Here is a 142317-nt window from a genome sequence, read left to right as displayed (position 1 = left end):
TCGAGTGGCCGAGGAGAAGGTGCCAGAAAGCGCTCGAAACACAGACAACAACAAGCCTGAAAAATGCAGCCAGAGAGCAGTGGCTCCAGAGCTGACGCCATCTTTGAGTGAAACAGGAGCTTTGCGGGTGGGGGAGGGGGGAAACAGTCGGCGCTAGGGAGCGTCTGCATCGTGCGAATCCGAATCGGAGAGGGAGAGGCATGGGATAAGAAAGGGACTGCAGCGGGAGGAGAGAGCGAGAGAGGGAGGGGGGGATACGGCTGCACACATCTGAAGGGCGAATGTCCGTTGCTTCTGCGTGAAATGGAAGAAAGGGACAGATGGTAAAGCGGAAAAAAAAGAAAAGGCGATGTGGCACGCTTAGGGAACGTCTGCATGTTGCAGTCGCGCCTTGACGGCGGCACAAGAAATCAAAGCGATGGAGTGTGGTTTTAATGTTAGAGGGTATTTAAAGATCAAAGACGGCCCCTCCACACCTCCCATCGGGCTTCTGCGTAGCCATTCCGCTGTTTTCGTCCCCTGTTTCCGAGAGAAATCATAATGCAATGAAAAATACATAAGCGCGAACGCCAGCGCTCATGACAAAGCAAATGTTTTTATTTTGGGAGCGGGGACGCGCTACATAAACAATGCCTGCGAGAGTCACTACTAGAGTGGATTATGTAAATTTCCCGCAGTGCCGTAAGAGCCAGTGATGACAGGTGACCCGCACACCTTTCCCTTCGGTGCTCCACGCGAGAGATGTTTTCAATTTAACACCCACTCGGGAAATGTGAATCTGTTGCTAGTGGCATCAGTAGTCATTAATAGAATATTTATGATATGATGTAGTTGCGTTGTAATTGCTGTAATGTTTGAGCTGCGTGAATATATTAATATTGTAAATGCATAATTAGTATTCAATGCATGCTCTAAACCATTTTTAAAATTTAAGACAGGAAAAACTTAAATACGAATTAGTTCAGACTAGCGTAATTATTACAGAACAATTGCGTAATACACGTGCTTTTTTATTTGCCACATCTGTATTATTACACAACTCCATATGGATCTTCATATCAAAGCCATTTGTTTTGAGTTTAAAGAGTTGAGGTCAAAAGTTTTAATTTATTTTACCAAAATAAGAGGGATCATAAAAAAATGCATGTTATTTTTTAATCAGTACTGACCTGAATAATATATTTCACATAAAAGATATTTACATATAGTCCATAAGAGAAAATAATAGTTGAATTTATACAAATGAACATGTTCAAAAGTTTACATACACTTGATTCTTAATACTGTGTTGTTACCTGAATGATCCACAGCTGTTTTTTTAGTGATAGTTGTTCATGAGCAGTTAAACTGCCCGCTGTTCTTCAGAAAAATTCCCACAAATTCTTTGGTTTTTCAGCATTTTTGTGTATTTGAGCCCTTTCCAACAATGACTGTTAATTTTGAGATCCATCTTTTCACACTGAGGACAACTAAGGGACTCATATGCAACTATTACAGAAAGTTCAAACGCTCACTGATGCTTCAGAAGGAAAAACGATGCATTAAGAGCCAGGGGTGTAAACTTTTAAACAGAATGAAAATGTGTACATTTTTCTCATTTTGCCTAAATATATATATTTTTTCATTTTGTACTGCCTTTCAGAAGCTACAGAAGATAATAGACCAAATAAGTTAAATTTACCCTGATCTTCAAATTCAAAAAGTTTTAAACCCCCTGGCTGTTAATGCACCGTGTTTCCTTCTGAAGCACCAGTGAGCGTTTGAACCTTCTGCAGTTGCATATGAGTTTCTTAGTTGTCCTCAGTGTGAAAAGATGGATCTCAAAATCATAGCCATTGTTGGAAAGGGTTCAAATACACCAAAATGCTGAAAAAACAAATAATTTGTGGGACCTAAAAGATTTTCCTGAAGAACAGCTGGCAGTTTAACTGTCCAGGACAAACAAGGGATTCATGAACAACTATAACTAAAATAAAATAAAAAATATAAAAAATAAAAAAACAGTACATGTTACATTCAGGTAACAACACAGTATTAAGAATCAAGCATATGTAAACTTTTAAACAGGGTAATTTTTATAAATTCAACTATTATTTTCTCTTGTGGACTATTATGTAAATGTCTTTTATGCGAAATATCTTATTTAGGTCAGTATTAAATAAGAAATAACATAAAACAATTAACATTTTGCAGATTCAGAAATTTAATTTAAAGTAAGTCTGACATTCATGCTTTCCTCAGATTTCTTTTTTATAATGTAAAACATGCAGCTAATTTTTGGCATACATTGATACATCATAGCATCACCTGTACCTATAGTGCTGACTGTAAAAGACTGGATTATGTGAATGACCAAGTGGCTACCTGGCAGAAACCAGTATTTTATATCATGATTAATCAAAATATGTACATGAAAGCCAAAAAGTAAGCCTAGAAAAAATATGCATGCAGTGCATTTGTTAATAACTCATAAAGTCAGCCAGTGGACCAGCCAGCATATTCACAAAAAGTATGCATGTATTATTTCCTGAAAAGCACCCTGCAGCCTTGTGGCTCACTGGTGTCAAGGACTCGACGTCTATCCAGCCAGCTTTAAATGTATACACTTTATACATCTTTACAAACAGCAGTCAAGAAGTTATGAATGTTGCAGTCGTTCCTGTCTTTTTAAGGACAGCTGTCAGATGCAGAGTTGGCAGGTGTGTTGCTTTAAGAACAGGAACTACCATAAGGGAACTGAATTCAGAATTTTAAAACAGTCTGGTTTTGTGTTATTAATAAATCAAGCTTTTTTATTATTGGCTTACCTAATTAAGTTGTATTAATAGAAATATCACTTTTAAACTATTTAAACCATTTATATTAAAGCCTTTTGTGGCTTTTTAGGCTCCATAGTCTTTAGAAAGAAATTATCCTTTTATATTTTTAAGCATTTGGCAGATGTTTTTAAATGACTTACATTGCATTCAAAGCACACATTTTTTATTTCAGATTTCAGCTTCTGCTTTCTCTGGGATTCAGGCCCATGACCTTAGCATTGCTAAAGCCATGCTCAACTGTTACTATTAGTATCATCTAGACATTTTATTGATACACAGTCAAGTAGACAGATTTGCCTTTTTCCCCTCCAGTTTCTCATATGTAGGGGAGTACTCTACTATAACATCCTATGTTTAAGGTGGACAAGATGAAAATGAGGAAGAAACCTGACTAGCTTTATGAGATCTGAACTTTCCAAAAGGAAGTTGAGAGTTTGATAAGTCTGTAACATACTTCTCAAATAATACCATTTTCAATGCACAGCACAACTACTTTGTGCAACATATATTTAGTTTTGAATCATATGATGTTGCTGATATTATGAAAATAAACTAATTTCACATATAAACCACTGTGAAACTTGTGCACACAATGTCTGCTTTTTCATCTGTAATGCTTGCAGTAAAAATAAATAAATAATTCTATTCATGTTTCATGATTCATTTGTGCCCACATGACTCAGAAGTACTGTAACTCAACAAAATCACCATTATACCAGATGAAAGTAAAAAAAGAAAAGAGAGAGAGAGACAGATAATTGCCTCAGTTTTTGTTAACTTTTATTACTCTTTGGTTTCTTGCTTTGGCTATAGTTAACCCAAAAATGAAAATTTGCTGAAAATTGACCTCAGGCCATCCAAGATTTAGTTGTCATGAGATTTCTTCTTCATCAGAACAGATTTGGAGAAATTTAGCATTACATCTCCTGCTCACCAGTGGATTCTTAGCAGTGAATGGGTGCCGTCAAAAAGAGAGTCCAAACTAATAATTCACTAGTAATCCACATGACACCAGTCCATCTTATGAAGTAAAAAAAGCATGATTGTACGCAATAAATTACTTTGTTTATAATTTTAAACTATTGTTTTTGGCTAAAATACAAGTCCTTTATCCATAATAAATGCTTTTGGAAAAAAAAGTAAAAAAAGGTTTTAGATGCTTACAAGAAAAAGTCATCTAATCTAAATCAGGACAAAAAAAGCACATATCAAGCACAAGTGAAAACAGTTGAGAGGACAACAGAAAATCGACCTTTTCACTGGAAGAAGCATTATAATGGATTGTGTAGTGGTATTTTTGCCAGTAGTGATGGGTTAAAGTTAAAACATCTCAACGATGCATTGTTTTCTACAAACACACAGCTTTTCATTTTACAAGACGTTAAGTGATGGACTGCGTCATATGAATTACTTGTGGATTTTTGTTTTGTTTTTATTAGCAGTTTGAACTGCCATTTTGACGGCACCCATTCACTGCTGAGGACCCAATGGTGATCAAGTGATGTAATGCTACATTTCTCCAGATCTGTTCCAATGAAGAAACAAATTTATTTACATGTATGGCCTGAGGGTGACTAAATTTTCATTGTTGGGTAAACTATTTAAAGGGGTCATCGGAAGCCCATTTTAATATAGTTAATATGATTCTTTAGGGTCATAATGAGAAGTCTATAACATACTTGGGTTAAAATTTCTCAATGGTAGTGTAAAAATACTCTTTTTATCTTGTCAAAAACAGCTCTTTTTAGAGCGAGCTATTCTGTTGTGTGTTCCTTTAAATGCTAATGAGCTCTGCTCGCCCCGCCCCTCTCTGCCATGGGATGACGAGCCGTAATGTTTACTTTAGCTGCGTATAGCTGCGAAAAGTGCTAACTAGGACATTATTAAGAAAGGCCATTTGCAAAGATGCATAAAAACCTTTATACTAATTCTACTGTGGGTGAAGCTGCATCAGAATGATTCACACGAACATAGACGCATATGTAGATCGGGATCGGCACTGTCCTTTCAAAAATGAAAGTAACGTTAATCCTCTGCGTCTTCAGCGGCTCAGATGTCGGGAGTAAATGACGACTGCTATGATCATTATTACATCCGACAACAGAACACCTCAGTCGTTCAATCAGTGAAATTCTTGTCTTCCCCTGCACCTGAGTCGACACAATGGCGATCGGAGTCGGACTGTTTCAACTCGCTGAGGGCAGGTTCAAGGTAAGGCGCTTATGTCAATCAACTATTGTGGGAGCGGCCTCTGTCGATGTGTCCTCACACTGACAACAGGCTGAAAATGACCTGATTTTAAAAAGGGGATATTACTTTTAAAGATTAAAAAATACCACTGGGTGGATTTTTATCATTGTAGGGTGGTTGTGTACACAAACTGCCAACACACATTACTGTTCAAACATCATGTAAAAGTGAGTTTTGCAGCCGAAGACCCCTTTAGGTATTTTAAAACAAACTAATATTTTTCCAGTAGTTCATATAATAGAGATACCTATGGGTTGTTCACCTCTTAAGTAATACTTAAAAATTCAGGTATTCTTTTTGAAAGATGAATATCATATAAAATACATCCTTAGTTTTGGAAGTCCTTGTAATATTTGAATTTTTGCTGGCGAAAGTGTGAAAACAGCATCATGTCAACATTTTCAAGGAATGAGGGGGTAGTCCTGTTTTTGAGTGCTACCAGCACTGTCACTATAGAAACACACACATATAAAAATAAATAAAGCTGTACTATGAGGAGGTAGCAGTGGCATCTGATAGACTTTCATAACACTATGTGGGCGAGCTGTAGTTGCCCTGCAGCACAGCCTTCATCAAATAAAGATCATCACAGTTTAATTAAAACATTTTGTTTAACTGTTGAGTCATTCCCACTGTGATAAACATGAAGTGTTAACCAGGATCAAAGCTTGTTTATTTGGTAAATGAAAAGAAGAACAAGTGCACAACTTGTAGTAGAATAAAAGAACAGTACTGACCTTGTCTGCAACACAAATGCAATTTGTACATCTTTTTAGAGAAAACGATCTTTATTTTGAGGGTCATCTGCACTGTTGGGCTCCAAGCCATACACTGAAAAACTCCAAGCACAATTAGGGTTAGGACAATTTCTCTCTGACCCATGCCAGTGTGTACTTGAGCTTTTAAAAGACCCATACTCCTCTGTCAAACACTGGTTTCTCTAATGTGGTCTTGTGGATAAAGATCAGGAGCAGTAAATGTAGGTTGTAGGTTACAAGGACAATCTTTGTACTATCATCACTGTGCCCTTGAGCAAGGCACTTAACCCCAGGTTGCTCCAGTGGGACTCTCCCTGTAACTTAAGATGCAATGCAGTGCATATGTGCCATTGCACTGTACATTGTGGAAATAAATTCCACTGGCCTTGGCTGTTTGCTTATAACCAAACATTCTATTCTATTCTATTCTGATTTTTGTAACTGTGCAAACTGCCTAAAGAGATCCAAAAAAGTTTATCCAAAAATGAGAATTCTGTCACCATTTACTCGCCCTCATGTCATTGCAAACCTGTATGACTGGCGCTATTTTATGAAGCACAAAAGAAGATATTTTGAAGAGTTTTGGGGTCAAAACAACAACTTTTCTGTGTTTCAGTGAATTCTATCAATACGTATTGTAAAAACTATACATTGTTCCCTGAAATTAATTCAACACTTCAATCAATCCAATTGCATTAAACATTAAATATCAAAATATCAAAAGAACTGGCTTCTGTAAACTGTAAACTAGAACTTCTCATTGGTCCAATGCAGTGACTTTTAACCAATTGGTCTCACAGTAATTTGCCTGAAATTCACATAGATTAACCAAAAAAGAAAAAAAGAAAAAAGAAAAAGAAAGAAACTCATGGTATAAAAAGCTAAGGTTTTACTTCAAGTACTTTACTACTTTACTTTTCAAGTACTTGTTGCTACTTTACTTTACAGTAGCAACATTTTACGTTTAACAGACTGAATAAAAAACTAAACAAAAATATATATTTCATTACCTGAAAATAAAACATGGTTATGCTGCGTTCCAAGCAGGTTTTTTAACTGGTAAATCACCACTTCAAACCACGACTCACGACTTTGTAGCGTTCCAGGCAAGTCAAGCCAAACTGCCTGGGCACATTTATGAATTATTATTATTTTTATATTATTATTAATTTGATTGCAATGTTATATTGTCCTAAGCTCTATTTTTCCACCGTGTACTAATTGCATAAACACCGCACCCAATAGGGCTGACATTGTTGTTTCGCGGGCTATGTTACGTCAGAACTGGTAACTGGGAGTCCATCGATCTAGTACGAGTTCACGAGTGGGAAGTCACGGGTTTGACTGCCGTTCCAGTGCACTTTCACTGGTAGAAGGTTGGAAAAACACGCGGCATTAATATACCAAATTACTCAACTCGTTTTTTTATACACTACCAGTCAAAAGTTTTTGAACAGTAAGATTTTTCATGTGTTTTTTACAGTCTCTTCTGCTCACCAAGCCTGCATTTATTTGAAAGTACAGCAACAACAATAAAATTCTGAAATATTTTTACTATTTAAAATAACTGTTTTCTATTTGAATATATTATAAAATGTAATTTATTCATGTGATTTCAAAGCTGAATTTTCAGCATCAATACAGTCACATGATCCTTCAGAAATATTCTTCTAATATTCTGATTTGCTGCTCAAAAACATTTAATATTATTATTATATTGAAAACAGCTGAGTAGACTTTTTATGTGTTTTTTTTTTGATGAATAGAAAGTTCAGAAGAACAAGAATTAGCTGAAACAGAAATATTTTGTAACATTATAAAAACTAGAATGATTTCTGAAGGATCATGTGACACTGAAGACTGGAGTAATGATGCTGAAAATTTAGCTTTGACCACAGAAATTTATTACATTTGAAAATATATTTAAATAGAAAGCAGTTATTTAAAATAGTAACAATTTTCACAATATTACTGCTTTTGCTGTATTTTGGATCAAATAAATGCAGGCTTGGTGAGCTAAAGATAATTCTTTAAAAAACATGAAAAAATCTTACTGTTCACAAACTTTTGACTGGTAGTGTATATTGACAACCACTGTATTTTTTATTTTTTTTGTATAAGGAAATACTGAAATACAAAAAGTGCATAACTAACAATTCGCATTTTAAGTGTTTTCTCACAACTTAAGTCTCGTCTACAATGGGTCGGATATTGGTTTTGAAAAAAAAAAAAAGAGAGAGACACTGTTGAAGGGGGTTGGGGTGGATGATGACAGTCGTGTCCACCACAGACATCCTTGGAACTAGTCATTACTGCTTTTGTCCGTGTGAACCAGCAAGCTTCCTGCTGGGTCTGGCTCATGGCCAACACTCAAACCCCAACTCCAGTCCCAAACCACTGCTCTCTATTTCTCCATAACACTTGCACACCCCTCCCATCCTGGAGCAGACGGAGACATACAAACGGAAATTTCCAAGCATATGTAACTGAGAGAACATGCCCCCCACCCACGTCAACTAACCTATCTGTTGGCTCTTACTTTACAGTCAATATGAATTTAAAACTGACCAGATTTACTTCCGTTATATGCTGATGGTCACATTGTACACAAGATTCATCTGTGTGTAATTGTAATGTTTGCTTTCATAATCTTGCATGCCTTTATATTTTGGCTGACAACAATTATAAAATTATGTTAAAGGAATAGTTCAACTAAAAATGTTCACCAGTGGATCCTCTGCAATGAATGGGTGCCGTCAGACAGCTGATAAAAACATATACAATCCACATGACTCCGGTCCATCGAGTAACATCTTGTGAAGTGTAAAATTGAAGCAAAAACAGTCAAATTTTGAAGTATTTGTCCTATTTAAAATAACTCTTTTCTATTTAAATATATTTTAATTTCAAGGCTGTCAAAACATTTATTATTATTATGTTGAAAACAGCTGAGTAGAATGTTTTCAGGTTTCTTTGATGAATAGAAAGTTCAGAAGAACAGCATTTATCTGAAATAGAAGTCTCTTTTAACTTAAAAATTAAATTTGTAAGAAACAAATCCATTATTAAGACATTTTTTAACTTCAAACCATTGCATCTCCAGTGAAAAAATCGTCTCTCGCAAATCAGAACAGAAATATGCACAGATTTATGAGTTTATGAATGAAAACGGTGCTAAAGAGTTATAAATAAATATGTTGTGGATTTTAATGTGAGACTTCTGGGGATAAAATGATGGGATTTTTATTCTTGGGTGAACTATTCCTTTGAATTATTAGTCAAATAAGACAGAAGAATTAGTTAAAACAGTAATTTTAACATGAATGAAGCCATAATAGTAACTAATGATATATTTACTGCTGAGAAATGCTGAGATGCTGAACTTGCCTCCAAGTTTCATAACCATCTTGGTTCCCAAAGGGCAGAAGCTCAAATAAAAATGGCCCGATTCCTGTAACAAAAATTTGAAGACGACGAAAAGGCCAAAATATGAAAACATCAAGTTGTACCCTAGATGTTTTTTCATTCAATATTCCATTTCGATAAAGAAAACTTTACTTTATGGAAGTTAAATGTAGACTTTACCTGTCCAGTAAAAGCTAGTGCTCTTCAAACTGAAGTTTGGCTTGCTTGACAGACCCTATCCTCCTCCACCTCACTCTCAACTCAGTTGAAACACCTCTACCTCATCCAAACCACTACAGACGTTTTCATCCCAAAGCCTCTAAGCAGAGAGCAACTACAGCAAGATCTCTCTGACACTATACTTTAGTTCTGTTTTTCCTTCTCAATCCCTCAAGTGCACAGAAGTGCACTCCTCATTCAAGGAGAAGTGTACTTCTGCTGGCCTGTAGGACCGTTTTCATCCCACGGTTCATGTCTGCTTGTGAGGAAACAGTTGAAAGTCCTGGATGTGAGGTTACAGTGATTTCAAAAGCAAATATTATGGTACAGTGCTCTATGGTCTTAAACTCAACATGAAATCTATCTACAGTGCCTTGCAAAAGTATTGTATAATTTTTTTTTTCACATTTTGTCATGTTGCTGCCTTATGTTAAATTACTTTTTTCCCACATTAATCTACATTCTATACACCATATTGGCAAGGCAAATACAGAACTGTCACAACTTTATAAATTTATTAAAATAAAAAAACTAATATAAGTACATTGCATAAGTATTCATACCCTTAACTCAGTACTTAGCTGAAGCACCTTGACAGCCTCAAGTCTTTTGGGTATGATGCGACAAGACTTGCACATCAGCATTTGGCAGTTATCTGCCATTCTTCACCTCACAAGCTCTGTCAGGTTGGATGGGGACAGACACAAATTTTCAGGTTTCCCCAGAAATATTTGATTGTGTTCAAGACATTCACAGTGTTGTCTATAAGCCACGATTGCTGTGTGCTTAGGGTCATTGTCTTTTTGGAAGGTGAACCTTCTGCCCAGCCTAAGGTTCTGAATGCACTGGACAGGGTTTTCATTAAGGCTATCTCAATTTTCAGACTTCTTCCATTAAGGGTAATGGAGACTACATGTTTCTGTGAACCTTCAATGCAGCAGATTTTTTTCTAAACTCTAACCCAGATCTGTGGCTTGATGCAGTACTGTTTCTAAACTCTACGGGCATTTTTTTGACATCAGGGCTTTGTTTTTGCTCTGATATGCATTTTCAGCTGTTAGACCTTTTATTATGACATGTGTGCCTTTCCAAATCATAGCCATTCAATTAACTTCTCTTGAAACGTAGTAACATCTAAATGCAATATGAATGCTCATGAGCTTAATTTTAACTGTCCTAGATAAGGGAGATGAATAGTTAGATGAATACTTATGCAATGGAATCATTTCAGTTTTTTTTTTTTTTTTTTTTTTTTAAATTTGCAAAGATGTTAAAACTTGTTTTTTTAGTTTTGCCATTATGGTGTATGGAGTGTAGATTGATGTGGGGAAAAAAGTAATTTAAAGCAGTTTAACATAAGGCAGCAACATAACAAAACGTGAAAACAATGAAGGGCACTTCGCACTTCTATACAGGCCGTTTCCTACTAAGAGGCAAGATCTATCATCTATCTATATATAAATCTATCAATCTGTCCATCTATCCATTTTTAAACTTTTTTTCCAGAACTTTTAAACAGGGCTTTGTCAAGTTTGTTGTGATACTTATTTGACAAAGCTCTTCTAGTCAAAACTTTGTATGAATTAATTTATGAATGTATGGATTTCTTTCTATTTCTAATTAATTTTAATTCTACTTTCATCTACTTACACCAAAACTCACAAAGTCTGAAATTCTGAGTTCAAAGGCTTTTTAAAGTCTGTTTTATATTGGTTGTCCTATTTATTTGTTTCATTTAAAAAAAATGAGTTTATCATAGAGTAAATTGTGTCTTTTTTCCCCAGCCATTGTGGAATATTCTCAAAGGGGCAATATCTCAGGTTACACAGGGCAGTCGGAACAAGGAAAAGAAGTCATGGAGCATTTGGCCCTCTGGCAGCACACCATCAGAGTCTTCAAAAAAAAAAAAAAAAATCTCATTCTGAAAAAACGAGCTCTGTACTTAGACTCTGCATTACAATTACAATAGGAGGATGGAAACAGAGACATAAACTACATGTTCTTCACAGGGTCATGTGACTCTGCCTGCAGTATATATTTACAGGGCAGAATACACTGCAGACAACAATGCAACCTAAGACCTTCATGCATTCCTGCAGGGTCTGTTGGCGGGTATTTCTTCTTTTGAGCCTAGCAGACAATGTGTGCCTCACTCATTCTCACTCTTCCTTCTCCCTCTCTCTCTCCTGTTTTGGCAGTGAGTGGAGGACGCCCCCCTCCTCCTGCTTCTTTCTGCCTACACTCACCCCAGCAGGGCACCCTTCATGTAGGCCTCCGGAGTTGGAGATCTTACTATATGTTACCCTTAAGAGCTCATCAGCGTGCATCTGTCTGCTGTTTTTCAGTGGAAATGATGTCAGTTCCGACTTCTGAGGTCACATGATGTCAGGCTTTATCCCAAAAGCACGTCAAAAGTTTATGCACTTCAACTTGAATATGAGTTTGCATCATTATTGTTTTATTGAATTAGTATGTAATTTCAAAGCCATGCATGTCAAGATGACTGATATAACCTTTTAGTGCCTTTTTTTTTTTTTTTACCAAAAAATGAACTCTGAATGAATGATATTTATTTTCTTAAAGAAATAGTTGAGTAATTGAAATGTATTATTGTTTAAAATGTAATTTATTTCTGTAATGCAAAGCTGAATTTTCATTAGCCATTACCCCAGTCCTCAGTGTCACGTGATCTTTCAGAAATCATTGTACTATGCTAATTTACTATTAATAAGCTTCTTACTATTTTTTTTTTTTTTTTTTTGGAAACTGTGATACTTTTTTCAGGATCCTTTGATGAATAAACAGTGAAAAAGAATAGCATTTATTCAAAATAAAAATAAAAAAATTCTAACAATATAAGTCTTTTATTATCAATTTTTATAAATGTAACACATCCTTGCTGAATAAAAGTATTAATTTCTTTCAAAGAAAGAAAGAAAGAAAAAATTGCTGACCCCAAACTCTGAACAGTAGTGCATGTTACAAAAACATTTCTATTTTAAATAAATGCAGTTCTTTTTAACATTTTATTCATGAAAGAATCCACTAAACAAAAAACAGGTTCCAAAAAAAAAAAAAAAGAGCAGCACAACTGTTTCCAACATTGATAATAAATCAACATATTAGAATGATTTCTGAATTATTTCATGTGGATCATGTGGCACTGAAGAAGGGAGTAATGATGCTGAAAATTCAGCTTTTCATCAGGAATAAATTCTGTTTTAAAGTATAATAAAATAGAAAACCACTATTATATCATATTCAGGGTTCATACACATTTTTACCAGTAAAATTCCATGACTTTTCCATGACTTTAAGTAAATATTCATGACTTAATGTTTCATGAAATGTATATGTATCAGGGCTCGAAATTAACTTTTTTACTTGGTAGCACTGGTGCTCCAAACTTCAAAAAATTAGGAGCATCCAAAAAAAATTAGGAGCACCCAATTTCTTTTTAGTTATGTGCCATTCTTCATGGCGGATTCTGATTAGCACACGTACATCTCGGAGATGTCTATTTGACGTCTGCATTTACATCTGCAAGACATCTACAAGACGTAGTTTGCTCATCGTTTCCTATCGGATGTCAAATAGACCTCTATTAGATGTTTGTGATTCAGAATGTGTGTAAAACTGACATCTTACTGACATCTGCCAGACGTTTGTACACAGCAGATGCTTTCCAGATGAAGAGATCTTTAACAGACATCTTGCAAACGTACGTGTGCTTTGTGCGTTGTACAGTATATTGACACGGAGGCGCCAGAATTGTGCGCTGTAGCATGAAATATACTATATTTCTACAAAAGCAGATTGTGGAGACCTTTTAATTGTCCACAATAAAAAAAATCGTCATACTTCACACCCCTAATTGCCATGCAGTTTGTGCAACGCCGGAACAGGGTTTGGTTGAGAGAAAGAGAGAAAAAACATCCAGTTCCAAGTTAAGCGGAGCGCAGTGACAGGGAGTGATTGACGGCTCAGGGCTCGCAAAACCTCTGGTAGCCCTTTGGGCAGGTACTCATCAGATTTTGGGAGCCCGAAAATTAATTTAACTAGCCCAAAAAAAAAAAAAAACTTTTTTTTTTAAATATAGAAAATCAGATAGTTTACATTTTAATCAAAAATGTTTATATAAAAAAAAGATATATGAGATTTTATATATATATATATATATATATTACTTAATTGTTTAGATTTTTAAAAGGCACATTAACTTTTTTCACATTTACACCTCTATGTGTCTTCTGCATAAAAACATGGATTGATAATTGCAATAATTTGACCATAAAAAGCTGGGGAAAAAATTATTGGAAATAAAAATTAATTCTGTCACTAGGGGGCGCTTTAGGAGCGCTGAAATATTAGTTTCCCTAGTAACGGCTGTATACAAATCAGCATTAACGCTGTTTTGTCAGACAAGAAATGAACATGCAACACGTTTCTAAGGACAGTATGTTCCCTTCAGATACATTCATATATAGACATCCGTGCAGCATTTTGACTTAGAAACATGCAGTGCACATATTTATTCAATGACATCATTGCCTTTTTGAAGATTTATCCAACCCTATCGCGATCGTCTTTCCGTCCCCAATTGTAAGACCTCTTAAAATTATAATCAAGACTTTTCTTTAACTATTTTAAATATTTATAACTTTTTATGGCCTTATGATTCAAAACTGCGAGTCGCCGTTACCCCGCGCGACCGATCACGTGACCGATCGTGCGATCCTTAACTGGAATTTAAACAAAATTATCAGCAATATTCTAATATACAGAGATGGTGAAACAAATTTCCATGACTTTTCCAAAACTTTGAGGGTTAATTTAATTTTCCAAAACTTTTCCAGGCCTGGAAATTGCCATTTTAAAATTCCATGACTTTTCCAGGTTTTTCATGACCGTACGAACCCTGCATATTTATTCAAAATAGAAATCATTTCTAACAATCTAAAGTCTTTACTATCACTTTTGATCAATTTAACACAACCTTGCTGAATAAAAGTATTCATTTCTTCCAAAGATTTTCAATTTCTTTCAATTACTGACCCCATACTTTGAATGGTGTGTCTGTGTTTCAAAAGACACACATTCTATTTTTAATAAATGCAGTTCTTTTTAATGTTTTATTCATCAAAGAATAAAAAAGTATTACAGGTTCCAAAAAAAAAAAAGCAGCGCAAATGTTTCCAACATTGATTATGATTCTAATAAATTAGCATATTAGAATGATTTCTAAAGGATCATGTGAAACTGAAGAAGGGAGTAATGATGCTAAAAATTCAGTTTTTCATCACAGGAATAAATTCCATTTTAAAGTATACAAAAATAGAAAACAACTATTTCAAATTACAATAATATTTCACAATATTACAGTTTTTTCTGTATTTTTTTTATCAAATAAACGCAGCAAAAAAACCATTTATTTTCCCCACATTTTCTTTATAATCCTTTACAATAAGGTTAAATTTGTTAGTTAATGTTAACACTCTATTTCAGGCCAGTGGGCCTTTTTTACTTGGTCCAATAAGCATTCACCTAGCAACAGCATAGCAACACCCTGCCAACCACCTACAACAAACAAGTCTGCTTCTCTTACACAGACAAGCATGATTCACATTTACTTTGGTTAAATATCTGTTTTCAAAGGTTTTGTCTATATTCTTCTAGGATGAGTGTAACCTGATTTGTTTCAAATTGATTTCTGCCATTTTTTGTAAGTTTAAGTGTAGCAGTCAGATTCATGTTACCCTGATACTGCTTTCTGCTGCTCATTATATCAGCTGTGGCACTCTGATATAAGAGCCTGTCAGTCTAATGAGACTAATCGCCATAAAATTGAAGTTAAGAGTCAGTGAGAAGTGTCTTTAATTCAATAGTACAAATCCAAATATGATTAGATCCTGACAGAAATAGCCGAAACGCATTACAACGGCTGGCTGATTGTAGTTATTTATCATTCCCGCTCTGTGAGTAAACAAAAAAGCTGTAAAATACAAGGGCAATGTCTCAAATGAAATAAAATCAGCTTCGACAGTACATGGAAAATGAATTACTCTTATTGGATTATGTCCAGTTTCCAGGACACACAGAGACAGCTTTCCTTGTCTTGATAAATTGTCATTTAATGCATTTATTTTATTTATTTTTATTCATAGACTGATACTGAATTTACACAACAATATCTCTCTCTAATAACACTGACAGTCTTGTCACAGTGGAATGTTTTCATTGTCATAATCGACATGCAGTCTGTGGGCGGGCTGCTCTGGCTTGTGTTTTGATAGTTAATCTTTGGATCACCTTACAGAACAGGCACTTTGGCCCGGGGCAGCGCGACCCCTGACCTCTGACAATCACTAATCTAATACATCAACCTGCCTCTGTCCATCGCAAGCTGCTCACCCTGTTACAAACTCATGACATCGCTGCTTAACCCTGATTAATTTACTCTGCAGTGCGGCTCAACTAATTCTACTGTAATCAGATACACAAAAACCAACAAAAAGCACAAATACTTTTAAGTGGCCTCATTACAGCCGAGCTTCTGGAATAGAATCCATTCTAAAGCAATAAACCAGATGCTTAAAGGAATAATCTGGGTTGAATACAAGTTAATTTCAATCAACCGCATTTGTGTTGATCTATACAAAAAATAATTCTGATCCTTTAAAAAAAAAACAGCAATAACCTTACAATGGCAATGAATGGGGCAGTTTTAAAGGATTTTAAATCAGGAACCTAAGGCTTATGATTATTATAAAATCTCATATAAATTCTTCTGTTATAACTTGTGTGTTCTTTAAATTGTAAAGCTGTTCAAATCAGATTTTTGTAAGGCTTTTAGCGTTGTAAAATTGGAAATAACGTTACACGGAAAAGGTTAGTAAGTCATTTTTTTTTTTTTGCATTAAAGTCATGTAAACTCACTAGTTTAGTTTAGTCTTAGGAAAGTGAGTATTTAAGTTTTAGATTTCCAAAACAAACAAAAAAAGCAGTTGATGTTAACCACTAACTTTCATATTACAGGAAAAAAATATACAAATGTCAATGGGTACCGTCAGCTGTTGTTATCAACATAACAAAATATCTTCTTCTGAAAAGAAAAAAAAGTAAATGATGACAGAATTTTAGAATTCTTAGAATTTAGAATTTTATATTTTTCTATATAGGTATAGTTCAGCCCCCCAAAATATTTACTTATGCTTGTGTTGAATAAATAAATAAATAAATAAATAAATACAAATAAAAAAATACTTGGAACTTTTTACTTAGTTGAAAAATTGTAAATAATAAATAATAATAAAAAGAAATTTAATAAATAAGTCTTTTTACTTCAGAAAAACTACTCAGACCAAGGCACTCGAAAATCTTCTTAAAATATTCTTAAGAAGATTTTCGAGTGCCTTGGTCTGAGTAGTTTTTCTGAAGATACGTAAAGATTCCCGCGACCAAAGAGCACCGATTTAAAGACTTTACACCCCAGCAGCATTTTGCATATTTTTTTGAATTCAAGTCTTTTTACTTGTTTAAATACGTGTAATTGAAAATGCCAATTAAAAAATTAACTTGTTTAATTGTTAATTTCAACTGATTTGTAAAACCCAGAGTATTCATATATATATATATATATATATATATATATATATATATACAGTTGAAAAAATTACATACACCTTGCAGAATCTGCAAAATGTTAATTATACATGCTTTTTTTTTTTTTAGTACTGGCCTGAATAAGATATTTCACATAAATTACATTTACATATAGTCCAGAAGAGAAAATAAATAGTTTAATTTTTAAAAATGACCCCATTCAAAAGTTTACATTCACTTGATTCTTAATACCACAGCTGTTTTTTTTTGTTTAGTGATAGTTGTTCATGAGTCCCTTTTTGTCCTGAACAGTTAAACCGCCTGCTGCTGTTCTTCAGAAAAATCCTTCAGTTCCCACAAATTCTGTAATTTTTCAACATTTTTGTGTATTTTAACCCTCTGGAGCATCAGTGAGTGTTTGAACCTTCTGTAATAGTTGCATATGAGACCCTTAGTTGTCCTCAGTGTGAAAAGATGGATCTCAAAATCATGCAGTTATTGTTGGAAAGGGTTCAAATACACAAAAAATGCTGAAAAAAAACAGAATTTGTGGGACCTGAAGGATTTTTTTGAAGAACAGCAGGCAGTTTAACTGTTCAAGACAAACAAGAGATTCAAAAAAGCATTCAGGTCAGTACTAAATAAAAAAGAACATGCATTTTGTATGATCCCTCATATTTTGGTAAAACAATGAACATTTTGCAGATTCTGCAAGGTGTGTGTAAACTTTTGACTTCAACTGCAGTTTGACCCAAAAAAGAAAATTCTGCCATTATTTACTTACCATTGTGTTGAATAAACTATATAAATAGAAGAGTAGCTCTTGTCACTTATTTAAAAACTTGAATTAAAATTAAAATTTCATTTGTTTACTTGTTACTTTCGAAAAAAAAAAAAGGAATCTAATTATGGAATGCCTATTATATGCAATGCAACACTGCCAACATCATCTGCAACATTTCCTTTTCAGGTCTCTCCCCAATAATTTCCTGTCTACTTTCTACTGTGTCTATAAAGTGACAAATTCCCTCCCAAAAACCATTCAGCCCAGGCAACATGCACCAGCACACAAACCGCTCATATGCAGACATGGTTTGCAGCTTGCACTTCTTACATTGTCATCTTTCGGCAGCTTGAGTGTGTGCCGAGGACTCAACAGTTCATTAATAATGGAGCAGCAGGCATGGGTTCCACATCCCTCCACTGAAGTCCGTCCCAGTGGAGATGCGGCGAGCACATCCTCCCTCTCACGTCTCAGGTACTCGCTCACAGGCCAAGGAATATGATTTGACGTAAAGAGAGCACATTTCAAAGAGATAAACAGAACACAGACTGGCAGCCCTGCTGTTTGGATCCTTTGGGCTGCTGGGAAACTAATGATCCGGGATCTGGGCTGCAAACACTACCTTTGTAGGTTCCTTTCCAAAGCAGGGGTTCTCCAGCAACTGGAGAGCTGTTCAGATGGTTTTCTCTAGTTATAGCACCACCGTGGCCTCTAGCAAGACATTTAACCTCAGACTGCTCCTGAAGGAGTGGACCTGCAAACAGGGCAAAGGGGGGGATAAGCATCAGGTAAATGTCAAATAAGGACAGGAATGCTTGATGCAAGTATGCAATATTAATATTTTTCAATGCATTACAAGTGGCACATATTTAACGTGCATTCTTGCTTTTTACTATGGTGATAGTGCACTAACCATCTGATCAATTAGGAGTGATGCATATTTCCAGGAGTAAGAGCACACAGGTGTTTTTTAATCAGTCCATCCAGAAACAAAAGGTTATTCGAGTTGATATGAAGAGCACTTTTGAGAACTGAGGGAAAAAAAAATCACATTTGGCAAAGCTTTGCCAGTTAGAGACAACAATAGTCAGTATTCAGACTGTCATGCCATTATTTGTGCTGTTTTAGACAGAGCACATTGACTTTTACTGTATGGACAAAATTAGCTGAAAAACTTATAGTACTACTATTTGCGGTGATATTAAACTGGATATTTATTTTCATGTTACGGTCAATAACAAATGCATTTCTTCTGTAAATGTTATATTATTGTGAGCAAAAATAAGTAACAAAATAAATAAAAAATAGAAATACAGTTGAAGTCAAAAGTTTAAATACACAGCTGTGCTTTTTTTGTTTTGTTTAGTGATAGTTGTTCATGAGTCCCTTGTTTGTCCTGAACAGTTAAACTGCCTGCTGTTTCTCAGAAAAATCCTTCAGCTCCCACAAATTCTTTAGTTTTTCAGCATTTTTGTGTATTTGAATCCTTCCCAACAATCCTTTACGTCTTTTCACACTGAAGACAACTGAGGGACTCATATGTAACTATTATAGAAGTTTCAAATGCTCACTGATGCACCAGAAGGAAAACGATGCATTAAGAGCCGGGGGTGAAAACTTTTGAATTTGAAGATCAGGGTAAATTTAACTTATTTTGTCTTCTGGGGAACATGTCAGTAGCTTCTGAAGGGCAATACTAAATGAAAAAAAAAAAAAAAGTATATTTAACCAAAATAAGAAAAATGTACACATCCTCATTCCGTTCAAAAGTTTACACCCCTGGCTCTTAATGCATCGTTTTTTTCCTTCTGAAGCATCAGCGAGCTTTAGAACCTTCTGTAATAGTTCTATATGAGTCCCTCAGTTGTCCTAAGTGTGAGAAGATGGATCTCAAAATCATAGCCATTGTTGGGAAGGGTTCAAATACACAAAAATGCTAAACAACCAAATAATTTGTGGGACCTGAAGGACTTTTCTGAAGAACAGCGGGCAGTTTAACTGTTCAGGACAAACAAGGGACTCATGAACAACTATCACTAACCAAAAAAACAAAAAAACAAAAACAAAAACAAAAAAACAGCTGTGGATCATTCAGGTAACACAGTACAAGAATCAAGTGTATGTAAACTTTTGAACAGGGTCATTGTTATAAATTTGACTATTATTTTCTCTTGTGGATGCATTTTGTATGATCCCTTTTATTTTGGTAAAATAATTAACATTTTGCAGATTCTGCAAGGTGTACGTAAACTTTTGGCTCCAACTGTAAATTATATAAAATCAAAAGTTTTAAATCATAAGCATCATTACATTTTAAATTAATAATGTGCAATAAACGGTAAAACTGTTCATTAAAATAATATGGTAAGAAATACCAATCTGCAATATCAAGTAGCAAAACGAGCTGCTTTGTTGATAGCTAGGCAGATGAGTCTGGAAGCCCATAAAATTTACAAATGGCTGTGCCCAATCTTTCGAGAAAAATAAAGTGGATATATTTTATGCCATCGCTGTTTACGAGTAATTAGCTGGTGAAACGTATTTATTTACTGTAGAGTTTAACACAAGTGGATAGCATCAATGTCCATAGACCAGGAAGATTTTTAAACTGGCAGTTCATTCATTAACCAATCTTACCTTACAATGATGGACTGAAAAGGGGCAGAGCTACACAAGGTCTATTGCTAATCCCTCTCTAGCGCCCCTTGTGACCTCACTAAAATAAACGCTGAGTTGAAAGTGACAGTAATGTACATTGTAACAGACTGGAAACAGACTTCACACATTGTGAATAATTGAGTGACGCAGCAGATGACACTTGGAGAACGTAAACACTCAGCCCACCGGCTCCTCTCAACGGCAAGCGTTTGACCTCAGACCACTTTAATCTAATCGGGGTATGAGACACTCATCATCAATTTTGCATGAGTCTTTCTGTTAAGGATCTAGTTAAAGCATCACTCGGGATGGAATAGATGATGGGTGATAAGGGATCTGAAATGTATGCATTATTAACAAATAAAGGAAGACAGAGACAGGCGCTCGACGCTTAGCACGGGTGTGGGCGAGAAAATAATGGGGCAGAACAAAGTGGAGAGTTCTGAAGCTGAATGGGACGGACTCCATTTTTGTTAGCCTCTCTCTCCAGCTGTCAGCTCCTACGTTGTCTCGTGGGGTGGGGGGGTGTTGCCACGGTGACAGGAGGCCACATGTCTTAAGGGCCTCAATTTGGTCAAAGGACCCCATTGTTCTGGTGCTAAGCTGCCTTCACTGGGCCTGCAGGATGGGGGAGAGGGGTTTCCCTCCTTCACACGCCACAGAAAAAACACTTGGCACAATCATTTTAACCCCAACAGCGGCACACACGCAAACAACACAACATCATACATGCTAAACAACAGGCATTCAAGGGATCATGTCAACCTACAGGGTCAAAATGAGTACATCATAATGCATTATTTGTGTGGTTGCAAAAATTCAGTCATCATTTACTTACCCTCATGTTGTTTCAAAACGGTATGACTTACTTTCTTCTGTGGAACATTAAAAAATATATTTCGAAGAATGTTGGTAACCAAATAGTTGCTGGTAGCCATTGACTTCCATAGTATATATAGTATTTCCATAACTATTTGGTTGCCCATATTCTTCAAAATCTCTTCTTGTTTGCTCAACAGAAGAAAGTCAGTCATAGAGTTTTGAAAACTTGAAGGTGAGGAAATTACAGAAATTTTTAGCCAAACTCTTAATCAAATTCAATCATTATTCCAAACACTTCCTGAGAAAAAGTTGGTCATTTTGTCAAGTTGATGAACACAAAGTGTGGCTGGCCTGGATGAGCATATGAAGGTGTAATCTACTACTTCCACTAGATGGCAGTGTTATTACTTCAATAAAACACTATCCAAAGCCAGGATGAAATACCATTTTAGGCCCTTCCAACTAAATACCAATAAAAAAGAACAAAAAAGAAATCATAAGCTGCATTGGGAGAAGAACAATTGGTCATACACCACTGATCAGGTACGGCACAGGTGTAAGTCCATGTTGAAATAATGCCTTTGGAACTCTGAAACTGAAATTGGAGACTGACTACAGGACATAAATATTTAAACACTGTTGCAGTGCTATTTCTCCCATGGATACACTACAGCAGCACAGCCGAGGATTGATTCACATAAAACATAATGTGCGTGCTAGTAAACAATCACAGCTGAATGGAGACTGGTGCAGATGGCTGAAGTAATTATTTCCTGGTTGTTTATAAGTATTGACAGTTTGGTGGGACACTGAAATCGTAGAGTACATATCATTGTAAATAAATAGTTCTTTTGAACTCCTATTGTGTTCTATTCCGTTGACATTTCCCTTCTGTATTTTCCATTAGCTTTAAACACAGTCGGCTTCTTTGCAGCACGGACTGCAATTACAGGTGCAATACGCAACTGTGAAGAGTGCCGGATTAAACTGCTGAGTGAATTTCACTTGCATTTCAGAATATTTTAGGAGTGTTGCTTCTGTTCCAAAATGTTTTAAATAATGACTGACTACAGTTATTACAGGAATATGTGATTTTCATGAAACCTGCCAAGAACATATCTGGACCATATTTGACCTTTAAAAAAGTAAAATAAAATAAAGTAAATAAAATAAAAAGTTTACATACACTTGATTCTTAATACTGTGTTGTTACCTGAATGATCCACAGCTGTGTTTTTTGGTTTTGTTTAGTGATAGTTGTTCATGAGTCCCTTGTTCGTCCTGAAAGGGTACACTGCCCACTGTTCTTCAGAAAAATCCTTCAGGTCCCACAAATTCTTTGGTCTTTCAGCATTATTGTATATTTAAACGCTTTCCAACAAAGACTATGATTTTGAAATCCATGTTTCCACATTGAGGACAACTGAGGGACTCATACAACTATTACAGAAGGTTCAAATGCTCACTGCTGCTTCCGAAGGAAAAACGATGCATTCAGACCCAGGGGTGTAAACTTTTGAACAGAATAAAGATGCATATGCATACAGCCCCCTTAGTTGTCCTCAATGTAAAAAAGATGGATCTCAAAATCATACAGTCATTGTTGGAAAGGGTTCAAATAAACAAAAATTCAGAAAAACCAAAGAATCTGAGAGATTTTTCTGAAGAACAGCATGCAGTTTAACTGCTCAGGACAAACAAGGGACCACTCAGGTAACAACACAGTATTAAGTAGGGATGCACCGATACGTATCGGCCGATCACTTGCGAGAACCGGCTTTACTGACAAAATGCGCAAGCATGATCGGCCGATTCGTATCGGTGCATCCCTAGTATTAAGAATCAAGTGTATATAAACTTTTGAACAGGGTAATTCTTTTTTGAAATTCAACTATTTTTTTCTCTTGTGGGCTATATATAAACATCTTATGTGAAATATCTTATTCAGGTCAGTACTAAATAAAAAAAACAACAACATGCATTTTGTATAACCCCTCTTATTTTGGCTAAATAAATAACATTTTGCAGATTCTGCAAAGTGTATGTAAACTTTTGACTTCAACTGTGTTTTCTCTTGAAGGGTTGAAATATGATCCAGGCATGTTTTTACAACATTCATCCATGTAGTATTTAAAGCAGACCCTATAACTTCTCACCTAAGTGCTGTGAATGACAAATAACGCCAGTGGAAAACAAGCTTGAAGGTTTGGATGCAAATATTGTATTGTACTGTTGAATTAAGTAGGCAAATTTCAAATAAGAAAACAAAAAACACTATCCAAGCAAACTGGGAAAAGAATGAGATTATCAATGGAAAATCATTTTCAAACAGCAAATCATTCACCCAAGAGAAGATTTAATGAGTCAAAGTAATCTAACAATAACGCAATCTTCTTAATAAGAGCAGGTTTCATCCATAAACACTAAAATAGTATAAAAAACGAAATTTAAAACATTACATAAGACAAAAGCAGTATTTTATCAAAAGTTCATCTGACAGTAATTAAACTCCTCACTGATAAACAAATGATTGAGGTCTGTTACTCTCCCAAGTTTGGTGTTGTTTCCTCAGAGGCCTGAGAGACAAGTGGTTCAGATACTCCGCTAAGTCTGCCACGCGTCCTCCTCCGACTCACTTTACTCAGCTCCGGGGACGTGTGATCCACCCAGGCCAGGCCCACAGCCTGAAGATCCACGCTTCTCCGGTTCCTCAGGCTGCGTCGCACAGAACCTCGACTCTTCGCCACAGGTTTCAGGATGTCTTCGATGTTGAAATCAGCCTGTTGCCAGGGAGCCAAACTAGGCTCTGTGGGTCCAGCATTGCTCTTTAACGTGTCATCAGTTATTTGTTCTGATTGACCACTCTCAACAACTTCCTCTACCACAACATTAAGATTTCCATGAGGACTTTTTAGTGCCTGTCCACGTTTTTTATTACTTGGCGTCTTCTGCTCTAAGCTCTCAGTGTTCATGGAATCTCCATTTGGTACCATATTGTTTATTAAAGCCTCAACTTCTTTGCTCTCAGAGCACTCATACACTGGTCTATCAGGATTGTCCTGGTATATCAGGCTCCAACCTGCAGATTCAGTTGGGTGTAGGATCTCAGTATCTTGTTCCCCAGTTTCACTGCTTGATTCAGAAGTGGAGCTAATAGCTGGATTGCCAAGCTCCTTTCGTTTAACTGTGCCTGAGCTACGACGTTGTCGCATAGGCCTCCCCGAGTCACGTTTGGCTTTGAAAGTCTTTGGTTCTGCAGGACCCCGAGTGCCAACTGAGGGTTCCAAACAAGTCACGCCCATATCTGATTGGTTGTCAGTGGTGTCTGTCACATTGGAGCTCAACGTCTCCTCATTTTCATCTAGACTTACCATGAGACGAATTGTCTTGCTATGGGGAACGCTGGGAGTCTGAATGCGGTCTTGCTGTCCATCTGTGTTGGAAGATAGTAAAACTTTTACTTTAGATGTTCAAAACAACATAACATAGTTCTGCCCAACCAATTACAGATTGTGAAATGCATTTAGAATCTGTTGCAAAGACCTTAAAGGGATAGTTCAACCCAAAAATGAAAATTTGATGTTTATCTGCTTAACCCCAGGGTACCCAAGATGTAGGTGACTTTCTTCAGTAGAACACAAAGATTTAACTCAAACTGTTGCAGTCTGTCAGTCCTATAAATTACAGTCAATGGGCTCCACGGCTTCGAGAGTCAAAAAAACCTACACAGACAAAACCAAATTAAACCCTGCAGCTTGTGGCGATACATTGAGGTCTTAAGACACCAAACGGTCTGTGCAAGAAACTGAAAAGTTTTTAATTTTTTACTTCAGATCTACCACAATGTCCAAATGTCCTGAGCGTGTTCACAACAGCCGGCGCAAGAAGCGATCTCTTGCACATACGTCACTCATTGTGTACATAGCAGAGAGATTGTGTATACGACAACTTCTTAAAATGGTAATTACTTGTGCTTATCCTGATTTTTGCAACCGATTAAAAACTAAAAGATTATGTTTGCTTGCGCAAACTTATCCGAGAGTTTTCCCTGACTCCCAACTTTTGATTCTGATCGATTGAAGTTATGGTTGCTTGCCCTTCATCATGCACCAGCTGTTGTGAACGCATTTAGGACAGTTGGACATTGTGGTGGATCAAAGGTAAAAATACTACTTTTCAGTTTCTTGCACAGACCGATTGTTTGGTGTCTTAAGGCCTCAATGTATCGTCACGAGTCGCAGGGTTTAATTTGGGTTATGTCTGTGTATGTTTTTTGAGTCTCAAATCCGTGGAGCCCATTGACTGCTATTATATGACTGACAGACTGCAACGGTTCGAGTTAAAAATCTTAGTTTCAGTGTTCTACTGAACAAACAGCCACCTACAACTTGGATGCCCTGGGGTTAAAGCAGATATACATCACATTTTTATTTTTGGGTGAACTAATTTTAATTGTCAATTTTATTTTACCCTCATGTCATTCCAATTCCATATGACCTGTTCTTCAATGCAACACAAATGGAGATATTTTGAAAGATACTTTGTCATTTTACATTTAATGAAAAAAGACAGAAAACAACAAAAAAATGTCGGTGCAACTTGTGCTATATTCTGAAACTAAGGCCACGTTATAGCTTTGCAGCAGGAATGGTCAGAAATTTAAAGAGATGGTTCAAACTAAAATAAAAATTGTCATTAATTACTCTCATGTTGTTTCCAAACCCTTAAGACCTTTATATATCTTCAGAACACTAATATATTTTTTGTGAAATCCAAGAGCTTTCTCACCCTCCATAAACAGCAACTACCATGCTCAAAGCCTAGAAAGGTAGTATGTTTGCACACAAAAAGAATTCTTGTAGCTACTTACCATTACGGCTGAACCACTGATGTCACATGAACTATTTTAACAATGTCCTTACTACATTTCTGGGTCTTGAACATGTCAGTTGTGTAGCAGTCTATGCAGGGTCAGAAAGCTCTCAAATTTCAAAAATCTTAATTTGTGTTGTGAAGATAAATGAAGGTCTTACGGGTTTAGAATGATAGAAGGGTGAGTAATTAATGACAGAATTTTCATTTCTGGGTGAACTATTCCTTTAAAAGCCCCAGCCCCTGCAAAGATCATCTAATTTACATTAATAAGTCTAATCAGACTAAATATGGATGAACACATTTAAACTGGCAGCTCTTCTAAAAAATAAATACTTTAAAGGGAAGGCTGTTCAACCATTACTTTTTAAACAAAATAAGCCTTAACTTAGTTAAAACATCCATGGCGTTTTGGCAGCCTTAAAGGATAACTATTGCCAAAAGGCAACCTGGGCTGTTTTTTTTTTTACTGTAAACTGTTTCTGAGATTGACCGTGATTTCGTTTTGTTTTCAATGGCCGGTGAATGGGAATACTAGGGGCATAACTTTGAGCGCATCAAAATCGATACTTTTACAACACTAAGAAGGCTCGACACACCATGAAACTTTGCTTGAAGTATCGCCTGGGTCTCTACACATGAACTCCAGCATTGAGAACATTGTGTACACAGAGTTTACTAAAAAGAAAGGTTTTGAACAACTCACTTACACTGTTTGGGATTCCGCTCACAGCCATCTTGCCAGTCAAGACGTGTCGATCTCCGAATGCGAATGAATGGACTCCATAGGACGAAATATTAGGCTTATATGAGGCTCTTTTTACAACTTTAAGGTTAATATTGTTTTTCACTCGCGACAAAACAATGAATTAGCCGTGCATTCATATGGAAATATGCTTTAGGAGCTATCCATCCTCACATTCGGAGATCGACACCTCTTGACTGGCAAGACGGCCGCGAGCGGAAACTCAAACAGTGAAAGTGAGTTGTTCAAAAACTTTTTTAGTAAACTCTGTGTACACAAACAATGTTCTCAATGCTCGAGTTCATGTGTAGAGACCCAGGCGATACTTCGAGCAAAGTTTCATGGTGTGTCGAGCCTTCTTAGTGTTCAAATTTATGCCCCTAGAATTCCCATTCACCGGCCACTGAAAACAAAACGAAATCACGGTCAATCTCAAAAACGGCTCGTTTGTCGTAATTATGCTTTCAGATATATGTTTGTCTCGTTTACAGTAAAAAAAAAACAGCCCAGGTTGCATTTTGGCAATAGTTATCCTTTAAGGATCTTTATCAAACCACTTAATAAAAATTACTCACCAAGTGAGTGAGTCATAAGTGAAAGACTTGGACAAGAGTACCTATTTGTTTTCCTGACTGAGTCTGTGTTGGCGTGCTGTTGAGACTGGTAGACATGGTCTCAATAATGGGGCTGAGAAGAGGATTTTTTGAAGCATAGTCTCTTTTCCCATACAGAGAACGATCCACCTCTTTATTGCCAAATCGCCTTTTTCCTCCTGATGTCTTCTGGAAGCAAGAAAACAAGCTGCTGTGAGAAACATGGACTGAGTTCACACACAAATGTGCTCAAAGGCTCTAGACGTATGAAATCACGCATCATGCTATTTATATACCAAATGCTAAGTCCAAGTCACATTAGTGTTCATTTCAGGCTCAGTGTCAGTTTGATGCCAGCGTTAATAATCAGAGCTTAAAAAGACCCCGTTCACCAAAACCTATCACATGTCAGCTTGACGATAAAAGTATAAAGTCTAAATCCACTTCTTAAGCTTCACACCTTCATCTTTCCTGAAGCAGAAGTCGCTGCAGTACGTGAGCTTCTTCTCTTCTCAGGCTCATTCTCCCCTGGTTGCTGAAACAGAAGAAGAGGACAGAGTTGGACGACTGAAATGAAATCTGTCAACCTTTTGATGCTATTCAATATAAAGCCTGAAAGCACAGTGAAATCTGGGATTTCAAAACCTAGAAACCAAGTTTAAGGACACTGTAACGTGTAAAAGACAAGGTAAAACAAAGACAAAATATTATTCTTACAAAAAAACACATAAAGTACATAAAGAAGAAGAGTTACATAAGTATCAACATACAAACATTTTTTGTACCAAAATATGGTACATGAAACATGTCACAGAGGGTTTACCACAAACTCCTTTGAGAGATAACAAAGGTAACAGCTGAATTTGCGCTTCTGTCTGATCCATCAAAACAGACAGTTTGAAAGAGGTGATCTGCAGATATGAGACCTCACCTTTCTTTTCCTACTGCGAGAGCGAGTCGGTTCAGTGCTGGAATTGGATGAAAATGTCTGCTCAGAGCTGGCAGAAGACTCTTGGTCAACCTCTACTGCTGACAAGAAAACATTAAGTCAGATGTTTTAAATTAATACTGACACACTCTTCCGTCCTGAAATATATATATATACAGCTCCAACAGCTTAAGTAATAAAATCAGTTCAACTAAACAGTTCTGCTCATGAGTTTGCATTCTCCTTGCAGAATCTGTAAGAGGTTTATAATGATCATAAAAGTTGTATTATGCTTTTTTAATATATTACTGCCTGAGGAAGTTATTTGACTTAATGCACATTCACTTGTATAACTGAAATGACACCTGAAATGTATCCGTTACAAACTTACTGCAAAAACTACATTTTCATAATCAACTAGAAAGCAGGTTGTCTAAATAACTAGTTGCTCTTAATGAATTATTGAAAACAGTGTTTCTGCAGCAATGGTTTTATAAATGTAAATTTAAGACATTTTAAGAGTAAAGAAAACTAAGGTCTAGGGGAGCATGCAATGAGTTGATGCAATAAATGTTGGTAGGGTTTTAGAAAATGAGACTTGTTTTCTTATCTTCAAGTAAATGCATCTTGATTTAATGATGTTTAGATATTTGTACTGGAAAACAAGCCAAAAATACTAATTAACAAATTTTTCCTTTTCATTTTTCATATTTTTTAGCAATGCATGCAATATTTAATGTCATGACTATAAATTATGAAGACTTTCTGTTCTGATTTAAGACCCTTTTGAAGGAATTTTTTGTGGAAGGGCTAATTAAGACTTAAGACCTGCAGAAACTCTGTAACTAGGTTGATATTTGGTCATGTCCACAAAACACTGATCAGACGCATTTCAGATCTTTCTTTTACATAAGACCTGTTTTTAAAAGTCCACAAGGCTAAACAGAATCCTATATATTACTTTACAGGACAAAAATCTAACTGCACAAATCTATTAAGATCCACACACAGAAGCTGACCGATTTGTTTAACAAAAGCAGTTTTTTGATGGCTGTGATTTAAAGGGTATGAATTTAGCGATGCAACTTTTCAAATACAGTTAACCATGTTAATAGTATGTTAAGAGGAATTGAGTCTGGAAAGGAATAGTTTACCCAAAAATGAAAATTCTCTTTAATTACTCACTCTCACGTCGTTTCAAAGCCGTAAGGGAATACAAATTAAGATATTTTTGATAGAGATACACCGATTGCAATTTTCTTGGCTGATTCCGATTCCCGATTTTTTTGTAAGTGTGACCTGCTGATAGGGGTGGCACGGTTCACAAAACCCACGGTTCGATTCGTATCATGGTTTTATGTCACGGTTTTCGGTTCTGTATGGTTCTTGTTTTTGTTTTTTTCTTTTAATCTTTAACACTCCAGAAATTTACTTTGGCATATGATATGTAGCTTAATTATCCACAATTTAGGATACATTATTAAAAAAAATTGTTATATCATGTAATCATGCACAAACTGAATTGGACTTGACTTTAAGCACATTATTGGGACCATCTCTGAGGAAAGCTAGGTGAGATTTTGATACAGCAAGAGAGAAGACATTGATGACATGCTTTTCATTTATTTGGCAAAAACAGGAGAATGTGTATTGCTACCTCTACAGGAATTTATGTGCCTTTTTAGCACATAAAGATTGAACAGAAGAATTAACTTGCATTTATCAAACTGCCAACTTCAGTGTAGCTCTTACAAAAATTGTATCTTTTAAAATAAAAAGAGAGGAAATCTTTAAGCTCTGTCTTTTAAACAAGTGATTGATTGGTTCATGTCACATGACCTGCGGCGCATTTGCGGAATTCTGAAAAGTTTTTATCTCAATGCGGCGCGGACGCGCCTGGAAAAAACGAGAGCGTCGCACTGCGTGCGCATCACTTCCATTATGAGTGCGCATACCGCGCATCTACATTTGAAATAACGAACTTGAGCTTGCAAAAGACGCTACATGTGGACGGCCCCTTATACGATGCTGGTGCATCCTCCAACTCCAGGCAGCCTTCCTTATCTGTCCCACTTGCCATTTCTACACGTGACGTAACCTGCAGCACACCACTTTTACTGTCTGTATGTCCACACACACCTCTTATTTCGCACAAAAAGGACACTCACTACATGCACGAGGCTACATTGCGCATGCGTTGAACCGTGTGACGTACACACGCTCCGTACCGAGACAAGCGAACCGAACGGTTCGGATGTTTTTTCATGTACCGTGCTGATGTCACATGGACTATTTTAACAATGTCCTTACTACCTTTCTGGGTCTTAACCTGGTAGCTGCATTCCTGCAGGGTCAGACAGCTCTCAGATTTCATCAAAAAAATCTTAATTTGTGTTCCAAAGATGATTGAAGGTCTTATGAGTTTTGAACAACTTGAGGGAGAGTAGTTAATGACAGAATTTTCATATTTGGGTGAACTATCCATTTAAGTTTAGTTTATGTAAAGCACTATCACTAAACATTAAAGGTCCACTGAAGTGCCTTGAAACACGCAGCGTTCTTCTATGTGGTGACGTACTTTTAACTGAAACAAAAACAAATCGCCCAGCCCCGCCCACTTATTTTGAATAGCCAATAGCGTTCCATTAATATCTGCTCGGGCCAGAGCCGTTGAGCTTGGTAAAGCCGCATTTGTAAGCTTATGACAGCCACAGACTAATAAATTACCCCACAGACTCAATATTAAACTCTTGCTAAAACGAAATAGTGATCATAATCATGCTGAGGTTGTGTAGTTTAATACATGCCGACCATACATATGAGCACATATGATCTGCTCCGTGTATTGCGTCTCTGCGTAGGGGGCGGGACACTACGGACTCTAGAGAGTAGGGTTGTCACGATACCATAAAAATGACTTACGATACTATACCAGCTGAAGTATCACGATACCAAGTAGTATCACGATACCATGCAGTATTCTGTTAATTTAAAATTCAAATCTACAAAATGAATAAAAAAATTCATAAATAAAAAGATGTAAATGAAAACAGGCAAGATTTTTCTCTGAATACTTCACTGATGTGAATAAATGACTGGCTATTGTTATCCATGAAATCATGTCAACAAAAGTCATCTGAGCACTGCACAGAAGCTTCATAGAGTGACATTTAGATGTGGTATTTATGCATTTAGACTGTACTTATAATTGCATAAATAATGTTATAAGATAAATGTTTTAAATACAAAACTCTGAATATAGAAATATGTTGGAAAAGAATGGAACATGACGGGAAACTTAAAACCGCCAGCAGATGGCAGCAGTGTTCATGATTGAATCACTGAGTTGTTCAAACGATTCTTTCAAAACGGCTGAATCATTCAGGGGTGAATCAAATGACTCGTTTTTATGAATGGCTTAGTGAATCAGTGATTCGCCCAAACTAACGCGAATTCAGATTCGAACACAGAAACGAAACTAAAACATCTTGCTCGTGTCTTATTGCTGAACTGTCACGAGCATTTTTGCTGCCATATCTTAAAATTTCCAAGTTAGCAGCTTGTGTATTAAAACGTATTAATTTATAATTTTAAAAATACATATATATATTGATTGATAAGAAGTGCAAAACCACTATGTTAATGAATGGAATTGCATTCGTGATCGCAAAGATGCTTCCAGAAACGAATTATTACAGATGTTCTAAAAGTGGGCAAATGAATAAAAATACGAAAATTCTGTCTAGTATAATATTTTGATGTTTAATAATTGATTCTTGGGCTGATATTTTTCTAAATAACATTAGACAGTCGTCTGAATCAGACCCTCTCTTCTGAAACTGCAGCGTGAACAAGGACGTGCGCGTGCAGCTTCTCATTTCAAACTGAACTGAAGCATGGTGAAACACTGAATAGCATATAAAGCCTATACACCGCTTGTACTACACAAAGCACAGCAGAAAGACATTTTGGCAGTCAACTTGTAATGTTTCTGCTGGCGTGCATGAACGTTTTAAACAGTGTTCCTGCCGTGCATACAACATATCTTATGGTGCTACCGTTTGGACGATACTACCGTTTCAAAAATGCAATGGCACCGCGGGTATTTGTAAGCTTTAGTATCGCGATACTACCGTTGTACCGGTATACCGTGCAACCCTACTAGAGAGCATTTGATTGGACAGAACGTTTGATGAGAAACTGAAGTGCACGGTGATATCATCCAAATCCTTGATTCATATTGGCGGAAGTGACGAGACTGTAAGTTTTGAATGCCCATATCTTGTAAACGCGAATTTTGTCGTTGTTTTGAAGCACACTAGCATATAGATAATCTTAAGGCTAATATATTCATACTAAAAGCCAAAAAACTTTAATTTTGATTTCAGGGGGACTTTAAAGTTTAAACTGAAGAAAATACACATGAATAAAAATAATTTACTAGCTTAGCTTGTTAACTGACTGTTTAGTCAGTGAACTAGTTGACCATCCAGACCTGCTCCTATTGAACAGGTCCTTGGTGCTTAAAATGGTTTGTTGCAAATTTAGAAGAACAGTTGACTTCTATTTATCCAATGAACTCTCATAATCTTCATTCTGTTTTGCTTAAAACTTTCAGCACAGAGAAATAAAATCTTATATGAATTTATTAAGGGCAAGAAAAAGAGAGCATGCTATAAAAAGTGGAAGAAAGTTTAACTCACCGGAGAGAGCCAGTGGCTGATCACCACTGGGACACAGCAGTTTTTCCTCTGTCTGTGAATTTGCTGGTACATCCTCTTCCTCTTGAAAAGCAGCGTTCATAACTTCAACGTCTTCAGCCTGGGGCTGCCCCGGGTCCTCAGCAGAGAGTGCATCTACAGTTTTAGATACACGATTAGAATACAGACTGAAGAGAAACTTTTTCCAAAACCCTTTTTTTGTCATAACTCACCTTTGCAGTCCTCAGAAGGTTTGCATGAAGGAGACTCATCCTCCATATTGGGAAAACTGATCTGAGGAGATGGATAGGAGAAAGCCACAAAAACTCAACTACAGTACAAAACTTTATAGAGCAAGGAGCCAGTTTTTAATAATGGAATAAAACCACAAGCAGCTGATATATGTTTAATCTACAATTAGATAAGTTAGATCTCACACCTTCTCAATCTCTTCAAATACTTCATCACTGTACACCAGTCCAGCACTGCATCTGTCAATAACCAGGACAGGTGATGCTCCATTGCTTTGAGGACTACCAAAGTCAGGTTGGGGAAGAGGATCAGATCGTTGAGGGGTCTTCAGCAGTGAGCGTTTAGGACCTGTAGATGACGGAGGACACTTTGGGGTGGCTCCTTTCTGTAGTGGGGTACTGGGAGGGAGAGTTTTATCAAAGAACTCTGGAGAGAGCGGGGCCCCAAAACGAACACGCTTCTTTCGTACAGAAGAGACCATGTTCTCATCTATAAGAAGAAAGAGAGATTTTAGGAGTTTAGGATTTGAAACAAATGAACCATAAATAAACATTATGTATTTATCATCAAATTGTTCCTTGATATACTTTAAGAGACCATATTACTATGAAACACCAACTTTCAGAACTCAATTCCCTCCCCAGGCCAAAAAGATAATTTACTGAAACTAAAAAGCAAGCACAGCTCATTACGAGTTAAATTCTGCTCATTGAGTTAAAAAAATAAAATAAAATTGTATTTTACCAGGTGTTCCATTCCCTGTGAAAGTGAAAAACTAAATTATGAGGTTTCACCACAACCAACAATTTCCACAACAATAAGCAGCAACCATTATACACTAAAGATAAAAAAATGTTTTTTTTAAGAAGCAAATCAGTATAAAATGATTTCTTAAGGATCATGTGACAATGAAGACTGAAGATTTAACTTCTGAAAATTCAGCTTTGCATCACAAGAATAAATTATATTTTAAAATATACTAAAATAGAAGAGTTATGTTAAATTGTAATTGAATTTTACTGTATTTTTTATTGAATAAACAGCCTTGGCGAGCATAAGAATTTCAAAAACATAAAATCTTTTAACTTTTGAATGGTAGGCTAGTTTTTATAAATGATGTGACCCTGGACCACAAAACCAGTCATAAGGGTCAATTTTTTTAAATTGAGATTTATACATCATCTGAAAACTGAGTTTTCTATTGGCGTATGGTTTGTCAGGATAGGACAATATGTGGCCTAAATAGAACTATTCAAAATAAAAAATAAAAAAAAATACTGAGAAAATAGCCTTTAAAGTCCAAATGAAGTTCTTAATGTATATTACAAATCAAAAATAAATTCTTGATATATTTACAGTAGGAAATTTTGAAAATCTTAATGGAACATGATCTTTACGTAATATCCTAATGATTTTTGGCATTTAAAAAAAAAAAAAAAAAAAATCAATAATTTTGACAAATATACCCATGCTACTTAAGACTGGTTTTGTGGTCCAGGGTCACATATACTATATAAAAGTATAACGTGGGATTTTGAAATTTCAAAACACTTGCAAGCACTCAGAGTTTTCTTACCTGCTGGCATAATTTCTGGTTTTGACAGCATGGGTAAAGACAGAAGCTCATTCTTTGCATCGGAATTCAAGTCTGAAAGAGGCCTCTGGCTTTGAGACTCAAAGCATTTCAGCTATAACCATAGAAAAACACAATGCTGACTACAGGAACACCACCAGATAACTTATGTGAACCACAAAGTCGGTTAGATCTAGCATATCATTCATTGGTTGCATTGCAAGCACTTTACCTGAGCCACTTTATCTGCTAATGGCAATTTAACAGATGCCAAACTTCGAAACCATATATCAAAGATCATACATTATACCACTAAATGCAGATTTGTTTACCTCTTGCTCCTGTTGTGTTATGAAGGTGGGGTAGGGGAGTGCAGTCTCAGTAATCTTGTCCTCACACTCCCCCTGAGGGGCCCAGCAGCGTTTCTTAGAGGGAGGAGGTGTCATCGAAGTGGGTGGGTTTTGCATAGTCAGCATGTTCTCTTTTTCTGCAGGACAGACAGTAGCAGAAAGAGATGATGACCCAAGATGGCATTCGGAAAATATGGGTAATGCTACATAAGAACATAACTCATCTGTGCTCATTTTAAAATTGCAGTAAATCAGCTATTGCTAATTGCTCTCAACAGTAGCTAACTACAATGCATGAAAAGCATGCAGAGAAAACTCTGGAGATCTAAGAATTTCTTTTAATGATTTGAAGCATCAGAGATCCTATTTAAAGCACAGCTTGAAAGACAGAACCCCACATCTAACATAAATCAAAAGAAAACAGTTGCTTGTAAACCTAAATGTGTTCATATTCCAGACTGACATTATGAATTTTAAAAATTAGATGCGATGTATTGAAATAACTACTGTACTGTTATCCTTTGTTATACACTTGAATAAATCTTAAATATTCATGATGTCAAAACCTGAAATCATCACTGTCTATTCAAACTGGAAGTCTGGATCTGCTTTTTCAATCTTTTTATTAACACTAAATGCTCTCTGAAATGTTTATTTTAAGACTCATAATCATCAGTTGATTTATTCTCCACATCATCCTGCTGCGCTCTAACTGGGATCAATGGAAGAAATCAAACTGCGTCAAATTTATTATGGTGCCTGCTTATTCTGAATACATTCTATTATCTGGAAATGGCAAGCAATGACAGTATGACATTATCTTAATTACTTCAATTTCTTCTGGTCCTACAAGACTGCATCAAAGAGACATTTTCTTTTTTTGTTGGCAGCAGTCAACATTTTGAGGAGAGACTGACCGTTCTTAGAATCTTTAGCCAAAATGCTTTTAGCACTCTCATTTTTCTTCTGTTCATCCTCTTCGTCCTCCTCCATCAGACACTGGAAAGCAGCCATCTTCTTCTTCAGAGAGTCACAGCGTGAAAGGAATGGACTCCCCTGCAAAAGCTTAATAAGGACAGGGCACAAAGTCACAACTGATTAAGAAAAATACAAACAGCCTTTATCATCATCATCATCACCACCACAATGCCAATAAACAACATGGCCCACTCTTTAAAACACACATATGTTGTTTTACACCAAAGGTTCTTAACTGGTGGGTTGTGGTTTAAAAATGGATTGCAAATCTGCCCTGACAAGGTTGAAGACAATGGGAGTACATCTGGAGTACTATAGACTGTCAAAAGTTATAACAAATCAAGGAGAAGTGCAAAAAATTGTCTGAGGAACAAAAGTGTTTATGGTTGGCCAAACTGAACCAGGACGGCCAGGGCAAGAATCTTGACAACATTTGGGTTTGTTCTCCTCATTTTCAGTAAAGCAGGTGAAATATTAGGCTAATATCTTAATTAATACTGCTCATACGTATCTTTACCACCTATTAACTTTAGTTTGTCAAAATATTGTGCCCTTTCCTGGTAAAAGTTAGTTTACATCCAAGTATTGCCAGCATGGCAGAGCATCCGGGTAACTGACCAAATTGTGACGTAAGTGCAAACCCTCTATATTATATATGCATCTAATCAAACGTTATAGTATTTTGTCATAGTTATTGGTCACTAGGAAATATGGCTTACTAGTGCATCATTTGCTCAGCATATATTCCATGCATTAGGCTAGCAAATCAAATTTTCATTCACAAAATTAATGTGAGGATGATAATTTTGGTAATATTAAAGAAACATGACCCAAAAATGACCACCAGGCCACCCATTATGTAGAGTTTATTTCTTCATTGGCACGGATTCTGAGAAATTTACCAATAAATCACTAGCTCACCAATGGATCCTCTGCCGTGAAGTCAGAGTCCAGAAAGCTGATAAAACCATCACAATAAGCCACAAGTAATCAACAAATCTCCAATCCCTCAGTTAACATCTTGTATGGAAAGCTGCATGTTTGTAAGAACCAAATTTATCATTAAGACGTTTTTAACTTCAAAATTTTGCTTCAGGCTAAAATATGATTCCTTTATGCATAATATTGTTTTCTCTAGGGATAAGTTGTCTTGTCTGAATCAGGGAAGAAAAATGCACAGATCAAGCACCTTTACAAGCAAAAACTGTTCTAAACAAATATCACAATAATGGTGTGAGAGGACTTTTTTCACTGGATGATGCATTGTTATTGATTATGGGACTCATATTTTGGCCAGAAGCAACAGTTTAAAGTTAAAAAGCCTGAATGATGGATTTGTTTTTTACAAACACACAGCTTTTTATACAGACATTAATCAATGGACTGGATTACTTCTGGATCATTGTGGTTTTATCATCTGTTTGGACTCTGTAAATGTCTCCAAACCTTTTCAAATGATGAACAAACTCATCTTTATTTTGGAGGGTTCAGGCCAGGGTAAGTACTTTTTCTGCAAAACATTTTTGGGTGAACTTTTCCTTTCATTTTTAAATGCATTATATTTTTTGTTTGATAAACACTTTGTTACTCTGTTGGATCATCACTTAAAGAATTAGTTCATTTCCAGAGAAAAAAAAAAAAAAAAACTTACAGATACTTTACTCACCCCCTTGTCAACCAAGATGTTAACGTCTTTCTTTCTTCAGTCGTAAAGAAATTATGTTTTTTGAGACAAGACGAGCATTTGAGGTTAAAAGTATTGAAGTTTAGAGCTCTTTGAAGCTGCATTTAAACTGCATTTTGGAAGTTCAACCTCGTGGGCACCATAGAAGTCCACTATATGGAGAAAATGTCTAAAATGTTTTCCTCAAAAAACAAATTTCTAAAGAACTAAAGACTATTTAACTAAAGACTAAAGAAAGGCATGAACATCTTGAATGACAAGGGGGTGAGTAAATGATCTGTACATTTTTGTTCTGGAAGTGAACTAATATCTGTAATATATTGGTCCTGAAGCAAATACAAATACATGTTACACCATCCATCTACCTGTGGTGTTCGTGGAGGTGTTTTTGCAGCTTGTTTGGCTCTGAAGCAGATGAGAGAGTTCGTTTCTGGAGATCCTCGAACCCCAATATTGGACCTCCTTCTGGCCTTTAGTTGAGCAACTCTGGATTTATCTGAGGAGAAAACATTGCTTCTTTAGTTTGATTTCAAATTCATTTAATAAAATACAAATTTTCAAGATAACATAATTCATAGAATTACCAAAAGTAATAAAAAACTAACAATAAGTAAACAAAAAAGTGCTCATTTACACACTGTTAGAACTATATGACTCGATTAAATCAGTGATTCATGAGGAAGAACATTATTAAATCCAGTTTATTATTGTGAACCTTTAATCTTGGAGGATGGTAAGAAGCTGTCTGTTGATATGCCAAACTGTGAAGGAGTAAGTTTGGAGAAATCCACATCTCCAGCTTCAGTGTTCTGCTGAGAGGGAGACAGGGCTGCCAGTGGTGTTCTACTGTCCATGGTTTCAGTAACCTCCATTATTGAGTCCAGTACATAAGATATGAGATCTAAGTGAAAAAATTAACTGAAAATGAGAGAGAAACATGAAAGAGTACGATCATAAGATCTTCCACTCCTTTATGCGCGTCTGTTAACATTTCAAAACATCAGGCCAACGATGTGTAACATCTACTTCAGGTTACACATCTGCATTGTTGTACCCAGCAACGTATCTAATAATATCACTATAAGTATGTTTAGATATCGAAATATTTGGTTAAATACCTAAAAACAAATACTGTTTGTATTGTAACGTTAGTGAAATGTTCAAACTTCGCTCCTTACCGCACGTTAAAACGGCGCAAATATCCTTCCGCTGTGAATGAACCCCAAAGCACTTGGATTATAACGTTACTTAAAATAAACGACTTATTTTTACAACTACTAATCTTGAAAACATTTATATATATTACTGCATTTTAAATATGTTTTTGTATGTGCATTTTCAAGACATAAGAAAGCACTACTGGCTCTAACGCATCTAGCTGTCCATCTGGCAACAACCCCCTGTTCATACGAATCACCCAATCAGGTTTAAGGAAATGCGTGACGTGCTTCAAAAGTGCCAATCATATTCAGGCTCACTCCGAAAGTGCCTGTTGCACTTTGTTACGTTAGGTGTAGTTCCGAAGTTTTAAAAATGTTTAAATCGCAAGAATAATTTTAGAAACAATAGAAACCATTTCTAAATTAAATGTAAATGTGATAGACGTTATATGCAGTGTGTGACTGTAAGAACAAAATTCGTTAAATAAATAAATAAAAATTCCCTAAAACTAGACTATGAAAACTAAATGTTTAAATCCCAAGAATAATTTTAGAAACATTTGCTAAATTAAATGTAAATGTGATAGACGTTATATGCAGTGTGTGACTGTAAGAACAAAATACGTTAAATAAATAAATAAACATTGCCTAAAACTACACCATAAAAACTGTAGACTACTAGGCAGTTGAGCTAAGTACAGTCTAAACGTATTTTAAAAGATATTCCACCCCAAAATGAAAACGCTGTTATCATTTGCTATTTTCAAGCTGAATTTTTTAAAGCCTGTCTAAAGTGTTATTTTCCCGGTAAGCAGCAATTTTCTCTGCATGCTGTCTCATTGTGCCAGTCATAGAGTGCAGTTAACTACTAAACATCTCTTCAGCAGGAAAACACGTTTCAAGCTCCTCTGACATGCAAGCAGAACAGGTTCAACTTCCTCTCTCTCTCTCTCTCTCTCTTTTTTTTTTTTTTTTTTTTGAAATGTATGTTATGGCAATGGCACATTTCAAGGCAGGATTTGGTTGGCGTGCTTCGGCCCCTGCTGGTAGATGACATAACTACATCATTATGTAGGCCAAAAACCATGTTTCTCCATTGATAGACATTTAAAAGTAGCCTGGTGTTCTGAAACAAAGTAGCTATATACTGCAAGCAACCTTATATCAAAACATCAACAAAACGAACAGTACTGTTTGGTACACCACGAGAAGGGGGTCTGCATTTTATTTTATTTTTTAGGGTAATTTATACTTTTAATGCAGCAAGATACAGCTGAGGTCAAATGTTTACGTCCACCTTTCAGAATCTGCAAAATGTTAATTATTTTACTAAAATAAGAGGGATCATATAAAATGCATGTTATTATTTATTTAGTACTGACCTGATGAGATATTTCACATTAAAGATACATATAGTCCACAAGAGAAAAATAATTTAAATTTATAAAAATGACCTCGTTCAAAAGTTTACATCCCCTTGATTCTTAATACTGTTCTTACCTGAATGAACCACAGCTGTGTTTTTTGTTTAGCGATAGTTGTTCCCTTGTGTATTTAAACCTTTTCCAACAATGACTGTATGATTTTGAGATCTATCTTTTCACACTAAGGGCACCTGAGGGACTCATATGCAACTATTACAGAAGGTTTAGACGCTCACTGATGCTTCACGGTGGGTGGGGGATTTTGAATTTGAACATCAGGATAAATTTAACTTATTTTGTCTTCTGGAAACATGTAACTATCCTCTGTAGCCTCTGAAGGGCAGCACTAAATGAAAACAAATGATATTTAGGCAAAATAAGAATCTCCATTTTGTTCAAAAGTTTTCACCCCCAGCTCTTAATGCATCGTTTTTCTTTCTGGAGCATCAGTGAGTGTTTGAACCGTCTGTAATAGTTGCATATGAGTCCCTCAGTCGTCCTCAGTGTGAAAATATGGATCTCAAAATCATACAGTCATTGTTGGACAAGGGTTCAAAGGATTCAGGACAAACAAGGGATTCATGAGCAACTATCACAAACAAAAACACAGCTGTGGATTATTCAGGTAAGACAGTATTAAGAATCAAGGAGATGTAAACTTTTGAACGAGGTCATTTTATATTAATTCAACTATTATTTCCCTTGTGGACTATATGTAAACATCTTTTATGTGAAATATCTTATTCAGGTCAGTACCAAATAAACAATAACATGCATTTTGTATGAGCCCTCTTATTTTGGTTTCCGAAAAGGGGGTGTAAACTTTAGACCTCAATTAAATTCTAATAATATTTCACAAAATTAATGGTTTTGTTGTATATTTTTGGTGAGCATATACTTCTTATAAAAACAACAAATCTTGCAGACCCCAAACTTTTGAGTAGTAGTTTAAGACCAGACATCGGTAGATGTATACATCATTGATAGTGCTGATTCCAGTTCAAGTGATGCGATCTGCATATTTTAGCAGTTGCCGGAGGGTCTTAGCAGATGTGCAGTATTTAGTGATCAGGAAAAGAAAACCCTGAGGTCTGTCAAGACTCACAGATATGAGGTCTGACAGGTAGATGTGTGTGCGCGTCATAAAGACTTTGTCCTGTTTATCGGACAGATTGATCCACTGGCAGATGGATGAAGTGACGTTTGGCATGGAGATGCTGTGGTCTGATTGTGTTGAATGGAGAGCTAAAAAACCACAAACAGGATCTAGACGTATGTGCCAGGGGAGCCCAGGTGTTTCAGGACATAGAGGAGGCTGCTTCAGGCTACTGTCAGTTAAATGCTTCCTCATAAACTGACATTTCATATTGATGAGTTTTTGTAGTGAAAAATACCATTAATAATGAAACGCCTTTTGTTTCATGTTCGTTTGACCTTTTTGACTTAAAGAGCAGGATTTGTTTGTTATGTCCTATCAACATCATTATCTGTGTGCCATAAAAACCTAAGCTAATTCTCCACTACAAATAAGTGGCATAATAAACAAATACAGGCAAAGGTCACTTGAGACATAAAAACACACAGGTTTAAGAATAGCAGACATGAATCCTTAATAAACAAAATCAAAAGGACTATATTGATCCCTGAAATTTATTCATGCACTTTTTGAATTTGGCAATGTGGTAATGGCATGTTTTTGTTCATAATACTGTACTATGACAATACTATGGTTTTTGGATATACAGTTGAGGTCAAAAGTTTACATACACCTGACAGTATCTGCAAAATGTTAATTATTTTACTAAAATAAGAGGGATCATACAAAATGCATGTTATTTTAGTACTGACCTGAATAAGATATTTTACATAAAATATGTTTACATATAGTCCACAAGAGAAAATAAGTCAAATAAAAAAAAAAATGACCCTGTTCAAAAGTTTACATACACTTAATTTTTTAATACTGTGTTGTTACCCGAATGTTGTTCATGAACAGTTAAACTGCCCACTGTTCTTCAGAAAAATCCTTCAAATCCCACAAATTCTTTATTTTTTCAGCATTTTTGTGTAATTGAACCCTTTCCAACAATGACTGTATGATTTTGAGATCCTTCTTTTCACACGTAGGACAACTGAGGGACTCATATGCAACTATTACAGAAGGTTCAAATGCTCACTGATGCTTCAGAAGGAAAAACGATGCATTAAGATCCAGGGGTGTAAACTTTTGAACCGAATGAAGATTATTTTTCCTAAATATCATATTTTTTCATTCAGTACTGCCTTTCAGAAGGTACAGAAGATACTTACATGTTTCCCAAAAGACAAAATAAGTTACATTTACCCTGATCTTTAAATTCAAAAAGTTTTCTCCCCTGGTTAATGCATCGTTTTTCCTTCTGAAGCATCAGTGAGTATTTGAACCTTCTGTAATAGTTGCATATGAGTCCCTCAGTTATCCTTAGTGTGACAAGATGGATCTCAAAATCATACAGTCATTGTTTGAAAGAGTTCAAATACACAAAAATGCTGACAAACCAAAGAATTTGTAGGACCTGAAGGACTTTTCTGAAGAACAGCGGGCAGTTTAACTGTTCAGGACAAACAAGGGACTCATTAACAACTATCACTAAAAAAAAAAAAAAAAAAAAAAAACAGCTGTGGATTATTCAGGTAGCAACACAGTATTAAGAATCAAGCGTATGTAAACTTTTGAACAAGGCCATTTTTATAAATTCAGCTATTATTTTTTCTCGTGGGCTATATTTAAACATCTTTTATGTGAAAAATCTTATTCAAGTCAGTACTAAATAAAAAATAACATGCATTTTGTATGATATTAATTATTAAATAAAAATATAAATAAGTTACTTTTCAAATGAACAAATGAAGAGATATTTAAACATTGTTGATACATTTAAGTAAAAATAGTCAGTTTATACATTTATTTTATTAATTTCAAATAAAATTAAAGCTGCAAGCAGCGATGAACGGGCCCTCGCACACGGGCTCACCGCCGACCGGTGGCTTTAGGAACACAGCAAATGGTGGGTAGTATGCTTTTAATACAGTAAAAATAGGAGAAATATGTCAAAGTCACTTAAATGTGCCAAATTTCCTGCTGCCAGCTGGTGGCGCTATGCATATAACTGATTATTGGCATGTAGATGTGTTCAGGCCACCACTTTCATCAAACATATGAAGTTTGGTGCAGATTGACCTTGGTATGTTTGAGTTAGTGAAAGATATGATATATCTTGCTGCCAACAGGTGGCGCTATGATAATATCTGAATATTGGCCTTTAGGTGTCTTCAGGCCAGGACTCTTACCAAACCTGTGAAGTTTGAGGCAGATCGGACATTTTATGGCTGAGTTATAACAACTTCTATGTCCATGGCGAAACATCAAACTTTGTCACGCCGCCACAGACACGCCCTTTAACGAAAACTCAAGATCTTCGCAATTTAACATCTCTAAGGCCTCTAGATCAGACTGACCAAATATAATGTTGATATCATTAAATCTCTAGGAGGAGTTTGATACAAGTCATTTCCTGTTGCCAACAGGTGGCGCTGTGATTATAATAGAATATTGGCCTTCAGATGTGTTCAGGCCAGGACTCTTATCAAATAGGTGAAGTTTGAGGCAAATCGGACATTTTATGGCTGAGTTATAACAAGTTTTATATCCATGGCGAGACCTCGAAATTTGTCAGGCTGCCACGGACACGCCCTTTACCGAAAACTCAAGATCTTCACAATTTAACATCGCTAAGGCCTTTATATTAGACTGACCGATTTTGGTGTTGATCTGAATAAATCTCTAGGAGGAGTTGGTTGTAGAGTACAGCATGACACTTCCTGTTGCCTGCAGGTGGCGCTATGACTATAACTGAATATGGGCATGTAGATGTCTTCAGGTCAGGAGTGTTATCACACATGTGAAGTTTGGGACAGATAGGACATTGTATGCCTGAGTTATAGCAACTTCCTTTTTCATGGCGAAACATCGAAATTTGCGAGGCCGCCACGGACACGCCCTCCGATGAAAACTCTAGATCTTCACAATTTAACGTCACAAAGGGCTTTAGACTAGACTCAGCAAATTTGGCGTTGATCCGAATAAATCTGTAGGAGGAGTTCGTTCAAGTACGACACCTGAAAAAGGCAAAAATGACACAAATTTTGTTGAGAATATTAATATTAACCGACTTCCTGTTGGGTTCCGGATTTTGCTCCAAGAGGCTTTTTTGTAGGTTTTGGTGTGTTACATGTGTGTACCGATTTCCGTGCATGTACGTGAATCACAGCTGAAAGCGCACACCGCTGAACGTCTAAAGGTGGCGCTGTCGAGCCATTTTGCCACACCCACTTCTGAAACCCAAATCAGACGTAAATTTTCGCCAGGTTTGATGTGTGTGCAAAGTTTTGTGAGTTTTCGGGAATGTTTAGGTCCTCTAAAATGCGATTCACTTTGGAGAAGAAGAAGAATAATAATAATAATAATAATAATAAACGGAGCAGATTCAATAGGGTCCTCACACCATCGGTGCTCGGGCCCTAATAACTAATAAATTAAACATATATATTATTAAAATCATATTTGGTTGCTTTATTTTATTTTTGTTGTACTCCCAGTTCTCCATTGTCTTCTGGCATTTGTTGTACTCTTGCATAGAAAATCTGACAACCGAGTTGATAAAATAATGACAGCTTATCAATTTGAAAACAAAAGTACCAAAGACAATCTTATTGACATGACGTGCCTGAGAGTTTCGGCTGTGAATGAGGGCGTTGCAGGAGGGTTTGACACATCAACCAGTTAGAGAATTGGTTTAGCACCGACTTTCACCGTAAGCACCGCTGATATCCACTAATTTGGATCCAGTGACAGTTATGGCTGAGTCACCGTGTCTTTGACGTGCTCTTGCCGCGCACCCCAATTCTGTCAAATACCGTTGAGAACTTGTGTGTGTGTTTTTTTCCACATTAATTCTTTGATGCCCGTGGTAGCATTAAACTGGGCTGCAGAACACCACTTTGATTTCTTATTAGCAGTTTGCCTCTAACTTTAGCACACACACAAACACAACTACTGTATATCTTGTCTTGTTAGCAGGGTTTTAAAGCTGAGCCGATAATCACATTAGGCCTATATCCCGCTTGTGCTATTTAGACAGTTTGTAATTATAGTTTTCCATGTTGCTCGAAAAACCTACCAAACAGTACATTTGCATTTTGTATCTGTTTACGTGAAAGAGAATGACACAGTTTATAGGTTGCCGAGTGCAAGATCAAAAGCTGCTTTAAACGAAACTGATCAGTCATAATTTATTCCTTAAGATATTCACTCAGGCACTGCAAACAGCCTCCATCTCGAAGGAAATAAATCTTTGTGATCTTGAAATATCTCGCTCTGTTTGACTGGAGGTGTCTCTTTGTGAGAGACTGAGGTAAGTGTGGATGTCTGAAGAATCTGTCTGGTTTCTTCTTTGATCAAGCATGTTTGCTGCCTACAACTGTCACCTTTTCTTTCTTTGACAGATTTTAGTAAGCTAATTGACTAGTGTACAGTGCTTTTTGCAGGTAGGAATGGCAAAGAGACAACAGTTGAGTTAAAAGCTAATTATTAACATGTAGCCTATGGCCCATTCTACAGAATTGGTTAGTCAGAGTTGGAAACCTCTTGAAAAAAGGTATTTTTCCACACATTTTGTATGTATGCGGATAGTATAATATCCAAGGTACAGATTTCTAGTAATTGTGCAGTTAATTCTCATATTGTATTTTCAGAAAGTTTTGGAATATTTGTCCTCTTCACAAATTTGGGGTTAACACATTACAACGCAAGTTACGTAATAATATTATTTTTTCCAAGTAAGTAGTAAAGTAACACATTACTTTTGAATTGACAAGAAAATATCTAAGTTACTTTTACAATAAGTACCCCCCCCCCCCCCCATTTATTAAAAGCTCTCCTGTCCCCATGTTGGGAGAAATTGTAGTAAGATGTTACTTTAATTCTAGAATAAATGTGAACATGCAAAAAAAAATCTCACTCATTAAAAAAACAGATTCAGCATTCCTCAAAATGAACAAAAACAGTGAAATTCAAAGCAAACCTGCAATAATTAAATGTGTTAAATAATACAAATATCCTTTATGTATTTAATCCCATGTTATTAACTGATGTCTTTGCTGCTGACCTTCGATGATCTAATTCATCCATACTAATAAGAAAAAAATGTGAAAGATAATCTAACATTTGTTTTCCTTTTGTTTTGCCGAAGAGTTGACATTTTTTCTTCTGCGGTCTAATGTACAGACGTGAATTTACTTTTCTCTAAGCCTGAGGTTTTTGGTGTAAAAAGGCTTTTACATTTGCCAAAAATAGAACTTTTTATATTAAAAACAAACAAGCCCTGCCCAGATTTAAAAAGTAACGTAACACATTACTTTCCATAACAACTAACTTATTAACGTAATTAGTTACTTTTTTAGGAAGTAACTCAATATTGTAATGCATTACTTTCAAAAGTATCTTTTCCCAACACTGATATCCAAGGTACAGATTTCTAGTAATTGTGCTGTTAATTCTCATATTTTCAGAAAGTTTTGAAAATATGTGTCCTCTCCGTTTGTCACTACTGAAACACAATAATATGATTTAATAAGAATGGTTATATTGACCTATTAAGATTCAGCTTACATCTACCTTGTAAATATATATTTTGCTATTTTATTTAAATGTTTTCAGAGGTTAATCAATAACAATTACAGTTTTAACAATATTTCAAGTGTGATTCATGAGATTAGTTGTATTTTAAATCCAATTCTCTGTAAAAGTTGATCATGCTGATTTCAAAGTTAAGAATTCATTAGTTTGAATATACATGGAACCAAACACTATCATAACATCTTAGTTGATAATTCAATATACTTGATTTTTGACAATACATCCCATGTTTCGGTTGTGACAGCACATTTTTGGCAGTGACAGTTACATTTTGGTAGCGACCACATCACATTACAGAATTTTAACCCACATACTAAAACACACTAAAATAATAAGAATTTGCATTACTATACTACAATTTTGTTTATTTCCCCTAAATAAAGGATTTTGTGTTCCTTTTTGTCACTACCGAAATAATGATGACATGTTTTGGTCGTGACTGTTCCGGTAACTGCAATTTTAGATACATTTGAACCTAGCTCTAAGATGCTAATCAGCGCATGGTTAGCTAGCAGTAGCACAGTTCTGAACAGTTGTACACATAAAAACTAAACGTTATGGAATAACTCCCAACAAAGTGTGTTTAATTATAGGAAAATGGTGTTCAGTAGTGACATTCTTTAAAGTTACACACAGATTTTTAAACTTTTGAATGCATTTACCTCAAAATGATGATTTAGGGGTTAGGGTTTGGGTCAGCCAATTGCAAGTATACCCACTAAATTATGGTTTTATATATATTAAGCTTACGGTTATTCTAAATATTATTGTAGGTTTCAATAGGTAATAAAATAATCTTTGTGAACACCTATGATTTGAATCAGATTTTTTTTGTTTTCTGTTTCTGGTTGTGGGACAGCAGTTTGGACCAATTCCCTAGAATGGCCTGTATACCTTGAATACACTGCTTCAGACAAAAGCATGTGCCAAATGCATAATTGTAAGTGTACTTTCGACTACAAGGAAAATTTGCTGAAATAGAGAAGAAAAGAGCAGGTGCATATCAAAAACTGCTGCTGTCATGCCCTTGGACTGTTTGTCTTGGTTTTTCCCAGTGTTTCCCCCTTTAGACTGTCTGTTTTTTTTTCTTTTTTTTTTTTTTTTTGCTACAAATGTTACACCTGTGTTCCTTCATTGTGCATGTTTTCTCCTGCGATTCCTGTTTGTTTGTCATTCTGAGGATTTATTAAAGACTTTTTATGTACTCTACATCGTGTTGCCCATTCCTGTATGCACCATGACAGATAGCCGGACCAAAACAGTATCTCCACATTTTCCCCTGTTTTTGTTTCTTGTTTTTCCACAGTCTTTTTTTTCCCATAGTGTTTCCCTTTATAGATCCCCTCCTTCGTTCTGAATTCCTTCTCTTCTTGCTGAAGCAGGATGGGAGATTGCTCGAGGGCTACACCAAAATATTCCAGATTCTAGCTAACGCCACCAGCTACCCAGACGACTCGCTCTGTGTGTTTTATGACGCAAGCCTAAACAGGGCGTACAGAGCGCTGTCGTCCGAGGATGGCCCTCGAGTGAATTTCACCGCTTTTGTGGAGTGGACACTGGCAAAAAAACAAATCTTCGTTCCCCGCCTGTTCCCTGAAGAAGCTCTCCAGTGCCACTCCGGACCCAGAGCCCAGCTAGCCACCACCCCGACACGCGGGGCATGAGCCCGAGCCCACCAATGACGGAGAGCCAAAGCCCGCCGCAACCGTCGAGCCATCGCCATTAGGAGTGACAGAGCTGCGGATCGCCGCTAAGTCAGAGCTGCACAAGCCGTCGGACCAGGTGCGAGAGCCAGCCACGTGAATGTTTCAGTGGGGTGTGAGAGTGCTGAGGGCATCACCTCCCATTGCATCACCACTGAGGGTGAGCTAAAACTGGACCTGGCACAGCCAGAGATGGAACAAGACTTGATTGATTTCTCTGAGGATACAGACATTGAACTTCCTGTGTACCCTGAACTGTCTGCCTGTGTGGATTTCCCACCCTCCCTCCCTCAGTTACCCCTGTCAAGCAGCCCCGCTGCCTCAGCCCTGCCACCGCTGCTTCCTGTCAGCCCCTCAGCTCACCCTCAGCCCACCATCTGTGTGGTGGGTTCGCAGCGGGTCTGCCAGTCTCCATCGGCGTCATGGCTGGAGGACCCCTCATCTTCACCTCCAGCCCCAGAGTCCTGGACTCCACCTCGGCCCTCCGACCCTGCATCCACCGGGCTCCATTGTCCCTCCGGCTCCGCCTTGGTCGGTCGTCGTCCCGCCTTCGCCTCAGGACTCCACTCCTCTGGCTGCGCCTCGTCGCTCCATCTAACCGACTCAGTTGGGCTCCTCCCTCTGGCTCCACCTTGGTCCTCTGTCACACCGGCTCCGCTGCAGATCGTCTCTGCCTCAGGCTCTACCGCCACCTGCTCCGCTTCCATTGGTCGGCCCCCTGGAGTCGTCAGCCCTTCCTCCACCGTGGCTGTGGTCTGGGTCTCACCTGGTCCCTCCTGCTCCAGATCCCTCCTGTCTCCTCCTTGGCTCCTCCCCCCGTCATCACCTCCCTGGACTGTTCAGATTCCTCATTGGCTCCTCCCTCTATCTGATCCACCCTGGAACCCGCTGATCGTCCTCCTCCCGGGAGTCCGTCCTCTGCTGAAGCCCCTCCAGAGACTGTGTGTTTAGTTTTTTCTTTTTGTCGGCGCGAGGACACGCCTACCAGGAGGGGGGTGTAATGGTGTCTGTTTGGTTTCTCCCATGCCCATATTTGGTCTTCCTGCTCGTTTGTGTGACCCCTTCCACCTGTTGTTGCAATTATCTCCCCTTTATAAGTTTGTTTGATTTCCCTGTTTCTTTTTCCGGCTACAAACATTACACCTGTGTACCTTCGTTGTGTGCGTATTCTCCTGTGATTCCTGTATGTTAGTCACTCTACCTGAGTATTTATTAAAGATTTTTATGTACTCTACGTCTTGTTGCCCGTTCCTGTACGCACCGTGACAGCTCCATGCATTGCCATACACAACAACTTTTTATTTTCTTTTAGCCACATGACAGACATGCAACTGACCAAAAATATAGAAAGAAAAAAGACACTTCCATGAGTCATTGCCTAACAGTGACACCTTTGGAAAACAGTCTTTAAACTTTTTGACTTTTTTTAGTGGAATGAAAAAAATGTAATGTAATTTTTGTGATTTAAAGTCAAACTGTATAACTATCTTTCTGCTGCAGCTTTAAAATCTCATTAGTGTTTGGCACTGGTTCTTATGCGATTGTCTGCTACACAGTATATGTGAATATACATGTTAGTGAGAATTAAATTTGAATCTTTTACTCATAAGCAATCATATAACTTCAGAGGACTTGAAATATAGCTTCTAAATCATGCACAATGTATTTATTTTTGGAGCTTGACAGCCTGTGGTCACTTTCTACTGTCATTACATGAAAAACGACAGCTCGATCTCATGAGAAAACATGAGTAGGATTGAATTTTGTAAATATTTCATATAAGAATTCATGTAAATTTGCTACATTTTAAAAATATTTACAAATTGCAATGATGCATTTTTGGCCAAAACAGCAGAAGCAACATTATGGTCTCATTTTTCCAAAGGGTTATGAAAATATTTGTTGAAACATTCATATGAAAAATAAATTAGCTTATTTTTTTTCATCACTTTTGCATGATTGCACGAACATATTCAGATTTCCACTCTTTGTTTTTATTTCAAGGCTTCCTGGATCTTGACTCAAGACTTGAGTGGCCTGCTGGCATAAATAATATTTATCATTCAATCATTTTCTGTTCATACTCTGTTCCTTTCTTTAACCAGAACAGTGGGGCTTAAACAGATTGTACAAATTCATGCAAAATTGCCACCAATATACCAAAATGTAAAATAGTTATGAATTGTAATGAGACTGTTTTGGCAAAAATGTTGTCATAGGGATTTGGAAACTGAGGGTGAGTAAGTGCATTTTTTTTATAATAATGCTAGTTCTCACATTTCCTGTGAAGCCTGAACACAGTATGAACAAAAAATGATTCAGTAAATAGTCTTTACACCAGCAGGACACTCAAAAATAAAGTCTTGAGATCCTGAGACCTTGAAGTGAAAACAAAGAGTGAAAATCTGAATGTTCTTGCTATCATTCCAAGTGATGAAAAAATAAGGTAACTTAGTTAAATTTTCACATGAATAAATGCAAATAAATGTTTCAAAGCTCAAATAACACACATGCTGCGATGAAGCCTTTGACTAGATGCATGAAAGAAGTCTCTAGATTGCCAAACAGCCCAAACTTTCTCCTCAGAAAATTTCTCTTCAGTACAAGTTTGGCATCTGTAAGACTTTGCAAGAAGTCTCTTATGCTGACCTCTATTTGATAAAAATACAGTAAAAACAGTAGTACTGTGAAATCTTCTTACAATTTATGAAATGACTCTCTTTTAGCATATTTAAATGTAATTTATTCCAGTCTTGAGATCCAGAAGACCTTGAAGTGAAATCAAAGAGTAAAAATCTGAATGTTCTTGTCATCTTTCCAAGTAATGAAAAAATAACGTAACTTAATAAAATTTTCACGTGAATGAGTGCAATAAACATGTTTCAAAGCTCACATAACATGCATGCTGTGATTAAGCCTTTGACTAGATGCATGAAAGCAATCTCCAGATTTCACTACCTGAAGAGGCATTGCATACATGCAAATTAATTATCCAACTAATTTCATGTGAAATGTTTATACGAAACCAGTAAGCACAGTGTTATTTTTTTCCAGTGAAAGCCTTGCTGTGACAGTCCTTGAAAGCAGTAGAAGTTTTGGAGGTGGTTGAGCGCTGTATCTGCTGTGTTAACCAGCAGCCACCAAGAATAAAACCAGCACAGCTGAGTCTGAAACTGTCATGACAGCTTGGGCTGACTGGAGAGGTTTGTAGCAGGTAAAGTAGTTGCAAACTCTAATGCTGATCATCACCACTATTGTTATCCCCATCAATAAAATGCTGTAACGTCAAACCCTAGGCCTATAAAATAACATTGTTTGTCTTGTGGCAGTTACTGCTAGCTGTGTAATGGGGAACAATGAGGACTACGGTGGGAGATGGTGCATTCTGACAACAGCCCTGAAGGAAATTTCAGACCTACACTCTCTCCGGAGCATTGAATGTCTGCAGAGAGCCTGGCAAACAGACGTGGTGTGAGATCAGTCTGCCTGAGCCAAGTGTTTGGCTGGATTTTCTGCAGGTACACCTGGGAAAGCTATCAAATTATTCAAGGTAATAGTGCCAGAATGGGCCTGTGGAGGTTGTTAGAGGACTTCACAGGGTCACCACAAATCACTTTTTGTCTTTATGAGCTTCATACATTTTTTGGATGACAATTTAGCTGAATTTGCTCACTAGTTAGAGCAGTGGATTCAAAGTGGGGTCTAGAGACCTGTGAGGTTATAGGAAGAAAAGTAAAAATAAAAATTGTGAAAACAGCTCATAATATTACAGTTTTTTTAAATTGGTTTGGGGCAGTTTTCACAAGCAATTGGTACATTTTCAAAACTCTTAGTACTTATATCCCAACAGATCATCAAAAGTGCACTTTTTTCAAACATTTAAGCATATTTTCAATTGTGTTAGTACAATACACATAATCACAAAATATCCTTTTCACTACACAAAATACGTGTTTCATCTAAATAAATGTTTCATTCACAGTAACTGCCTTTCATAATGTTATCACTATCAAAGTTTTGATTTGCATCTCTTATCATTCAGTTGAATACATTTGTCTTTCATTTAATTCAACTGATCTTAATGTTTAATCAATGAATCATTCATTATGTCCATGCATTTTCAACTTGACTGATTGTTGTCTGGTCATATGTAAGTTACAAATTGCTGAGTTTTCAATCAAGAAATACTAATTACTAATTGTTTCCCCTGATGATCACAATTAGTTACCATATAAGTAGAACTGTGTTTGAGACTTTGCACTGTTCAATAGGTGAATAAATATATTTTGCTTATGTAAATATACATTGCCTGGCCAAAAAAAAGTTTCCACCAAAAAAAGGCCATACACTCTAATATTTCGTTGCACCGCCTTTAGCTTTGATTACGGCACGCATTCGCTGTGGCATTGTTTCGATAAGCTTCTGCAGTGTCACAAGATTTATTTCCATCCAGTGTTGCATTAATTTTTCACCAAGATCTTGCATTGATGATGGTAGAGTCTGAGCCTTCTCCAGCACATCCCAAAGATTCTCAATGGGGTTAAGGTCTGGACTCTGTGGTGGCCAATCCATGTGTGGAAATGATGTCTCATGCTCCTTGAACCAATCTTTCACAATTTGAGCCAGATGAATCCTGGCATTGTCATCTTGGAATATGCCCATGCCCAGTGGCGCCGCTAAGAGGGGGAAAGTTAGGACAATTCTGAGGGCCCACGCACTTTAGGGCCCCCCAGAGATCTGCTTTGGTGTGGTAGGGGGGCCCAACCTCATATTTTGTCATAGGGCCCAAAATTGCGAGCGGCGCCCCTGCCCGTGCCATCAGGGAATAAAAATCCATTGATGGAATAACCTGGTCACTCAGTATATTCAGGTAGTCAGCTGACCTCATTCTTTGAGCACATACTGTTGCTGAACCTAGACTTGACCAATAGCAGCAACCCCAGATCCAGCACTTACAGTAAATCCAGGTAGCGACTTTTTTTTTTTTTTGGCCAGGCAGTGTATTTGGCTTATGTAAATGATGAGTGTTTTTTTTTTAATCCTTTTTCATGTGTGTGTGTGTGTGTGTGTGTGTGTGTGTGTGTGTATATATATATATATATATATATATATATATTTTTTTTTTTGTCTGAACATAAGTGTAATATTTGCTATGTAAATTTTACAGTTCAGTTACCCTCATTCAGCACCAAGGACAATTTGAAACGCTTACCTTGTATTATTTGCTCCTGAATGAAATGATTGGTAAAAGTACTAAGCTGAAAAAAGAACTTACTGTTTTGTTTGGGTGATTAAAGCAAATGTTCTCAATATATATCACAATGATCTTGTGTTCTGAAACAATGATTAAGTGGAATGAAAATATGTCCAAATACAATGAAATCATGACATCAGATTTGAAAGAATGACTAGTGGTGTTACAAATGTGATCAGTTTAAAGTTTTGTACTAAGAGATTTGAAAATGCACACTTTACTTATGAAAATAGTACCAAACCAATTAAAAAAAACTGTAAATATACACAAGCATATGAATGAGATTGTGAATTCAACTACCACCATTTTGCCAAAATGCGAAAGAGGTATGAATCGTAATGAGACAAAGGAGCAGCGGCAACATTTTGCTCTCATTATGTTATATGGATTTGGAAAAATGGGGGGGAGTTATTGCTGAGAACATTTTATTTTGTAAAATTAATGCCAGTTCTCACATTTCCTGTGAAACCTGTTCTGGTTAAATAAATGAACAGAGTATGAAGAGAAAATTATTCAGTAAAAATATTTATGTTGGCAGTGCACTCTTATTTATTTAAAAAAAAAAAAAACTTAAATATTTACAGAATTTTACATTATTATTTAGTACATTACTGTTTATCATTCTGCTGTCTAGAGACTTTAATAATAAATGAAAAGCAAACACTTTTTCCTCAGAAAGTTTGTAGCTTACACTACATTCAACAGCTTGGCATCTGTCATCTGACTTTTCTTATGCTAACCATCTATTTAGAAAACAGTAATACTGTGTAATATTATTACAATTTAATGACTCTATTTTAATATATTTTAAATATAATTTGTTCCTGTGATGGCAAAGCTGCATTTTCAGCATCATTACACCAGTCTTCGTGATCCTTCAGAAATCATACTAATATGCTGATTTGATGATTTCTTCAATGTTGAAAACAGTTGTGCTGCGTTATGTAATGCAAGTGTTTCCAGCATTCTTCAGTGAATAGAGCATTCAAAAGAACAGCATTTATTTGAAATAGAAAAACATACAATTGAAGTCAAAAGTTTACATAAACCTTTCAGAATCTGCAAAATGTTAATTATTTTGCCAAAATAAGAGGGATCATACAAAATGCATGCCAGAAGTTTGATTTACTTTTGACCTGAATAAGATATTTCACATGAAAGACATTTACATATAGTCCACAAGAAAAAAATAATAGTTGAATTTATAAAAATGACCCCTGATTTTTAATACTGTTTTGAGATCCATCTTTTCACACTCATATGCAACCATTACAGAAGGTTCAAATGCAAACTGATGCTTCAGAAGGAAACGTGATGCATTTATTTTGAAGATCAGGGTAAACTGAACGTGTTTTGTCTTCTGAGAAACATGTAAGCATCTTCTGTAACTTCTAAAGAGCCATACTAAATGAAAAAATATGATATTCAGGCAAAATAAGAAAAAATGCACACATCTTTACTCTGTTCAAAAGTTTTCACCCCCTGTTTTCACCCGGATTTTTCCATCTGGAGCATCAGTGAGCATTTGAACCTTCTATAATAGTTGCATATGAGTCCCTCAGTTGGCATCAGAGTGAAAAGATGGATCTCAAAATCATACAGTCATTGTTGGAAAGGGTTCACATACAAAAAAAATGCTGAAAAACCAAATAATTGTGGGACCTGAAGGATTTTTCTGAAGAACAGCAGGCAGTTTAACTGTTCAGGACAAGCAAGGGACTCATGAACAACTCTCACTGAACAAAAAAACTTTTAAACAGGGTCATTTAAAAAAAAAAAAAAAAAGTTTTTTATGATATTGTAAATGTATTTTATGTGAAATGTCTTATTGAGGTCAGTACTAAATAAAAAATAGGATGAATTTTGTTTGACCCTCTTATTTGAGTAAAATAAGAACATTTTGCAGATTCTGCAAGGTGTATGTAAATGCCTTTGCTGCAACGTTTGATCAATTTAAAGGGATGGTTCAATTCTAGTCAATTCTACTCCGAACCATCCCTTTAATGTGTCTTTGCTGAATATAAGTATTAATTTCCTTAAAAAAAAAAAGAAAAACATGAAAGTGTATTGCATATATCAATGGCGGTTCGATAAAAGATAAAGTGTCAACTTAGAAAGCAAATATTTTCCATATAATGGCTCTATCTCCTCTCCTCTATGGCCTCTCCTACTTTTATAGACGGCTGTGAACAAGAGGCCCAGCTGTGTAGACCGTGATGATGCACTCAAAGCAGACCGCTGATGTCTCTCACACAGCTGTGGCTTCTGCGTGTGCGGCACATGGCTGTCCTGTCACCTGTATCTGTGAGGGTGTTCAGATGCACAGTATGATAGAGCAAAATATAGACGCTAAGCAGCAGAGACTGCATTTTTGGTTACTGTCCAAGTGTTGTGTCTGGACTCCATGAGGTTAGCAAAACCCTGACTGGAAATATTTTTAGCAGAAGCATTATAAATACAGATTTTTTTGTATTAAGCAAATGTAACACCTGACATCTCAATGGCATTTCAAAGTCAAGTGAACACAACCTAGTCGCTGTGAACTGTTCTCTACTTTTATTTTCTGTTGATATATACATATATAAAAAATAAGGGAATATGTACAGTGGTAATAAATATCAACTTTTTGTACAAGCAAAATAAGTTACTTAACAAAATTAACTAAAAAAAAAAAAAAAAGAAAAAAGATCTTGAATCGCAAGAAAAGAGAAATTCGTAATACAAAAACTCACAAAGTAACAGCAGATTTAAAGCCATGTGAGACGAAATGAACCGAGATGACCGTATTTGTTTTTTTTTTTGTAATCAAGCAGGAAATACTGGTCAGTACAAAAAAAGCCATGCATGATGCAAACAAGCATATGCAACACTTCTGGTCGCTCAGTGAAATTATGTCAGACTTTAAGTCATTAGACAGGCTTATCAAAGCGATTAGTGAAATTAAGAACGGTGAAATTTCACAATTTCAAGAAGAGTCAGAAGCCCACCCTGAGAAGTCCTGGCAGAAAGGATTGGGCCCTTGTTAATCTGACGTTCTTTTTAGTACAAAGATCTTTTCTGACAGGTGTAAACTTCCCTCTTATGCAGTGTGGCGCACACTAGATCGTAGACTAGAAAAGAGCCGATGACAGAATGGAAAGCCGCTTGAGAAAATCGTAAAGCTCTCATGCCACAAAGAATAGCATTCCACCAAAACAAGAGTAGTAGTAACAAAGATTTCAGACAACACTTCTGAGTTCTGTGCAATGGACAAATTCCAAAACATAAAATAGAGAATAAAAAGAAAAGAAAAACAGGAAACAGAAGAAACATGTCTGCAGTCTGCTTTGGCTTCACCCAAGGTGAAGAGGCACAGGTACGAAAACTGCCTTTTTTTTTCCTTTTTTGAAATGCATGAGGCTATTGTTTTCTTGTCGAAACTTATACAATATATTTTTGCAGAACATCATGCAACAAAGTATGGATCCGTGATGAGCATTGGAGTGCCTCTCCACCCGCAGGGTCACAAAAAATCGAAATCTCCTTCATTTGTCTTCACAATCAAAGTCAACGGAATGAAATGTCCTCTGCTTTCAGTTTTCACCCTGTTTTTGTTTATAGTCTCTGGTTAAGAATTGCAAAGCCCACTCTGAAAGAGAAAAGAGAGAAATAGCCAGTTAGTTTACAGCTTTTATATGTCACCCTGGAGCACAAAACCAGTTGTAAGTAGCACAGGTTTATTTGTAGCATTAGCCAACAATACATTGTATGGGTCAGAATTATTGATTTTTCTTTTAAGCCAAAAATCATTAGGATATTAAGTAAAGATCATGTTCCATGAAGATACTTTGTAGATTTCCAACCATAAATATATCAAAACTCATTTTTTGCCTAGTAATATGCATTGCTAAGAACTTAACTTGGACAACAAAGGTTATTTTCTCTATATTTAGATTTTTTGCATCCTCAAATTCCAGAATTTCAAATAGTTGTATCTTGGACAAATGTTGTCTTAACACAACAAACCATACATCAGTGGAAAGCTTATTTATTCAGCTTTTGATGTATGAAATATGTAAGTATTAAGTGTGTTTTTGTGGTCTTTTTATAGATGTTTAAACTAATTAAAACATACAAATCATTATTTTTTTCATTATATTAGTACAAATATTAAAAATGAACAACAATGATAATAATCATGAGTAATCGCATTCAAAATAAAAGTTTGTTTACAAACTATACATGTTTGTACTGTGTATATTTATAAATACACAAATATACAAGTCTATATTAAGGAAAATATATTAGATTTATATATAAAATATTTATATTTATATATAATCTAAATATTCAAATATTTAAAAAAATATATGAATATATGTGTATATATATTTATGTGTGTACGTATATTTATATATACATACTAAATATAGACAGACACACGCATATAGTACACACACACACACACACACACACACACACATATAGTATGCAAATATAAACTTTTATTTTGGATGTGATTAATCACGATTAATCGTGTTTAATCGTTTGACCCCCCCTTATATCTTTTGGCCTGTCTCACATATTATCATATCAACAATTTGCTGGTTTTATACACTGCCTTCAAAATTTTTGTTTGGAATAAATATTGTTTTTTGACCTTTCAAATTAGCATATATGAATGATTTCTGAAGGATCATGTGACTTTGAAGACTGCTTTGCATCACAGTACTAAATTACATTTTAAAATATGAGAAAACTGTTATTTTAAATTGTAATATTTCACAATATTACTCTTTTTACTGCATTTTTAACAATGCCAAGGTCTCACATCTTCATTTAATTTTCAAGCCATCCCAAATGAAAGTTAAAATCTGGTGTAGTCTTACCTGCGCTTGATCAGCCGTAGCCTTTGCTATTCCTTCTGGACTCCAGCTTCTTGTAGTCTTTGAAGGATCCCTTTCTTGGAGAACAATTCGGCTTCAGAACATAGGCAGAGTCTTCTATACACTTCCAGAAGTAAAGTTTCATTCCATCATGTGGCTTCATTCACCTGGTTTATCATGTAGGCAAACACTGGGGTTGTACGTCATTTGGCAGTTCAAGCCAAATATATACAATAATGCACTTGCTGTCACATAAAACACAGTCTTAGTACAACATTCTGTTCACTCCTTCCTCATGCTACTACCACTGGTAATCCTTTCACATTTCAGATGAAACTATTAATCATAAAAAAAGAAGAAGAAATCCTCCTTCAACAGTTGCAATAAACAGACATGGAAAAACCTCACAATATATTAGTGCTGCAAGTCTCAGTACACATTCTCAGAAAAAAGACAACGTTTAAAAAAAAGTTCTTGAGCTGTAAAGAAAGAAAGGCAAAGCGTTTGTTCATTATTCAAGTCCTGTTTCGCTTTTACAGCTCTCTCAGTTGTTTTTTCCCCCACTCTTCTCCTTAATAATTTCTCCTTGTGAGAGAAGAGCGTGATTGTCATCTGGCGATTTGAGTTGAAGCATGTCTTCGTCTCCTCTCTCATGCGTTACCCATAAAAGGGAACAAAAACCGTGTCCAAACACCTGAGGCAAGCAACCTCTAGACGTCAAAAATAAGCTCTGTATCCTCCAGCTTGCCAAATGATTCAGATCCGTTGTCAGACGCCTGCCCTAAGCAGATCAGACTGACGGCTACATTTGGCTGGTTGGGTTCCTCTCAGAGATGTACCTGCGTTTGCCTGTTAGCCAAGATCAACACGAGGCCCTGTCGGTCTGGTCTTTTAAATACAGACATTTACAAAAGCTTTGCGAGTTGTGTTCAGTCTCGGTTGAGTGTTAGTAGTGTGAGAACCAGAATAATCCAAGGGAACGTCGTGAAGCACGGTGGCCTTATGGCACGGGAGATGTTCGCCACGGCAAAGAAGTGTTGATAGAGAAGAAATAGTTTGCGAGTAGGATGAAGAGAGTTCCCCAAGCAGGAGGGAGGTAGGTGAGGTTTTCTGTGGTCTTTCTGCGAGATCTACACAGAAGACTCCTCAGGATTGGCGTCGGGAAGCACGCTCCTCTGCTGGAGGGTTTTCCGGAGCTCTTCTTTGAATGGACTGGAGTAGTCGTTCTCTCGGCCTCCGAGCCCGAGTCCGCTCCCCATCCCGATTCCCATTCCCGATCCCATGCTTGTTCTTTCCTCTCCGGCTGTGCTCAGGTTCAGGCGGATGTATCCGTTGGTGCCTGAGTTTCGAATATTGGTGAGGCTCAGCCTGCTTGGCGAGTGAATGGGCTGACCGGGAATGGCGCTCGGAGAAGCTGTTGTTCCGGTGGAGCACATTGCGTGCCCTGGCACGATTTTCAACGAGCCATCCGAGTAGTAATAATTCGCCCCTGTTTCCCAAAAGCGATCCTCATCGTTCGCCATCTTGCTTGGGACAAATGACGGCCGGGTGGGAGGCTCTTTTGGTAACGTAATGGGGTACACCAAAGTACTCTCCAGCGGTTTCATTTCCGCCCCTTTGCCCAGTGCCAACTTCAGTCTTCTGCGAAGGTACAAAGACGCGATTAGGAGCAACAGACAAGCTGCACCCAAAGTGATCACCAGGACCCAGAACAATCCCATGCTGCCGTCTGGAGCGCGGGCCTCCATGAAGACGGGCGCGCTGGCTACCACTGCGACCTGGTATCGTTCCATCTGGAACTTCACGCCCTGCTCCTCTGAGTAGCAGATGTAGCGGCCTGCTTGAAGGGGACCGGCTTGGGGGATAACAAGGGCACGGAGGGCTCTGTCAAATCGTGGCCCCATGGCATCACCTTCCACCAGGGCAAGCTCACGTTCATTGAGCTCCCAAAATGGTTGGGCTAGGTTGGAAACCAGATGGCAGGGCAATACTAGATCTGACCCAACAACCACAGTCACATTTCTCAACCTAGAATGGTCTGGGGGGAAAAACAACAACATTAATATGATATTTCATTTTTAAAATATGAATATAAATAAATAAAATAAGTAGAATAATATAGCCTTTATTTTTTACATTTTGCATTTTTAGTAAGAGTTTCTGTTAAAAATGTACTGTTTTTCTTCAGCTGTTGACAATTGAGCCTATTTTTCGTCACTGAATAAAAGATTATTGCTAGTTTTTGTGTCACAATTCTGACTTTTTTTCTCAGAATTGCAAGTTATGAAGTCAGAATTGTGAGATATGAACTTGCAATTCTCAGAACAGTATTTTTTCCCCTCAAAACTGGACTTTTTAACTCTCAATTGTGAGTTTATATCTCATAATTTTGATAAACAAGTCATAATTGTGAGATATAAATGTCAGAATTGTGAGATATAAACTCACATTTGCAAAAAGTCAGAATTTCGAGGTTGCGAAGTTAAGAATATAAACTAACAATTACAACTTTTTTTCTCAGAATTGTGTGATATAAAGTCAGAACTGAGCTATAACCTCACAATTCTGACTTTTTGTATCTCGCAATTCTTCTTTTTTCTCACAATTGTGAGTTTATATCTCGCAATTCTTACTTAACTCGCAAATGTGTGTCATAAAGTCAGAATTGTGAGATACAAACTTGCAATTCTAAGAAAAAAAGTCACAATTGCAAGATATAAACTTGAAATTTGGAGAAAAAGTCAATTGTGAGTTTATATCTCGCAGTTCTGATTTGTTTTCTCAGAATTGTGAGAAACTCGCAAATGCGAGTTATAAAGTCTCGCAATTCTGACTTTTCTTGAGTTATAAAATCCAGTTTTATAGGGGAAAAAGACTATGTTCTAACAATTGTGAGTTTATATCTCATAATTCTGATTTAACAACTCGCAATTGCATGTTATGTAGGCAGAATTGCAAGATATAAACTCTAAATTCTAAGAAAAAAGTCACAATTGTGAGATTTAAATGTGCAATTCTGAGAAAAAAAGTCAGAATTGTGAGTTTGTCTTGCAATTCTGACTTTATAACTCGAAATCACGATTTATATCTTACAATTATGAAAAAAGTCTGAATTGTGAGTTTGTATCACGAAATTCTAAGAAAAAAGTCTGAATTGCAAGATGTAAACTTGCAATTACCTTTTTAAATTCACAATAACTCACAACTGCGTGTTATAAAATCAGAATTGTGAGATATAAACTTGCAGTTCTAAGAAAAAAATATATACAGACATAGTAATCTCATTGATGTCATTAACAATGTCTTCAAAGTCTATGTCCCTAATGTCCCTAAAAGTCCCTACTGGAAACTCGCTCACTAGAGGGGGGCCTGCAGGGGGCAGTGTAAGTCTGACGTACCGGGACTAGGGATGGAGAAAGGCTTCTCAAACTTGGTTTTTCCTCGGTTGAACCTTTCCAGCATGAGGTCCTGCGAGAGTGTAGATGTGGAGCTGTGGGGGAGAGCACAAATATTGACGATGTGTCAGAAGGCTGTTAGACACACTGCTACAGGGATGCAGCTTAAAAGTACAAAGAAAGACCTGTGGAGGACAACAGAGGAGATGGAAAGGGAAAGCCTTTGCAAAATGATGGTAGAAACAGAAAGGAGAGCAAAACAGACACGAGAAAAGGAGCGGATGGTTGATGCTGAAAGGATGTTAGCGGCCGAACTAACTAAAAGATGAATTACCCGCGGTGGAGGTCGATGCGGACACATGCGCGTCCCTCGCTGTCCCAGGCACAGTACGGGTCTCGGGACAGCAGGCAGTCTGGCTGTGAATGGTACCGGCTGCAGTTTGCCAAGGGCAGCTGAAGAACCTCAGAGCGTGAGCCAATGTACAAATACTTCTGTGGAGAAAGAATGGAATGATTCGGGAATTAACAAAGGAAAACAAGCAAGCAAGATAATTATTTTCAGTTATCAGTGCATTCTGTTTTCCTACACGGTTTGAACAAAACCGGTTAATGCTAGTCAGGCTGAGAGCTGAGTTCAAAGAGATTGGCTCAGCGAGAGAACAGATCAGAAATTACTTTGCTGTGCGAGATGGTGAGGCTGTCCACCGGTTGCTGCCGATCAAACAGCTGGATTTCTTCTATCACATGAGCCTCTGACCCCAAAATCACGACGCGCTGGAGCCATCCATCCGCTGAACGACAAACAATGAGCCGGGGATGAACAATGGGGGATAGGGGAGAAATAATGGAATGGGGACGGAGAGGGAAAAAGGCAGAGGAGAGACAAATAGGCCATTAATGCATCATCAACACATGGCATATTTCTCCGTCATTGGATTTTAGGAACAAGGTTACGCCGATTACCGGCAGGAAAATTGAATACACCCCAGCTGGTGCCGTGACCTATCATAACTCCGTATGTGTGTGTTTTTGTGTGTGTACTTTATCCCGTCCTCTCACACAGTGCTTGTCACAGATAATGTGCCACTGACCCCTCTCTCAGTCTGGGAGAAAAAGGGAGAGAGCGGAAAAAAGGGATAACGGAGGAGAGTGGAAGAGCTACAGGGTGTGCTTTACAAATCCACCCTGCCACTTTTGCTCATGTCAGAGTATCTATGTTCACTCTTAATCCCCAATCCAAGACTCTGATTCTCTCTGCCACACACACACAAACTCACAATCTGCCTCAGGTGCTGCCTGCACTCAAACGGCTAAAGATTGTTGATATTAGCTTTTAAATACACTTGAATGTATAGGAGGAAGGGTGTATTTAATTATTAACCATTTTACTTGTATTAGTCATTTTTGATAGTCCTGCAGTGTGGTAAATGCATATTTAAAAGTTTAACAATCTATTAAAAATACATATTTTACTGTAATTATTATGTTCATGTAGTTTCTCAATATATGATGTACAACATTTTTGTCTTCGCTAGTGGTATTAAACAGTCCTGCAGTATGACAAATACATTTGTAAACACACACACACACACACACACACACTGGTTTACATGTTTTATGGGGACATTCCATAGGCGTAATGGTTTTTATACTGTACAAACCGTACTTTCTATCGCCCTACACCTACCCTACACCTAAACCTAGCCCTCACAGGAGATTGTGCACACTTTTACTTCCTCAAAAAAACTCATTGTGCATGATTTATAAGCCTGTTTCCTCATGGGGACCTGAGAAATGTCCCCACAAGGTCAAAATTTACTGGTATTCCTATCCTTGTGGGGACATTTGGTCCCCACAACGTGATGAATACCAGGTACACACACACACACACACACACACACACACACACACACACACACACACACACACACACACACACACACGTATGTATATTATAACATATATTTTATATTAATATTTATGCAGTTTCTGAATTAATATGATGCCTTTAAACCCTTTTTGTCTTCACTAGTAATTTTAAATCATTCTGTGGTATGAAAAAACTTTTAAATAAAAATGTTATTATTATTTTATAATAATAATAATCACATAGTCTTAAATGCCACAATGTCATAAAATATTTAGTTTTTCAAAGTGCAATAGCAAATGCATTTTTAAAATATTTTTAAAGCATATATTTAGTAATAAAAGCATATTTTATAATAACATTCAGCATTCGGTATGGCAAATGCATTAAAAAAAATGTAAATAAATGTAAATTTAGCATTCTATACTTTATTATAAAAATATATTTTATAATAATATTCAAATACTATTCTAGTCTTGAGACATAAACATTACTTTTTAAGCATATATTTTATAATAAAAAATATCTTATAATAACAATCAGCATTCAGTATATTCAATATTTTTAAAAATTTATACTTTAATATAAAAATATATTTTAAAATAATATTCAAGTAGTATTCTAGCCTTGAGACAAAAAATAAATTTGTAAGTGTAGAAATATATTTTAAAGCATATATTTCATAGCAAAAATTATAATTCTTTATTATAATTATAAAATTAAATATTATAATTATATTTTATACTAACATTTAGCATTCAGCATAGCAAATGCATTTAAAAATATATTTAAAAATGTATACTTTATTATAAAAATGTATTTTATAATAATATTCAAGTTCTATTTTAGTCTTGAGACATAAAAAATAAATGTATAAAGTGTAAAAATCTTAATTTATCTTATAACAACATTCAGCATTCAGTATAGCAAATGCATTTTGTAAAAATTAAAATATAATCCATTTTTTTTACTTCATTATAAAAATACATTTTATAATAATATTCATGCAGTGTCTAAAACCCCTTTTTGCCTTTAATAGTAATTTTAAATAGTCCTGAGACATAAAAAATGAAGTGTAAAAATGTATTTTGAAGCATATATTTAATATTAAAAATATATTTTATAACAACATTCATCATTCAGTATAGGAAATACTTTTTAAAAGAAATTAAAATATATTTAAAAATCTAAAAAAAAAATTTAAAGTGTGAAATTATATTTAAAATCATATGTTGTATAATAACTTTCAGCATTCAGTATGCAAATGCATTCAAAAAAATGTAATCTATACTTTATTGTAAAAATATATTTTATAATAATAATCATGCAGTCTAAATTAATGTCATACAACCATTTTTGCCTTTACTAGTACTTCTAAATAGTCTTCAGACATGAAAAATATTTACAATAAAAAATATTTTATAATGTAGTCTCTTAATTAATTATGTGTAATATAATGTTTAATTCCAATTAAATAATAATGATTAAAAAAGACCAAACTCTTTAAAATGTCACACCGCAGGACAGCTCACCTTTCTGAAAATCGTTCTTAAAATCTAACTAGGTTAAGACTATGTGTCTTAGTCTTTTGTGCAATTGGTGCAATATTGGACTCACTGGATGCTTTAAAGAGACGCACACACATGGTTGAGCCTTGAGTGTGAATGTGTTTATGTAAGATTGCCAAGGCCAAATACATCTTTTCAATTTTTATTTGAAGGACTGACCTTCCAGCATGACAGAAATCAATTGGTGGAGGTGACTTTCCCACTTAGATACAACATTATGGCTAATAAAATGGTTTCTTTGGCTGCTCTATTCACACTTGTGCACAAAAGGACAAAGGAAAAAGAAAGATGTTGTTGGAAACTGTCAAAACCCCACTTGACAAAGAAATACTGCTTTTATCTGTTGTATAATGCTTCATACATAATTCCATTTACACATTTCACTTTTAATAACATACCTGTGCCTATGAAGAGCATGTTGTAGGGTCTCTGGTCCAGTGAGCTCACTCTGTCCACAGCTAGTCGGGTGAAGTTGATCCCCTTAGTAAGCAGCAGGGGGCGAGCTTCCGCCCGGTCTTCCATTAGCGGATGCTTCTTGGCAAAGTTTAGCGTAGCGTCAGGCAGCTGTAGAGAACTGTTATAGCCGTTTTCCCTGTCAAAATTTGTGATGCACTGTGGAAAGAATAAGAAAGGAAGGTCTTTTAACTGGACTAGGGATTTTTACTTAAAAACTTAAAGGGATAGTGAATGAAAATTCTGTCATTCATTACTCACCCTCATGTCGTTCCAAACCCGTAAGACTTTCGTTCATCTTCAGAACACATATTTTTTTCAGAACACATATTTTTCAAAAGATTTTTAATCAAATCTGTGAGATTTCTGTCCCTTTGTAGACAGCAATGCAACTACTATGTTCAAGGCCCAGACGGGTAGTTAGGACATTGTTAAAATTACTACTAGTACCTTTCTGGGCCGTTTGAATATTTTAGTTTTAGACAGAAAGCTCTGGGATTTTATCAAAAATATCTTAATGTGTGTTCCAAAGATGGACGAAGGTCATACATGTTTTTAAAATGACATGAGTTTTGAAAAAGTAAAAAAAAAAAAAGTCAATTTTGACCTTTCTTTTTAAGAATTGCAACTATATATCTTACAATTCTGCATTTTTTCTCAGAACTTTGATACAAACCGACAATTCTGAATGTTTTCTGAGAATTGTGATATATAAACTCGTAACTGCGAGTTATAAAGTCAAAATTGTGAGATATGACTTTGTTTCTCAAAATGACGACTTTATTTCTCAGAATTGCACATTTTTTCTTGTATTTCTGACATTTTTTCTTATAACTGTAAGTTATATAAACTCACAATTTTGACCTTTTCTCAGAATTCCAAGTTTATATCTCGCAATTGAGACTTTTTTGACTATATATCACACAATTCTGCATTGTTTTTCAGAACTGACAAAATCGCAGTTCTGACTGATTTTCAAAAATTGTGTTATTTAAACTCACAACTGCGAGTTATAAAGTCAAAATTGTGAGATATGACTTTGTTTCTCTGAGTTTTTCCTCGCAATTGCAAGCTTATATAAACTCACAGTTTTGATTTATTTCCTCAGAATTGCAAGTTTATATCTCACAATTCTGACGTAATAACTCACAACATATCAGCCTTCCCCCTCCCCTTAGAATCTGAGTTAAAATTAAACACAAGTCATGATGTCCGATTACCAGTCACAATTTTTTTTCTCAGAATTGCATGATATATACTCACAATTGCCAGTTATAAAGTCAGAATCGCGAGATACAAACTTGCATTTGGAGAAAAAAAAATCAGAATTGCAAGTTTATATTATGCAGTTCTGAGAAAAGTCAGGATTTGCGAGTTTATACAGTCAGAATTGCGAAATATAAACTCGCAAATGAAAACATATCAGCCATTTCCACCCTCAGAATTGGACTTTTTAACTTGCAATAGCGAGTTTATATCTCACAATTCTGAGAAAAAAATTGCAATTCTGCCTTTTTTTCCCCTCAGAATTGCATGATATTAACTTGCAATTGTTAGTTATAAAGTCAGAATTGCAAGATGTAAACTCCGAATTGCGAGTTTATATCTGGAATTTCTGACTTTATAACTCACAATTGCAAGTTTATATCTCACAATTATCAAAAAAAGTATGAATTGCAAATTTGTATTACACAATTCTGACAAATTAAGTCAAGTTGTGAGATAAAAACTTGCTATAACCTCATTTTATTTTTTATTTGTTGGCAGAAATGGGCTTCCATGGTCCAGAGCCCTTTGCTTTACCTCAAAATATTTATGTTACCTGATTTTCCAAAGTTACACAAAAAAGTATTCCAAAAAAGTATTCCAAATTGCAAAGTATTCCACTTTTTCTGATATAAGATGCTCCCACTCTTTGTTAAGATATTTATAAAATGCTATAATCTAACAAGACACTTATTAAGTTTTGATTTACGGGGTGAAAAATGACTGAATGCACAAAAATCTATTTTTAGCGAGTGCTTATTCACGGACGCCCTCTCGGCCTCCCATCACAACGGCTAAGCTCACCGCTCCAGGTCGTGGACTGGGCACGGTGCCAGTGTATCGCCCCCATCGCTGAGACGACTCCCTGTATTCCTTATACGGCCCGTCGAACACATTTTTCACCTCTCCGATCTGGTACTGACACACAGCAGATACATCCACATCTCCCCTGAGAGAGAGCAAAGCATGAAGAAAAAGAGAGGGAAAAAATAGTCAGCCAGTCTGAACTAAATGACTGCGCTACATTGGCTGCTTTATTACAGCAATAGCCTTACTGTCAACATAATGACAGTGCAGCATTTTCTACACTTGAGGAACACGGCTGGATATTTGGCACTGTGACACTTTTATACGAGCAGAGGACAGTGCGACTTTCACAACTACGTCAGGAAGTGGAAGAGAGAGAAATATTTATGACACGGACTGGCATGGCAGGAGGGTTCGCTCACCACTGCGCGTGGAAGATGCCGTAGAAGCTAGTGCTCCTCCAGTCCGCCCCAGGCAGGGTGAAGACGGCTCGCAGGTTATTGAAGGTGATGTGGCGCTCGGGGAAAGAACACATCAGGCGAGCTTTCTGGAAGGTGGTCCACTTCTTCTGTAGGGTCCGTGTGCCGCCCAGGTCTCCCTGAAATGTAAAGCAAGAAGCCATTTAACAGACGGTTTAGTTCAATGCTACTTGCAAGACTCAACTGCCCTAGAGCTAAATTTACTCGTCCCTCTGGCTCTATACTTCTGGTGTATCATGTTTCGAGTTTACACTACCAGTCAAAAGTTTTTGAACAGTAAGATTTTTTAAATGTTTTTTTTTTTTTTTAAATAAGTCTCTTCTGCTCAACGAGCCTGCAATTTTTATCCAAAGTACAGCAAAAACAATACAATTTAAAAATATTTTTACTATTTAAAATAACTGTTTTCTGATTGAATATACATTTATTCCTGTGATTTCAAAGCTGAATTTTTAGCATCATTACTCCAGTCACATGATCCATCAGAAATCATTCTAATATTCTGATATGCTGCTCAAAAAACATTTATTACTTACAATACATTTATTATTTATTATGCATTTTTAAATTTTATATATATATATATATATATATATATATATATATATATATATATATATATATATATAATAATTTATAAAAATAATTACCATTTATAGTAAGAGTTTATATGTATGAGTTTATATCTCAATTCGGAAATGTTCAAATTATCAGAAAAATCTAAATTGTGAGATATGAACTCAAAATTCAGAAAATATTTGGAAAAGTTGAGTTGAGATAAAAAGCTGAAATTTCCTTTTTTATTTTATTATTCTGTGGCAGAAACAAGCAACAATAAATAACATATAATGCATTATAAAAAAATATTTTATAATAATATTCATATTAATATTTAGAATATTTATTAATGTAGTCGCTTAATTAATGGCATAAAATCTTAGTAATTTCAAATAGTCTAATAATGAGAAATCTCTTATAAAAAATATACAAATATATTTTAAAGCATATATTTTTTATATGCTTTAATCAAGAAACTTTTAGTCATACACTTCAGGTATACAGTAGTCAGCATTTGAAGTGGATCAAAAAAGTTCATCAAAGTTGTCCTAAGAAAAGAACAGGTATTGTTTTGGTTTTAAGACAACTTTGATATTAAGGTTTTGATCCACTTCAAATGTTGAGTACTATATATGAGTTTCAGAGTTCACTCTCTTACCTTACACACACGTGCCACCCGCGCCACAGTCAGATCGCTGTCGCAGTCCAGCTCCACCGCTCTCTCACTGAAGAAGAAATAGATCTTATCATCATCTCCATCTTTACTGTTGCGGCTCTCCCGGACCAACGCCGAACCTACAAAGTTTGGCTCTGTACCAGACAACAGAGAAAGATATGGAAGGACGTGTTAGAATTGGGGACACAGAGCTTAACAGATAAGGAGCTGGTGGTTACTTGATGAACTGATAGAAGATCTTAAGTTTCCATCTTGGGACACTGTTTATTGAACTGGCTTCAGATTAACCCTGCTGGAAAGATCAGGACCATGTTCTCTGTACATCGTTTAATACCAAACGTCTGAGATAACACGTAGACCAGATCTTTTAATTGTGATAATTCCTCTGTGGATAATTCGGTTATTCAAACACATGGTTGTGATGGCAAAGCTGAATTTTCAGCATCATAACTCCAGTCCTAAGTGTCACATGAGCCTTCATAAATAATTCTGATATGCTCAATTAACATTTCTTATATTATATTATATTATATTGGTCACTCTTTAGTTTAGGGAACAACTAATTACAGTTGAAGTCAAAAGTTTACATACGCCTCGCAGAATCTGTAAAATATTATTTTACCAAAATAAGAGGGATCATACAAAATGCACGTTATTTTTTATTTAGTAAAAATAATTTATAAAAATGAACCCATTCAAAAGCACTTGATTCTTAATCATTTGTTGTAACCTGAATGATCAACAGCTGTTTTTTTTTGTGATAGTTGTTCATGAGTCCCTTGTTTGTCCTGAACAGTTAAACTGCCTGCTGTTCTTCAGAAAAATCCTTCAGCTCCCAAAGTCTTTGGTTTTTCAGCATTTTTGTGTATTTTAACTTTTTCCAACAATGACTGTATGATTTTGAGATCCATCTTTTCACACTGAGGACAACTGAGGGACCCATATGCAACTATTACAGAAGGTTCAAATGCTCACTGATGCTTTAGAAAGAAAACACAATGCATTAAAAGCCAGGGGGTGAAAACTTTTGAACAGAATGAAGATGTGAACATTTTTCTTATTTTGCCTAAATATCATATTTTTTCGTTTAGTACTGCCCTTCAGAATCTACAGAAGATACGTACATGTTTCCCAGAAGACAAAATAAGTTAAATTTACCCTGATCTCCAAATTTTGGCTCATAATGTGTCGTGTTTCTTTCTGAAGCATCACTGAGCATATATTACATTATCAAAGACTTAAATTGTTCTGCCAAACAGTAAGTCATTTTAAAAGTTTACCAGCAATGTTTTGGAGCTAAAATAAGTGAATTAACAAAACACTGCCAAGGCTACTACAAGGAGAAAGCTGAATTCAGTGTTTGATTATATTTACATTGTCATTTCAACTGAATTTCTACAGGTTTCACATGTTTTTTTTCTATGTCAGGTACTAATGCATCCACATGCACATGCTTAACACATGCTGTCATGCATCAGGGCATAAATGCTCTTTTTAAAAGCCGGAAATATGGCCAAATGATTTCTTATTACGTAAGAGCACTAGGTAAACTTCTCTAATGGCACTACAGACAGCGGCTCCTGAGCTGATGACAACACAAAGAACCAAAGACCAATGCACAACGTTTGCACTGCACAGTAATGCACAGATCAGACAAATTCTACTGCTAATGTAGAGGAAATTATTCCCTCATGACTTACCTCACACTGAGTAAAACATCTGTGTCTATTATTGTCATCAATATGCTTATTTTATTTTAAATTAGGCTATTATTAAACAAATTATAATAATACTACATTATTGCATTCTCTGGTTCAACAGGGTGCCCTCACAAGAGTGATGCAGAAGCTGGGACAGACGTTAACAGCCGAAATCTAATCCTGTTTCCGTTAAACAAAACAGGTTTGAGCTTATGGACCAGTTGCTATGACAACGACTCAGAGATGAGTTTTGGAGAATGAAACAATACAGGACTGTATCAAGTTACCACCAAATGAATCCAGATAACTCAGTAATCCACATCCGCAGAAGCAACAAGGTATATTCTCAGTTAATTAAATGCTGTAAAAATGTTAAGTGTTAAAACCAGCCATTTACTACGAATGAAAGACAAGAAATATTAGAACTATGTATAATATTTATATGTATTATATGAGAATAAAATATGTAAAATATGAAAATTGTAAAACAATGCAGAATTATGTTAAAGGGATAGTTCATTCAAAAATGGAAATTCTGTCATTATTTACTCACCCTCATGTTGTCCTAAACCAGTAGGGCCATCGCTCATCTTTGGAACACAAATTAAGATATTTGTAATGAATTCTGAGAGCTTTCTGAACCTGAATAGACAGAAACGCGACTGACACTTTCAAGGCCCAGAAAGGTAGTCAGGACATTGTTAAAACAGCCCATATGACATCAGTGGTTGAACCATAATGAACCAAAAAAATTTTTTTAATAAAGTTTCTTAGCGCACAAAAAACGTTGTAGCTTCATAACATTAAGGTTGAACCACTGATGTCAGATGGACAATTTTACCGACTGTATTACTTAGGGCTCTATGAAATCCATTTTTTTTTTCTAAATTCCATTTTTTCCATTTTAATTATTTTGGATTCCTTTTTGTTTCCGTTTGAATTTTTCTGGACTCCTATTTAATCGTAAAATCAATCGTATTAATCAAAAACCATGTCTAATTAATAAATACTTTTTTAACGTCAATTTATTAAAATTTAAACAGAAATTTTAGGGCCTAATGAAATGTTTTATATTTTTTCTTCTGTGTTTTAGCATGTCTAATTATTTGAATGCACAAAAGCAGCCTTTTGAAATGCTTTGTTTTTCTGCTTATATAGGTATAACACATTAATTTATCTTTTCATTAATGAAAATTAAACAAATAAATTTTTTTGGCAAATAAAGGGGATTTCCAATTAAATTACAATTAAAATGTTGAAGAAATATTGTATGATTATTCTGTAAAAAACAGGTCTGAATAATTTTAGTTTTTAATATAACGTACATTTTGCTGAACAATAGTACTGTATTTCTGCCACAATGTCTTCGAGTTAAACCGAATTTTTATTTTGACAAATTGCTGTGAATATACTTTAAAATTTCTGTGTGTATACGATATCACCAGTGTTGCCAAGTCCCCGTTTTTCCCGTGGAATTGGGCTACTTTAACACTGTTGCTGCGGGTGGTTTTTAGTCCCTGGAATGCAAACTGTACCTCAAAATGCCATTGGGCTAGTTTTGAGTAGCAATTGGGCGGGATTTGTTGTGAAAACCTGGCAACCCTGGATATCACGCTAGTTTAACTCAAATGAAATGGTAGAATGCTCGTGAGGTAGTTCTGAGATGTTGATCATGTATTTATGTCCTCATTTAGTGAGAAGACAGACACTGAAATCACTGTGAGCGTCACATGCTCTTCAGTACGAGTAGTAAACAAAACCGTGTGTCTGTGCCATTCATTAACACAGAGGCATGCAGACAAGCAAGATTAATATTTAAATAGTCTTTTTGCGGCTTAATATTTACAAATAACAGTCCATTTTGCATTGTGACTGAAGTGTAATCACCTACTTTCGATAAATCCATCCAAACTTTGACAAATTCTGTGACATTCTGTGTTAAACTGTAAATACCATTTTTATTATTAAAGGATGTATCAGCGATTTCTAGCCTAAAACATAAAGTGTCAATTTCAGCTGACCTTTCTTCACGATCCGCTCGCTGCCTGCCCCATAAATTTTCTGTGAAAAAAACGCGTCTCTCTGGTCAGCCTAGGGTCCGAGATATGCCAAAAAAACAATCGGCACTACCAACCTTTCCACAGATAAACAAACAGTGTTCCAACCAATCAGCGTCAGGGGTTTGGTGTTGTGGACTTTCGCTCCGCCTCCCTCACATCCCTGCACCAGTAGGAAAGTCCACAACACCAAACCCCTGACGCTGATTGGTTGGAACACTGTTTGTTTATCTGTGGAAAGGTTGGTAGTGCCGATTATTTTTTTTGGCATATCTCGGACCCTAGGCTGACCAGAGAGACGCGTTTTTTTCACAGAAAATTTATGGGGCAGGCAGCGAGCGGATCGTGAAGAAAGGTCAGCTGAATTTGACACTTTATGTTTCAGGCTAGAAATCGCTGATACAACCTTTAAATTCTGTGATTCGGTCCACGTCTTCCACAAAAAATCATAGGGCCCTACTTACTACCTTTCTGGGCCTTGAATGTGTCAGCTGCGTTGCTGCCTATGCAGGGTCAGAAAGCTCTCGGATTTCATCAAAAATATCTTAATTTGCGTTCTGAAGATGAACGAAGGTCTTGCGGTTTAGAACGACAGGAGGCTGTTTAACTAAGACAGAATTTTCATTTTTGGGTGAACTGTGCTTTTAAGTTGCCAACAAATGAATACAAAAATCTCCTGAAAAAACTGAAGAAGCAACATGGTTTATGACTGTTCTCATGCTGGTAATGCTGGTCCATCCATGTTTACCAGGACAACATAAGCTGGCCTGCTCAGCAGAGGCAGGATATATATTTTTTGTGCACGTGTGTTTTTAGACTCACCATTGAGCCAAGCCGGTAGGTATTCACTCTTCATGCTGTAATGTTGTTGTCCCAGGTTTCTCAGGATTACGGGCTCAGTGCCCAGAAAGTTATTGAGGGTGGCGGAGTACAACTCTTTGTCTAGGAAAGGAGAAGAACGCTTAGAGCGGGAGCAGGCGCAGATGTACACACTCCTGTCTACAGCCTCGCGGTCAAGAGATATTAAAAAGGGACTCCGTTCTCTCCCGAGTGTAGGAAGAGAGGAGGCATAAACGCATCCACGGGCTGCACCGAACACAAAAGGACACCCACACACAAGACACAAGAATAATAATGCAGGTTTATGCATCTCGGAAATGTGTAACTTACCCACAATGAGGCCTGTATGACCCTTGGCAGGGTCGTAGGGGCACTTTCCCTTGCCGTCCTCCGGGGCGGCGCTATCCAGAGTGAAATGATCTGCATTCTGTTAGACAAAGACAGAAACGGTCACATATGGATCAAGCACGCACACACACAGAAACACACACACACACACACACACACACACACACACACACACACATCACCTAACGTACACACACTGCGCCACCGGCTGTGTTTGCCAACTAGAGTTTAAGCAGCAGCTGAGCCCTCTTGTATCGTCCTCCTGCCCACACACAAATAAGTGCGCACACACAATGACAATACACACACAACATGCCGTCTTATCACATCGGTCCACGCTGCGTGATAACACATCCTCATTTACATTTGATATATTTCACTTTGACACACTGGAAGCCACTCGCTGAGTCACACACACATAGATTACCGATCAAAAGATTGGAATAATGTTTTCGAAAGAAATCTCTTATGCGCACCAAGGCTGCATTTATTAAAAATAAAACAGTAAAAACAGTATTATTGTAAAATATTATTATAATTTAAAAGAGCTGTTTTCTATTTGCATAAATTTTAACATGTAATTTATTCTGTGATGGGAAAGCTGAATTTTCAGCATCATTATTCCAGGCTTCAGTGTCACATGATGTTTCAGAAATCATTCTAATATGCTGATTTGCTGTTTAAGAAACATTATTATCAATGCTGAACAGTTTTGCTGTTTAACATTTTTGTTAAAAGCTTTTTTTTTTTTTACATTTTAATACTTTTCTTCAACAAAAATGCATTATATTGATCACAGGTGATGGTAAAGACATAACATTATGTTATTATAATGTTACAAATGATTACTATTTTAAATAAATGCTGATCAAGAATCTTACAAATATATCTGTTTTTACAAAAATATTAAGCAGTAAAAAGAGTTTTCAACAATGGTTATAATAAGAACCATTAATAATAATTAAGCACCAATCAGCATTTTAATTTCTGAAGGATCATGAGACACTGAACTCTAATTAATGGCTGATGAAAATTCAGTTTTGCCATTATAGGAATAAATTACATTTTAAGATATACTCAAAAACACATTACCAGTCAAAAGTTTTTAATGATTCTTCTGCACAAGCCTGCATTTATTTGATCCAAAGTACAGCAAAAACATTACAATTGTGAAATATTTTTACTGTTTAAAATAACTGCTTTCTATCTGAATATATTTTAAAACGTAATTTATTCCTGTGATCAAAGCTACATTTTCAGCATCATTACTCCAGTCTTCAGTGTCACACGATACTTCAGAAATCATTCTAATATGCTGATTTGCTGTTCAAGAAGCATTTACTATTATTATTATTATTATCAGTAAGTAAAACAGCTGAGTTCATTTTTTCAGGATTTGTTGATGAATAGAAAGATCTAAAGATCTGCATTTATCTAAAATAAAATAAAAAATTAGTAACATTATACACTATACCATTCAAAAGCTTGAAGTCAGTATCATTTGGGCAAAAGAAATTATAGAAATGAATTATTTTATTATAAGCAAAGAGGCTTTAAATTGATCAAAAGTGATCACATTTATAATATTACAATTAAGACATTTATAATATTACAAAAGATTTCTATTTCAGATAAACGCTGCTCTTCTTCTGTTTCTATTCATCAAAGAAACCTGAAAAAATTCTACTCAGCTGTTTTCAACATATTAATAATAAAAAAATTTTTTTTAGGAGCAAACCAGAATATTAGAATAATTTCTAAAGGATCATGTGACTGGAGAAATTATGCTAAAATTTCAGCTTTGAAATCACAGGCATAAATGATTTGGAAATATATTCAAATAGAAAACAGTACATAGTTTAAAATATTTCAGAATTGTACTGTTTTTGCTGTGCTTTTGATCAAATAAATGCAGGCTCAGTGAGCAGAAGAGACTTCTTTAAAATATTAAAAATCTTAATCTTCAAAAACGTTTGACTGGTAGTACATTGCAGCATTTCAATGTACTGTATTTTCAGCATAAAAGCATGAGACTTCTTTCAAAAAACTTTTAAAATCCTAACAATTCTACACAGCTAATGCAGCTCCTCCATCATATCACATCCCTCTCCACTTGATCATGTGGCTCAGACGGATTTCTGAGTCAAAGATAATAGCGCACACTCACAATATAGGTGCATTTGGGCTGGAAGGCGTACGTCCCACATGTGTACAGATGTGTGTGGTTGTAGCTCTGCAGGAAGCGTATGTAGTTGAAGCACTCAGTCTGCAAAGACGACGATGACAGAGAGAGACACAAAGAGAAAATAGGTGAGAGGGAGGGAGAGTAAATGCATTTCAGCAAGGCCAGACAAAGTAAAGCTGTTAAAACATAAAGGATGCAACATCAGCCGCTACCTGGTTATTCTTCCCCTTCGCTGCGCACTCTCTTTTCTTTTCCACTGGAGCAGACCACTCAATCTGAGAGAGAAAGAGACATGACTTTTACGAACAAATAGCACTCTGCATGTAAAACGTGCATTCGCTATGAATGCTGCAACTGGCAATTTACTACAAATGGCTGTGGCATTGAAAGAGTGAGTCATTTTTAAATGCTGATATTTTGGAATGATAAAATGCTAATGCCCTTTTCGCTTGATGGCTGTGGATTAGTATTTATTGGGTGCATCAGGGCTTTTCTGAATGAAATAAAATGTTTTTTCTTCGCTAAACATACCTGTGGTCGGAGCTGTCTGCTGATGTAGTTGGGATCCAGGGCGAAGATGTGCTCTCTGGCGCCCACGTACAAAACCCTCTCATGCTCTGCCAGGGTCAACATGGTGTAGTTCCACACCCCGACAGCACGAAACCTCGCCATACTGTCGTGCACGTCTGAAAAAGAGAAAGGAAATGTGTTTTTGGGGGGTATTAAATCTGATCCAAATGTCACTGATCCAATATGACTCTTGGGCTTTAAAAAAGAACTCTCTCACATTTATCATATTCACCGACACCCCTTTTGAAAATGCCAACATAGGCAAGCATGAATTTCCATGGATACTCATAACCTTTGCTTGAACTGCTTGGCGATGTGTTAAAAAGATTAATTTGGGTCAGTATGAATTTACGTGATCCAGGGTGGTTTATGCTGGTTAGTGCAGGTCTGGTAGCATTAGATGATTTATTATGAACAAATAAATGAATACTGTCATATAAATGAAAAATGTTCATTGGTAATGTTATATAAATAGCATTTTAATGCAAATCTATTTTAATTACTGCTGTCAAATCAATTAATTGTGATTAATCGCATTCAAAATAAATGTTGTGTTTACATAGTGTGTGCTGTTTATATTTATGAGTATAAAAATACACATAAATACATCTATATAAGAAAAAAACAATATGATTTACATTATATACAAATATAAAATATATTGCATATATTTCTTAAATATGTAACACACATATATTATGTAAACACCATTCTGTTTTATTTTGGATGCGATTAATCACGATTAATCGATTTGACAGCACTCTCTCTCACTCTCTCTATATATTGTATATTGCAATAATATTTTATAATCATGCATATTTTAATGATAAATAAAAACAAACAAATAAGCAATCATCAATTTACTACAAATAAAATCCTATATAACTATATTTATTTATATATGACTTATATTATATGTAAGGGATAATCAACGGTTTGCCGTGCGTTAAAGGATTTTAAATGCACGACGTGGAGGCTAATAACCGCCCGACGCGAAGCGGAGGGTGGTTGGCTCCGCGAAGTGCATTTTAAATTTATTTATTTTATATATATTTATTTATTTTATATATATATATATATATATATATATATATATATATATATATATATATATATATGAGCAATTTATTTTATTTTATATATATATATATATATATATGAGCAATATCACACGAGTAGACTTAAAATTGTGAAAGGGCGTTCCTGTAGCGATACCAGTAGAATATCTCACGGTTCTCAACCAATCAGATTTGAGAACCAGAACAAACTGTTGTATATATATATATATATATATATATATATATATATATATATGTGTGTGTGTGTGTGTGTGTGTGTGACCCTGGACCACAAAACCAGTCATAAGGTTAAATTTGACAAAACTGAGATGTATACATCATATGAAAGCTCAATAAATGAGCTTTCTATTGATGTATAGTTTGTTAGGATAGGACCATATTTGGCCGAGATACAACTATTTGAAAATCTGGAATCTAAGGGTGCAATAAAATCAAAATACTGAGAAAATCACCTTTAAAGTTGTCCAAATTAAGTTCTTAACAATGCATATTACTAATCAAAAATTACATTTTGATAGGTTTACAGTAGGAATTTTACAAAAAATCTTAATGTAACATGATCTTTATTTAATTTCCTAATGATTTTTGACATAAAAGAAAAATCAATAATTTTGACCCATACAATGTATTTTTGGCTATTGCTACAAATATACCCCAGCGACTTAAGACTGGTTTTGTGGTCCAGGGTCACATATATACTATACTTCCATTTATTTTAATGTTTGTAATTAGTTGATGACTCTTTAACCAGTTGACACTACTGGTCACCACTACAAGGCACAAGCTACAAGTTGGCTATGATCTTGTGCTATCTGTCGCAGTCATAAAACAAAGGGTGACATCTTAAATCTTGGTTTAAGCCAGTGAAAAAGCCAGGAGGAGACACCAGAATCCCATGCATCCCTGAACACACGAGAACCCTGTGTCTGATCTGATTTACCGCTACCATGGCAGACGAGTGCAGAGAGGAGAGAAGGTTATGATGAGCAAGTGCTTCAAGAGAAGAGGGGAGAAAAGGCATCTTGGAGAGATACGTTGAGAGCTGGTGAAGATTCTGCCAGGATGGAAGTCAGGAGAGCGTGTGGTTATTAGTTGGAGAGCGGCAGCTTGTTAACGTATAAGAGGGCTGGATGATCCAAGAGGAAAGGGGAAACAGATTTCCCCCAGGGAGGATGGAGAACATCTGCTGGGTTGCAAACAGCCAGGGAGATGTGACAGAGCGCACAGACACACACATGCTCACACTTTTAAATACCTGCATAATGACTCAAATGCCTCTCAGCCAGTCATAGAGCTTTGAGTTTATTGAGCTTTGTGCTGAGCCGAGCACAGAGTGCCATTTCTAATTATTATGCCGAGAAGATGCCAATTACACACAGTGGGGCAGGACGCACTTACAGATCCTGACCAGATAGTGGCAATGCTGAGCAGACTAGCCACCAAGGGGGTTCTTTGTCTGTTTTGTACAAGGAGGTCTGGTGGCTAATGGTGCCATGAGAAAATACATAGTCTCACAAGCCTTCACTAGTAACTGGCCTGTGACATGAACGACAGCTGACAGGGAAAATTAGGGGTGAATCAATGTCAAAATTCTGGTTAATATGATGAGCTGATAATTATTTTCATTTTATGGTTGAAAATGATAAATGGCAGCTATTAAAACTGCATATTATTTAGCCAATTTTTAAAAATAAATTAAATAATAATAAAAAAATCCTTTTGAAGGCTAATGCTACATATGAATTAAGGAATCAAAAGACTGTAATGTACAGTATAAATATTACAATGTTACATATGTTGACACTCTAAATTTACTCAAATTAAAAGATACAAATAAATTAAAAACTAAACTGACATTATAAATGAATAAAAATTAGCAACGTTGGCGTCTGTCTTCAAATTCTTCTCCGTTTTCAAAGGCATCTCCTATACAAATCCTTGTTTTATTTCGGACTTTGTCACGACGTATTTCGGATTCATAACGAGGTCTTTTAGGTTTCGTAACGTTATACATGTTTTATCCAACACTTCGTAGCTGCACCTGTAACTAGAGCAGAGCTGGCAACCCGGATGATGAAACTGTACTGACTTCGTGATTGGTAGATAGCTGGAGGGTGGAGCCTCAGACCAAAACACAAAATGACAACAATAACATCAGTTGTGGGCTGCAACTTTTACTTTTAAATGACAATATCCTGGCTGGACCACTGTTGTCAGTGATATAAGTATTTGAAATGAACATGATTTCTTAATGTCTAGTGACATGTCAGGGCCATTTTATGATTAACTGAAATAAATTTCTTACATACGGTTCCTTTAACAATGCATTAGTTTATTTGTGTTTTGAAAAATGTATAGAGATTTAAACAAGACTTAGGTCATGCATTTATAATAAATCTACAATAAATTTTGTGCATCCCATGGAAAATATACACTGCTGTTCAAAAGTTTGGGATCAGTAAGGTTTTTAATGTTTTTTTTTTTTTAAAGAAGTTTCTTATGCTCATCAAGGCTGTATTTATTTGAGCAAAATAAAAAAGAAAAATATTATATGTAAAATATTACTTCAATGTAAAATAACTGTTTTTTAAGTAATTTATTCCCATCATGCAAAGCTGAATTTTCAGCATCATTACTCCAGTATTTAGTGTCACACGATCCTTCAGAAATCATTCTAATATTCTGATTTATTATCAATGTTGAAAACAGTTGTGCTGCTTATTATTTTGTTTGTCAGGATTCTTTAAAAAGAACAGCATTTATTTATAACTAATAAACTAAACCGTTTAAAAGTTTGTGGTCAGTACATTTTTATTCTCTTTTTTTTTAAAGAAATAATACTTTCATTCACCAAGGATGTGGTAAATTGATAAAAAGTGATAGCAAAGAATTCTATTTGAATAAATGCTGTTCTTTTTAATGTTTTATTCATCAAAGAATCCTAAAAAAAGTATCACAGCTTCCAAAAAAATATTAAGCAGCACAACTGTTTCCAACATTAATAATAAAAGTAATAAATCAGCATATTAAAATGATTTCTAAAGCATCATGTGACACTAAAGACTGGAATAATGACTGGTTGCATCACAGGAATAAATTATATTTTAAAATATATTAAAACAGAAAATCATTATTTTAAACTGTAATAATACTCCACATTATTATTATAATTTATGTTTTTTTTTCTGTATTTTTGATCAAGTAAATGCCTTGATAAGCATAAGAGAATTCTTTCAAAAACATTACAATTCTTACTAATCCCAAACTTTTGAATGGCAGTGTATATAAGCAGTCTTATATCCATTTAATAAATATATAGTAAATATTGTTCATTCCAGGGAAAAAATAAGATTGCATTTCAGATGTTGATTTAAAAAAAATAAAAGCAGATACAGGGATACTTTGAATGACTGTCAATGGAGAAATACGCCAGATGTTGCAGTTACAGCATCCACCAGCAGGGGCTGACTGCCAGTGCTAAACTTTCAAAACTTTCCCACTTGGTTTTGGATGGCTAACAGAATTTAATTAAAAAAGCAAACAAAGCATGATTAAAAACAAGGAACACGCAAAGAACAAGTCGAGCAAATACAACAGGAGCGTATCTAATGGAGTCGCTATCTAAGTGTACGGCCTAAAAAAGAAACAAGCTAAAAATAGATGTCACTTTGAATGGAATCCAGATGTGAGCAACATAAAGGGAACAGAGGTGAACTCTCAGTGTGTGTGTGCCTTTGTCCTTCATGAGCTCTCAGCTGGGCCGAATGAGAGGGCAGCGAGCTCTGGTTGAGGGAATCGAGCCGCAGAACTGAAACGAGTCAAGTTGAAGGCTGCTGCTTTCCTCTGATGTTCCTCCACGGCTCCTTACAAAGCAGCTTTGCTATAAATACAGTCCTGCCCTGCTTATAGCTCATAACCGCAGCACTCCAAACACACACTCTGCTATTAAAGACCTATTTTAAGGCCTTTGAAGCTTTGACATGGATACCGAAGAATGACTTAGAAACACAAAAAATGGACACACACAGACACTAATTAGGAAGAGAAAAGCGTGCACACGCATATACAGGCTATAAAAACACACCCACGTTCGCTAGGACAAAGACGCGAGGAGCCACCGTCTGAGGCTGACACATAACGGCACAATTAAAAGAGAAGAAAGGGGAAAAAAACACATTAAGAAAGACGCAGGTGGCGTGTTTAAGTTGACACGCGAACACAAACGGTGCGCTTAAGAGCGTGAGAGAGTGGGCGGGTGGGGGGACGAGGGGAAGTGCTGTAATTGCAGTAGATTAGATGAAGGAGTGGTGCTGTCGCTGCTTTGGGAAGGGAAGAGAGAAGAACACGGCTCAGCAACAGGAAACGGTCAGAGCGGATTACCACAACAATAGGCTGAAAAACTCAAAAAAAAAAAAAAAACAGAATGCACAGAGCGAGCAAGAGAACGTCGACAGAAATGGAAAGAGATGTGGTGTGGAGAAAACGACACAAAATGGGAATATACAGTCAAGCCCAAAATTATTCATACCCCTGGCAAATTCTGACTTAAAGTCTGACTTACTTTTATTCAACCAGCAAGTTTTTTTTTGACTGGAAATGACACAGGCTTCTCCCAAAAATGATGTACAAGAGGCATCATTGTGTAAAAAAATATTTCTCAGCTTTTATTTACATTTGAACAAAAAGTGGCATGTCCAAAATTATTCATACCATTTGCAAACTGTCACAGTCTATGGGAAAATCCAAAGTTCTATACCATTCCAAACAGTCCAAGCTGTTCTAAAGCATCCTAATTACCCTGATTCATTGGGAACAGCTGTTTTAATCTACTCAACAGGTGAAAAACAAAAGCTCTCTGCTGTTGGTTTGTGGACAGTCATGGCTTGAAGTTCCAGTGGCTACAGTGCAAAGTATTATTAAAAAATACAAGATGATCCGCATTGTGATGTAGCCTTCATTTGGCGTAAAAAAAGGAGAACCCTTCAACCCTAAGAACACCATCCCCACTGTCAAACATGATGGTGGGAACCTAATGTTTTGGGGGTGTTTTTGAGCTGGAGGACCAGGGAACCTAATCACAGTAAACGACACCATGGAAAAGGAGCAATACATCAAAATTCTCAACAACAACATCAGGCAGTCTGCAGGGAAACTTGGCTTTGGGCACCAGTGGACATTTCAGCACGACAACGACCCAAAACACACAGCAAAAGTGGTGAAGAAATGGTTAGCAGACAAAACATTAACGTTTTGCAGTGGCCCAACCAGAGTCCTGACTTAAATCCAATTGAGAATCTGTGGAGGGAGCTAAAGATCAGGGTGATGGCAAGGAGACCCTCCAACCTAAAAGAGTTGGTGCTCATCGCTAAAAATGAATGGACAAAAATACCAGTGAAGACATGCAAAAAGCTGGTCAGCAATTATAGGAAGCGTTTGATTGCTGTAATAGCCAATAAAGGCTTTTCTATTGATTATTGAGAAGGGTATGAATAATTTTGGACATGCCACTTTTTGTTCAAATGTAAATAAAAGATGAGTAATAATTTTTTCCACAATGTTGCCTCTTGTACATCGTCTTATTATCTTCTGGGAGACGTCTGTGTTGTTTCTAAACAAAAAAAACTTGCTGGTTTAATAAAATTAACTTTAAGTCAGAATTTGCCAGGGGTATGAATAATTTCGGGCTTGACTGCATGTGCTATATTTCACACTCTTTCTCCTAGTTAGCAATGAGATGCTTAGCACATCATGGAGGCTTCTGCTTGAAGCTGCTGTGGAATACCACTCATAAATTGACAGACATCCCAACTTCCTGACAGATGTCACTGAAATATGTGTCATACCTGTCTCGGTGACTGCGTGAACAGCAGAAAAGAGTCGGGGGAGCGGCCCACGCCTTTTAGCCTAGCCATCTGAAACGCTCTATGCATCATTGTGCATGTTCATGATTGCTGACATCTGGGTTGCTAACATGTTTTGAGAGCAGGACATGTGGTTGAATTTAGCTGAATGGTGGGTGTTAGCAAAATAGCTAACAGAAATTGGTTCTGAGAAAAAGACCTTTGTATTCTCTATAAAATCTTATGCTAGTTGCTGGGTTTTGGAAAATGGCAGGTCATTAGTTAATGTCGCCAGCTAAATCCAGCGTAAAACTAACTTAAGACCAGCTTGTATGTGGTTTGTTGCTGGTCCAAGACGGGTTAGAAGTTTGCCAGTGTTCTTAACAAAAAAAAAACAAAAAAAAAAAAAAAAAATTCTGGTAATTAAAAATAAAATTGAAATAATATATAAATATTTGATGAAAACTTAAAAACTTTTGAACTTTAAAAAAATAAATTATAAATGTTGCATTGGCAACTAAATGTTTTAGTAATTTTAGTCAGTTTTACTTCTCATTTGAGTTCAAGTTTTTAATTGATCTAATCTAATATTTATTCAAAAGTTAAAAGTTTTGGTAATTTTGTTATAAAATTTGTTTTTTGGTTTTAGTAATTTTACTGTCAGTTAAAACTTATTTTTGATTTCAGTTTAAGTTTTTATTTTTTAATATTTCTATTTTATATTATTTTACTAACTGAAAACAATAAAGTTTATTTAAAGTGGATTTCATCATACTAAAATAACATTTGCACTAGCAAATGACCAGCTTGCCAAATGTTTGATCTGCTCTTTATATTTTTATTTATTTTTTTAATCTTATATTTACTTGTAATTTATATTTTTTAATAACTAAAACAAATAAGTTGACTTTAAGTGGATTACTATAACAAAAACTAAAATAAAAATGAAAGCTAAAGAAATATTTAAATAAGAATAAAAATGCACATAACGAAAGCACAAAACAATGTTACTAACACTAAAATTAAAATAAAATACTGACAATATAAAAATTAAAGCTATATCGTACAAAAATAACACTTGCACCAGCAAATGAATGAATTCTATTTTTATTTTTAATTTTCATTTTAGTTAGTTTTGGTAATTTTGTTATGTGCTAATATTTATATTTATATTTATTTCAGTTTTAGTTTTAGTAATTTTATTATCAATTTGTCATTTCAGTTAAAGTTACATTTTTTAATTAGTACTAACTGAAACAAATAAGATTTATTAATTTTTTTAAATATTTGAATAAATAATAAATATGCACATAACAAAAGCACACAACAATGTTACTAACACTAAAATTTTAATTAAATATATTTTTATTTTTTATTTTCCATTTTAATTTTAGTTGAAAGTTTTGGTAATTTTGTATCGTGCTTAATACTTCCCAGAAATAAAATTTCTCATTTCAGTTTAAATGTTTATTTTTTTTATATAATACAAATAAGTTGACTCAAAATTGACTCAATACAGTAAATGGATTACTATAACAAAAAAATTAATAAAAATGAAAGCTAAAGAAGATGAGTAAATATTTTAATAAAAATAAAAGTGCACATAACAAACATAACAATGTTACTAAACACTAAAATTAAAATGAAAACTGAAAATATATAAATATCCTACTATATAACACTAAAATAGCACCAGAATATGACCAGCTGAGACTAACTAATGACTACCTTAGACTAGCCAGAAACCAGTTACTATTCCAACACACAGCTGCCAGAGAAAGTTTCAGAGATCTCAACAATATCACAAACTATGCTCAGATTTGCCAAAATATCAAAGTCTGCAATCAATTTCATAACATCTCAAACATTAAATCAACATAAGACATTCACAACCATTTAACATTCATGTGACGTATTTCAGAAGAAACAACAATAAAAACTATCACGGCATGTACTGTCATGAAACAATCGGATTATAAATTAAGAATGAAAGTCATATTATAGGTGGCGCAAGATTATGACAACAATTTTTGCTCTGGAATAATGTTCACTAACAAAATGTGTGCGGTAAGACCAAGAACATGCGTTAGGCAAGTCAATATGGTCAATTTCGATTTCTCGTTGACTTTAAGTCTCCAGAGCTATGAAACAGCAACATCAGAGCAATGAAATTGTCCTCGGGGCCCAACAAGAGCGAATGCGGGAATGGCAGAGAGAGTGAAAAAGGTGTGGGCGCTGAGAAAATGACAGAAACAGTATGGGAGTAAAAGAGCAAGGTGGAAATGTGGGGGGAAAAATGCAAGATTGAAAGAAAATGAAAGAGAGAGCGGAAGAGACAGGATGACAGTAAAAGCGAGAGATGTGTGAAAGGTTGTTGAAAATAGGCCGGCGTTTGACAGACCGGGGGGGGAGACTGCAGTCGAGAATTGAGCTCACAGCTTGTACCGAGTTTGACCTTTTCATGAAAGTGGCGAGCACACAAAAAATAGAAAGACTTTCTTTTTTCTGTCCCCTTTAACAAACAGCCTCCTTCTAGAGCGAACAGGTCCACAAAGGGTACGGCAGACAGATTTATTGAATGAAAAAAGAAACACACTTTTACAGACAATGAGACGTACAAGTGTAGGAGAGGGCGTCTGTTAGAGGGGATAAATCACAGACGTCTGTGTATATCTGTGTGTGGGGAGGAGCTGGGCACGGATAGACGGATAGGACTGGCTTCGGTCCACTTACATAAACACGCACGCATACACAAACACACACGCAGTGGGCCTGTCCTTTTCAGCGGAGGCCGTCATTATAGTAATTGGAGGGTAGAGAGATGTGCTAGGCAGGCAGTGCCTTTCTCTCTCTCTCTGTAGCTTTGCCATCCTCAGCGCATTGGACTTAGTATAAATGCACAATCCCTCTAAGTCAGCTGGAGTTTCATTTGGCCTCCGGTGAAATTCGTCTTTAAAGAGTTTGATCAGCTCTTTAGATTTTTCATTTTAATTTTAGCTAAAAGTTTTGGTAATTTTGTAATCCTCTAAGTAATCCTGTTTAGCTTTATCTGTTGAAATTCATCTTTAATTTTCAGTTTGATCTGCTTTTCAAAATTTTTTTTGTATTATTACTAGTACTAATTATAGATTTAGATATTATTTGATATGTTTTTACTAGTGGGTGCAGGACACTACAGTTCATTTATGTAATTGAGGATAGCAAAATAAAGTAAACTGTGACATAATATACCCAAAAATTCAGACAGAGGACTACCAGTAAAATTGATAAAAATTTGGGACTGAAAATTCTTTTTTTCATTGTTCCTGTTTTCTTAGAAGTTTAGATTAAAACCAGAAGTACAGCCAAAACAAAAATTATTCAGACACCAGATACTTTTTTACTAGTGGGTGCAGGACACTATAGTTAATTTATGTAAGTGAGGATGGCAAAATAAAGATAACTTTTACATTATCATATTTTATTAGCATTTTCTAAACTATAGCGAATAAACTGTGATATGTGAAAAATGTTTAAGGTGTCTGAATAAATTTTGGTCTTACTGTATATCTATAAAAGATTTCAATTTTATTTTAGCTAGTAATTTTAGTGTATCACTTTCAAAATATTTCAGTTGGTTGACAAGACAGTATTTTTAAGGTTTTTAAGTTTTCATCTAATATTTATATTTTATTTCAGCTTTATTTCAATTACTTAAGGTAGTTTTTAATACTTTTAATTTTCTGTTTAACGTGCTCTTTAAGTTTTCAGTTTACATTTTAAATTTTAAAATTGTTTAAATTTTAGTTTAGCAATTTTTGTAACGTGCTTTTATTTTTTATAAATTTTTTATATTTCTATTTATCTTTAGTTTTATTTCCGTTTTAGTAACTATAGTACATCAAAAGTTAACCTTATTTCACTTAGTTGCCAAAGCATCATTTATATTGTCATTTTGAAGGAAACCCCGGGTATTAAAAGACTTGTATGACTTAACATAACATAAATGATGTCTCTTACTGAAATATGTAGTAGAAAATCCATGAAAGATTTATGTTATTTAAAAAGTCCACATTGTTGTATACATATTTTGGACTATGAGGGGCGTGAATTGGTTGCACTTGGTGGACGACTGGCTTTACCTGTTGCTATTTTTACCTCAACACAACTTATAAAACAAAGTACTGATTTGATGACCACAGCTACTGAAAGATTTAACAGATGACGATAGATATAAGCATAGGCTTAAACAAAATGGTGTACTATCGATTTTCATCACAAATTGTGCACACAACCCAAATATTGAGTGAAATCCACGTTGAGAAACTGCTGCATCATGACAATCGTCATCGTGTTTAAGTCCTGCCAGGATGGCATCTAGAGTTTCTTGTCTCTGCCGTTTATAAGCTCATTCAGTAGCTGTGGCCTACTAAAAGCCTCAAAGGCATCAGGGCTAAAGTGGAGAGAACAAAGACGATGGTCTTTAGGAAGTTTTATTCATCCACAGTCATCTTCGAATTCTTTACTCCTCTTCATATCGCTAGGAAAAGCCTAAAAGACTTGCATTGCTTCTCTTGTGCCCTTCGACTGAAAATCACAACCAAAAGCCGCACAATGTGGTCATCGTATCAGTATTTTATTTTTCGAGTTGTGTTGAGGTAAAAATAGCAACAGGTAGCGCCAGTAGCTCACGGAGTGCAACCATTTCAGGTCATCAAAAATAATGGCACCCTGCCTAGTTCAAAATATGTATAAAACAATGTGGATTTTTTAAATAACCTTTCATAGGTTTTCCACTACATATTTTAGTAAGAGACATTATATTAAGCCATGCAAGTCGTAATACCCAGGGTTAAAGTTTTTTAAGTTAAGTTTATCATCTAATATTTATTTGACTTGCTGATTCAAAGCGATTTTGAATAGTTTTAGTCTGTGCATTCATACTATTCATCTAAGTCAGCAGGAGTTTCCTCGGGTCTTTAATTTTCTGTGTGACCTGCTCTCGTTCTCTCTCTCTGACCACGTTGTGCACCGATTGCTCTGCTGTGGAAAGTTACGGGTGGGGTGTGGAAAGGGGCGCGGCCTGCGACTCCCCTTTGAACTCTCAGAGCTGTTTTTCAGGGAGAAGACAACAGTGTAACGTCTGCCAAAATAAGTCACAGTGCTTTGATAATGAACGGAGGGGGAGAGATGGGAATGAAAAGACATTTCGTTTAGAAAGACGTGTTTACTTGTGAATCCCCAACGTCTTTAAGATGGAGATAATTGTGGAGGAGGGGTCTTCAGGGGCTGTGGGTGTGGAAAGTAGTGGGTAAATATTATCTCTGCTGCGATCCAGCTCTCCACCTCCAACCACACACACACACACACACACACACACACGCGCTACTGGAGCTCTAAATCCCTTAGACTGCCAGTCTAAGCACTCTGCGTGCTCACACACATAAACATTAAAGTGCACTCTGATGCTTTGCCTGTTTTTCACTCTTTCATCCTCCCTGAAAAGCGCATGTGTGCTGCGCAGGCCTACTGTTTTTGTGGTTTAGGGCCTAAACGTAGTCACACATGACCTGAAACAGTAGTTAAACACACACTGCAGACACACTGTGTACTTTTCTGTTCTTTCTGGACTTTCTTTGACGTCTTTCTCTCTCTCTCTCTTTCTCACTGGAGCTCAACTAAAGCCATTTCCTGTCCATTTAAGGCTGTGTTCCCAGCCGCTACGTTTTCTACTGAGAGCTTAAAAGGAGATACTATCAGTTTATGTGTGTACATATAAAATCATGCCTACTGCTTGATGTTTACTGTAGTTGTTTGTTTGATTATCAACAGTAATTTGGATTAAAACAGGAAAAGACTGAGGGGAAAATTTACTAAACAGCTGTGCCACTGTTGCATGCAGCTTATCATTAAACACCAGTAATCTTTCATTTTAAGCCATGTCATTCATATTACAGGTCTCCTTTCAATATAAACTACTGTTCAAAAGTTTAGGGTTAGTACTTTTAATCAGCGAGGATGCAATAATTTAATCAAAAGTGACAGTAAAGACATTTATAATGTTGCAACTGGTTTTTAGTTCAAAGAAATGTTGTTCTTTTGAACTTTTATTCATTAAAGAATCCAGTTTTTTCTTTTTTATCAAAAGAATAAATTAAATTTAAAAACATTTAAATAGAACTCCATTCATAATATAACAAGGCTTTTTAATGTATTTTTTTGAAATTTTCAAATAAATGCAACCTTGGTAAGCAAGACACTTCAAAAAACATCTATTGATCTTTAAAGAAGTAATTCATCAAATGATGAAGAAGAGTGTTATAACAGGGCACACGTCCAGACTTGCGGTGCAGACAAGTGCACTTTCTGCATTTTAAACAGCCGATTCAGATGTCTGGACTACAGTAGTGAAGTGATGTTTTACAGTCTCAGCATAGTATGCCAGATCACGGTAGTCTGCTAACAACCTTTTATTCAGAACTGGCCTGCAACTGGGGTACAAACTGAGATCAGTGTTAATTTTGAGAATGTGTTTGCATCATTAACCTGATTTTAGTGCTAAAACAAATTCAAATACAGCCTCTTAGAGAGTATTTTGTCTCTTATTGCTGTAAAAACATCTACAAATGCTTAAAACAGGACCGATATACTTGAGAAACAAAACTGTGAACATTTCAGAGCATTTTAAGTCTGAAGTCCAAAAGTTTTCATACCCCACTCTCAAATAGTTTTTCTCTTGTTTTAAGTAAAAACCTCACAAGCCGATTCAGATGTCTGGACTACAGTAGTGAAGTGATGTTTTACAGTCTCAGCATAGTATACCAGATCACGGCAGTCTGCTAGTCAGAGCTGGCCTGCAATTTGCGTACAAATTGCGATCAGTGTTAATTTTGAGAATGTGTTTGCATCATTAACCTGATTTTAGTGCTAAAACGAATGCAAATACTGCCTCTTAGAGAGTATTTTGTCTCTTATTGCTGTTAACCCTGCTGAAAAAAACTGCTAAAATAGCGTAGGCTGGTTGGCTGGTTTTAGCTGGTCAGCAGGCTGGTTTTAAAGGGGTTTTGGCCACTTTTCCAGCCTGGCCAAGTAAATCGGTCCTGTTTTAAGCATTTGTAGATGTTTTCCCTGCTGAAATAAAAACAGGCTAAAACCAGCCTGACCAGGTTGGGAGACCAGCTAAAACCAGCTACTTTCAGCTTAAACCAGCTAAGACCAGCCAACCAGTCTAGGCTGTTTTTAGCTGTTTTTTTTTTTTCAGCAGAGAAAACATCTACAAATGCTTAAAACAGGACCGATTTACTTGAGAAACAAAACTGTGAACATTTCAGAGCATTTTAAGTCTGAAGTCCAAAAGTTTTCATACCCCACTGTCAAATAGTTTTTCTACTGTTTTAAGTACAAACCTCAGTAAATGTTGTTAGACGTATGCTACAAATGTGAGGAAAGAAAAGTACACATAATTCAAGTGATATTCTCTGAAAACAAGTCTTACAATATTAAGCATATTTTATGGACGCTTAGAATTTTTCAAGGACTTTTAGATGTTTTTTCTTAGAAAAACAAAAACAAAAATACTGACGAGGATTAAAAACACTATCGCACAACTTGTTCTTAGTGAATTCCCTTCAGAGAAAGCATAAGAGCTGCGGCATAAAAAACATTGTGAGAAAGGAAGGACAGACACAAATGGATTGAGTGCAAATGAATAGGGATGTAAGCTCTTTACCATAAAGGCCTATAAAACCACGCAGTAATGTGATATCTCAGTGAATTCAAAGCAGAAATCACACCTCTTATCTTAAATCTGCATGGAGAATGAAGGGAGGGGTCGACTGAAGAAAAGAAGAAAGAGACGGACGAATAAAGACAGGAGGAGTACCATAAAAACAGTGTGAGAAAACGGAAACAGGACAGTGGGCTCACAGGTTTGTTTGGTCATTAGATACTCACCATTATATTTAACTGTCTTGCGTGGGACGGGGTTCCAGTTGACGCAAATCCCCTTTTCAAAGCCGATCACGAAGATCACGAGAAGAACTTTCGCACACCCCATTTCTCTTCTCCCACTCTTTTTATTCCACTCCACGGAACGCAGATTCTGATTGGACGAGAAGCGAGGGCTCTGATTGGACGACAAGGTGTGGAGGCTCCAGATGCACACAACAGCTCCTGTCAGGGGAGGTACAGAAAACAAAAAACATAAACAAAAGTGATTTCGAGACACACGCCGACCTCCCTAGAGCCTTCCTGTCGCTATCCAAGTAGAGCTGGAACTGTTTATGGAGTGACAAAACACAGTCAGGACGATTTAATGACATATTTTACACTCTTTCAGAAAGTACAAGGATAAATGCATCTTGGCAGACCACCAGCCAAATTGTGGATGCTTGTCAGAGCACGACAGCATCAACACAACTCACCACCATTTACGAAGAACATGTCGCACGCGAAAGACGGCCTGTTTCTGACAGGCGCGGACAAACGAGAGATGCGTTTGTAATTATAATTGGAGTCTGCGTTCTCCTGAATGCATTATGATGAAGCCCGAAGCAAGGTTTCAAGGGAAAAAAAAGTCCTGAGCGGTCCAGTCTGTTCAGCAATTGCCGTTTTCACACGTTTGCTCTAATCATCATCTCACACCTGTTTCTCTCCATTAAAAAGGGAAATTAGGGCCTTGATAATATTTGCTGATTTGAGAGCAAACCCATTGACTTTTAAATGTGCGTCAAATGTCAAATACTGTTTAGCGGCGGAGTTAACAATGTAAAGCCCTCTTTCTGCCTGCACTGTGTTTTATCATTCAGTCTGAAAAGGTTGTGTGAATTTAAACGTTCGCAGTGATAAGCAAGTGCAGAGGGGCGGCCTTTTACCATCGTTGGATTGAGATGCGGACCTGTGCGGGAGCAATCTCACGACCATTGATTTCTGTTTCTCTTTTTTCATTAGCATGAAAAAGAGAGCCAGAGAGAGAGAGAGAGGACAGATAAGAGAAGTCAGAGATGTGGCGATTCGCTCCAAATGAGTTGTCCGTAATAGAGGGGTTGCAATATAGCAATTCGATGACTCACATCTCCACTTGCACGGCAGTTTTTTATTGGATCGATGCGCCGCTGCTTATATCTATGCTGTGGGGAGGGACTGGTATGCGTCAGACTGTTGTGACAGGTGGTGTCTACTCGACTTTTAAAAACAGGTGATTGTGTCCTCCGCACTTTTTCTTTGACGGCACTTCCAAACTAAATATAAACTCTGTTGTTCTCTCTGTAAATATATAAATAGAAGTATAAAATAAAGATAGATGATAGACATTATCAAGCGTATAAATCACAAATATTTTTAAAGAAACATTGTCCAACAGCCTCTCCTGAGCCCACTGAGTTTTAACAGACATCCTAAAGCGTGCAGTGAGTTTGTTGGGGGTTAATTAAGAATTAAAGGGGGAAAGTCACTTGAGAGGAGGCAATATCTCTATCGCCAATGATTGGATATGACTGGTTATGATCGGCCGTGATTGGTTCATTGATTATACTGTATAGAAGTAATGTTTTACAGTCTCAGCATAGTATGCCAGATCACGGTAGTCTGCTAACAACCTTTTTTTCAGAACTGGCCTTCAACTGGCGTACAAATTGCGATCAATGTTAATTTTCAGAATGTGTTTGCATCATTAACTTGATTTTAGTGCTAAAACAAATGCAAATCCCGGCTTTTAGACAGCATTTTTGTCACTTATTGCTGTACAACATCTACAAATGCTTAAAACAGGATGGATTTACTTGAGAAACAACATTGTGAACATTTCAGAGCATTTTAAGTCTGAAGTGCAAAAGTTTTCACACCCCACTGTCAAGTAGTTTTTCTCCTGTTTTACATATAAACCTCACTAAATGTTTGCTAAAAAAAATGTAAAGAATAAATGTAAAAAATATTTTTTTCCAGTGAGAAAAGAAAAGTACACATAATTCAAATTATATTTTTGGAAAACAAGTTTTATAATATTAGGCAATTTTGCTTTTCACGTAAATGCATTTTTATTGATGCTTAGATTTTTTCAAGAATGTTTACAAAAATACTGATGAGGAATTAAAACACTATCGCACAACTTCTTAGTGAATTCCCCTCAGTCCAAACGTTTTCACACCCCACTGTCAAACTGCTTTTCTGATTTTAGTGCGAAAACGAATGCAAATACTGCATCTTTTGTCTCTTATTGCTGTAAAACATCTACAAATGCTTAAAACAGGACAGATTTACTTGAGAAACAAAATTGTGAACATTTCAGAGCATTTTAAGTCTGAAGTCCCAAAAGTATCATACCCCACCGTCAAACAGTTTTTCTCCCACCCCTGAGCCCATTGAATTTTAACAGACCTATTAAAGCATATTGTGAGTTTTTGGGGGTAATTGAGAATAAATGGGGGAAAGTCATGTGAGAAGAAGCAATGCCTCCATCGGAATATGATTGGATATGACTGCTTATGTTCAGCTGTGATTGGTTCATACGATATGTCTCGCCTCGTGTTCATGCGTGTTTTGCATTCGCAAATCAGTCTGAATGATTAATATAATAGTGTTAATAGGAAGACTAACTTAAAAAAGTAGGAAAACAAGATAAAATAAGACTTAAAATAAGACTTAAAACATGATCTGTGAGAGTTTTTAGTGATGACTGATAATCCGAAAAATTAAAAAATAGTTAAAAGTTAACTAAAGGAATAGCAGAACGTAAATTCACAAATAAATTATATTGTTTAAACTGGTACTACCTTAACTTATTTTTTTTCAATAAATGTAAACTGCTTAAAAACACTAACTTGATGAGATTCATACTTCAATTCAAATATTGATTACATTGTTAATGTAAATTTCAGATAGTAATAAGTAATGTTTATTTAACCAAGAAAATTGGATTGGAGCATGAATTTAATTTTTAAATAGGGCTGGGCGATATGGCTGAAAACTATATCACGATATCAGTGTTTCATATCGGTCGATATCGATAATTATTGATATTTTTATGACCCATTTAAAATAAGGACCAGGAGAAAAATATATTACACTCAAGCATTTTTATTTTAAACTTAACCTGCCTCTGATCATAATCCCCTCAGTTATTAAGACAGAAATGTCAACAACCATGGAAAACTCAAATAATTAAAATGTAAACATAAGTCTAAAGTCACAATATACACTTAATTATCTCTTAATCCTCAATTCAAACCCCATTCATTGTTGATGAAGTGAATGGTCAAGCTAATGTATGGCCCAGAAGTACGGCTTGACCACAGGTCAGAGGTTGTTGCAAAGTACTTGGCTGATTATATTTTTTTCTGCACAGATTGCTGGTTGCCAGTAGCCAACATTACTTCTTTCCCGGTACTTTAGCCTATACTTTGTGTAATAACAAAAATATTTATTTAAGTGAAAAAATAAGTCCAAAACTTTCAACATTTTGAACAATAGGGCCTTACAATCTTTTTTTTTTTTTCAGAAATTCTTGTTTTAATTTTTCTGATAATCAAATGAAAGCAAAATCACAGATTTATTTTTAAAAATAAAAATAAGCGGAGCTTTACTGTTAAAATTAATACATAGAAGAAAAATGATATTCAGTTAAACAAGGTTTAATAATAATAATAGTATTTTTTCAACAATTAAGTGGTGACTCTTTATTTTATTTTTTATCATACATATTGTTTTATGTAAATTATTTAAATGTGAACACCTACATTATACTGTACAGTAATACAAGACTAATATTGTTCTGTTACATGTTAAAGCGTACTTTTATTTTGACAGGTTGCCGTGAAGTTTCAGTGTGTAATACAGTATGAATGATGCTAGTTTCACTAATGAAACGGTAAAATTGACAAAAAGTGACACTCACAGCAGCTTTGGAGATGTATTTATTGGAGTTTGTCTGTTCATGTGAGATGCAAAGGCCAAAAATTAGCGGGAGCGTCACGTGTGCATTATGCGTGTAGTGAAAATAAAACGCGTCTCCTCCATTCATACATATAGAGGCAAACGGAACATGCAGGATTCTTATTGAAACGGTCTTTTTGCATTTCAGTTTTCACAGACACTAGTCCATATCGCGATCTGAATTAATTAACAGACCAACTTTTGATTTATTGGTCCAAAAATCGACGAATTCCGCGGCATTCCGCCCTATAGTAAAGTCCGTTTTTATGAATGGAGTCCGCGATCCCGTCTGTGAGGAGACATTGTAAACGCGCGATCATGTAGAGACAGAAATCAAATGCCGTCGTGTAAATAAGATAAATAACATAAGGCTATTTAGTTTGTTTAATACAACAACATGGACCCGTTCTGTAGGAAAGATAACCTTAACTTCTATTGTGATCTGGCGCTATGAACTGAACGTTAAAGGGGGGCTGGGCGGGCCGATGAAGAATACAAAATATCGAACGTTTTATCGAACACATTTTTTATTGATATCGATCTCTTGTCTATCGCGATATATATCGTTATCGTTTTATCGCCCAGCCCTATTTTTAAATTAATAAATATTGTTCTTATATATAACATACCTACACACACACACACACACACACACACACAACTGCCATGTGTTTCTGCTCACTAACAGATATCTGACTGTTACACTAAGAGGCTTCATATGATCATGTTTGACCTGCAGAGGGATTATGGATAGAGCTCCAACAGCAACAGAGCAGAGCAGCTCTCAAAGACCTTGTGCTAAATCTCCGGAAAACTACCATTTCAACCACCAAGAGAGTAATGCTAAAACAGAGTAAATCTCACTTGTCACATGCCAAGGCACACTGCTGTTGGCAGACCATTTAAAAAATTGTAAAAAGCTATATGATTTCCCATATATAAAGCTATATTTTCTACATGCTGAAAATAACACATTAGATCATATAAAAATAAAATATTATACAGCAAAACATTTCAATATACAGGTTAACACAAATACCAACTACTGTAAAACAAATCCATAATTCAATTAAAAAGTAATAAATATTGTCCTTCATCCAAAGGAAGCGAACTATGTGAAGATGGATGTATGCTCAAAGTATGTATGTATGCTCATGTTTTCAAATGAGCTGCTCCCTAAAGAAAACAAACTACCCTTCTTCCGCCATTTTTCATGCCCATCCGCAAAAAAGCCAAAGGCTGAGTGATGACCAGCTTTGTGGGTATAAAGCGTTTCCCATCTCTTACCAATCTGCTCTTGTCTTCCGGTCAATAATAAGCTCTTCTCCAGAACTAACAGCCAATGTTCGTTGTCTAAACTAAAATAAGGCCCTTTGAACTCTGACCTCCTGACCCCCAAGAGACAAAGGATGCCAAGGGAACAGCACAGCTGTGAGATGAAGGTGGACTGTGAATGTACGGTTGCACAAGAGGAAACAACTCCACCCCTCAACATAAACACATCTTTCCAGTGTCACACTCAAGAGCTTTCCTCCTTCCTTCCATCCCTCGTTTCCCCATTATCTCTCCTTTAATGAAAGTCAAACAAAGGCCTTTGCATGTCAGTGGCCGGTAATTTCCCAACATCCTGTCATAATCTCTACACCAGCGATTTCAGAAACTGACCACTCAACATCAGCTGCTCAACACCATCAACAAATCCTCAAAAAAAGCTCCCAGACTGTCTCTAAAAGTACACAGCGTAAACAGAACGAGCTGAGTAAATGCAGAAATCTGCCTTCAGCATATGATCTATTTATTTCAGTATAAGATCAGATGGCACTAGTCAAAACAGGGCAGCGTGCTTTCATCCCCCAGAGTAACAGGCGGGGATCTTTTATAGCCGCAGAAGCGGGGCAGTAGGTGGTTAGAGGAGCCACCAACCCTCTCAAGGTCTCTGTCCTGCCACTTAAGTCTTGTTTACGCTTGACGCATTCAGTCTGGCGTGAAGCACCGCAGACTAGTGCATCTCAACAGCACTGAGAGCTGTTTACTCTATACATTTTCCGTTTTATTATTTTCCAAAACGACAGGCGACAATGTAGTGAAAATACAAGGTGAACCAGCAGGATGTGTCAGTAAGCATTACCTACTCAAGTAAAGATAGTTTGTCAAGACAAACTGAAATGGTGGCCTGAGAAACACTTTTCTGAATGTGTTGAAAAATAAACAAACAAATAAAATAAATAGTGTATATGTAGCAAATATCAAATAAGTAAACATTACATTTTTAAGTAGAAAGACTGAAATAGTATTCTCTTGTGAAATATACTCCAATAATCCTTGCCTATGTTACATATTTGAAAAATTATTTCTAGAGTATGCACACAGAGTTTGTTTTTTCAATGGAAGCCCATTTCCGCCACTGAATAAAAAATAATAAGGTAATTGCTACTTTATTTTCACATTTCTGACTTTTTTTTCACAATTGTAAACTTACATCCCGCAATTCTGACTTTGTTTCACAGAATTGTGAAATAAACTCACAATTGGGAGTTATAAAGTCAGAATTATGAGATATAAACTGGAAATTGCGAGAAAAAAGTCAGAATTGCGAAATATAAACTGGCATTTGCAAGAAAAAAGACAGAATTGCAAGATATGAACTCGCATTTGCAAGAAAAAAGTAAAAATTGTGAGATATAAACTCGGAATTGCGAGAAAAAAGACATTATCAGATATAAATTAGCATTTGCAAGAAAGTAGTCAGATTGCGAGATACAGTATAAACTCGTATTTGCGAGAAAAAAGTCAGAAACGCGAGATATAAACTTGGAATTGCTATAAAAGGTCAGAATTGCAAGATATAAACTTACATTTGCGAGAAAAAAAGTAAAAATTGTGAGATATAAACTCGGAATTGTGAGAAAAAAGTAATTATTGTAAAATATGAATTTGCATTTGCGAGAAAAAAGTCAGAATTGTGAGATAAAATGTTGCAAGTACCTTTTTAAATTTTTTAATCAGTGGTGGAAGTGGGCTTCCATATTTAAAATGTAGTAAAATGTTTTAATACGAAACTTTTTGTGCTGCCATTTTGGCCAGGACTCCCTGGAAGAAGAGGTTTTACATCTCAGTAGGACTATCCTGGTGAAATGGCTAAATAAAAAATAAAAATACATAAAAAGTGCTTTGTTGTTTTGTCTATTTCTTATATATGACAATTAAGATTTTCTAGTTAAAAATAATAGGTTCACACGTTTGTTTAAACTTTAATTTATTTTAATCTTAATTCCTTACATTGAAATTAGAATTTCAAAGGCACCAAATTAAATTCTGAATAGCACACAACCTTGAAACAAACACCGCAATTAAATGAACTTCCATTTACAGTCTGCTTTCTGCAGGTGATAATAGCACAATGTTAATAGCACCAGGCAAAGAGTTTTGTGAATTAGGCACAATCTATAATAAGCCTAATTTACATAGAAAAGAGGTGTGTTTGCACTGAAAAGAATGACAATGACTTAATTTAAATAGCATGGCACAGCAGCTGGATTTCACCTGGTTAAGCTGTCTTGCGTATGTAAAACGAATAAGACATTTTGCACCAAAATGCAGCACGCAAAAATGGCACTGCGCTTTAGCGAGCTCACCCCTCAGACTTTCATAAAGAGTCTCAAGACTTCAGAGAGGCTCTCAAGTCTGCAGTCTTGTGCTGATGAAAGTGTCGAGCTGAAGGTTTAATGCTGTTTGCTCTTTGTTTATGCCTTTGTGGCAGCGCCTGCAGCTGGCATGCATGTATTATGGTGTTTTTTTTTTCGTAGAAGAAAGTGTGAACGCTGATTCAGTCGGACTGCATGTGTGCTGTAAGTATGACTGATGATGTTAGAAGTGGGAGTGTGTGATCGAGTGGGAGGCTGACAGCTCGTGTGTGTGTTGAATGATTGAGTGTGTGTGTCTGTTCTCGGACATCAACAAGCCGTGTGATGTTTCATTTAGTGAATGAGCAGAGATGAAAGTCTTAATAATCAAATGGAGTTTGATCAGCTGCAGGCGCATCCCACTTCCTGTTCCCTTCCCATCCCTTCCCGTCACTGGGATCCCCCCTCCCATTGGCGCTCGGCCCACAGAGCAAGAGCTCCTTGATCAAGGCCATCTCTGAGTTGGGAAAAACAGCTCAATTAAAGTTTAATCCACTTAATTATCAACCCAAGAGAAAAACTGAAAGAAGGAGTGTTAAGATGCCCTTCAGGATCATCTGTTCTCTTACTTTATCACACTTTGTGTCTACAATTATCTACATCTCACCTTTTGTTTTTTATTCTTGGGTGTTACTTTAATGTCCTACGGGTTGATTTTTAATTAAAAGTAACTTTTTTTGTTATATGAAAATCATATTAAACAATCTTGGAAAGCTATAAGATTATAGCTATGAAATGATTCTTTTTAAATAGATAGATATACAGATAGATAGATGATAGGTAGATATTATCTAGTAATATAGATATATAGCTTTGTTTAAAACTTGTCCAAGATCCAGACTTTCAATCTTAAACTCTAAAAAGCCATCATAATAATATTTGCACTTTTTAATCTTTAAAAAATTATGAAAAACGATGAAAAAATGATTGAAATTTGAGCATTGAAAAACGACAGTAACATCATAATTGTGTCACAATTATTTCCTTAATAAAGCAAAATATAATGTACATAACTATTATTTTCACTATAGAATGCTAATGAACACAAATGTAATGTGTAAATGACATAAAAAATGACATTATTCTTGAAGTCAGAATCTGTACAAAAAAGAAAGAAGGATCATACAAAATACATGTTATTTTTTATTTAGTACTGACCTGAATAAAATATTTCACCCTTTCCAACAATGACTGTATGATTTTGAGATCCATCTTTTCACAATGAGGACAACTGAGGGACTTATATGTAACTATTACAGAAGGTTCACTGATGCTCCAGAAGGAAACACAATGCATTAAGAGCCATTCAAGATCAGGGTAAATTGACAAAACTTGTTTTGTCTTCTGGAAAACATGTAAGTATCTTCTGTAGCTTCTGAAGGGCAGTACTAAATTAAAAAAATATATGATATTTAGGCAAAATAAGAAAAATGTACACATCATCATTCTGTTCAAAAGTTTTCTACAAGAATGCTAAAAAAAACAAAGAATTTGTGGGACCTGAAGGATTTTTCTGAAGAACAGCGGGCAGTTTAACTGTTCAGGACAAACACGGGACTCATAAACATCTATCACTAAACAAAAAAAAAAAAAAAAGGCTGTGGATCATTCAGGTAAGAACACAGTATTAAGAATCAGGTGTGTGTAAACTTGAACAGGGCAATTTTTATAAATTCAACTATTTTTTTCTCTTGTGGACTATATGTAAACATCTTTTATGTGAAATATCTTATTCAGGTAATGAATGCATTTTGTATGATTACTTTTTGGTCTTATTTTGCTAAAATAATTAACATTTTGCAGATTCTGCAAGGTGTATGTAAACTTTTGACTTCAACTGCACATACACTATAAGTCATTCTTAGCACACAAATTAAACTCAATAATTCAGGTGTGAAAGTTTTCTTAAAAGAGTGTTTTAAAAGTCTATACAGTGACAAAAGTGCCTATAATGGAAGAAACACCCATATACTAGAGAAAAACCATCTCTTTTTTTCTGTTTGCTCGCCACATCTCTCCCTCTCTCTCTCTTTCATCGTCTCTCTATAAACCTCTCTCTGAATGTAGTCCATCTCTCTCTGACCTTGCTCTGTCAGTTACTCTAATGATGTGGTTTAAGCACAAACTGTTGAGTGAGTGTGTGTGTTTAGGCCGTATGTGAGGGAGAGACAGAAACTGGCGACACTCACGTGTTTCCATGCCCTCCGGAGCATAGGACGCTGGGATACCCTCTCTGACCTGTCATTAATGCTGCATGTGTTCCCAATTCAATCAGCTTCATTAACGACAATGGCGACAACCTCATTACCCAGCTGCTTTCACGTGTGTGTGTGCGCACGTACATCCATAGGTTGATTCCCCACCTCACACGATTGCGGCGTTCAACAGAACAACAGCAATTAGCAGACAATGCGACGGTAACCACATTGTGTGCACACGGTCCCGCAGGGGCCTTTAGACGAGAGACATGCCTGCTGCGTTTCTGTTAAAGACACCGGCGATCAGCGCAGGAAATAGCTATGCGACAGGATTGGCTTTAACATTATGCAATAACGATTACGGTTATGTTCTACTTTTATGATTTCAGCAATGACTGCTGAAGCGCATAATCATTTCAGCAGAGTACTGTAGCATGTTTGGAGAGCTGGCTGGGAGCCTGGAAGGAAAATTCTGTATTTTGTGTACAATATCTTACAGGGACACGCTTGCATTAGTTCTTGTTATCGTGGAGGGGTATAATATTTCTTTACATATTTAAATACGCACAAATCCTACGCCACCACGTTCATCACAACATGACTTGCAAAACATGACTGAACGCAACTGATGGCCGTGAAGAGAAACATCATACAAATGTACAATGACAACATGCCAATATTTTTAAAAAATTTTTAATGGGAGGGATGGATGAAATAGAATGATAGTCAGAATGATAGATAGAATGACAGAACAATATATATAATGATAGAATGATAGAACGAAGGATAGAACGAATGATAGAACGAACAACAGAACGGATGATAGAATGATACAACGAACAATAGAATGAACAATAGAATGATAAAATAACAGAGCGATAGAACGACAGATAGAACGATAGATGGATGGAATAGAATGATAGATAGAATGGTAGAATGATAGAAAGAACAGTAGAACGATAAATAGAATGATAGAACAATACATACATAAAACAATAGAATGATGGAATGATAGAATAACAGAGCGATAGAATGACAAAACGATGATACAACGAACAATAGAATGAACAATAGAATGATAAAATAACAGAGCGATAGAACGACAGATAGAACGATAGATGGATGGGACAGAATGATAGACAGAACGACATAGAATGATAGACAGATAGATAGAATGATAGAACCATAGAAAGAACAATAGAACGATAGATAGAATGATGGAACATACATACATAGAACAATAGAACGATGGAATGATAGAATAACAGAGCGATAGAATGACAAAATGATAGATGGATGGAATAGAATGATAGACAGAATGACAGATTGGATGATAGATAGAAAGGTAGAATGATAGAACAATAGAAAGAACAATAGCGATAGATAGAATGATGGAACATACATACATAGAATGATAGAGAGAACGATAGAAAGATAGAACAATAGAACGACAGATGATAGATAATTAGATAGATGATAGATAGATGAACAACAGATAGATAGAACGACAGAAAAAAAGAATGACAGAATGCTAGATAGGACGATGCAAAGAACAATAGAATGACAGATAGAATGATGGAACAATACATACATAGAACAATAGAATGATAGGATGGTAGATAGAACGATAGAAAGATAGATAAATAGAATGACAGATGATAGATAATTAGATAGATGATAGATGGATGAACAACAGATAGATAGAACGATAGAAAAATAGAATGGCAGAATGCCAGATAGAACAATACATAGAACGATAGATAGACAGAAGGATAGAACAATAGACCGAATGATAGAGCGAGAGAATGAGAAAATTAACGAATGCTAGATAGTACAATAGATAGAATGATAGAAAAATAGAATGATATATAGAACAACAGAACAATAGAATGATAGAATGATATATAGTACGATAGAAAAACAGAATGATAGAACGGTAGATATAGAACTACAGTTTGAGAGAACGACAGAACGAACTAAAGATGATAGATAGATAGATAGATAGATAGATAGATAGATAGATAGATAGATAGATAGATAGATAGATAGATAGATAGATAGAATGATAGATAGAACAATGAAATGACAGAAAGTCAGATAGATAGAATGATAGAATAATAGAATGTCAGAATCATAGAATGATACATGGAAAGATAGAACAATAGATAGAATGACAGAAAAACAGAACGATAAAACAATAGGATAGAACAATATATAGAATGATAGAATAACAGAGTGATAGATAAAATGGTAGACAGAACTATAGAATGACAGAACTATGAATAAACGAACAAACGAATAACAGATAGATAGTAAATGTAAATCAATAAGCTGGGCTACTGTGTATATGTCTCTCTGTGTGTGCTTGTAAATCCTCTTGGTCCATAGCTATAGCTGTGTTTTACTCAGGTTGAGCACTTTTGTATGCTAATAGGCTGGAAGTGCAGGACGCCCACTGTTCTCCCTCGGGGGTTAATTGTCCTGCAGGCCATACTTTTTCCCTCCATCGTTCTCCCTCCACCCTGCAGTTCCTGACAGCCTGAGCTACTGGGGCCAGAGGTGGGCAGAGGTGGAGAGGCTATTTGTGTCCTCTCTCATTGACGTCTATGTCTTTCAGCTGGAATAAGTGAAAGCCGAGAGAGAAGGTGGAGGAGAGGCCACAACGAACCTCTGCACCCCTCTAGTGTTTCCTGTTAGCGGAGTTAATGGGAAGTCATGCGGCGCTGCTCTGCAATTGTCTGTACGATACAAAACTGACACCTTCATTCCGCATGACACACATCCTACTGTTCAATACGGACAGAGCTGGAAACAGAGAAAGAGGAAGAGCGTTTTAGCAGACGATAAGATGAGAGATCAATGGGAGATCTGGTGGGATGTAAACAGGAAGGATCTCAGTGACGGAAGGAGGACAGATCGGGTTTAATCAACATCCAGTGCGCGTCTGTAGGAGCGCTGGGTTGTGTTTATGCTGATTCGCAAGTATCTGTGATGTACTCGCATGTCATGTTGGGACGAATTTGGTTTTTCGTATCGCTGGTGTTGTTTTTCTTTTATTTCGCTGAGAAGGCACTGTGGCGTCTATTCCGAAGCACAATAATCCATCTGTCTCTGGATATCTGTAGCGTTTGTGGCTTCGAAATGCATGTCTTTACTGTCATGATATGTGGGTTTTGCTTCTTTTCAAATCCCTCCCCAACCCACTTCACCTCAGACTTCCCTCTTTATTCTTCTGTTTCCTTTCTTCTCTCCTCCCCGCATCCTGCTTTTATCATCTTCCTTCCCCCGGTCTCCTCCTTCCCAGCACGCCTGAGGGGGATTTAGACGGCGTAAAGCTATTTATGATCATCAACCAATGGCCAGATTCAATCCATTCACTTCCTGTACGCAAATGAGAGCTTGAGAGATAAGGCGAGATAAGCAGAAACCGAGAGATTGAAGGAGGGGAAGACTGGGGGATATTTTTACTCTTTCTGTTGATTGAGTGCGAGCCCCTCTTTTGTGTGCGAATTCGGGAGACGGCGGGAATACAAACGACTCGCCTTGTTTTCGCGACACTGTTATCTCAGGCAATTTGCAAAAGTCTGAGGTCTTCAATTTAACTGAATGCTTATTCTATCGCAACAATTGCCTCACACAACAATAATTTGTCTCTGATTTCTCCCGCACGCCCCACTACCCCAATCTCACCCAAATCATCCCTCCATCTCTCGTTCGCCATCTCTATCTCTCTGTTTTGTTCCTCGCCCCGCGGACCTATTTGTTTCACCGCCATGCTGCGGTCAGAGGAGAGAAAGCTATCTGTGGAATAAATCACTTCTTCTCTTTGACTAGTTTCTCAAATACCTGTAATTTTCATCTCATTTGCGACCCCCTCCTGGTTCTATTCTGAGATGCTTATTCACATCTTTGTTCTTAGATCTTCTTTTACTCAAGAAGTATCTAAGACTAGATTTTTCAGCTATAAAAAGTCATTTTTCATGATTCCCATGAAACGCAGTTCATTACAACCAATTCATTCGAGAAAAATGCAACAGGTTTGATCAAGTTCAGCTTTTAAAAATGTCCATGGTGTATTACAATGGGTCTTTTAAAACATAATTACAAAATTATACTGATTATATTTCAAAAACATGGAAGCAAGAATACTATTGAATACAAAAGCTCTAACAAATACTAGCAAAATGCTTTTCTGTGTACTTCCTCTATTTAACACAGCATGCTACAGTAAGAGAAAAAGAAACCTCAAAAGTGACTGATTTAGAAGACTCTTCATAGGCATCAACTCAACAGATGTGAAGTGAACAGGAGACAGCAGATTTTAATGGAGTATGACGTAAGCAAGTAAGCAACAACATGATATCAATATTAAAGGAGAAGTTGACTTCCAGAACAAAATTTACACATAATTTACTCACCCCCTTGTCACCCAGAATGTTCATGTCTTTCTTTCTTTGGTAGATAAGAAATTGTTTTGTTTTTTTTGAGAAAAACATTTCAGGATTTCTCACCAAATAGTGGAGTTCAATGGTGCTCATGAGTTTGAACTTCCAAAATGCAGCTTCAAACGGCTCTAAATGATCCCAGCCAAGGAAGGTCTTATCTATACTTTTTAACCTCAAATGCTCGTCTTGTCTAGTTCTGTGTGAACTGTGTATTCGGGTTCAAGACAGTTAGGGTTTGTCGAAAAACTCCCATCTCATTTTCTTCTCCAACTTCAAAATCGTCCTATATCACTGTTTTACCTTTTTTTTTTGTAATAGTGGTACTTCTGCAGCGATGTAGGACAATTTTGAAGTTGGAGAACCAAATGAGATTTTTTTGACATACCCTAACTGTTTTGACCCAGAATACACAGAGTTCACACAGGCTATACAAGATGATCATTTGAGGTTAAAAAGTCTATAATTTGTCAATTTGTTTAAATAATAACCAATTGATTTGCTAGATAAGACCTTCCTTCTTCAGCTGGGATAATTTAGAGCTCTTTGAAGCTGGACTTAAACTGCATTTTGGAAGTTTAAACTTGGGGGCACCATAGAAGTCCACTATATAGAGAGATATCCTGAAATGTTTTTCTCAAAAAACATAACTTCTTATCGACTGAAGAAAGAAAGACATGAAAATCTTAGATGACAAGGGGGTGAGTAAATTATCTGTACATTTTTGTTCTGGAAGTGAACTTCAATAATAAAATATGATAGTTCAATAATAATAAAAAAAAATCTTTCTGTGGAACACAAAGGAAGATATTTTTAAGACTGCTTGTAACCATTGACTTCCACTGGACCAAAAACTTCAAAATATCTTTTTTTGTGTGACACAGAAAAAAAAATAAAGTCAGTTTAAAACTAAACGAGTTTCTAGGTGAACTATCCCCTTTTTAACTATTTTTATTGACTATAATTATAGTATATTTATAATCAATATATAGTCAAACCAACATTTATTTAGACACCTTCAACATTCCTCACATCAGAACAGTTTATTTATGTTAGTTTAGAAAATGGTAATAAATTAAGACAAGAACTCAGAGTTAAACTGTCAGAACAAATTCATCTTGATAATCACTAATTAATTACAGTCAAACCTAAAGTTATTCAGACACCTTTAACATGTCTCACATTATCACAGTTTATTTGCTGTGGTTTAGATAATGGTAATAAAATATGACAAGAACTCAAGAGTGTCTGAACAAATTCATCTTATAATGTCAGATAACTTTGATAAAAAGGCATGTAACAAAACATGGTCAGGTCAGAGTGTCAAATCAAATTTAAGTCCCAAATTTTGTATTGATTTTACTGGTAGTTCACGGTATGAAGAAATTTTGTGTGTAATATGTCACAGTTTACTTTATTTTGCTATGCTTACTTACATAAATAAACTATAGTGTCCTGCACCCACTAGGAAAAATAATTATATCTGGTGTCTGAATAATTTTTGGTTTGACTGTATTCCAATTTAATTGTATATTACAAATAAATCCGTAATCAATATTTAATAATAATAATATTTTTATATTGATATTATTTTTTAACAGAATTCAACCAAAAATGTTATAAATTACATTTACAATTGTTTTGATAAATGAGTCATAACTCTTTAACATTTTACACATTAAAGGTGCTCTATATATTTAATATTATAGGATTTTATTTGACTGCATTTAATTATTATTTATTGGAAACTAAATAAAGATAAGTCTGGAATTAAAACAAAAATAATTTTATACAAAATTAACAAAAAACATGTAACAAAAACATTATACATAAATTACATTACCTAAGAGTGATGCATATTTTTTGATAACTGAGTCACTATTTAACAAATTAAATGTACTCCGTAGATTAAATAATTGTATTTGGATTTCATTTGATATTTTTTTTTAGTGGAAGCTAAAAGATAAGATTATTAAAATCTGACATTAAAACAAAAATCATGTTATATAACACATTTGGGTTAAATGATCGAAAAGCAAATATACATACATGTGACTGCACATTATTTGAATTCTATATTAATGCATTGAGTTGGCTCTGCACCAAAAAACAATCTTGCATCTACATTGGACGCAAGTGACTGTCTAGCATTCCTGTAGCGCTAACAGCAAGATCAAGGGTTCGATTCTCAGGGAATGCATGAGCCAAAGAAAAATAATTACTGTAAATACACTGCAACTCACTTTGGATAAAAGCACCTGCCAAATGCATAAAAGACTAGACGCATCAATATCTAAACCACTCCTTTTATAATCAACAAAGCTGTCCAAAGTGCTGTGAAAGTTTGCAGAATATACTTTTCTGCTTTGTGTCAGATAGGGCCACGCTGGATAAAAGGCATAGCAAAATCTTGACAAAGTTCTACCATCACATGGTATCGAGTATATCATCATACCATCAATCCCTAGACTCCCATGATCACTCTCCTGCTGTTGACTGGCCTCAAAATGTACAGCCATCCTTTCTCTGGCTCCTTATCTTGAGTCTTTCTTCTGCTTCTCACTGAAAGTACCAGAGGACCCTTTTTTTCACTCAAGCTCCTATGGGAGAGTAAGATACACACACAGACAAGTGACTGAAGGTCACGCAGCTCGGGGGGTGAGGGGTGGGCGCTTTCAATCAGGTTAATGTCCCTCTCTAGAGTGTGATCCCTCTCTCTCTCTCTATCTGAGATAGAAACACAGCCACATGAAAGGGGATGAAGAGATGAAGCCAGTGTGTCTGAAACAGTCTCTCATGAAAAAGACAGTCAGCTGTCACACAGATGCATATAATACATGAAAGAATCCATACTGTAATGAGAATACAGCACTAAAAAGACAGAGTAACGAAGAAGACAGAAGGGGATGTTTAAACAGATTGGGTTTCTGAAGAGTTCACCCTTTCCCCTGTGATCGATTAGAAGGTATAGTTACACTTGCTATAATAAAGCACAGTCACATTGAATCACTAAGAAAGAAAAGGGACGCTGTCCATTTGAGTCTGTTAAAAGTTGTGCACTCATGCACATAAAATTAAGTTCTGCGAATATCTCATATCGGATTACTTTAATCAAATGACCTGCAAACTCAATTTGGGCCATAATTAGAAGCACGGCCCATCTGGGAGAGCTATTGTGTGTGCGTTTCTGCAGAAGCGTGGCTGTTAAAACGTTTAACCCCTAAAGAAGAGTCCCTCAGCTTAAGAGTTGAACCTTCCGCACCAGTCAAAAAAACAAAAAAAAAACATCCCAATGACTTTACGATCTGTTTGGAAAAATCTAGGACACATCGGGAACGAATGTGCACTTCTTAGAGGCAAGGAAATGTCAAACGAATGGTGGTTAACTGTATGGTAAATACACAGACGTGCATGCACAAACACGCTAGTGTACAAAATGTCTGCTGGCACAATTTGCTACTGTGCTCAGTGTTGATTTTCCAAAATAAACAGGCCATCAAAAAACTTCATTTCCATTGCTTCCTCACCTTATCCTGTGCAGAAAGAGCTACAACACACACACACACATTCAAGATATAAACACTCCAAACAGATCCGGTAGTGGGGTTCAGTGTTTTTTCAGTGGAGAATGCAGGATTTGAAAAACACCTGCACACAAAAACTTGAACTTGTGAGTTTCAAACTTCTCAGAACACACACAAACATTTAAATGTGTAGCTATTTAAATGCTATCCTAACTTTAGCTTGATACAAAGTTAATTAAACTTCTAAAAACTAACCTTTACTTACTGAATCTAATCTAACTAGTGCACTTAAAGGGATAGTTCACCCAAAAATGAAATTACCCAATGATTTACTCACCCTCAAGCCATTCCATATGGCTTTCTGTATAAGACAAATACAATCAGAGTTATATTTAAAAATGTCCTGGCTCTTCCAAGCTTTATAATGGCAGTGAATGGCTGTTGAGATTTGAAGCAAAATAAAGTGCATCCATTTATCATGAAAAGTGCTCCACATGGCTCCCGGGGGTTAATAAAGGCCTTCTGAAGTGAACTGATGTGTTTGTGTAAGAAAAATATTTATATTTAAAGCTTTATAAACTGTAATCTCTAGATTTGTAAAGAAAAATGTCAGAGGATTTCGATATAGGACAAATTAGACTGGTTTTTCTGCTGTAAACAAAACTTGGTTCTCTCGAGACTAGTATATTTTCAGTGGAGCTTATGCTATGTCCTACATCATTCGCTGGAATGCCACTCTCTTTTGAACATGGTTAGCGTAAGATAGAGTTTACAGTTTATAAAGTTTTAAATATGGATATTTTTCTTACACAAATGCATCGTTTCACTTTAGAAGACATTTATTAACCCCCCAGAACCATGTGGAGTACTTTTTATGATGGATGGATGCATTTTATTGGACTTCAAAATCACTGCCATTATAAAGCTCGGAAGAGCGAGGAATTTTTTTTTAAAATATAACTCTGATTGTATTCATCTGAAAGAAGTGGGGGATGGCTTTAGAGTGAATAAATCAAGGGGTCATTTTGATTTTTGGGTGAACTGTCCCTTTAAGGTTGTATTCCTGAGTTTTAAGCTTCTCAAACATAAAAACTACTGTTACATACTGATGATTTCTATATGCTAGCTTGATACACAGTTATTTAACTGCAAAAAACTAACCTTAAACTTTTGAACCTAATACATATATTGCAAAAAGAGGACGTATGGTCACCCTAACTAAAAGTTGAATTCCTGAGTTGTTAGCTTCTCAGAACACACAAACATTTACATACTGTAGTTATCTAAATGATAGCTGGATGCAAAGTTAATTATAACTACTAAAAACTATAAACATATTTGCTGCTTTATTTATGAACCAGTTTCCCCTTGATAAAACACTCACTTAATCAAATTCAGCTAACTTCCCGTAACAATTTTCAGCAAATTTGCCTCCAAACTTTCGGTGTCACTCAGAAAGCCTTTCAACACCCTCATGAATTAGACATGTGTAACCCAGCACGCTGTTTAAAACCTCTCGTTTAATAGCAAATCGACCATGGGCCACTGTAAATGAGTTTCTGAAACAGTGCTGTAGTAAAAGCCTCGGCCATGAATAAATTCAAACCAATCTGACCACCTTCTCACCTATGGTGAAACGCACAGAGAGCAGTCAGAGCTAAATTAAAACATCCCTTTATTAAACTCTGAAATCAAGCGTGACAGCGGCATAATACGGATGATTCATTAGCTGACGTTGCTAACGCTAATCACAGCCGTGCAGAGCGGAGGGGAGACACTGCTGAGTCATATGCTCTCTGATGCTTATCTGAAGCCGCTTTTGCGGTTTTGGCTCGGTTTGGTGAAGACACTGGTGCTAGCAGTGCTAATTGCGAGGGTATTGGCTTAGCGCTTACTGCATTCGTTTCGTATTGGACGTCATTCGTGCAACTGTGGTTTTGGCTTCGCTGGAACACTTATCTAAGTGTAAAAGTCTTGTCCCAATTTGAATATTACCCATCTTAATTAGCATGTCCCAAATCGCATGTTGAAAATAGTATACCAAAAACGTTTGAATAGTGCACTTTCTTCAACAAATATTACACAAAATCCTGTGTCGAACAGAAGATGGACCCATTTCAGAATCATACAATGACAACTGAGACACTATACAGTTAAAATTGAGAGGGATACAGTGCTAAAATGTTAAAGGGATAGTTCACCCAAAATAAAAATTCTGTCATTAATTACTCACCCTCATGTCGTTCCAAACCCATAAGACCTTCAGAACACAAATTAAGTAACTTTTTTGATGAAATCCAAGAGCTTTTTGACCCTGCGTAGACGTTGAAGCCCCAAAAAGGTAGTAAGGACATTGTTAAAATAGTCCTTGTGACATTAGTGGTTTAATCGGAAGGTTATGAAGCTACGAGAATACTTTTTGTGTGCAAAGAAAACAAAAATAACAACTTAATTCAACAATTTGTTTTGTTGCGTGTCAGTCTTTGATGCACTTTCCATTGCATTGTTGTCTATGCAGGGTCAGAAATCTCTCGGATTTCATAAAAATACTTTATTTGTATTCCAAAGAATAACAATTGTCTTTTGCGTTTGGAACAACATAAAGGTGAGTAATTAATGACAAAATTTTCATTTTAGGTGAATTATCTCTTTAAAACAATCGAAAACATTACCTTGAATCAGCCCAGCCATTTGATAGCACCACATGTGAAATAAAGTGAAACTAGCTTAGTATGTAAACAGCATCTAGATATTAGCATGCTTGTAAGCACTACTATTGATCAAAGTGTCGTATTGTGTCCTCCGTTTCTACCAGTGTCCATTTGCAAGGTCATTCGTTAGGCCATTAAAGTCTGTCCACACATAAGAGGAGCAGTGTGGGTCAGCGAGACAGAAGCGTCTGCCCGCGTGTGTGTGCTCTCTTTGTTGAGTGACTGCACTTTTGCATTGACCTTTGACCCCCAGAAGCCAATTATTCATGGGGTCATGATGGCCGACCTTCGCTTTAAATTAGCCTGCTGTCATGCTGACCCTCACCCTCCTTCCACTAAAAATAGAAAGAAAGGAAGAAAAAAGAAGGAGAAAAGCAGTGGTTGTGACAAATATGAATATTTAGTTGCACAGTCACACAGCTCGAGCAGCATTCATTAGAGTGGGCTTTGGCTGTGGTGTGTTTGAGCCGATAAAAGCTTGTCTGAGAAAATGCCGTGGGTTGCTTTAGTTATTTCTTTAACTATGCCAGTGTTTGGGGAAAGAAGCATGTAATACCCTCCACCTGCTGCTGGGCCTGGCAAGAAATTAGCAACCCGCCAACAAGGCCAGCGTGGAGACGCTCGCACACACATACACACACACAAACACACACGCTCTATGACTAGACAGTGTGTGGGAGGACGGCCTTTCTGAGGCGGTTGAGAAACAGTCTAGAGAATCTTCTGTGCTAAAATAGTTCCACTCATGCGCCACCTTTTATGAGCTCCACGACCTTGAAAGAACTTGTGGAACTGTTCCGTCCAGAGATGGCGAAATGTCTAATAAGTTCACTGAAGCACACAGTGTTTGGTGCAAATGTGATTTATTCAAGCTTAAAGGTGCCATAGAATGCATTGAGAGAATATTTTAAATTGTTCTCTGATATCTACATAAAAGGTATATGGCATAGGAAAGGGCAAAAAATCTCCAGAAATGGTTTTACAGGTCCATTTACAACCTAGGATTTGCCCCTAGAATGAAATGCTCTGTTATTTGGAAGCTTCATGAATATTAATGAGCTCCGCTCTGATTGGCTGTTTCACAGAGCTCAATAGCTCGCACATGGATAAAAATATATATTTAATTAGGAGCTCTAGCCGCTTTTAATATGCGGTTTGTTGAATCTGCCGTTTTGAATAGCGGATAATTTAGTGTGATTACTGTGATCGCATGTGCTCTGTGTAAAGTTACAATGCAGAGGGAGTGCTTCCTACCACACAAGTTGAGCTGCTCCTCAGTGATTCTCAAGATCTGTAAATCATTCGCCATCATCAACGCAGTTATTTCTCCATCATTCGCCATCATCAGCGCAGTCATCTCTCTGTTTATGTGGTAAGTGAAATCCTATGTATTGCAATGTAACAGGCTAGCGCTAGCATTAAGCTAACCGTGTCCCTTCAGTGGCTTGCCTTGTTTAACTGATGTTCTGACGTTACTGATGATTGAGCGATGCAAATGTTGGAGGCGTAACTATTAACGATCTCAGGGATGTTGCGTAACAGTCTGTTATGTTGGAATTGGCCTATTTTTCGGTGGTCTTTTGCAAATACTAGATTTATATAAGGAGGAGGAAACGATGGTGTTTGAGACTCATGGTATATCATGTCCATGTACTGAACTGTTATTATTTAACTATGCCAAGGTAAATTCAGTTTTCCATTCTATGGCACCTTTAAGACAGCAAGCTTGTGGGGAAAAATATATGTAAAAAGTAAAAAATGTTGTTTTCTATTTAGTACTGACCTGAATTTACTGACCTGACCTGAAAGATATTTCACATAAAAGATGTTTACATATAGTCCAATTTATAAAACTGACTGTTCAAAAGTTTATATACTCTTGATTTTCCTAAAGGAGTAGTTCACTTTCAGAACAAAAATTTAAAGATAATGTCATCAAAAGATGTTCATGTCTTGTCTTTCTTCAGTCGTAAAGAAATTATGTTTTTTGAGAAAAACATTTTAGGATTTATCTTCATATAATGGACTTCTATGGTGGAGTTCGAACTTCCAAAATGCAGTTTAAATGCAGCTTCAAAGGACTCTAACGTTCCCAGCTGAGGAAATAGGATCTTATCTAGGAAAATGCTCAGTTTTTTTTATATACATTGCAATTTATATACTTTTTAACCTCAAACGCTCATCTTGTCTGGCTCTGTGTGAACATTTTGGGAGGTCAAACTCGGGGGCACCATAGAAGTCCACTAAATTGAGAAAGACGTGCACTGTGTTGTTGCCTGAATGATCCACAGCTTTGTTTTTTTGTTTAGTAATAGTTGTTCATGAGTCCCTTGTTTGGCCTGAACAGTTAAATTGCCTACTGTTCTTCAGAAAAATCCAACAATGACTGTATGATTTTGAGATCCATCTTTTCACACTGAGGACAACTGAGGGACTCATATGCAACTATTATAGAAGGTTCAAATGCTCACTGGTGCTTCTGAAGGAAACACAATGCACTAACAGCCAGGGGGTGAAAACTTTTGAACAGAATAAAGATGTGTACATTTTTCTTATTTTGCCTAAATATCATATTTTTTTATTTTATTTAGTACTGCCCTTCAGAAGCTACAGAAAATACTTCAAATGTATTTCCTTCTGAAGCACTGGTAAGCATTTGAATCGTCTGTAATAGTTGCATATGAGTTCCTCAGTTGTCCTCAGTGTACAAACACAAATGCTACATTTATTAAAAAATATTCTGGACAATATAAAGCCATGTAGATTTAAAATGTATGGCCAAAGATATATGATTAGAAATATAATCATTAAGTAGATATATAAAGAAATATTTTATGGAGTGTGTTTTAATCAAACTGTATACACCAATAGTGTTTAGTGTCTTTATAATTCATGCTGATACTTTATGTGTAAGTATGTGAGAGGATCTGTGTGGGTAGAGAGATTTTAGGGTGCCATTGCTTAGTGTGTGTGTTGTGTTTATATAAGTGGGAGGATCACAAAGTAATGCTCTGGCTTCATTTCAAGCCTTTTTCATAACAAACCCCAGGGCTGTGTCAGATTTATCTGAAAATTTTCTCATAAAAAAAGTACAAACCAAACAAATCCCATGTTAGGAGACGCCCACTGATATAAACTGCCGCTCTAAAGCCCTGGATTCAAACCTGCCCCCACCAAACAAACTTGCTTGCTTGCTTTTTTTGGTCTACTAGGTACAGAATTAAGTGTTCCTGTACATTTCGTTCTCCAGATGGAGAAGCAATTTTTGTATTATCACAATAAAAAAAAAGAGATATCTCGTTAGTGGACATTTCATTGTCATAAACTTTGTCCATTCAAAATTACCACATTATTTTCAAGGACCTTTCTCACAATGGCCGTAATTATATTGTGCTGTATAATACAACGAGAACGAAAGCGACAGATGGTGACTGCGTGAAAAACAACATTAAGTAATTTGGTTTACTTGCAATTGTTTAAAAATCAGCTGGTCTTGCATTAGTTCAGCTCTGCTGTAAAACAATCCACTCTCTCATTTTTCTGACACTAGAATAAATAATAATCTCTTAATGATGCTTCAGTTTTCAACAGCAAATGTTTGCGAGCCCTACAGATGTCCATGTGGGGTGAGAAGGGAGAGCGTGTGGGTCAGTTTTCCAAAGGTTACTGACATCTCAGCTGTGTTCGACGAGACTGGAGAAACCAGAATATTTTAGCTGAGTTTTATTCATGAGATATGAATAATAGAAAAATGCACATATCCATTTCAAATAAGTGCATACTGACATGCTTTATTGACCGTTAAGAATACGAAGACTCACCTTTGCGCACACACACGCACAGAGGTGAGGTAAGGTTGAGGTGAGCTCATATGTTTACCCGAGACTCCGTCCCGAAGGAAATAGTAGAGCTGCTACACATTATAATGAGGAAATACTATGGTATCCAGGTGATTACCGCAGTCTCTAATGCATCCTAATATACCTTTTTACACTGTATAAAACATCACATCATAAAAGAAACATCATTGGCTCTAATTACAACGTGATGACATCAAGCCTTTGGGATAAGCCTCACATGCTGCTTCTAATAGCAATAATTCTCACATATGGCTGCTGCTCTACAATGAATCGATGTTTCTATTTAAACATCAGGTAAATAGTTTGATGGCAGTCTGTCAGCGTAAATTAGCTAATGCATTCAGTGAATCTTAATTGAAAGTAAACCAGCTGCCAGTTGTTTATCGTTAAAATAAATGAGGTACACGCTATCTTAAGGTTAATTATGATACATCACGATCCGAAACGTTCATGCAGATACGCAGCTGGAATTGTCCAAAAAAAAAGAAAAAAGAAAATCCATAACAAAACAAGCAGAGTAAATCATTCATGTGGATAAAAGAATTATAGGCTGACAGTGATGGTGAGGGAATCTCACAAAACGTGTCCAGGTTATATTTTACGGCAATTTAAAATAGGAAGTTTAGTTATACACCGCTTTTCAAAAGTTTCGGATTGGTAAGCATAATGAAATACAATGAAATAAAGTCAAAAATACAGGAAAAACAGTAATATTGTGAAATATTATTACAATTTAAAATAACAGCTTTGTATTTTAATACACTTTAAAATAGAATTTATTTCTGGGATGCAAAGCTGATGTTTCAGCATCATTACTCCAGTATTCAGTGTCACATGATGCTTCAGAAATCATTCTAATATGTTGATTATTATTCATGTAGGAAACAGTTTAAACCTGTGATACTTTTTTCAGGATTCTTTGATCTTTTCTAAAAAAAGTCTTTACTATCACTTTTTTATCAATTTAACACATCTGTGCTGAATAAAAGTATTCATTTCTATCAAAAAAAGAAAGAAAAATGTCCTAACCCCAGACTTTTGAACAATAGTATTTATTGTTAAAAAAGATTTATATTTTAAATAAATGCTGTTATTTTTAACATTTTATTCATAAAAGAATCCTGAAAAAAAAAAAAAAATTAAGCAGCACAACTCTTTCCAACATTGATAATAATTCTGAAGTATCATGTGACACTGAAGACTGGAGTAATGAAAATTCAGCTTTGGATCACAGAAATAAATTATATTTTAAAGTATATTAAAATATAAACCTATTATTTTAGATTGCAATAATATTTCACAATATTACTTTTTTTCTGTATTTTTGATCAAATAAATGCAGCCTTGATGAGCATAAGAAACTTCTTTAAAAAAAAAACATAAAAACAAAAAAAAAAACATATATATATATATATATATATATATATATATATATATATATATATATATATATATATATATATATAAAACAAAAAATGTATATATTTTTTTAAATACGTTTTTCAATAAATGTTATGGAATACTAAATATATTACTATATACTACTAAATAATTCTATAATACTAAAATTATTGTTTAAAATTAAATATATTCATTGAAGTGCATCTTGAATTATTATTTTATATGCATACATACATAACAAGCATATAAAATCGTAAAATCCTGTGATTTCAGTGTGAAATATGACCTGAAGATGTTTTTGTGGGCTTCAACCTGGTAAATTTAAGATGTTTCTTTGTGTTTTCACACAGAAATACTCACACACAGAATATAAGAGTACAACTGAGCTTGTGAGAGCCAGAGAGTGACAAGGAGCAGACATGAAAGAGAGACACAGCCTAGTAGAGTAAAGAAAAAACAGAGGGAGGGCAGATGGATGACATTGAAAAAAACAGCAGAGAAAACTGAACAAGAACAGAGAAAGGGTGAGACACAGAGGGTGAGGGTGAAGGCAAGATATACAAGAGACGCACAAAGATGTATTGCATTGAAAGAGACTGAGAAAGAGAGCTCCAAAGAAAGAAGGGAAAAGCAAATGAAGTCCACAGAGGGAGAGCCGGGAAGGGAGAGGAAGTTCTCTGCGGACACAGATGAGGTCATATTTATTAATAACACCCTTACTAATACAAATAGGCAGGCCGATGTGTGCACAGACGGGGACGATTTTAATGCGACAATATGCACATGCGTGTGTGCCTGTGTTCCCCTGTGTATGTGTGTAGAAGTTTGTTTAGTAGGACACGTTGCCCCTGTTATAACTCAGCAGGGTTGATCTGTCAGAGAACACTGCACAGAAAACAGAGAGAGAAAGAAAGACAGAGAGAGAGTCACAGAAAAATAGAGGTTACACAGGGCCATGGTGGTGGTTGGGAGCTTGGATGGAGTAGAGGCACATCTGTCAAAAGCTAACAGAAACAGAGAGAAAGAGGCAGAGAGAGAGAGGGTAACTCGTATATTGCGGTCTTACTGCCAACTGCACATTTTACTGCTGTGATTAAGGATGTCAAAAGTACTGTAACGGTACTTCGGCACCAAGTCGATACTAAAATAAAACAAGACATCACTTTTTGTGCGGTATCTCTACATACTGATCTCAAATAGTCACTTGCTTGTCTGCTCTGGGAAAGCACTTGACCCATATGACACACACACATATATATATATATATATATATTGATATAGATAAGCTGCACATATAACATACATGAAATTACCATAGCAGATCTATACAGGTGGAGCTGGGGAAGGTGGAGGGTGTGGATTTGAGTGTATATACACTGGATTTAAAAGTTTGGAATCAGTAAGATTTTTAATATCCATTAAGTTTCATTCATTTGATCAAAAATACAGAAAAAAGTAATATGACATATTTTTGCAATTTAAAACAAGTTTTCTGTTTTAATATACTTTAAAATACAATTTATTTCTGTGATGCAAAGCTGAATTTTCATCAGCAATTACTCCAGTTTTTAGTGTCACACATTCCTTCCGAAATCAGTCTAATAAGCGGATTTATTATCAATGTTTGATTAATTAAAAGTTAAAAAGGACAGCTTTTCTTTAAAAAAAAAAAACAATAAAAAATTATATATATATATATTATATATATTAATAAAATACTGACGGAAATACTTATATATTATATAAACTTAAATATTATTTTTTTTTTAAATATTAATAAAAGAATACAAAAATGATAGAAATGAAAGGAATTAATAAAAGAAATGACAGAAATTAATATTTTTATTTAGCAAGTATGCTTTAAATTGATCAAAAGTGATGATAAATAAATGTTACAAAAGTTTTCTATTTCAGATAGATGCTGTTTTTCTGAACTTTCTATTCATCAAAAAATATGAAAAAATTCTACTCAGCAGTTTTTAACATAATAATAATAAAAATGTTTTTTGAACAGCAAAAAACATTTTTGCTGTATTTTGGATCAAATAAATACTTTATAATATAAATATACAATAAAATACTTTATTGTCTCTTTGTTTTTGGCAATTCATATGAAGCTGAATAACAAGATAAACCATTTCAAAATATGAAGAAATATAAATCAAATAACTGAAACGTATTGTAGATATATTCATGTGAATCTATTTTAACATCTATTTTAGTAATATATTTGGTCCATTTAATGGTGTATGATGTAATGTCGGAACATAATGTAAAATACATAATTATTTAATGAAGCGAAATTACTTTTTTTGCAAGCAACACATAAATCAAATATATTTCATTATACTTTAGTAGCTGTTTTGCCAGGGACCAGTTGTATTATTTTATCATTTAAATGGACTTAAAATTATAGCTTTTACATCCCAGTTTAAAAAGTCACTAATGGCTCTGACCAGAATGGACTAGATGTAGCGTGTCCATGAAGTCCACAGGAGCACAATGTCCATGCAAAGTGCACTTTCTCTAGTATTGATAATTGAAAATCACAAAAACCAACAGTACACCAGATTTCCAGGAAGTCATTTCAAGTCGAGTTACTCCAAGTCATCAGACCGACCACTAAAGCAGTCTCACCTACAGCTAAAGGTTGTGTATCACTCTCTCTTTCTTTTCAAGAGACTCTCAGTAGATAAGGATTGAAACTCTATCTCTCTGTTCTATAGGGCCTCCAGTCCTGCCTTCTCTTTGGTAATGGATCTCTAATAGGTAAAGAGCTGAGAAAGAGGAAACCGAGGCCCAGTTTCTGTTTTCCTCAGCGGATCCCATGTAGACGCTCTCAAACCCTCTCCGGCCAGGGTCTAAATTCATTTAGAACCACTTTCGGTCAACGGCCTGCTAATAAACTGCTGGTAAATGTTGCTAAGTTTAAAAGCCGCTATTAAAATCCACAACGGACCCAGAGCCAATCAATGACTGTGAAAACTTTCAGTGCAGCTAGCTCGCGTCTCGCTTCTCGCGCATCTTCAAATTGATATGTTCAGGGTGCAAAGTGATTCGGTTACAGGCGAGTCGGCCCTTTCAAATGAGAATATATTTTCCGTTAAGAGGCGGAATAAAAATAAAATTTCAGACAGGCATGAAGACACACAAAGACAGATGAGAGAGAAGGGAAGGATGGGAAGGAGTACGCCACCGGGCTGGCCTGGGGTCAGTGCCTTGTAGTGAAAAACAAAAGAAATAGAAAAAGCTGCAGAGAGGTGGAGAGCACTTCAGGTCTCCTCCTGAGAGGATGCAGGCCACCTGTGCAGCATCCTTGATTACGATAGTAACAAGTGAATCCAGACACACACAAGCTCCGAGTCAAATCAACATCCAAATGACTCATTCTACAAACTTAACCTCTGACAAGACAAATGAGATGAACTCAATATATGATGTATAATTAGATAAACTGATACATATGGAAGCCCGTTTCCGCCACTGAATAAAAAAAAAAAAAAAAAAAAATATTGTGACTTTTTTTCTCAGAATTGCGAGTTATAAAGTCAGAATTGCGAGTTATAAAGTCAGAATTGCGAGATATAAAGTCGCAATTGCGAGTTATAAAGTCAGAATTCTGAGATATAAAGTCGCAATTGCGAGAAAAAAAGTCAGAATTGCAAGATATAAACTTACAATTGCGAGAAAAAAGTCAGAATTCTGACTTTTTTTCTCGCAATTGTGACTTTATATCTTGCAATTCTGACTTTTGTTTCTGTTCATTTGTGACACTTTCTGGCAAAGCACAATAGGAAACGGAGATCTTGTCTTGTTAAAACGACATATTATGTCATAAAAACAATATGATTTTCCCGTTATAGAAAATATATGATTACATGTGAGCGAGCTAGACGATTGTCCGCGCTGCCTTCGCCACAGTCCTGACATAAAGGAGGATCTGCACGCTGCTGAAGTTATAGAAATACACTGTTTTAAGTATTTTAATGTAATGGTTTCAGTTGTAGCAGCATGTTTATTAGGATTAATCTGTCTACAACAACTGCACTCAGACCCAGAGGATATAACTAACAGCAAATCCAAATACTAACCGAAAGAGAAAAAAAAGAAATGACAAACGATTTGATTGTATTATGATGATGATAATGATGATGATGATGATGATGATGATTTCGTTCTGTTTTAAAATGGGAATATAGACATATAGTTCAGAAGACAAAAAAAAATAGTTTATATAATTTATAAAAATGACCCTGTTCAAAAGTTTACATCCCCTTGATTCTTAATACTGTGTCGTTACCTGAATTATCCACTGCTCTGTTGTTTTTTTAGTGATAGTTCATGAGTCCCTTGTTTGTCCTAAACAGTTAAACTGCCCGCTGTTCTTTAGAAAAAAATCCTTCAGGTCCCACAATTTTTTTGGTTTTTCAGGATTTTTGTGTATTTGAACCTTTTCCAACAAGGACTGTATGATTTTGAGATCCATCTTTTCACACTAAAGACAACTAAGGGGACTCATATGCAACTATTACAGAAGGTTCAAACACTCACTGATGCTCCAGAAGAAAAAACGATGCATTAAGAGCCAGGGGTGTAAACTTTTGAACAGAATGAAGATGTGTACATTTTTCTTATTTTGCCTAAATATCATATTTTTTTCATTTAGTACTGCCGTTCAGAAGCTACAGAAGATACTTACATGTTTCGCAAAAGACGAAATAAATTAAATTTACCCTGATCTTCAAATTCCAAAAGTTTTCACCCCCTAGCTCTTAATGCGTTTTACCTTCTGGAGCATCAGTGAGCATTTGAACCTTCTGTAATAGTTGCATATGGGTCCCTCAGTTGTCTTCAGTGTGAAAAGATGGATCTTAAAATCATACAGTCATTGTTGGAAAAGGGTTCAAATACACAAAAATCCTGAAAAAAAAAAACCTTTGAATGGTAATGTATCTCTTAATCTCTAAACGGACAGAGAGACAGACGGACATCGACAAACATCCATGGATTAACCAATATATTGTGCATCCCTCAAAATAGCAGCATCCCTACAGAAACACCAGCAGGTACACCAGTACTCCGGGACACCCGATCCGTTTGATCAATGCACAACATATACGTGATATACAATCCAGCACTAATATGTAAGCCAAACCTGAATCTCCAGGTACAGTCTAATGGAGTGAAGCGCTGCAGATTAGCCATGACAGCCCTGAGCACAGCTTAACCCACCACAATAACCACGCACACAATACTGCTTTGTTATGCTGGGAGGGGAACCCCACCAACACAACAATACAAGTGCACACACAGCGTCACACGGCGATCACAACCACAACAGCCATGAGACTCACTCTGTCAGACAAACACCTACACACACAGCAAGTGTTTTAATGGTAAGCCTGCGTTATTAATTAAATAAAAGCTCCCTGAGGGAGAGGAGGGGGTGTGTGGATTGTGCGAATTTAATCGGCACACATTCAATAACAGCATCAGAAGGATGGATGGGCAGACAGAAAGAGAGAGACAGAGAGGTAATGTCACGCTGTGTTGCCGTATAGCGCACTCTTTCAGCGTGTGGCACGATGCGACGCAACAAAACTAGATCACATTATAATCAAGGGAGTGGGGAAAACTTGATCGTATTTTAATAAATGACGTAGTCTACGCTGCAAGCTAGCAAAGCAATGAACTAGACTGCATCCATTATAATTAAAGTAGTCTATGTCTGAGGGTTGATTCAATTAAAAATAAATCATTAAGAAACTAAAATCAATCCCCCACACACGTCATGTGCAGTGCTCTGTAGTTTTGTGATTTGCGAAAGACTATTTTAACTAAGTAATGAAGTTATAAGTGTTTTTAAAGATTAATTTTAAGTAAGTAAATGTAAAACGAGAAAAAATGCATGCACTTTTAAAACTCCAATAATAGATGATATTTGTCTAACGTGATATTTGTCATTAACCAATTTTTCAATCAGAAATTGCTAGTAAATTTTACAAATAATTACAAAGAAATGCCCAGCAACATATTAAATCAAACATGGCATGTTTAAGTACAGAATAACTGCAATATCCTAAAAATGTTTCACTTACAACATTGAAAAGTATGTTTTTCTAAACAGTGTGTAACCCTAGTTTTGACAATGTACTCAAAACTGTAGAAACCATTGGGACTATTGGTCCAAACGCATCCCAGTTTAAATAGTAACACTCCCAAAACAAACTGGTTCATATAAAACATTTAACTAATCAAAATTTTAATATGATTTTACCAGGTCTGTGTGTAGACCAAATTCCAAGTGAATTGGTCAAATGGCCTAGGAGGAGTATGAAAAATTTGAAAAAAGGTTGATTTTTATTGGAATTAATGGAACTCTTCTTAACTGGTTTAGATAGTATTTAACGGGTAGGACTTAGTTTGTTCAAATTAAAAGTTTAAATCACGGATATCTTAGATTACTAGTGGTGTGACTCAGGGCTCGGTTTTGGGCCCTTTTCTGTTAATTATTTATCTATTGCCTTTAGGACAAATCTTACATATTTCAGTATAAGTTTTCATTGTTATGCTGATGACTCAAAGCTCTATATGTCTTCAAAGCCTAATTCAACATTATCTCCACCTTCTCTTTTCATTTGTTTATCTGAAATTAAATCATGCATCCATTAAAATTAAAGCAGGCTATACAGCATCCAAGGGTTGATTAAATAAAAAATACATCACTAAGAAACTAAAATCAATTCTTTTCAAATGTTAAAAGCCAGTAAATGTCGACATAACAACATTATAATGTACAAAAACCTAAATATTATAATCTACAAGCAGTATTTTCAAGTCATTTAATACTTCATGGTCAAAATTACTGATTTATTTTATGCCAAAAATCATTAGGATATTAAGTAAAGATCATGTTCCATGATGATATTTCGTAAATTTCCTACTGTAAATATAGCAAAACTTAATTTTTGATTTGTAACATGCATTGCTAAGAACTTTATTCGAACAACTTTAAAGGCATTTTTTTTGGCATCCTCAGATTCCAGATTTTCAAATAGTTGTATCTCAGCTAAATATTATTTTCCAAACAAACCATACATCAAACAATTTCAGATTATGAATCTCAAATTCAGAAAAATGACCCTTATGACTGGTTTTGTGGTCCAGGGTCACATAAACACATACAAACATATACATAATCTTGTATATTACAGATTACTAGTGGTGTGCCTCAGGGCTCAGTTTTGGGCCCTTTTCTGTTTATTATTTATCTACTGCCTTTAGGACAAATCTTTTGGAAATTTTCATTGTTAGGCTGATGACACATAGCTCTAACTGTCTTCCAAGCCTAATTCAACATTATCGCCTTCTCTTTTGCTTTATTTTTCTGAAATTGAATCATGGTTTACATGTAATTTTCCTAATTTTAACAGCTCGGATCATCAACACCATTGATTGAGCATATTTTTCCAGTTTTAAGGCAACTCCATCTACATTTATTCATTAGAACGCCACCTTAGTTCAATTCTCAAAGGATCTTTTCGACATCCTGCATGTATATGCCAAGTTTACGACTCAGGAGGTTGGATACCAGGTGAGCAACTGGCACTGAGATGCATGGGAATGCTAACGGATAGCTCTCTCCAGGAATTACAGATGTTCTTGACACCGCTTGTAGTGTTATGACACGACAACTATATTGCTCCCATTACGATTAACAAGAGAACCTACACTGCAAACACGCATTTGAGATGTAGCAATGGCAGCGATGTAGTTTTGTTGCTTTGTGTCGCTCGTTCACAGCGTGGATGGTGTATTTGTGGGATGGAGGGAAAAGAGAAAGGGCAGAAAGGTATCCGTGGGACCGAGTCTGTTTCTCCCACCCGTCTTTCTCTATTATCCGTCAACCTCTTTTAAAGGGATGCTTTATTGATTTTCTCATGCGTGGTGGAGCCACGGCTTACCGGGGGGTTTTCTCTGTCTCTCTTTGCCTTTCTCGATCTTACCGCCGGTTTCGCAGTGCTGCTATACAATCATAATAAAAAGAGTTTTTCTCTATACGGCAGCCTTTTTTTTTTTTTTTGTGAGAAAGAACTTTGCTTAATAGGCGCAAAAAATAAGCTCCTAGATAAACTGTTCCATGTGTGCTGGAGAGGTGAGAGAGAAAGAGAGAGAGCAAGGCAAAGGAAAAGAGAGAAAGAGCAGGCAGCACGTGGAAAGGGTCTATTACAAATACACAGGAGCACTCAGCATGAGGATCCAGGAGAAAAAAGATTCACTGGAGGGAAAAGAGATGGAGAGAGGAGCAGAAAGAGAAGGAGTGACTTAGGAGATTGATGCTGTATTTGCTGTCTGCTGGTTCGCCGTTATCTCTGTTTCTCAGGTCCAGCATTTATGGGTGCTCCCATGCTTTGCTCCCCTATCTTCCCCTCTCCTTTGCCTCTTCTGGAAAGAAATTCTCTCTCTTTCTTTATTTCCATTTAAAGTACTTTACATACTATATTGCCAAATCATCAATATGAAAAAGAGGGAGAAAAATGACAATACTAAAATAAAACATTAGAAAAATAAAACAAAATATTAGGAAAAAAAAACATTCAGAAATCAAATTAAGTATAAATTAAAGAAAAGAAAATAAATAAATAAATGAACATTCCATGAATAAAGGAATAGTTCATCTAAAAATATATATATAAAAAATACATAAAATATATATATGCATTCAAAAAATCTGATAAATTTAAATTCAAGAAAAGAAAGAAAAACATTATAAGAATAAAGAAATATTCACCAATTTACATTCAGATAAAATTACAATATAATTTATTGTAAAATACATTAAAAAAAAAAAATATATATATATATATATATATAAAGTACTTTAAATAATATTCAGTATGAATCAACATGAAAAAGACGAAGACAAATTAGAATAATAAAATAAAACAAAAATAAAGAAAGACAGAATGGAATAATAATACAGGAATAGTTCACCCAAAAATGAAAATTCTGTCATCATATACTCACCCACACATCATTCCAAACACAACATATGACTTTATGAGAAATATCCTGGTCACTCTTTTCCATAGAGTGATTGTGAATAAGAACTGGGGCTGTCAAACTCCAAAATGACAAAAAGCACCATAAAAGTATCCCGTTCCATGGAAGAATAAAGTCATACAGGTTTGGAACAACACAAGGGTGAACAAATAATGACAGATTTGGTTCATTTCTGGCTTTAAGAGTCATCTATAGCACAGACAACTTGAATATGATGATCGAAGTGGTTTCTGAGGGTGTGCAGCTGAAATATAAATTCTGCAGATGCATAACTATCCTCCCCCAGTAGCATTTGCATTTGATCTCTCTCTTTCTTGCTATGTTATATCAGCTCTCTGCCCTCTCTATCTGCATTAGTCTCTCTCTTTCTGAGTGACAGAGCTAGTGTGGCGGCGTGTGAGACGCGCAGCAGGAGGTGTGCAGCATGTAGCAAACCAGGGTTAAAGGTCGTCCAGCAGAAGATGGGGGAGGGTGAGGGGCTAAGCGTTCGCACACACCGCCTCACCGGGGTCTAATGGTCCAACAGCCTCGCTATTGTTACTCCATCCTGTGGGTCTTGCACATCTGGGGGGGATCTGCTTTGGGTAGAAACGGGCACAGAAACCTGCTTTACACCAGGAGGCAGCGGTGTTGGGGTGGTCCGGGCCTGTGCGGGGAGGTTTTTTTGTGGACGTATCTCTCGAGGGAAGGGGGGAGGGTTAAGGGAAGGGGGCCGAGCCCAGCTGTGGAGCCGTTTCCCTGGCTGTGTTTCTGGCCCAACGGCAACACACAGCCACTTTTATTGTGTGGGTGAATGCTGGAGTGATTGAATGTTTGTTCCTGCTGCTAACGGTTCAATCTTTAAGTCACACGGGTAGGCATTATGGATGAAACAATGCCAAAATGAGTTAGATTGCTACTTTTTCTGGAGAAAAAAACATTCTTTTGTAATGTAGAAAAAAATTGACTCTTGATAAAAGATGCAAGAGTCAAGAGTCAAAAAAGAGACGTGTGTCCAATCTAGATATCCAAAGTCCCTATTCAATGTACGTTTATGAAGTAATATAATCTAATTGCTTGAAGAAAACAACAGTGGACAACATTGACTTTTACTATATGGATAAAACACTTGAAGAGTTTAGCTGCAAAAGCCTCTAAGTGCCATCTGAAATGTTCCTCTAAAATCAGCATTTTCCTCAGGCTTCTAGGTTTATGTTCAGTTATTTCACTTTAATGGCAAGAACCTATTCACTGCCATTAAAGTGAAATTACTGAACCTACACATAGGGGAAAACTCACTGGAGGGAATTCTTCAGATGGTACTTGGAGGCTTTTTGCATGAACTTTTCACTTATAATGATATAATGATATAAATAAAGATTCAATTCTCATATTCAGGTAAACTCTCAATTTCAATCTCATTTTTAGGTAAACTAAAAAAACGAATGCACATCTCAACAAGGCACATCATTCAAACACAATATGGAAGAAAAAATAAAAACAAATTGTTTGCAATTTGCAAAAATTCTTAAATTCTTATTTTTAGGTCAAATATCCCTTTAAAAACAAATGCACATCTCAACAAGGCACATCATTCAAGCAAAATATGGAAGAAAAAATAAAAAATTTTTTTAGAATAATTTGAATAATTCTCAAATTCTCATTTTTAGGTAAACTATCACTTTAAAAACTAATGCAAATATCCACAAGCCATATTATTCATACACAATATGGAGGGAAAAAATAAAAACTAATTATTTGCAATTTTTGGCAATTTGCAAAAATTCTTACATTTTCATTTTTAGGCAAACTATCCCTTTAAAAAAGAAAGAACACCTCAGCAAGGCACACCATTCATGCACAATATGGAGAAAAGAAAACTTTTCACAATTTTTGCAATTTGTTAAAATTCTTAAATTCAAATATTTAGGTAAACTATCCCTTTAAAAATGAATGCACATCTCAACAGGGCATATCATTCATGCACAATATGGAGGAAAAACCCTGAATTTTTAGCAAATTTTGCAAAAATTGTGAATGTAAATTAAAATTATAATAATATTTTTGTAATATTTTACAGTAAAATTTTTATCTAAAAAATAAAATAAAATTTATTTTACAATACAACTCTAAAATTACAATACTAATATATATGGGGGTGGGACGGGATTGGAAAAGGTCTGCGAGTCAGGACTCAAACTTGGGATGCAACGGCAATGGGTGCCATCCTAATATTTATGGTTTATTTTGATGGAAAACCATAAGAAACCCTGAAAAAAACTCTTTTCTTGATAATTGCTATTAATTCATTACAAGTATGGGAAGATGGTTGGTGCATTTTGTGTTCCCAAATGCATGTTAAAGCGACTCAAACTCAGTCTAAATGCTGCTCTGAGATGCTGCAAACACTAGCATATAACAAGCGGCACATATATCCTATAAACGCAGCCTTTGCTTTCATAATTACACTAAGCTGTATCTCAATTTTGGTTTTATTTTGATTAATCGTGCAGCCCTAATGTTTGTATAGCACGAATGGCGTGGGACGAGTTACACACTTAAGTTTAATGCTTAGGCTTACAGGTTTGTTCAAATCCTAGAACCACTAATAACACAAACCGTAAAGCTTAAACACCCCTCAAACTCTTCTCGGCGCAGATGGGCTTTAAACATCGATACGTTCACATTACAGCAGGAGTTGAAATCAGTTCCAAACATTCCCTGAAAAAGGCCTGAGATTTCACCGTTCCAACTGTGTTGTGTGCAACAATACACTTAAGCAAATACATTTGGCTTTTGGGGAGAAAAAAAACACCCATTAATTCTGGGCAAAGGGGGATATTATGAAGCACCCAAACCAGATGTGAGCTCAGTAAACAACCTGAGCCCGAGATGCATTAGGGCAAACATCTGTTAGGAATGTGCGAGCAGAAGAGAGCGAGAGACAGAAAAGAGCAACGAGGGAGGAGAAAGGCTGCACTTGCTCAAAGCAAAAGCACAGACATGTGACTGTGCTTCTAAATAACATTTCTGTAAACACAATTTCCAAAAGGACATTTGGAAATGGCTCACACAAAAGGAAATCATTGACCGGCTTTTTTTAATGCAATTCAGCTCCTACCTGTGGCTGCCAAGCTCTGAATGGTGAAAAACAAAAATCTGACCCTAATTTTAAGACGGACTAGAAGAAAAGCCATGCAAACACGAACGCATATACTTGCACTCATACATATACAACAAATGCACAGCTTGAAAAAATCACTGGCAGAGCCTGCAGGGAAGGACACTGAAATAGCAGATGGTCGATACTGGTCATTTGCTAGCAAACGAGAGGGCCTACGCTCTCCACCTTTCCCCTTTGCGAGGCCTCCATATGCAGCTCGTAAAAGACACGCAAAACTGGCCTGATGGATCCATCTCAGTACAAGGAAAACGAGCCCCAGGGCGGAGGAAGCGAAACGAGGTGAGGGAACGCTACTGAAAACGGCATTCATGGCCTAATGAGCTACACTGAATGCATTTTAAGGGGACAGTTCATGAAAAATGAACATTTTTAGTCATTCAAATATCAGTCCGAACCTGCATGAACACATATTCGAAAGTCAGTGAGGTCCAGTGTCATTTTGGACCCCATTGGCTTTCATTATACAGACAACAGTATATCTTTCATTTGCATGGATAAAAAATGTCAAGGTTGTTTACAGGTGCAGTAGCTAATATTGACAGCTAAAATACTGTTTCTCCCGCCTCCTCAGATGCGACGGTCACACGGGTTGTCAATTTGAGGACAAGCAACACAACGAGCCTTACACTGTAAATTTATGAGTTGATTTATCATCATTTTATTATTTCTATGGTCACAGAGCTTTTTAGATTTATGCAAAGGCTTTTTAGGTCAGGTTGAATCTGTGATCTCTGAGCCAGTTCATTTGCTGCACTTCATGGCTTCAGTACGCTGTGTTTTCCACCAACTGGCAACCCGGGGTGTTGAAATACTATTGGTTAAACTGGATCAAAACAAAAACAGACATGAACATGGAACGTACATTTTCAAAGTAAAATAACTGGTTGCAGCATTGTTTTTCAGAGAAACAAGTATGTGATCGTAGCATATTTCCTAAACACATGTGAATAAATTATGGTGTTTTTATACTTGGGTACAGTAAAAAAAAAAAGACATACTGCACCTTTAAAAACTGTTATTGGTAATTAAAATACAGCTGAAATAAAGAGATATAGATATTGGATGAAACATTTAAACAAAGAAAATTTGAAATTTTGCCTTAGCACACAACTGAAATAAAATAAGCTGAAGTACTAAAGTGACTAAAATGAAAACTATAATCAATAAATAAAAATTAAAGATAATAGAAATATATATTTAAAAAAAAATGAAAATAAACTGAAAATATAAAAATCAAATATTTATTAATACTAAGATTTTGTTCATTTTTGGTTGAACTATTGCTTTATGAGTCCTCTATGAGACAGAAAACTTGAATATAATGATAGAAGTGGTTTCTGAGGGTATGCAGCTGAAATATGAATTCTCACAGGGCTTTTAGATGGAAGCTGAGGCTTTTTAGGTTGGGTTGAATCTGCATTCTCTGAGCCAGTTCATTTGCTGTACTTCATTGCTTTAGTACGCTTTGTTTTCCACCAACTGGCAACCCAGTGTGTTGAAATACTATTGGTTAAACCGGCAGTGGGCGGAATCACACAGATCAAAATAAAAACAGACATTCTGACAAGGAATGCACATTTTTTAAAGTAGAATAACTGCATGTAGCATTGTTTTTCAGAGAAACAAGTATGTGAACTGTTCCTAAATATTTAATATACCTGTGAATATATTATGGTGTTTTTGTTCAGTTAATAAAATAAAGCTATGTTGGATGGAACATTTAAACATAAGAAATAAAATTTTAAATTTGCCATGACAAATAACTGAAATAAAATAAGTTTAAGTACTAAAGTGACAAAGACAGAAACTATAATAAATTAATAAAAATATATAGAAATATAGAAATGACAATAGCACAAAACTAAATGACTAAAACTAAAATTGAAAATAAACTAAAAATATAAAATTAAAATATTTATGAATACTAAAGTATTATCTTGACATTTGACCTTGGCAACCAGCAGACATTAAATAAGTTAAAGTTGAGGTACTACAGTTAGTAAAACTAAAACTGTAATAAATAAATACAACATAAAAATATAGAAATACTTTAAAAACAATAACAAAATGACTAAAACTAAACTTGAAAACTGTAAAAAAATATATATATTTTAAATAATGCTAAAACAGCACTGGCCTTCGGAAGAAAGTGATTTTCACAGTTTTGAAATGACATGAGAGAGTAAATGACAACACAATTGTAACTTTTGGCTGAACTATTACTTTAACTGTGTTTATCTTTCAAAGCTTGATTTTTCTGAACCAGTCAAGTCTGTATCACTTTCACAGCTCTGTGCGGACGTGTTTCTCCACCTCTGGCCCACAGCTGCGCGCACACACACAAACACACACACAAGCAGCATCACATCATTCCAGTATGTGTAAACACACTGGGGGATGGTGGAAAAAAGCACTACCCTTAACACAAATGCACACAAGCTGGCCTTCCATCCACACACACTCACGAACACACATGCAATCTCTTCTCTATTTGCAGTGCTGCACTTAAAACACTCTTCCCCATCCCCTTATCTAAACATCACCCATGTCCATCCCCAGCCCCTGCTGTTTTCACTCACCCGTCTCAGCAGACGAGCCGTCCGCCTGCGTCCACTCCAAATCACGGACTAGCCTTGACTGCATGACCTCCCTCCACTTTTACACATCTCTCTCGAGACCCACACACTCCTGGAGTACCATTGTGCTCATTACTAATACAGGTGCAAGGCGGAAAACAGAGAGACTAACTAGAGGCAGAGAGGAAATGGCATATAGGAGCGCACACTGATAGAGAATAATGAGGATTCCAGTCGGAGGGGTCGCCGTCAATACGCACGGCCACCACACATCAACTCCCAGCAGAGACACGGGGACAAACAACCCTTGTACGGGCTTGAATAGGGAACAAACTTTACAATAAGCCAGAGGACGGAAGGTGTTACGCAACTGCGCTCGCCAATTGATTTCTATTCATTCATCGTAGAAGCGGTTCAGGGACGCGTCACGTTGGTTAGCTGCATGCACTAATTGTGCCACCGTGTCCGCGAAACCGCACGATCATAACAAGACCCAAGGCCAAAACATTTGCTTCGTGATGTCAGGGATGTAATCCAATAATTCATTCATGTGATACGAGCTCCTGCAGCGGTTGATAGCAAGCACTCGGGACGGCTTAGAAAAGAGGCTTTTCCAATTCCATACAGGTACTTCCGATTCCTCTGCGCACATGTTGTTGACACTGTAATACATTTTTGATCAGGGAATTATGAGCGTGGATCCAATGATCTAATTAATATTTGTGGTTTATACCTGACATTTATCTTTACAGTTGCATATAAAGTCAAACTGTGGCTTGGATCTAGTCAAACAGCTTTTTTATTTTAGCTCAAGGATATCACTTATTCTATGATAAAAAAAAAATACAGCTGAAAAGACATTTCTACCTGATTTGATTCTTACATTTGAGTAATTCAGTCATGCATAATTGTTTCTTTGAACTGAATCAAATGGGTTGATTTAGATGTTACCCTATGAAGAGCATTTTTTGATATCAAAGTCTTCATTTTAAGAGTTGCTTTATAATATTTCAGCTTAAACACTTGATGAATCCCTCATGTACTAAACTTTGTATGGGAATCTCTGTGTGTGAGATTCAGTTTTAGCTACTATTGACTAAGGAAGGATGAGGATGTGAGTCTATTGTGGTACAACAATGAGAAGATCTTCCCTCCAGGAGCCCAATTTGACTCTCAATGGGTTTGAGGAACATCTGGGCTGAAGGGGTGACAGTGTATGGGCCCCCAGCAAGCTATTCCCTGCCAATTGCATTTAATGCAAGAACACTGTCAAGGGACAGGCTGGAAACAAACATGAATGGAGCACAATAATACAGTTACCGCTCTCTTCTGCCTCCACTGTTCATTAACAGACAATGACGAGAGCGTATGACAGCCCCACGTCACAATAATAAAGAGCTTTGTTAGAGGCTTCCAGTCTCCTCTATGCTTACAGACATGGAATGAATCACTATATTATAATAGACAATTGATTGTACTTGGATGTGATGATACACACTGACCTCACTTTCTCATACACACACACACACACACACACACACACACACACACACACACACACACACACACACACACACACACAAGCTATAAAATCCCACTTGCATGCATTGTTTTCAACCCGTATACGTGACCCTGGACCACAAAACCAGTCTTAAGTAGCATGGGTATATTTGTAGCAATAGCCAACAATACATTGTATGAGTCAAAATTATCGATTTTTCTTTTATGCCAAAACTCATTAGGATATTAAGTAAAGATCATGTTCCATTACAATATATTGTCAATTTCCTATCATAAATATATTAAAACTTACTTTCTGCTTAGTAAGCATTGCTAAGAACTTAATTTGGACAACTTTAAAGGAATTCTCTCAATATTTTGATTTTTTTGGCCCCTTAGATTCCAGATTTTCAAATAGTTGTATCTCAGCCAAATATTGTCCTATCCTAACAAACATACATCAATTTATTTTACATCAAGCTTATTTATTTAGCTTTCATATGATGTATTTCATATGACACATTTCCCACAAGTCTGTATGTTTTAGGGATAGTTCACCTCAAAATGAATATTCTCTAGCCATTTGCTCAACACCAATCCAAACCTCTAAAAATAATTGATCTGTGCAATAACAATGACGGGTAAATTAAGACGTCAAGCCTGAAGAAGAACACAAAAGCATCACAAAAGTTGTTCTTTCAGAGTCTTCTGAACAAAACAATAGCTTTATCTGACCAAGGGGTCAAATGTTAAGCTAAAAAAGTCCTAACATCCACACATCCACACTAGTGCACTTTGACAAGTACGCAAGAGAACTAGTCTGGTCTGATTCTTAATTCAACAGCTCAAATGAGGGGACGATCACTGATAACAACCTAAATTTCTGTCTACTGCAAAGACTTAAGATATTGTACCACTTTTAAATCATACTTTAGATTTGACATCTTAAGTCACTATTGTCATTACATGGAAAACCGTGATCAAGGTATTGTCTAAAAGGTCTCCTTTTGTTTTCCACAGTGGAAAGTGAGCCATAAGTGCTTGGAACGACATGAAAGTGAGAAAATAATGACAGTATTTTTTATTCTTAGGTTAACTGTCCCTTTGACCGTTTCTCTGCCTGAATGAGTGCCCAGCCTATAACCACCAGTGTCCACTCCATGCTGTAATTACTGTAATCTCCAGTATGCAGTGCGCACTTATTTCATTATAGACGACCAGTCACAAGAAGAGAAAGAAGAGAAGGAAAAGAAGGCAAAAGGCGCTCTGCTTGTGTCACAGCACAAAAACATCTGCTGGTGGTCAATCCCCAGCATGATTGTATGATTTTGAACAACACTTAATCGTATAATTTCAACAGAATATGCTCATCACATAGCACCTGTGTCACTATGAATTTTTTTCAGTCACTATTCCCTCAGAGATAGGCTAACCGTTTTATTGTCCTGTGAACGTGGCAGGATGTAATTGCACTAAGAAAAAAAGTGCTGATGTTGTGCTTCAAATATATCAAATCCCTTTACATATAGAGTACAATAAACCGTCAGCGTTATTCACTCGCTCAATCTGGCAAATAAAGATTTTATGTCTTATTTGTTTGCACGTTGCGATGTGTGTCCAATTAAAACCGCACTGCGTTTGCGCCAAGTTATATTCGCCAAAGTGACACAAACATTTATTCCAATCCTCTCTAGTTAGGATTTTAAACTTATCTAAACAATATGGCAACAGTTGGAGCTCCGCCGACTGAATGACTGACTGGCTTAATGACGGTGTCAAATATCCTTTCCTCCCCCATCGCTTTTACAAATAAACGGCATTTTACAAAACACTAATTTTGTTACGTTGTGACGTCAGTTTATAACAGAACATAACGCTGCAATAATAAAACACTGCAACAAATCCAGTTGTATTTGTATTGAAGGCGTCAAACTTACCTCTGGCGAGTCAGTGCGTAACGCTCACGGGCTGTCAGCGCGTCCAAAAACGCTTGAAAACGCACACAGCGCTTGGTTTTACAAGAGCACCATTTCAAAACGAGGCCAACAAATCCCACATTTTCCAAAGAAAGACTCCGCTCCTTGTGTTTTCCCGCATGCTTTCTTTCTTGACGGCTAGGAGAGCGAGCGAGCGGGCGAGCGGCGCGATGGTCGGTGTCGGTTTACGCAGCGGAACTCTCTCCGTTCACTCCCTTTGTAGTAGTTCTAGAGAGGGAGGGTGTATTAAACCCGTCCAGATCCACTTCTTCAAAGCGGTTCCCCTCGGTCTCAGCAACTTGAACCCCGCGCCCCTGTTCAAGTGAAGCTCTGTGAGAGAGACAAAGGTGCTTAGCGGATGGGAAGCGCAGCTCCAGTACGCCACACACACTGCACTGGAGGATATACTGCCTCCTGATGGGTATCGGTAAAGCGATGAGGCGGACCGGTGGCTCACAAAAGCAGTACAAACAGGTCCCCGCCCCAACCTCCCCTGTCCTGTACGGGAACGGGGCCGGAATATCATCATAATCAGACGGAGTGAACATTTGTCATTCTCTAATGGACTCCTGTGCTGTAGCCTACTACATTATTTTAATGACTTTTCTAACACTTTAAAGTATTAAAGTGCGTGACACATTACAGTATCCAGGCTGTTACCTTTTATACAAGCTGTTATATGTACGGTTAAACTGTAGCCTAAGTTACTTTACAATTACATATGTAAAGTTATTGAAGATTTAATAGGATAACATGTAATTTTACAACATAATGCTTTAAGGTTTTTGGAAGTAAAAGTGTGAATAATTTACACTCAAAAGCTTTACATCTTAAATAACTGAAATATTGTATGTGCATTACATAATAGCAATACATAGCATTGTTGTGCTTCACGTTTAATATTAATATATTTAAATAATTGCTTCTTGTTATTGTTATTAGCTGAAATACAATACGAGTCAAAAGTTTGTTTACAGCAATTTTAATAAAGTTTGAAATATTTTTACTATTTAAAATAAATGTTTTCTATTTTAATATATTTTAAAATGTAATTTATTCCTTTGATTTCAAAGCTGAATTTTTAGCATTATTACTCCAGTCACATGATCCATTAGAAATCATTCTAATATTCTGATTTGCTGCTCAAAGACATTTTTTATTATTAATGTTTAAAACAGCTAGAGAGAGATTTTTTACAGGTTTCTTTGATTAATAGAAAGTTCAGAAGAACAGCATTTATCTGAAATAGAAATCATCTGTAACATTATAGATGTCTTTATCATTACTTCCAATCAATTTAAAGCATCTCTTGCTAAATAAAAGTATTAATTTATATAATTTCTTTCCAAAAAAAACAAACAAAACTGTACTGACTCCAAGCTTTTGAATGGTTTAGTAATGTTACAAAATATAAAAGTATATTTTTATTTCAGATAAATGCTGGTCTTTGGATCTTTCTATTCATCAAAGAATCCTGAAAAATGTACTCAACTGTTTTAAACATTGATGATTATAATAAATGTTTCTTGAACAGAAAATCAGCATATTAGAATGGTTTCTGACAGATCATGTGACATTGAAGACTGAAGTAATAATGCTGAAAATTCAGCTTTGATCACAGGAATCAATGACATTTTACAATATATTCAAATACAAAGCAGTTTTTTACATTGTTTTTATATATGCAAAATAAATGTATTATAAATCAACAAAGTTATGAATTGAAATATACAGGCACTAAAATTCTGATAGACAGAGAGAGAGAGACAGAAAGACAGACATAGACATAGATAGATAGATAGATAGATAGATAGATAGATAGATAGATAGATAGATAGATAGATAGATAGATAGATAGATAGATAGATAGATAGATAGATAGATAGATAGATAGATAGATAGATAGATAGATAGATAGATATGTCTGGGGTTATGATTAAAACATTAGAGTTGAAGCAGGAGGAAGCAAAACAACCCTCAGATAATCTCTTATATTCTTATTTCAGTAGATTCAATGGATTTCGGCCGTCTCTGCATTTTAACACTTGAATGGATCTGTCTGTCTGCATCCTCGGCTTAAAACAGTCTATCATGTAATATATTTAGAGATAAGCATCTTGCCTTTGACAAAGACGAAGGATTAACCTAAATTAAAAGGGTATTTCAAAGGGTATATCTCAACCTTTATGTGGCATATATTACTATAAAAAAGCATGTAACTAATTATACATCATCTTAAAGGGACAGTTCACCCAAAAATAAAAATTCTGTCATTAATTACTCAACCTCACGTGATTCCAAACCTGTAAGACCTTTGTTCAGAACACAAATGAAAATATTTTTGATGAAATCCGAGAGCTTTCTGACCCTGCATAGACAGCAAGGGTTCACAAGGGTGAGTAAATAATGACAGACTGAATTTTTTGGTGAATTATTCCTTTAAATAGTACAGGTGGATAGCCAAGGGACTGCAGCAGACCTTGAATGTTTAGAGTGCCTTCGGTTGAGTAGACGGAGCGTTTCATACCTCTCAAACTAAACATGTATAACTGCAGTTGTGACACTCAATTATGGGCAGTGCTTCCTCTAGTGTAATCATAATGGAAATCTTCATTATACTTCTGAGTGGCACAGGCTACTTAAATAAAAGCCTCTTGCCCCAGAGGCCCCTCAGATTCACGAATAAAAGCCTTGAGTGCGGGCGCTGGCAATGGAGGAAGCATAGATATCATTTAGAATCTGTTTGGATGAGGATTTACTCTGGGAGGCGAATCGAATGGATAATGGACACCAGTCCACAGCAGGACCCAGGAGACCACAGAGAGATGAATCCACAAAACCTTTCACATTATAACAAAAACAGTCTCCATCATGCCAAGCTGCATGGTGAAACATGCAAATGCCACGGCATATGGAGCACCTTTAAAGATTAATTTGACCCAATAAGAAGGATTTTATTTGTATTTCTGTACTGCATCTGTGCACGGTTTCAATCAATTATCGGCTGGGAATGCTGAGTACTTATGGCGATCACACATGGTGTACCAGTAGTAGAGCTCAATGATTCCCACAAAATGGAAATAATAACAGAATCACAGAATTCTGCAAATTTTGGATATTAAAAGTAGTAGGTGTCAACCGATTATCCATTAGATGGCTGATTATGAGCACCAATATAAAGCATTTTTATAGTTATAGGTATCGCTGTCATTTTCAAAACCGATTTGCCAATAAAATAATTTAAAAAGCTTTTAAAGAAAGTTTTTTTTTGTTAGAGCCCTTGTTATACTTAAGTTTGAAATTTATTTTAATTTATATATGTATATATCGGTTTAAAATATCGGTTATCGATACCAGTGAATATTAAAACACAAAAACTGATTGCAGGTTCTTAAAATTATTAAATTGTTAATGTTTTATGTCTTCATTTGATTGCTACTTTTAATAATAAATTTGTATTAAATTATAAATTCGGAAATATGAAATCGGTATCACTGTCATTTTTCAAAACCGATTTGTTGATAAAATAATTTAAAAGCATTAAAATATTTTTTTTGTCAGAGCCCTTGTGTTGACATTAATTTTATTTTTACACACACACACACACACACACATGGGTTTACATGTTTTATGGGGACATTCCATAGGCGTAATGGTTTTTATACTGTACAAACCGTACTTTCTATCGCCCTACACCTACCCTACACCTAAACCTAGCCCTCACAGGAGATTGTGCACACTTTTACTTCATCAAAAAACTCATTGTGCATGATTTATAAGCCTGTTTCCTCATGGGGACCTAAGAAATGTCCCCACAAGGTCAAAATCTACTGGTATTCCTATCCTTGTGGGGACATTTGGTCCCCGCAATGTGATGAATACCAGGTACACACACACACACACACACACACACACACACACACACACACACACACACACACATATATATATATATATATTAGTGGTGGGCCGTTATCGGCGTTAACGTGCTGCGTTAACGTGAGACTCTTATTCTGGCGATAAAAAAATATCGCCGTTAATCTATTCTCAAAGTTGGGTTGGGAGCTGGGTCTAAACTACGTAAGCTCTGATGACTTTCACCTTGATATTTTAGCGCGGATGACGTATAGCTAGTCGAATTGCACTGTAGGGGGCGAGAACGAGTCTTCAACTTCTGTGAAATTACCACATCAAATGAGACGTGCAAACATGGATGCAGTTATGAAGCCGCTTCAGGGCAGGTGCGTTGCTAGACCCTTTTTACTGGGGCCCCAGTGAAAATCTGCTGTGCCCCAGTAAAATCTCAAATTTGAGTTATAATTTACTTTGATAATCCCGAAATAAAGACATTAAACTATATGCAACAACTGAATTGACGCTTCTAAAAGCAACACAGTTTAATGGAAGACTATGCACGCAGAAATCCATGCCCGTGTGCGTCTGTGTATTTAACGGCAACGCGCACGTCGTGCAGCCTTTTGCGCAGAAGTACTTGGTTACACAAGTTTGTAGAGGTAATAATGTTGTAAATGCAATTGTCAAGCAGTTTGTGCACACAAATTGCACACATATTCTGAAAATGCCTTCAGCAGAATTCAAATTAGCCATTTTAATCTAGATTAATCTAGATTAATTCCAAGATTTAATCTAGATTTTTAATCTAATTTAATTTATTAGATATGATTTTTATTATTAAAAATTTAATTAACAATTAAACTGGTAAAAACATGAAATTTAAGGAAAAAATAAAACAATTTCACAGGATGCTAAAAATGTAATATCTGTATCTATTAATTGCTATTAATTTGTATATCATTCATGATTTCAATTGATTAGAAATTATTTTTGATCACTAAATTTTCATTTGAAACTGAATTATATATAAATATATTTATATAATAGAATTATATATATAAAAATATATAATTTTGATAAATATATATATTTTTTAAAGATAATCAATATTTTAAAGATATTTAAAATGAATTAAAATTAAATGTTATCTTGGCTGTGAGGTTAACAACAGTAACATAATAATAATAATAATAATAATAATAATAATCATCATCATCAATTACTTATACTTTAACTTTAGTATCTCTAAAATGTAATTTAACCATTAAAACAGAATCCAGAAAAAAAAAAAAAAAAAAAAAAACCTCACACACAAAATAAAATGAAACAAAAAACAAAGCAAAATAAAATTAAATACAATTAAATTAAAAATACTAGAAAATTGATACAGGATAAAATAATAAAATAAAATAAATACTTGGAATTTCCGAAAGTGCTGCACTATTTCATGAAGTCTCTAACGGAATATGAATAAATAAATGGCATTTAACATTACAAACTGTAGAAAGAAACAACCCTGTTGCTTGCATCAGTTCAAAGGATTTACGTGCAAACCTTGTCTGCTTTTATTTTTGTGAAGGTTCTGCCCTTGATGGAAGATTTTTCAGGGGTTATTCTCAATTCTGATTAAGTTATG

At 36.0% G+C, this 142317-nt stretch overlaps 2 protein-coding genes across 3 annotated transcripts; both read right to left on the bottom strand.

Annotated features, from left to right (window-relative positions):
• Window positions 1-23558: 23558 nt before the first annotated feature.
• Window positions 23559-39365, bottom strand: cdca2 (cell division cycle associated 2). 2 transcript variants are annotated; one of them, XM_073841179.1, is made up of 13 exons: window positions 39171-39365; window positions 38708-38893; window positions 38358-38488; window positions 36248-36395; window positions 35313-35467; window positions 34984-35095; window positions 33595-33896; window positions 33389-33449; window positions 33159-33311; window positions 28459-28556; window positions 27988-28062; window positions 27551-27716; window positions 23559-24750 (listed from the first exon to the last, which is right to left on the bottom strand). In XM_073841179.1, the coding sequence occupies exons 2-13, from the start codon at window positions 38862-38864 to the stop codon at window positions 23858-23860; spliced, it is 2451 nt and encodes an 816-aa protein (XP_073697280.1). In that variant the 5' UTR covers window positions 38865-38893; window positions 39171-39365; the 3' UTR covers window positions 23559-23857. The 2 variants fall into 2 exon arrangements, with proteins under 2 accessions (XP_073697280.1, XP_073697281.1); XM_073841180.1 differs by having other exon boundaries at window positions 28459-28553.
• Window positions 39366-56813: 17448 nt separating this feature from the next.
• sema4c (sema domain, immunoglobulin domain (Ig), transmembrane domain (TM) and short cytoplasmic domain, (semaphorin) 4C) lies at window positions 56814-137231 on the bottom strand. The gene is made up of 16 exons (XM_073839716.1): window positions 136788-137231; window positions 92755-92973; window positions 77865-78019; window positions 77546-77608; window positions 77316-77414; window positions 75131-75227; window positions 74783-74902; window positions 70186-70337; window positions 68913-69088; window positions 68488-68632; window positions 66363-66576; window positions 63205-63320; window positions 62864-63021; window positions 62533-62624; window positions 59138-61172; window positions 56814-57897 (listed from the first exon to the last, which is right to left on the bottom strand). The coding sequence occupies exons 2-15, from the start codon at window positions 92855-92857 to the stop codon at window positions 60265-60267; spliced, it is 2598 nt and encodes an 865-aa protein (XP_073695817.1). The 5' UTR covers window positions 92858-92973; window positions 136788-137231; the 3' UTR covers window positions 56814-57897; window positions 59138-60264.
• Window positions 137232-142317: the final 5086 nt, after the last annotated feature.

The sequence above is a fragment of the Garra rufa genome, chromosome 5, assembly GCF_049309525.1.
Source record: "Garra rufa chromosome 5, GarRuf1.0, whole genome shotgun sequence".
NCBI lineage: Eukaryota > Metazoa > Chordata > Actinopteri > Cypriniformes > Cyprinidae > Garra > Garra rufa.
The sequence above is the reverse complement of the archived record's forward strand: the minus strand, read 5'-3'. Positions and strand labels throughout refer to the sequence as shown.

What these genes read in the sequence shown, in the direction of transcription:
- cdca2 (XM_073841179.1), bottom strand. Translation starts at nt 38,864, where the DNA reads ATGGAGGTTACTGAAACCATGGACAGTAGAACACCACTGGCAGCCCTG. An exon ending in CACCTCCACGAACACCACAG is followed by an intron (nt 36,396 to 38,357) that starts GTAGATGGATGG and finishes GTCCTTATTAAG; the next exon opens with CTTTTGCAGGGGAGTCCATT. An exon ending in TAACACAACAGGAGCAAGAG is followed by an intron (nt 35,096 to 35,312) that starts GTAAACAAATCT and finishes CTATGGTTATAG; the next exon opens with CTGAAATGCTTTGAGTCTCA.
- sema4c (XM_073839716.1), bottom strand. Translation starts at nt 92,857, where the DNA reads ATGGGGTGTGCGAAAGTTCTTCTCGTGATCTTCGTGATCGGCTTTGAA. An exon ending in TCATACAGGCCTCATTGTGG is followed by an intron (nt 74,903 to 75,130) that starts GTAAGTTACACA and finishes CTCCTTTCCTAG; the next exon opens with ACAAAGAGTTGTACTCCGCC. An exon ending in CGCATCGACCTCCACCGCGG is followed by an intron (nt 62,625 to 62,863) that starts GTAATTCATCTT and finishes TCTCCCCCACAG; the next exon opens with CTCCACATCTACACTCTCGC.